Source organism: Cajanus cajan, chromosome 11 (assembly GCF_000230855.2).
Source record: "Cajanus cajan strain Asha chromosome 11, NIPB_CcT2T_4, whole genome shotgun sequence".
Taxonomy (NCBI): Eukaryota; Viridiplantae; Streptophyta; class Magnoliopsida; order Fabales; family Fabaceae; genus Cajanus; species Cajanus cajan.
The window spans coordinates 9133455-9266090 of record NC_138527.1 but is presented as its reverse complement, the minus strand read 5'-3'; the positions used below and the strand labels follow the sequence as shown (position 1 = coordinate 9266090).

The 132636-nt window shown below is 36.3% G+C and overlaps 4 protein-coding genes and 2 pseudogenes across 4 annotated transcripts; all 6 read right to left on the bottom strand.

Annotated features, from left to right (window-relative positions):
- Positions 1-12164: 12164 nt before the first annotated feature.
- LOC145953180 (heparanase-like protein 2) lies at positions 12165-16131 on the bottom strand. Its single transcript, XM_083066964.1, has 9 exons — positions 15039-16131; positions 14893-14929; positions 14456-14636; positions 14177-14334; positions 13808-14041; positions 13480-13669; positions 13258-13383; positions 12947-13046; positions 12165-12682 (listed from the first exon to the last, which is right to left on the bottom strand). The coding sequence occupies exons 1-9, from the start codon at positions 15240-15242 to the stop codon at positions 12356-12358; spliced, it is 1557 nt and encodes a 518-aa protein (XP_082923090.1). The 5' UTR covers positions 15243-16131; the 3' UTR covers positions 12165-12355.
- Positions 16132-16970: 839 nt separating this feature from the next.
- Positions 16971-18855, bottom strand: LOC145953344 (galactokinase-like). Its single transcript, XM_083067281.1, has 4 exons — positions 18843-18855; positions 18508-18717; positions 17648-17730; positions 16971-17039 (listed from the first exon to the last, which is right to left on the bottom strand). The coding sequence occupies exons 1-4, from the start codon at positions 18853-18855 to the stop codon at positions 16971-16973; spliced, it is 375 nt and encodes a 124-aa protein (XP_082923407.1).
- A 9494-nt stretch (positions 18856-28349) lies between these two features.
- Positions 28350-35545, bottom strand: LOC145953343 (heparanase-like protein 2). Its single transcript, XM_083067280.1, has 12 exons — positions 35533-35545; positions 35198-35407; positions 34340-34422; positions 31664-31667; positions 31041-31186; positions 30895-30931; positions 30485-30639; positions 30268-30337; positions 29811-30044; positions 29483-29672; positions 29261-29386; positions 28350-28695 (listed from the first exon to the last, which is right to left on the bottom strand). Exons 1-12 carry the CDS (start codon positions 35543-35545, stop codon positions 28350-28352), a joined length of 1614 nt encoding a protein of 537 aa, XP_082923406.1.
- Positions 35546-43320: 7775 nt separating this feature from the next.
- Positions 43321-46304, bottom strand: LOC145953342 (heparanase-like protein 2; annotated as a pseudogene).
- A 6583-nt stretch (positions 46305-52887) lies between these two features.
- On the bottom strand, positions 52888-55904 carry LOC145953341 (NPL4-like protein A pseudogene; annotated as a pseudogene).
- A 6181-nt stretch (positions 55905-62085) lies between these two features.
- On the bottom strand, positions 62086-65141 carry LOC145953340 (heparanase-like protein 2). The gene is made up of 9 exons (XM_083067279.1): positions 65051-65141; positions 64764-64909; positions 64618-64654; positions 64200-64362; positions 63910-64064; positions 63538-63771; positions 63210-63399; positions 62988-63113; positions 62086-62431 (listed from the first exon to the last, which is right to left on the bottom strand). The coding sequence occupies exons 1-9, from the start codon at positions 65139-65141 to the stop codon at positions 62086-62088; spliced, it is 1488 nt and encodes a 495-aa protein (XP_082923405.1).
- Positions 65142-132636: the final 67495 nt, after the last annotated feature.

The window sequence follows — 132636 nt, the reverse complement described above, 5'->3', positions numbered from 1 at the left end:
AATAATTTCTAGTTGATTAGCAAGGCTTCGTCCACTACTACTGGCACATATGCTTGCAATACGAGCGATACCACTCAACCACTACTTCTTACGTAAGCAAGAAGTATCAAAACAAATAAGCAATCATGAATAGCCTCAACTAAGCTATATCATGTCTTTCAGCCAAATTCTGAGAAAACAATATAAGTGTAAGCACAACACTAACAACACAAGGGAAACATCATCATCATCATCATTATCCTCATCATAAAGCAAAACATATTCCATCATTCATCTACCAAACAAGCATAGTAGACTCATAACTCACGGCCGATTGGATCGACCTGCTCTGATACCACTAAATGTGACACCCTTCTACCCCATAATAGATAAGTAACAAAAATAAGAATAATTCAATAAATATAACATCAAGAAGGGTCCACATATTTTAATAAAAACTCATAGGTTCACAAGTCTTGAAATAAATAGAAATAATAATAATAATAATAATAAAGTTTTACTCTTAAAAGAAAATTATCAAGGTCTCTAAAGAAAAATGAAAGGGATCCAGAATTTACAAATATAAGGTGAATATAAAACTCCTAAAAATAAGTCTCCTCAAACGACAAATAACAATTCATAACTAAAGCATCCTAAATTCATGCCCCAATGTCACATCCTATCAGAGCAGAACCCTTTCCATTTAGAACTCAACACTATGAGTGCCTTCATCTTCACCTAAAAGAAAACCACATAAAAACAGGACGGTGAGAGATAGATAACATCATATATGAACATAGAGCTACCCAATTCCCACCTCACACCGTGCACCAAAATATCATCATTAACTATAAACAACAAATACATCTCATATAATTACCAAACATCATTTTTTTTTCAATCATACAAGCTTTCATACACATGCTCACTATATGCTCATACACATCTCCTCTCCTAAGAGTCTCAACTTGGCACTCCGCACAATGGGCGTACCTCGTCAATTCCCTTAGTTGTTGCCAATGCGGGCATACCGTTCTCACACCCTCCCAGGGCTGGTATGTTGCACGGTTAAACACCCAGCGGCCCGTGCAAAGGCAATCCACCCACCGTTAAACCCTCTGTGGCCAGTGAGCTGCGCAGTTAAACACCCAACGGCCCACGCATGGAATGCCTCCCGTCATGGTCCCCCCTGTCTCAACCCCTCTCTGGGCCCAGGGTCCAATGCAATATAGCCACGTCTGGCTTCTCAAGCACCACACGCAACTCATAAGTCTCATGCAACTCATGCATCCCACGTAACTCATAATTAATGCATCTCCATTATATAACATCATCACATGTCAATAACAATCCATGCAATATCATCCTCACATGCTAGGTACCTATCATTAAGTTATCAACATCATAGACCACAAATTTCACATAATTCTTCACACACATCACAATATCTATGACATTCAGTTAATAATTTAACCATAACTCGAGATATACATATCCTTTCTAAGTGATCCCAACTCCATTAGAATCCTAACATCAATATCTACAACTTTCATGAAGAACACAAATCCTAATAAAGTCGTTTAGGTTACCATTCAGGGCTCACAAAAATCGATTTTGTGGTTCGCACACAGATTGGAAGGCTCAAATTGCAACCACATAACTTGATCAAATATTAATATTTGTACACGATTCTTGTGTCTAAATGGTAGCCCCAGATGTCTAGTTTCTAACAAAAGAAACGGAACTCGATTTTGATAACTACACAGAAAGATATCGCAAAATTACAAACGTATGTCGGGATCCCGACGCCCGACGCCCAAAACTGGCGCTGAGCGCCCAAATCTCTGCCCAGACTCCCCTCTGTGAAATTAAACCTGCGTTTTACGAGTTTGAACAAGGTTTTTACCAATTTTCACTACTTCTACACCCCGTTGGTTCAACTTAACTCCATTTATATTCTTTATACGTTCCAAATCAATCCATACACATCTCAAGCCTCAAAAATTGGTTTCCATTGGTTTTACAAAAAAAATCTAAACTCTTCTTAACACATAAAATTCAAGTCATCAAATTTAAGGATAAAGAATTAACAAGAAAGCCTCAATGGAATTCAAAGACAATTCAAGAAATAAGTTCTTCCAAATGAATTAAGAATTTAGAACATCGATTGCACAGATAATCGTTCAGAATTTTAAATAGAGTTCCTAGAGGGACTTAGGGATTGCCCTCACTACCCGAACACCCCTATATTCACATATGAAGAAACACATCTCCCCCGTACCTGGATGAGCAGAAGATGAATGGTCTTGGTGTGATCTAAGATCGTTCCTGAGTACTCTTCCTTAGAGCTCTTTGTTTCTCCTCTTTTTTTTCCCTAACCCTTCAGAACGCAAATGAGGCAGATAGGGTTAACACCACCAGACTCCTTTCTTAAAATTAATCCGTTGGACTGGGTCAACCCAACCCATTTTCCTTCTCTTCTAACCCACTTCTAATTTTCCTCAAAATAATTAAATAAAATAAATACATGTATATTATAAAATATTTTTTCTCTATAATAATAATATATTTCTGACCCTAAATATAATAATATAATTTCAATAACAAAATATCGTATAAAATCAACCTTTTCTTAAAACATATAAATATTTATTTAAAAATGCTAATAAAAATACTTATTTAATTCGTACAAAATAATTGTCCAAAATAATAATTATTTAAAACGTACAAAATAATATTTCTCTATAATTATTAAAATAATTATGACCAAATACCATCTAATAATAATAATAATAACCTTTTTGAAAATTGGGGTGTTACAATACTCCCCTCCTTTAAGAAATTTCGTCCCCGAAATTTTTGTAATGGTAGACTTCTCTCTTCTTACTTTCTAATCCTTATGCAACCTCACTACCTTATTGATGTACAACTCTATCAATTTCACCAAAGGATATCTAAAGGTAAAACAAGTAAACTTGGCGAGTCTATCCACTAAAACACAAATAGAATCGATCTCTTAAGTATCTCAGACAAACCTACAATTAAGGTCTATCCACTCACCATTACAGTTCCAAAATGGGACGTCTAAGTGCTACAAAATTCCAAAAGACTTCTTGCATACTAAACACGAGCATACAATTTCTCTACTCCTCTCTTCACCTTAGGCCACCATGCTTCCGCTGCACCACTCTGATACATCCTCCTAAGGTCCCGATACATCTCAGTAGCTCCTAAATGAATGTCCTTCCTCTAAAATCATCTTTCTTAATTGAAGGTTACTAAGCACCCAAATTTGTTCTTGCACCTCAAAATAACATCGATTCTACTCAAAAAAATTATCTACACTCCTACCAATCTTTTCCACTTGGTTCTCTAAGAAAGGCTCTAACTCCTAGGCTTCTCTAATCTCATCCATTAATTCACTAGTCACTTTCAACATAATCAATTCAATGCTCCTAAGGATAATCTCACACACAAAGCATAAGTCTCTAAATTCTTCAATCAAATCCAACCCTTAAATCATCATAAACGATATACCAGAGGTTATCATAATCAAGGCATCTACTACAACATTGGTTTTACTTCTATGATCATCTCTAAAGATTAAGCACCTAAGCGTAAGTTCACTAGGTATACATATCAGATCTCTAATTTCACCACTCCATCTACACCCAAGTCAAACTCTTATCCATCACCTTATCCTATAGCCTCATATCTTGTCACCAAAATTGTGCTTCTCCAATTTCCTTCAACAATCCATTCGTTACTCAAGTCATACTTAGTCTCACACTACTAAGAGTAACCTTATAAGCCAAACTTAAATCTCTAATTTGAGCCAAAAGGATTCATCTCTCTAAACATAAGGGAAGATAAATATAAAGGTTTCCTACACAAAACATCGGTCACCACAATAGCTTTACTCAATTAACAACTAAGTTTGAAATATTAGTCCTCTAGAAATTAAACTATCTCTTTAGTCACATAATTAACTACTCAATCAACAGATAATTAAGGCTCTAACGATCAAAAAATACTTCAAGCTTGGAATCATATACATAATGTCTCCAAATCTTAGTATAAATATTAAAGCTACTAACTCAAGGTCATAGATAAGAAAATTCCTCTCATGAATTTTCAATTGCCTAAAATCATAACCTACTACCTTTCCTTCTTGTCACAATACTCCTCCCAAACATATCTTTAAAAGCATAACTATATATCACAAAAGGCTTACTGAGATCGGCCAATGCTCACACTAGCGCACTAGTCGATCTTTCCTTAAGAATTTGGAAACTACTATCACACTTACTATCTCACACAAAAATAACACTCTTCTTACTCAATATGTTCAAAGGTAATGCTATCTTAGAAAGTTACTCAATAAATATCCAACAACAATGAGCTAATCCAAGAAACTCATAACCTCGCTAATAGACTCATGTATCTCTCACTTAAGCACAACTTCTATCTTAGATAGATCTACGTTATACCTCCGCAAGAAAATTACATGGCCTAGAACACTCATCTCATACAGTCAAAAATCATACTTAGATAATCTATCCTAAATTTATCTTGGATATATCTTCACACTTAACTCTTAATATGGTGATATCACATCCTAAGATCAATCTCATTAATACACAAACATCCACTAATTGATCCATAAAGTCATCTATCCTCATATATACATACATGCATATCAAATCATATTAGAATACCTACTTTAAAATTTTCATATATACTATCCCTAAGCATATACGAATCAATCATCGTTTACACCATAAAGCATGAATCAACTTTACCACATAACATCATACAATCTTAAACAACCTCTCAATCCACCTAACATCTTAGAATCATGACAAAAATCAATTTTTATCCTTGCATTGTCTAACGATTCAAAAATATCATGACACCATACATATCCCTTCAACAATGATCAAAGAAAATGATACCTAGAGAGTTATACTCATCCAAATGATCTCAAACCTATCTCAAAAGAAAGCTAAGAGAATAAGTTAAAACTCTTATGAAGACATAAAATTCTAAAAGATCCTCTTCTTAGCTAAAAATTTCAAAAACCGCAGCAGATATATTCGGCGCTTACAGCTAGACCTTTGATCACCAAAGTAGCTATAACTGGAGTTCTAGACCTCCGTTTTACCTGATTCCAATTCCATTGGAAAGATAACGTCTAAGGCTATAACTTTTATGAAGATCATAAAATCTAAATCTGTCAATATGGTAGTCATAATGGCACAACAAAACTGCAGCGAAAATATCCTCTACACCAAACAGCAATAGTATATCAATATATCTAAGGCCACAAAAATACATCAACCCTTCCAAACTCACACCTCAACTTCATATTCAAGCTTCCCACTACAATCCTAAACCAAACAACTCACATATTTAGCACAACAGACTTAGAAAATAAAACTCACATGCTACCTAAACCATAAACGGTAAACATGCCAACACCAACACTCAAGGGAATTACCAACATTTCAATCTCTCATCAAGGATACCAAAACTCCAATTCTCATATACAACCTCCTTGGATTCAATCGCTACAACTATAGATTCTAGAAACTCCATTAACCGTAAACTCTCGACAAATCAATGTCTCACCCAAATCTAAAGTCCCAATAATTTCTAGTTGATTAGCAAGGCTTCGTCCACTACTACTGGCACATATGCTTGCAATACGAGCGATACCACTCAACCACTACTTCTTACGTAAGCAAGAAGTATCAAAACAAATAAGCAATCATGAATAGCCTCAACTAAGCTATATCATGTCTTTCAGCCAAATTCTGAGAAAACAATATAAGTGTAAGCACAACACTAACAACACAAGGGAAACATCATCATCATCATCATTATCCTCATCATAAAGCAAAACATATTCCATCATTCATCTACCAAACAAGCATAGTAGACTCATAACTCACGGCCGATTGGATCGACCTGCTCTGATACCACTAAATGTGACACCCTTCTACCCCATAATAGATAAGTAACAAAAATAAGAATAATTCAATAAATATAACATCAAGAAGGGTCCACATATTTTAATAAAAACTCATAGGTTCACAAGTCTTGAAATAAATAGAAATCATAATAATAATAATAAAGTTTTACTCTTAAAAGAAAATTATCAAGGTCTCTAAAGAAAAATGAAAGGGATCCAGAATTTACAAATATAAGGTGAATATAAAACTCCTAAAAATAAGTCTCCTCAAACGACAAATAACAATTCATAACTAAAGCATCCTAAATTCATGCCCCAATGTCACATCCTATCAGAGCAGAACCCTTTCCATTTAGAACTCAACACTATGAGTGCCTTCATCTTCACCTAAAAGAAAACCACATAAAAACAGGACGGTGAGAGATAGATAACATCATATATGAACATAGAGCTACCCAATTCCTACCCCACACCGTGCACCAAAATATCATCATTAACTATAAACAACAAATACATCTCATATAATTACCAAACATCATTTTTTTTTCAATCATACAAGCTTTCATACACATGCTCACTATATGCTCATACACATCTCCTCTCCTAAGAGTCTCAACTTGGCACTCCGCACAATGGGCGTACCTCGTCAATTCCCTTAGTTGTTGCCAATGCGGGCATACCGTTCTCACACCCTCCCAGGGCCGGTATGTTGCACGGTTAAACACCCAGCGGCCCGTGCAAAGGCAATCCACCCACCGTTAAACCCTCTGTGGCCAGTGAGCTGCGCAGTTAAACACCCAACGGCCCACGCATGGAATGCCTCCCGTCATGGTCCCCCCTGTCTCAACCCCTCTCTGGGCCCAGGGTCCAATGCAATATAGCCACGTCTGGCTTCTCAAGCACCACACGCAACTCATAAGTCTCATGCAACTCATGCATCCCACGTAACTCATAATTAATGCATCTCCATTATATAACATCATCACATGTCAATAACAATCCATGCAATATCATCCTCACATGCTAGGTACCTATCATTAAGTTATCAACATCATAGACCACAAATTTCACATAATTCTTCACACACATCACAATATCTATGACATTCAGTTAATAATTTAACCATAACTCGAGATATACATATCCTTTCTAAGTGATCCCAACTCCATTAGAATCCTAACATCAATATCTACAACTTTCATGAAGAACACAAATCCTAATAAAGTCGTTTAGGTTACCATTCAGGGCTCACAAAAATTGATGTTGTGGTTCGCACACAGATTGGAAGGCTCAAATTTCAACTCACATAACTTGATCACATATTAATATTTTTACACGATTCTTGTGTCTAAATGGTAGCCCCAGATGTCTAGTTTCTAACAAAAGAAACGGAACTCGATTTTGATAACTACACAGAATGATATCGCAAAATTACAAACGTATGTCGGGGTCCCGACGCCCGACGCCCAAAACTGGCGCTGAGCGCCCAAATCTCTGCCCAGACTCCCCTCTGTGAAATTAAACCTGCGTTTTACGAGTTTGAACAAGGTTTTTACCAATTTTCACTACTTCTACACCCCGTTGGTTCAACTTAACTCCATTTATATTCTTCATACGTTCCAAATCAATCCATACACATCTCAAGCCTCAAAAATTGGTTTCCATTGGTTTTACAAAAAAAATCTAAACTCTTCTTAACACATAAAATTCAAGTCATCAAATTTAAGGATAAAGAATTAACAAGAAAGCCTCAATGGAATTCAAAGACAATTCAAGAAATAAGTTCTTCCAAATGAATTAAGAATTTAGAACATCGATTGCACAGATAATCGTTCAGAATTTTAAATAGAGTTCCTAGAGGGACTTAGGGATTGCCCTCACTACCCGAACACCCCTATATTCACATATGAAGAAACACATCTCCCCCGTACCTGGATGAGCAGAAGATGAATGGTCTTGGTGTGATCTAAGATCGTTCCTGAGTACTCTTCCTTAGAGCTCTTTGTTTCTCCTCTTTTTTTCCCCTAACCCTTCAGAACGCAAATGAGGCAGATAGGGTTAACACCACCAGACTCCTTTCTTAAAATTAATCCGTTGGACTGGGTCAACCCAACCCATTTTCCTTCTCTTCTAACCCACTTCTAATTTTCCTCAAAATAATTAAATAAAATAAATACATGTATATTATAAAATATTTTTTCTCTATAATAATAATATATTTCTAACCCTAAATATAATAATATAATTTCAGTAACAAAATATCGTATAAAATCAACCTTTTCTTAAAACATATAAATATTTATTTAAAAATGCTAATAAAAATACTTATTTAATACGTACAAAATAATTGTCCAAAATAATAATTATTTAAAACGTACAAAATAATATTCCTCTATAATTATTAAAATAATTATGACCAAATACCATCTAATAATAATAATAATAACCTTTTTGAAAATTGGGGTGTTACAGGGTCCAGGTGTTTTAAAAAAATTTGGCATCCATGTGGCATCCACGTATGCATCTACGTGGCATCCACGTGGTTAAAAGTTAACTCCGTTTAAATAATTTAGACAGAAGTCCCACATTTAAACCAATTAATTAAAATGGGACTAAATTGAAACAAACAATTAATATAAGGGACCAAATTAGTTTTTAGCCATTATATTTTGGGTCAGAAATATAATATTATTATAGAGGAAAAATATTTTATAATATACATGTATTTATTTTATTTAATTATTTTGAGGAAAAAGAGAAGTGGGTTAGAAGAGAAGGAAAATGGGTTGGGTTGACCCAGCCCAATGGATTAATTTTAAGGAGTCAGGTAACGTTAACCCTATCTACCTCATTTGCGTTCTGAAGGGTTACGAAAAAAAAACGAGAAACAAAGAGCTCTAAGGAAGAGTACTCAGGAACGACCTTAGATCACACCTTTGTCTTCTGCTCATCCAGGTAAGGGGGGAGTGAGAAACCTCGCTCTGGGTGTGGGATTGTATGCTGGGTAGTGGGATTGGTCCCCAATCCTGTGTTTGCTATATTTTTATGTATGCTCATGTATGAGGGGTTTCTCCCAATTGTATCTGTTTTGCTTATTATTTTTCTTATATGCAATTAATTGTATGACTTGAGATCTCTATGGGTTCCTATGGGAAACCCTATGAGAAAACGGGCAAAATATGAATGTTTTCTATTTTGCCTTCTGATTACTTTGTTGTGTTCTTTGTTGGATGTGATGCATGAGTATGTGGTTAATTTTGAAAATAAATATGTTTTAATATGATCTAGAGTGCTCTATAGGTTCCTGCGGGAAACCCTATGAGAAATAGGCAAAATATGAAATATTTTCTGTTTTGATTTCTGATTTTTCTGTTATATTCCTTGTTTGATGAGATGTAAAAATATGTATTTAATTTTATAAATAAACGAGTTTTGATATAAATTAAAGTGCTCTGTGGAGACTTTGTGAATATGATGATGTAAAGTGAAATGTGATTGAGACATGGGATATGAAATGTGATAATGAAATATGATGACGAAATGCGATGATGTGATATGACCATGGGAAATGATAATGTGATATGAGAATGCATAGAGTCGTGATTGACATGCATCATTTTCATAAGTGTTTTAAGGGTACGATATGGAATACACTGCCAGAGAAGGCCCCCTAGTGTAAAAGCTTTGGGGATTAGTCCTTGGGGATAGCTCGGTTTGGAAGTCCCAGTCTCGCCCATTGTGTGCATGGGATGTATCTTGCGCGGCTTAGCTATCCCGACGAGACTCTGGTAGTATATCCTTCTAGTGAGAGTGCGCAGAGGGTGTGACCCGGCATGTACTCCTAGACTACTCTTCGTGTATTGCTAGCGGCAATATGCCATGTGATGTTTTACTGGCGCCACATGCATGATAATATGTAGTCCGTGTCCATACTTATGCATTTTTAATGTTATGTGATAAAGTGATGGTTTATGTCTTGGATGAGTGTGATGTTATTATTAATTTATCTATGTTATACCTGTTTTGTTTGTGTTTGGCTATTCGGCGTACATTTCTACACTATGAGCCAGAGTGAGATGTTTCTCACTCCCTTTTCTCGTGTTGTTTTGCTGTGACTATTATACAGGTGATCATCAGTGTGAGGCTGAGGATGTTGGTGATGAAATTTAGGCTTCTATGTTGGATTTTGCTCTGATAGGACATGTGACATCGAGACATAGATAGGATTAGTTTAAGATGTTCTTATTAAATTATTTTGGAAAATTCAGTTTTATTTCTTTGTAATTTTACCGTCATGTTATTTGGATTAAGTTTATGAATGTGAACTCTTTACCCTTACGTAGTTGGAAATTTGATTTTTATTGATATAAAATTATATATTTTTTTATAATTACTGTATATGTATGTTGGGGTAGAGGGTGTCACACCTTCAAGCAAAAATTGACAATCGTGAGCATTCGGGCAATAATTGACAATTGATTTTATTGGTGCTAAATGCATATGCATTATGAGGTCCATGTCAATTGAATCATATGTACATGTATACAAGTGAATTTATGTGATGAATCATATTGGTTATATGATTTATTTATTATTAGTTGAATTGTATTTTGTTGTATCAATATCTTTTTCTGTAATCTGTTATGATATATATTTTTACTTTTTTTATTTGTTTGGTTATCCAATTATATTCTACCTCGTGAGCCAGGTGAGATGTTTCTCACTCTCCTTGTTTTGTGTTATCTCTATTATATGTTCTTGTAAGTGATTTACATCATGAGGTTAAGGATGTTGTTGGTGGGACCTGGTCCTTGTAGTTGGGTTTATGCTCTGATACGATGTGATATCGGGACTTAGAGAGAGATTATCTTCTTTTGTCAAGTTTTAAGATAATTGTTTGTTTTGTTGTAGTGGATTTAATTGAGATTTCAGTTGGTTTTGTTTGGTTAAAAATGTGATACCTTTTATGTTGAACACGTTAGATTTTATTTATGAAAGAGTCTTGTATTCAGTTTTATTTATTCGCGAGATAGAAGGTGTCACAAAAATGAAATCAAGAAATAGAAAATAGAAAATTTTAGCAGCTAAATCTTTGTCTACTTTTTTCCTTCATCGTCATTGCTGGCTATTTAGATTTTTTTTCAAAAAAATAAGACTCTCTTCTTTCATCTCACTCTACCTGAGTGCATGTTAATGAACATAATAATGCTTGAGTATTCCCTCTTATGTGAATTTATTAATTTTATTTTAAACTCTAAATTTTAATAATAACAATTTAAACTAATTATTTTTTATCATGCAAATTCAAAAAACACATGCACGAGTATTGAAAAATAGATTTGTTGACTTATTTAAATTTGCGTTTACTGGCTTATTTAACGTAGATAACGTAAGATAGGATATTAAATAGGCTAATAGGTCATACCATGCTTTTTAAAGAGTCAGGCTAGGCTTATAAAAAAAGTCTATGACAAATAATAGACCAAACTTGGGCTTTAATTTAATAAACTTGGTGTTTGCCTGCCTTGCTTGTCCTGGCCTTTTCTTATCCCCAATTTCATGTGCTTTTACGGTTTAGAATGACACGTAAGAAAATACCTAACCCTTATTTTTTTTTGTTTTTAATAAGCTTTTAGGTTAATTGGTCACATAGTCCAACCCAATAGTCTTTTATCCTCTATAGCCTTTTTTATTTTATTTAATAAATATTTTAATTATGTTACTAACCCAATTAATTTAATTAACCCAATTAATTTAATTAATTACGTTAGAAACTATAATTATTTTATCAAGAAATATTTTATTTATTTTGTGAAAAATGGGATTTTACTTTTAGCAGGCATTTCAACATTATTTTTTAATTGAATTTAAAAAAAAACTAAATTATTTTTCTCTATAATATTCTAAATCTTTAATAAAACCTCTCAAATAATATAATACAACAGTTATATAAATTGCATAATCATTCTAATAAATCAACTACGGATTGGTCAATAAAATTTGTCGATCAGCTACTAATTAGAATACAAATTAGTTACCAACATTGTTGATTAATATTATGTGGACGTGATGAAACAGTAAAGTTCTAAATATGTACAAATTGTTGTCTTGTATGTTGCTAATTAACATTTTGTGCTTATTATCCACATGCTGGTGCATTGAAGCTCTTGGTATATACAAATATAAATGTGTAATCATTCTAATAAATCAACTACGAATTTTTCATTAAAATTTTATTAATGTTCTAGTAATTAGAATTAGAAATAGTTTCCCACACTAACATTTTAATATTTTATTGTCATATTGCATATTGATATCATGTGTATGTGTTGGAACAATGAAACTCTAGATATGTATAAATTCTTGTATTGTAAGTTTCTAATTAACAGTTTGTACTTGCTATCAACATGTTGGTGCATTGAAGCTCTTGGTATAGACAAATACAATTGAGTCAGGGTCTGCTTTGATTGGAGAAGAAGCATCAACCAACCGTGGTTTCATTTCTGGTATGTCTAGTGAATTTGTCAATTGTAGTGGAGTTCCATTCAATAATACCACATCACTTCGAATGTTTCCATCTTTGGGTGTCAGATGGTATTCTTCCCTAGTAGTCGTTGGTACTTTTCCTGGTATCGTCTCCAAGACGGGATCCAAATTCATGTCATCAACGAGGGATACATTGAAAGTAGTGGAATTGGACATGTTTATGAGTAGCACAGTGATTCCAGGCTGAGAGTAAGGAAAGCAACTAGTAGTGATTAATTAGAAAGAGAAATAAGATTAAGAACAAATGGCACACATTGTCTTTAGACGTTATAGAAACTTGTTTGATTTAATCTATATAATTACTTTTTCCCAATTAATTGTAACACTTTATGATATGCTAATTATTTTTCTATAGAATGGTGTTGTTAACCTCTATATGAATAGTTTTTTTTTGTGAAGACAAAATAAGGGGAGAAAAAAAAGACATTTTGAGATAAATGAGCTTACCCCTTTCTTTGAGCAATGAGCGTATGCACGTAAAAATGGTGATCCTTCGTGGGAAACCGAAAGCACTTTGCTTCCCATAAGTCGATGCCATAAAAGCGCTCTAATTGATCAAAATACGTTTTGATTAGAATGACATGTGAATCCATAATTAAGTCTTGATCACTTAGGTTGTTTGATAAATTTTTGTAGAATATTAACTTAGAAATATAACAGATAAAGAATGTTGGTTGTGCATGCTAGGGTAAGTTTTAAATGAATTAGACATTCATTAGTAGTGAGTGCCTCTCCCACACAAATGAAACACGACTTACCCATAATAATCCGGGTTAGGAATGAAGCTTGTTGTGTTTAGCAAACCATAGTTTCCTCCAACTAGAGTTTGTCTACAATAAACCTTGTGGTTTAAGGTTGATGTCATGCCCAACTGGTCCAAGTACCTATTTATATTAAGTTAAGAGATCTTAACATATATAGTTGCGGAATTTTGAAAAAGAAACAAAAAAGAACTCAATTCATTGGCATATTAGACCGACCAAAACCCATTAACAAAGGTGTGAGACACATCTTTGCTACCACTGTTATAGGCTCCACCAGCTTCCCCAACCCATGGTGCTGCCCACGGTGTGAATTCCTTGACTGCTTGAGCAACATTTTTGAAAGTTTCAGCAACTTGACTCAAGAAATATGGGTCTTGAATCTTGTTGATAACATCCTTGTCAACACCTTAATTTATTTGGAATAAATATTGTTAGAAGCAAAACAATCACTAAGAGCTAAGTAGTAAAGTGCATGCTATTGCTATTGACAAGAAAGAAAAAACAATATAAATATATCTACATACACTCACACACACATACATACCGGCACCAAGGTTGTAAATGTGGTGGGTCACTCCATCAACCACGCCAGGCCCAACATTTAGTAAGAAGCTTTGAAACCATTCCTTACCATAGAAACCACCGGGGCCTAACACTTTAGGCCTTCTAGAAGCATCTGGGTATAGTAGATTAACTATACGTCTGAGCATAGTGATGTCTTTAGCATATTGAACACTGTCTACTCTGGCTCCTATCCCCTCAGCACATAGCTCATTTCCTATTAAGCATCATAAATCATAATGCACATGGGATCAATCGGAGAAAATAAAAAAAATAACATACGTAGAGATATATATGCATGTAATTCAAATATCGAAGGTTGAATCAAAATTAATTGAAGATTTAATTTAGCTACCCAATTCATATGAATCTATTTTGTATCCTTTTGATATTGTGTACTTCATGAGACTTATGGCATTTTTTGGATTCCAGTTTCCAACCCAGTTCAACTTGTCTTGTATGGAATTTTTCTTTCCAGTGAGAGCATTCAACCCAAAAATTAATTTCACTCTGCAAAACACGCAAATAAAGAAAACAAAAAAAATGCATGTCAGAATTGAATGTAGCACGCTACTAACATATATCATAGTACCTCGTGCTGAAAAAATAATGGTAAAAACTAAACAAGTACCCAGTTTTGTTAAAAAACTCATGTACTTCATCCCATCTCATTCTGGGAAGGCATGCTGTGCTGAAACCAAAAAGACCACCTTCTCTCTTCTTGAAATGAGGGCATTTCTTTTGCTTCCCAAATTGGTAAACAATCTGATCTTCCACTGAACCTCCTAATCTGATCCTCAGGGGATTAAATGCTGCAAAATTTTGGAATGATAGGTAATGTGAAATTCATAGACTAATATTGTCTACACATGATCATATGATATATGCTATAGACATTTGACAATTAAAATGTCACATCTTGCCTCCACTGAACTAAAGAACGAGGATGACAAAAAATGATCGATACAAAAGCAAACAACCTAGAAGGGCCAACAATACTTTTTCTTGTAAGTTTTTTTTTCTTTTTAAAATGATCATACGATTAGACCTGAGAAAAATAGAACCTACCCTTGATTGCATTTGATAGAACTTTGTTACTCAAGTCCTGCAAAAGTTGCAACAACAAACACATGGGAAACTAGTTATATTCTTTTTCTATTGAAATTATGTACGATGAAAATATACATGGTGCATTGGTGCCTAATGGTAAATACCAAATTCATAATGCCCGTTTTTCCCCAGGGACAATCGTTGTAGTTGCACTTATTAGCAGGCCACCAGTCCAAAGTTGCACAAACAAAATTATTATCTGTCGTAGCAATGGATGTGACCCCATTCACTATGAGTTTCACATATTCTGCTGAAGATAAGGAAAATAATAAAAGAGTAGCATAACATAGAGTTATTTTCACATACATTATGAAAAGTGATTGAAAAGAAACTATGGAAAACCACACCAAGTCTTCAAAATTTATGCAAATTTTATATTCTTGCTACTTGCCAATATTAGTCGACCTAATTACTTCTTTTACGCAAGTTATTAGCTGTTTTTGCTTGTCTTCAATACTTTTAAGGATCATGTATCTAGTCATTAGTTTTTTAGAAATTCAATCATTTTGTTCTTTAATCTACCTGTATTTTTGTTTGCCACAGTATTCCCATATCAATTTTGTCTTTTACACGAAACCTTTTTCATTATCAAAAGTCAAATTTCAGTTTGACATATGTCACGTGAGACTTTATTGGCAAAAATTGTTGGCTAATAGTTGATTTTTTCAATAACAGTTTTTCTCATATATATGTTCTGGAATACTTTAGGATAAGCCCGATGAGTTACCTTCCTTAAAAAAATAGTCACTTAAAGAGTCAACTAAGTTAAGGGTATTAATTTTTGTTACTAGCTTGCTTAATTATTACTATTTTTTGACACTGCTTAATTATTATGTTGACAAATTAAACTTGCTGCCTAAAATCAAATCATATATGAAATATGAATTTTAGGATAGTTGTTACAATAACATTAAAAAAACTCATCATACATACACATATAGTAATATGTGATTGAACACACAAGCATAAAAACTTTTAATTATTGCCTTATTAAATTTTAATTAAATTCGTTGTTCTCTCTTACAACACGTTTCTCTCAAAGAAATTAATTTCTATGTTGATGATGTAAATATTAGTTTTTACACCGTGACCCAACCCGCATTAGAATCATAAGTGGTATGTTGATTGACATGTATAATAATCAACCTAAAAGTCATATTTAATTTATCATCAATTCTAATTATTTGGCATTGTAATTTTCTTTTTCGGCTTTAGGATTATATTTCAGCTTTAGAGTTTCCTTTGAAGTCTTCTCCTAGATAGAGAGATTTGAGAATAAATAAAAGAATTTTCCTCAACATAAAAATGCATGAAGTCGGATAAATGAATTAAATAAATAAGATTAAACAAAAAACAAAAAAATTAATGTCTAGTTCCTATTAGAAAAATACAATCACCGAGTCTAGGCATTTAACGGTTGAATTCACAGGGTGAATCGTAGGGGATTTCTCCATAGCAACTCCAACCTCCTTCAAGTTTCTTCCATGAAACCAAAAATCAAACATCAAGAAGATTGGGAGGGTGAGGCGTGCCACTCTCAAGGGAAAGATAAGCAAGAATGATGTTCTTACCATAAGGAGAATTTCAATGATGAAAGAAGTTAAGGAGAAATTTCCCTTTTAAATATTTAGTATTTTTATTCGTTGTGTTGTTATGTTATATTTAGATTGACCATTTGCACTTTTTGAATGGTGTATTAGTAGAAAAGGAGGTGTAGAAGCAAACATGCAAAAAGCGTGACTAGTGTGTGGATCATGTGAATTGGTTGGCTTGTGTGAACTTATAAGAGAGACAATCCTACGAGGGAGTGGAGGTCCACTACTTGGAGAAAATTATCCACTCTCTCATGGCCCAAACACGCCCAATAGGCACATCTCTGAAACAATAGTTGAACCCCTTTTGAAATACTAAATACACTCCTAGAGGGAAAATCACAAGGAATTAAATTTAGAAACAATTTGATCCAAAAATAAAAGAAAATATATACAAACAAATATTTCCAAAGAGAAAATGGACTACTCAAAGTAACCGAAAGCTCAAAATGAGCTTGACCCTTCTTCCTTCAAGTATACCCCACTCTTCTTGGCTTCATTTGCATTTGAACCCTGGGCATAATTAAATCATTCCACTACAATTCAAATGTTTTACATTCTCGGTTGAAACTATAACACCAAGTTTTCTAAAACTATTAATAGTATATTTTGATTAATTAAAGGATTTAATGAGATATTTTATAGGCTTTCAATAATTATGAGCATTTTAATTAAATAATAAATAATTGAAAATATTGTTTTGCATACTATTTATTAGAGAAATGTGTATGATATTTTGTAATAATAAGCATTTAGAAAAACTCGTTTTTGCTAAGAATATTGGTATATTTTATTTTAATTATAATGGTACGAGGAGAAATGTATTTATTTTATGTATTATATATTTGTTAATTATTAATTATTATTTTTTGTTAGGGGTGTGCCTAGTTTGGTTTTTTAAAAAAACCGCACCAAACTGCATTACACCATTTTAATAAAATAAACTGGTTTATAAATTATGTAAACCACTTTAATAAACCAGTTTAAAACTGAATTACTTTAATAAACAAGTTTATAATCGGTTTAAAACCAGTTTCATAATAAAACCAGTTTTTGAACCGGTTTGAAGAAATAAACCACAAACTATTACACACACATGAATTCCAGCCCGAAAGGCATACCTTTGGGAAGTTCACATCAAAAGCAGCCATAATAGCAATTGTGGATGAACAAACAAACGCTGCAGAGCTTGATAGTCCAGAACCTGTAAAAAAGATGCCCTTTTTCCTTTTAATTTAAAGCCATCAACAGACAAATTGTAATCTCTAATAGAAAACCAGAGATAATGATCAACATTCACTTGGAGGTAAACTACAGATTGCATTATCAATTAATACTGAATTAAACAACAATTCTACACTCTTTCTTTTTCATCCAAAAAACAAAACCACTGTATCTATTATATTATTCAACACTCCTTCATTCCTACATAGCATATCATTTCAAATTTTACAGTACAGATTGTAAATATATCATTAAAATAAAATTGCAAGCACTCTTTTTTATAAAGTAACCAGAATGCGCACTAGTCTAGGACCAGGACTAATAGTTCGAATGACCAATACTCTGCATCATCTTGGCAGCGTTAAGCAAGGTTCATTAAGGAGAACAAACACAAAGCACATACATCTAACTGAGCTAGCCATTATACCTCAGAATAAAACGAGGAAACGACAAGAGAAATTTGAAATAAACTCACCCACAAATAAAATAATGGCCCCATTTGTGATTCTTCAAGTCGATTTCCTGCATGAAAAACACAGCCAATGAATATCAACAAAACAGAACAATTTTATTGACAAAAAATGAATAGCAAACAAACATTCTTAGAAGATATAATAGTTATTAATACATCAATTTACACACCAATATTTTATATTTTTCTCTCTTTCTCTTGATCGTAAAATTTGTTATACGAATAAATAATAATAGTAACAATAATCCTCTTCTTAAAGCTGTTTTAAGCTTCACATTATTATACAGTGCTTGACCAAAAGGATTCGAGGATCCACCTGGAGAGGATCAGCATGATAAGTGCAAACAGAATATTTTCCACCATTCATGTTAGCGATCTTAAGAACCTTTTCAGACTCGTTTCTCCAAATGGCCATGATTGTGTCTTGCCGAATAGCCATAGGCAACACCGAATAACCTTCATAATCAATGTGCTCCTCGATCAAGTTCACTCTCCCTGCACCGCAAAACACCTTACAACAATCACACATCCATACAATAGCATACACGTGCCGACAATAACACATTCAATTACTAGGTGAAATAGTTAATTCCGTTCGAAATCCGCATCAAACCCACTACCTCCACTGGCCATCTATCAAAAGCGTGGCTGAGCAATGAAATGTGGTTTATTTGTTGTGTGTATGCGAGATAGAGTGAGTGAGAGGGCTGTTCCGCTTTCCGGTTTTAGTGAACCAAAGCTTTTTAAAAAAATAAGTTCAATTTTTTAGTTTCATTTTAAAAATTAAAACCGGTTCAATTTATTATAATTGGTTCCGGTTTTTTTTAAATAGTTTGGTTTGGTTTTAAATTCAATGTGGTTTTTTTGGTTTTTTTGAACAGCCCTATTTTTTGTTATAATTATTTGGGTTGGGAGAAATATGTTTATTTGATATATTATTTATTTATAAGTGTTAATATTTGATGGAAAGGAAATGAGAACTATGGTTCAAGTATTTTTTACTGAAGAGTTAAGTGTGAGTTAAGTTTGTAAAAAGTAGGTTATGAGAGTTATTTTATTTACGCTTTTCATTTTTCATATTATGCATATGCTCATAGGAAGGAGATCCATACCTCATACGAGAACACCCCGGAGATCAATGTCCTTCATCAACCGTTCATCGAGGTAAAGGGGAGTGTGTAATCTCCCTTTGGACATGGGATAATTGTGAGGTAGTGAGATTGGACCCCAATCTCTTTTCTGTTAAATGCATTGTACGAGGGGGAAACTCAATTTGTATCGGTTCCTTTGTCTTCTATATGATTCTTCATTGCTTTAATTGATGCTATTTGTTTTTAATTTTGTGTATTGAACTAATCTTGTGGCTCTTGAATTGTTCGTGAGTTCCTATTGTGACACCCTTACTACCCCAACACATATAAATAAATCTTGTAATTAACTAAAGAATAAAATATTCAACAATGGTAGAAAAGGTTCACATAAAACCTTCATAAATAACTAAAATAATTAAAAATGAAATTTAGAAAGTAAAACTTGAGAGTTTACAAATTGTTTTCAAAAGAGAAGGTATAACTCTAAATAAATATAAAATATTATCCTAGAATCCTCTGTCCTGATGTCACAATATCAGAGCACATCCGTAACTCAATGGTTGGCATTCTAGATGCCACTAAAAGCCGGATCTTCCTCACCTAAAACATCCACAAATTATACGGTGAGAAAAGAAAACATCTATATGGAAAGCACGCAAGAAAAAAAAACACAACATAATCCATCATAACTCCTTACTGAATGAAATATTCACAAGAATATATATATATCATAATTTATCAATCATTCATCATCTTCACATCTCAATTACATCAATCCATCACAATCCACACAAATCTTGCAATTAACCCTATGACAGGGGCACGCTCATCCTCGTAGCATCACTTACCCAAGGTTCGTCTCATCCCTGTTCATTAGTGTGAGGAACCACAGTCACATTCCAATCCTCACAAGTCTTGCAATTAACCCTATGACAGGGCTGCCATATTTGACATAAGTGATGCGTGTTAATTGCCTCACTCATCCCACACTATGCCAGGGGCACGCTCGTCCTTGAAGCATCACTACTCAAGGTTCGTCTCATCCCTGGTCATTAGTGTGAGGTACCACAATCACAATCATAATCATATCCACACAACATCTCATCTCATATCTTAATTCCATATTACATACACAATTCCATATCACATACACAACATATAAATCCAACAAAAATAAGGGTTTACACACCCCTAATGCAATTCACATCTAGATCATCAATTCTTATCAATTAACATAATAATAACATTCATAAATTAATAAAATAATCAATAGAATTATCAATTTAATATAATTTAACATAAACGGTAAAACCCACAATTATTCTAAAACCTAGCTCACATGCACTTTTCTACAATTTCGTTCTCTCTCCCAAATCGTCATTCTTACAAATTAAATATATATTTCTAATCCTCAACACATACAGAATCTAATGGTATCATTAATTCCTCAAACAGAAATAATCTAATTTTTCCAAAACCTAACTTACAGGCACTTTTCTATAATTTCGTTCTCTCTCCCAGAGCATCATTTTTACAAATAAATCATATATTCGTAATCCTAAATACATACAGAATCACATAAGACCAATAATTCTCCAAACATAAATAATTATAAAATTACTCATAATCATAAGGGACTCTTCCTCTACCCAATTCCCTCATGTAACTCTACATATAAATAATCCCCTTTTCCCCCGTACCTGGATAAACAGCAGTTGAAACCAAAACAGAGATCTCTTGATCTCCTCCTCTAAGTGCCCCTCAATCTTCAGAGAGTGTAGAAGGGAAAGAAGAGAATGTAGAAGAAAGAAGTCAGAACTAAAAGAAGTCAGAACTGAAAAATATGATTTTAGGAGTGCGAGAGCACTCAATTTATAGGCATCAGGATTCGCGAAACGGCCCGTTTCAAATCCGGAACGGCCCGTTCTGAAATCTCATGTCATGTGTAAAATTCACATCCAGAACGGCCCCTTCTGGGGTTTGCATTAAAACTCTCAACGGTCATATTTTGAAACGGCCCGTTCTCAAATAAGGTTCAAAGGCCATTTCTGAAGTCCGGAACGACCCGTTCCCAACTAAGAATCATAGACAAATTTTATGGTTTTGAACGGGCCGTTCCAAATCCGGAACGGCCCGTTCCGGCTCCCAAAAGTAGGTCTATTTAGTAATTTGGAATGGTCTGTTCCGTGCTACTAAACCACCTTAATTGGGCTCTTGACCTAGTGGAAATTGGGTTGTTACACCTATGGGAACCCTAAGAGAATGCATTTTTGGTGATTGAATGAAAAGTTTAATAACTATGTAATTATGTGCATTATATGTCATGTTTGAACTATACATATAATTTATTTCATGTAATTTAAATTGTTTGAGAACTTGTGAATGCATGTAGTTCCTATAAGTAACCATTGCTTATAGAGAAAAGTGAAGATTGATGTTATATGCTCGAATATATGAAATTAAGGTTGGATTTGAGTAATTGAGGGTATAATAAACTAATATTAGGCTTTAATTTATGTTTTTACCTATTGGAAATGAGAAGAGAGTTTGGGTATTAGTTGTGCCTTGTTCTGAATTCTTGTATGATTATACTTTGATATTGTTGGGATTTCTTTGTGTGTGATTAATAAAATTGAGTTTTTGGTGTTGGGTTAGAAATTAGATATTTGGGCTATAGTTTAGACTCAAGAATCATCTAAAAATGTTAAGGAATGATCGAGTTATGTGAGTTAAAAGATGAACCTCATATTCTGTAGGCGAAATGTAACATGTGTATATTATAAGCCTTTAGAGTAGACATGAATGAAATAATTAGGATTTCTAATCTACATGAAAGTTGTATATTTGGATATAAGCTTTCAAATACCATTGGAATAACTTAAAAAGGAGGTCTAGAACTCGAGTTATGGTCAAGTTAGTGAGAGGAGGTCAGGCTGTCAGATTTAGGTTGAAATGTTGAGATTTTGTAATTTTTAAAAATAGTTGATGGTAGAACTAGCTCTTAATATAAGCATAGAAGTTGTACAAAATTTCCTTATATTTCAAGGAACATTAATATCAAATTGATACCATATGTATGTCTGTAGATAAGGTGTTTAGACAACACAATGTCATAGAAGATTAAGTTATGAAAATATAGTGTGTGAAAGACGATAATGAATAACTTTACTGTTTAGGTGTTTGATCTTATGAATAATTTGAGGTACCTATAACAATATTTAGGAAAGAGAAATCATGAAAGAGAATAATTGTGAATATTTATGATGTGATTTGATTGTTAATGACTTGAGGTGTATCGAGCTAATGTATGTAAATGTGTGTTTGAAATGTGAACTTATGACTCTTGTGTGATACAATGTATTATGTGTTGGTTATCTTGTCCAAGGAATGATTCTTGTACTAATTGTTTGAGATGATTGAATATGAAATGTGAAGTTATGACAATTGAATGTTGTAAATGAAATGTGTACAACAAATCATTAAACGATAAATTGTTTGAGTATTTACATCGATATCTTGATAAAGTGAATGAGGTTTTGCCTTTGTATATAGATGAGGCTATTGTGAAAGTAAATTGACATGCATTTATGATGCATATTATTATAATATGATAATGTTGTGAGTCCTGTTCGACATGCATCGTACGCTTAATTGAGACTTAGCCTTCGGGTGGTGGCCTTCTGTAACACCCCAGTTTTCAATAAAGTTATTATTATTATTATAATAATAATAATTATTATTATATGATATTTGGTCATAATTATTTTAATAATTATAGAAGAATATTATTTTGTACGTTTTAAATAATTATTGTTTTGGACAATAATTTTGTACGTATTAAATAAGTATTTTTTATTAGCATATTTAAATAAATATTTATATGTTTTAAGAGAAGGTTGATTTTATATGATATTTTTTTATTGAAATTATATTATTATATTTGGCTAAAATACTAATTTGGTCCCTTATAATAATTGTTTGTTTCAATTTAGTCCTACTTTTATTTTTGGTTTCAATTTGGTCCCAAACTAATTAATTGGTTCAATTTGGTCCCTTAAAAATTAATTGGTTTCAATTTGGGACTTCCGTCCAAATTATTTAAACGGAGTTAACTTTTGTCCACGTGGATGCCACGTAGATGCATACGTGGATACCACGTGGATGACATGTGGATGCCACGTGGATGAGAATTTTTTTTAAAATACCTGGACCCAGAACGGCCCGTTCTGAAACCGGAACGGGCCGTGCTGGTTTCTTTTTTGGTGTATGAATTTTGCATTCAGAACGGCCCGTTCCGGTTTCAGAACGGGCCGTTCCGGTTTTAACTTTTTTAAAAAAAATATAATATATTAATAATTTTACAAAATATATATTATTAATTATATTTTAATTATGTTGTTATATCTAATAAAATAAATATTTTAATAAAATAAGTAATTTTAAAATTTTTACCATAAAAAAATACTTTTAAAAAATTATTACATTTTTTAATAAAATTAATAAAGAATATCATAACATTACGATTTTAGTTTCTCCCATTAAAAATTAATAATTTTAATATATATATATATATATATATATATATTGCGGAAAAATATAATGTATATTTCTCTGATTTGGGAAAAATACAAAAGTGGTATAAATAGAATACAAGGGAATAAATCTACACACTAATCTATCCCTAAAAATCTGGGAAATAATTCTCCCTATAAATGCTGTATCTAAATAATTAAAGGAGGGGAAATAAAATTGATCTTATTAACATTAAATCTTTACAAATCAGAATTGAATATTCTGATTGATATATGCTGATTTCCAACAGATTCTGATTGATATGTGCTGATATCCAACATATATATATAATGTTTTAAAATTAAACAATTATTTATCTATTCAAATTAACATATGTTATAATTTTTTATATTATATCAATAATATTATTAATATATTTATAGATAAACTAATATACTTTTACAAAAATATAAGTATATTAATTAGAAATATATATCTGATCTTATATATTTATATTTTTGTAAAAATATATTAATATATATTAATATATATTTATCAAATTATTAGTTTATTTATAAATATAGGAAAATTATTATTGATATTAATTTATTAATAATATTAAAATATTAATAATATATAAATTTTATTTATTTAGTAATAATAAATATATATCATTTGATACATTACAAAAAATTATAATATATGTTAATTTAAATAAGCAAACAATTATATAGTTTTAAAACATTATATATATATATTAAAATTTTAAAATTATTATATTTTTAATAAGAAAGACTAAAATTGCACAATCATGATATTTGAGAGATTAAAATTATTCAATTAAAAATGGTGAGACTAAAATTACACAACTATAATCTTTTAAAGACTGAAATTACTCAATTAAAACCTTAGGGATCAAAATTGCATAATTACCAAAAAATACAATGAAGGCACTATTCTCAGTTTTGGAACGGTCCGTTCTGAATCCAGAACGGACCGTTCTGAAACCAGAACGGGCGTTCTGAAACCAGAACGGGCCGTTCTGAAACCAGAACGGGCCGTTCTGAAACCAGAACGCCCCGTTCTGATGCACTTTTTGTGTGTTAATTTTGCACCTGGAACGGGCCGTTCCGGATGCAAAACTAAACACCAAAAGTGCAACCAGAACGACCCGTTCCGGTTTCAGAACGGGCCGTTCTGGGTCCAGGTGTTTTAAAAAAATTTGGCATCCATGTGGCATCCACGTATGCATCTACGTGGCATCCACGTGGTTAAAAGTTAACTCCGTTTAAATAATTTAGACGGAAGTCCCACATTGAAACCAATTAATTAATTTGGGACTAAATTGAAACCAATTAATTAGTTTGAGACCAAATTGAAACCAAAAATTAAAATGGGACTAAATTGAAACAAACAATTAATATAAGGGACCAAATTAGTATTTTAGCCATTATATTTTGGGTCAGAAATATAATATTATTATAGAGGAAAAATATTTTATAATATACATGTATTTATTTTATTTAATTATTTTGAGGAAAAAGAGAAGTGGGTTAGAAGAGAAGGAAAATGGGTTGGGTTGACCCAGCCCAATGGGTTAAGTTTAAGGAGTCAGGTAGCGTTAACCCTATCTACCTCATTTGCGTTCTGAAGGGTTAGGAAAAAAAAAACGAGAAACAAAGAGCTCTAAGGAAGAGTACTCAGGAACGACCTTAGATCACACCTTTGTCTTCTGCTCATCCAGGTAAGGGGGGAGTGAGAAACCTCGCTCTGGGTGTGGGATTGTATGCTAGGTAGTGGGATTGGTCCCCAATCCTGTGTTTGCTATATTTTTATGTATGCTCATGTATGAGGGGTTTCTCCCAATTGTATCTGTTTTGCTTATTATTTTTCTTATATGCAATTAATTGTATGACTTGAGATCTCTATGGGTTCCTATGGGAAACCCTATGAGAAAACGGGCAAAATATGAATGTTTTCTATTTTTCCTTCTGATTACTTTGTTGTGTTCTTTGTTGGTTGTGATGCATGAGTATGTGGTTAATTTTGAAAATAAATATGTTTTAATATGATCTAGAGTGCTCTATGGGTTCCTGCGGGAAACCCTATGAGAAATAGGCAAAATATGAAATATTTTCTGTTTTGATTTCTGATTTTTCCGTTATATTCCTTGTTTGATTAGATGTAAAAATATGTATTTAATTTTATAAATAAACGAGTTTTGATATAAATTAAAGTGCTCTGTGGAGGCTTTGTGAATATGATGATGTAAAGTGAAATGTGATTGAGACATGGGATATGAAATGTGATAATGAAATATGATGACGAAATGCGATGATGTGATATGACCATGGGAAATGATAATGTGATATGAGAATGCATAGAGTCGTGATTGACATGCATCATTTTCATAAGTGTTTTAAGGGTACGATATGGAATACACTGCCAGAGAAGGCCCCCTAGTGTAAAAGCTTTGGGGATTAGTCCTTGGGGATAGCTCGGTTTGGAAGTCCCAGTCTCGCCCATTGTGTGCATGGGATGTATCTTGCGCAGCTTAGCTATCCCGACGAGACTCTGGTAGTATATCCTTCTAGTGAGAGTGCGCAGAGGGTGTGACCCGGCATGTACTCCTAGACTACTCTTCGTGTATTGCTAGCGGCAATATGCCATGTGATGTTTTACTGGCGCCACATGCATGATAATATGTAGTCCGTGTCTATACTTATGCATTTTTAATGTTATGTGATAAAGTGATGGTTTATGTCTTGGATGAGTGTGATGTTATTATTAATTTATCTATGTTATACCTGTTTTGTTTGTGTTTGGCTATTCGGCGTACATTTCTACACTATGAGCCAGAGTGAGATGTTTCTCACTCCCTTTTCTCGTGTTGTTTTGCTGTGACTATTATACAGGTGATCATCAGTGTGAGGCTGAGGATGTTGGTGATGAAATTTAGGCTTCTATGTTGGGTTTTGCTCTGATAGGACATGTGACATCGGCACATAGATAGGATTAGTTTAAGATGTTCTTATTAAATTATTTTGGAAAATTCAGTTTTATTTCTTTGTAATTTTACCGTCATGTTATTTGGATTAAGTTTATGAATGTGAAATCTTTACCCTTACGTAGTTGGAAATTTGATTTTTATTGATGTAAAATTATATATTTTTTTTATAATTACTGTATATGTATGTTGGGGTAGAGGGTGTCACACCTTCAAGCAAAAATTGACAATCGTGAGCATTCGGGCAATAATTGACAATTGATTTTATTGGTGCTAAATGCATATGCATTATGAGGTCCATGTCAATTGAATCATATGTACATGTATACAAGTGAATTTATGTGATGAATTATATTGGTTATATGATTTATTTATTATTAGTTGAATTGTATTTTGTTGTATCAACATCTTTTTCTGTAATTTGTTATGATATATATTTTTACTTTTTTATTGTGTTTGGTTATCCAATTATATTCTACCTCGTGAGCCAGGTGAGATGTTTCTCACTCTCCTTGTTTTGCGTTATCTCTATTATATGTTCTTGTAAGTGATTTACATCATGAGGTTAAGGATGTTGTTGGTGTGACCTGGTCCTTGTAGTTGGGTTTCTGCTCTGATACGATGTGATATCGGGACTTAGAGAGAGATTATCTTCTTTTGTCAAGTTTTAAGATAATTGTTTTTTTTGTTGTAGTGGATTTAATTGAGATTTCAGTTGGTTTTGTTTGGATAAAAATGTGATACCTTCTATGTTGAACACGTTAGATTTTATTTATGAAAGAGTCTTGTATTCAGTTTTATTTATTCGCGAGATAGAAGGTGTCACAAAAATGAAATCAAGAAATAGAAAATAGAAAATTTTAGCAGCTAAATCTTTGTCTACTTTTTTCCTTCATCGTCATGCTGGCTATTTAGATTTTTTTTCAAAAAAATAAGACTCTCTTCTTTCATCTCACTCTACCTGAGTGCATGTTAATGAACATAATAATGCTTGAGTATTCCCTCTTATGTGAATTTATTAATTTTATTTTAAACTCTAAATTTTAATAATAACAATTTAAACTAATTATTTTTATCATGCAAATTCAAAAAACACATGCACGAGTATTGAAAAATAGATTTGTTGACTTATTTAAATTTGCGTTTACTGGCTTATTTAACGTAGATAACATAAGATAGGATATTAAATAGGCTAATAGGTCATACCATGCCTTTAAAAGAGTCAGGCTAGGCTTATAGAAAAAGTCTATGACAAATAATAGACCAAACTTGGGCTTTAATTTAATAAACTTGGTGTTTGCCTGCGTAATCATTCTAATAAATCAACTACGAATTTTTCATTAAAATTTTATTAATGTTCTAGTAATTAGAATTAGAAATAGTTTCCCACACTAACATTTTAATATTTTATTGTCATATTGCATATTGATATCATGTGTATGTGTTGGAACAATGAAACTCTAGATATGTATAAATTCTTGTATTGTAAGTTTCAACTTAATAGTTTGTACTTGCTATCAACATGTTGGTGCATTGAAGGTCTTGGTATAGACAAATACAATTGAGTCAGGGTCTGCTTTGATTGGAGAAGAAGCATCAACCAACCGTGGTTTCATTTCTGGTATGTCTAGTGAATTTGTCAATTGTAGTGGAGTTCCATTCAATAATACCACATCACTTCGAATGTTTCCATCTTTGGGTGTCAGATGGTATTCTTCCCTAGTAGTCGTTGGTACTTTTCCTGGTATCGTCTCCAAGACGGGATCCAAATTCATGTCATCAACGAGGGATACATTGAAAGTAGTGGAATTGGACATGTTTATAAGTAGCACAGTAATTCCAGGCTGAGAGTAAGGAAAGCAACTAGTAGTGATTAATTAGAAAGAGAAATAAGATTAAGAACAAATGGCACACATTGTCTTTAGACGTTATAGAAACTTGTTTGATTTAATCTATATAATTACTTTTTCCCAAATAATTGTAACAATTTATGATATGCTAATTATTTTTCTATAGAATGGTGTTGTTAACCTCTATATGAATAGTTTTTTTTTGTGAAGACAAAATAAGGGGAGAAAAAAAAGAAAAAAAAGACATTTTGAGATAAATGAGCTTACCCCTTTCTTTGAGCAATGAGCGTATGCACGCAAAAATGGTGATCCTTCGTAGGAAACCGAAAGCACTTTGCTTCCCATAAGTCGATGCCATAAAAGCGCTCTAGTTGATCAAAATACGTTTTGATTAGAATGACATGTGAATCCATAATTAAGTCTTGATCACTTAGGTTGTTTGATAAATTTTTGTAGAATATTAACTTAGAAATATAACAGATAAAGAATGTTGGTTGTGCATGCTAGGGTATGTTTTAAATGAATTAGACATTCATTAGTAGCGAGTGCCTCTCCCACACAAATGAAACACGACTTACCCATAATAATCCGGGTTAGGAATGAAGCTTGTTGTGTTTAGCAAACCATAGTTTCCTACAACTAGAGTTTGTCTACAATAAATCTTGTGGTTTAAGGTTGATGTCATGCCCAACTGGTCCAAGTACCTACTTATATTAAGTTAAGAGATCTTAACATATATAGTTGCGGAATTTTGAAAAAGAAACAAAAAAGAACTCAATTCATTGGCATATTAGACCGACCAAAACCCATTAACAAAAGTGTGAGACACATCTTTGCTACCACTGTTATAGGCTCCACCAGCTTCCCCAACCCATGGTGCTGCCCACGGTGTGAATTCCTTGACTGCTTGAGCAACATTTTTGAAAGTTTCAGCAACTTGACTCAAGAAATATGGGTCTTGAATCTTGTTGATAACATCCTTGTCAACACCTTAATTTATTTGGAATAAATATTGTTAGAAGCAAAACAATCACTAAGAGGTAAGTAGTAAAGTGCATGTTATTGCTATTGACAAAAAAGAAAAAACAATATAAATATATCTACATACACTCACACACACATACATACCGGCACCAAGGTTGTAAATGTGGTGGGTCACTCCATCAACCACGCCAGGCCCAACATTTAGTAAGAAGCTTTGAAACCATTCCTTACCATAGAAACCACCGGGGCCTAACACTTTAGGCCTTCTAGAAGCATCTGGGTATAGTAGATTAACTATACGTCTGAGCATAGTGATGTCTTTAGCATATTGAACACTGTCTACTCTGGCTCCTATCCCCTCAGCACATAGCTCATTTCCTATTAAGCATCATAAATCATAATGCACATGGGATCAATCGGAGAAAATAAAAAAAATAACATACGTAGAGATATATATGCATGTAATTCAAATATCGAAGGTTGAATCAAAATTAATTGAAGATTTAATTTAGCTACCCAATTCATATGAATCTATTTTGTATCCTTTTGATATTGTGTACTTCATGAGACTTATGGCATTTTTTGGATTCCAGTTTCCAACCCAGTTCAACTTGTCTTATATGGAATTTTTCTTTCCAGTGAGAGCATTCAACCCAAAAATTAATTTCACTCTGCAAAATACGCAAATAAAGAAAACAAAAAAAATGCATGTCAGAATTGAATGTAGCACGCTACTAACATATATCATAGTACCTCGTGCTGAAAAAATAATGGTAAAAACTAAACAAGTACCCAGTTTTGTTAAAAAACTCATGTACTTCATCCCATCTCATTCTGGGAAGGCATGCTGTGCTGAAACCAAAAAGACCACCTTCTCTCTTCTTGAAATGAGGGCATTTCTTTTGCTTCCCAAATTGGTAAACAATCTGATCTTCCACTGAACCTCCTAATCTGATCCTCAGGGGATTAAATGCTGCAAAATTTTGGAATGATAGGTAATGTGAAATTCATAAACTAATATTGTCTACACATGATCATATGATATATGCTATAGACATTTGACAATTAAAATGTCACATCTTGCCTCCACTGAACTAAAGAACGAGGATGACAAAAAATGATCGATACAAAAGCAAACAACCTAGAAGGGCCAACAATACTTTTTCTTGTAAGTTTTTTTTCTTTTTAAAATGATCATACGATTAGACCTGAGAAAAATAGAACCTACCCTTGATTGCATTTGATAGAACTTTGTTACTCAAGTCCTGCAAAAGTTGCAACAACAAACACATGGGAAACTAGTTATATTCTTTTTCTATTGAAATTATGTACGATGAAAATATACATGGTGCATTGGTGCCTAATGGTAAATACCAAATTCAGAATGCCCGTTTGTCCCCAGGGACAATCGTTGTAGTTGCACTTATTAGCAGGCCACCAGTCCAAAGTTGCACAAACAAAATTATTATCTGTCGTAGCAATGGATGTGACCCCATTCACTATGAGTTTCACATATTCTGCTGAAGATAAGGAAAATAATAAAAGAGTAGCATAACATAGAGTTATTTTCACATACATTATGAAAAGTGATTGAAAAGAAACTATGGAAAACCACACCAAGTCTTCAAAATTTATGCAAATTTTATATTCTTGCTACTTGCCAATATTAGTCGACCTAATTACTTCTTTTACGCAAGTTATTAGCTGTTTTTGCTTGTCTTCAATACTTTTAAGGATCATGTATCTAGTCATTAGTTTTTTAGAAATTCAATCATTTTGTTCTTTAATCTACCTGTATTTTTGTTTGCCACAGTATTCCCATATCAATTTTGTCTTTTACACGAAACCTTTTTCATTATCAAAAGTCAAATTTCAGTTTGACATATGTCACGTGAGACTTTATTGGCAAAAATTGTTGGCTAATAGTTGATTTTTTCAATAACAGTTTTTCTCATATATATGTTCTGGAATACTTCAGGATAAGCCCGATGAGTTACCTTCCTTAAAAAAATAGTCACTTAAAGAGTCAACTAATTTAAGGGTATTAATTTTTGTTACTAGCTTGCTTAATTATTACTATTTTTTGACACTGCTTAATTATTATGTTGACAAATTAAACTTGCTGCCTAAAATCAAATCATATATGAAATATGAATTTTAGGATAGTTGTTACAATAACATTAAAAAAACTCATCATACATACACATATAGTAATATGTGATTGAACACACAAGCATAAAAACTTTTAATTATTGCCTTATTAAATTTTAATTAAATTCGTTGTTCTCTCTTACAACACGTTTCTCTCAAAGAAATTAATTTCTATGTTGATGATGTAAATATTAGTTTTTACACCGTGACCCAACCCGCATTAGAATCATAAGTGGTATGTTGATTGACATGTATAATAATCAACCTAAAAGTCATATTTAATTTATCATCAATTCTAATTATTTGGCATTGTAATTTTCTTTTTCGATCAATTTGTTTCATACATTAAATAAAACAAATACTAAGAAATGCTTTAGATATTGCAAAATGAAATAATTAAGAGCAAACACAAAATACTTGTGAGATGGGAATAAAATCATTGAAACCAATTATAAATAATTTTAGATATGTTTAAAAATTTTCACATTAGAACTACAATATAAACATTTTTCATATTAGGATATATTTTAATGATGAAATTTGAATGTTTAGAAAAGAAGTTTAGAAAATTGTCATTTATATATTATTTTATTTTCAAATTAAAATTAGTGTGCATATGATTTTTAAATTAGAATTGATTACAAGTTTTGATCTATAATAATTATATAAAAAAAACATTTATTATTCCCCCAAAGTGTATCATCTTTCCATTTCATTTTTTATTTATGGGTTGTCTCTCTATATTTTTAAATTTTGTACATATTTGCTGAGTTTTTAAATTGTACAACTATTTTTGTCACATTCCATTTCTTCTTTCTTATTATCCCATGTGTGGTAAACCATCTCTATTTTTATGTTGTTATCCTCATGATATATATAAACATGTGTTAGTATATAGGTGACTATAAAGATCCGGCCTTTACAATTTCTTATTCATTGTCTTGTTGTGTTATATTTAGATTGATCTTTTACACTTTTTGAATGCTGAAGAATTTTTGCTTTTGCACTCTTGACATTCTTTAGGATTATATTTCAGCTTTAGAGTTTCCTTTGAAGTCTTCTACTAGATAGAGAGATTTGAGAATAAATAAAAGAATTTTCCTCAACATAAAAATGCATGAAGTCGGATAAATGAATTAAATAAATAAGATTAAACAAATAACAAAAAAATTAATGTCTAGTTCCTATTAGAAAAATACAATCACCGAGTCTAGGCACTTAACGGTTGAATTCACAGGGTGAATCGTAGGGGATTTCTCCATAGCAACTCCAACCTCCTTCAAGTTTCTTCCATGAAACCAAAAATCAAACATCAAGAAGATTGGGAGGGTGAGGCGTGCCACTCTCAAGGGAAAGATAAGCAAGAATGATGTTCTTACCATAAGGAGAATTTCAATGATGAAAGAAGTTAAGGAGAAATTTCCCTTTTAAATATTTAGTATTTTTATTCGTTGTGTTGTTATGTTATATTTAGATTGACCATTTGCACTTTTTGAATGGTGTATTAGTAGAAAAGGAGGTGTAGAAGCAAACATGCAAAAAGCGTGACTAGTGTGTGGAACATGTGAATTGGTTGGCTTGTGTGAACTTATAAGAGAGACAATCCTACGAGGGAGTGGAGGTCCACTACTTGGAGAAAATTATCCACTCTCTCATGGCCCAAACACGCCCAATAGGCACATCTCTGAAACAATAGTTGAACCCCTTTTGAAATACTAAATACACTCCTAGAGGGAAAATCACAAGGAATTAAATTTAGAAACATTTTGATCCAAAAATAAAAGAAAATATATACAAACAAATATTTCCAAAGAGAAAATGGACTACTCAAAGTAACCGAAAGCTCAAAATGAGCTTGAGCCTTCTTCCTTCAAGTATACCCCACTCTTCTTGGCTTCATTTGCATTTGAACCCTGGGCATAATTAAATCATTCCACTACAATTCAAATGTTTTACATTCTCGGTTGAAACTATAACACCCAAGTTTTCTAAAACTATTAATAGTATATTTTGATTAATTAAAGGATTTAATGAGATATTTTATAGGCTTTTAATAATTATGAGCATTTTAATTAAATAATAAATAATTGAAAATATTGTTTTGCAAACTATTTATTAGAGAAATGTGTATGATATTTTGTAATAATAAGCATTTAGAAAAACTCGTTTTTGCTAAGAATATTGGTATATTTTATTTTAATTATAATGGTACGAGGAGAAATGTATTTATTTTATGTATTATATATTTGTTAATTATTAATTATTATTTTTTGTTAGGGGTGTGCATAGTTTGGTTTTTAAAAAAAACCGCACCAAACTGCATTACACCATTTTAATAAAATAATCTAGTTTATAAATTATGTAAACCACTTTAATAAACCAGTTTAAAACTGAATTACTTTAATAAACAAGTTTATAATCGGTTTAAAACCAGTTTCATAATAAAACCAGTTTTTGAACCGGTTTGAAGAAATAAACCACAAACTATTACACACACATGAATTCCAGCCCGAAAGGCATACCTTTGGGAAGTTCACATCAAAAGCAGCCATAATAGCAATTGTGGATGAACAAACAAACGCTGCAGAGCTTGATAGTCCAGAACCTGTAAAAAAGATGCCCTTTTTCCTTTTAATTTAAAGCCATCAACAGACAAATTGTAATCTCTAATAGAAAACCAGAGATAATGATCAACATTCACTTGGAGGTAAACTACAGATTGCATTATCAATTAATACTGAATTAAACAACAATTCTACACTCTTTCTTTTTCATCCAAAAAACAAAACCACTGTATCTATTATATTATTCAACGCTCCTTCATTCATACATAGCATATCATTTCAAATTTTACAGTACAAATTGTAAATATATCATTAAAATAAAATTGCAAGCACTCTTTTTTATAAAGTAACCAGAATGCGCACTAGTCTAGGACCAGGACTAATAGTTCGAATGACCAATACTCTGCATCATCTTGGCAGCGTTAAGCAAGGTTCATTAAGGAGAACAAACACAAAGCACATACATCTAACTGAGCTAGCCATTATACCTCAGAATAAAACGAGGAAACGACAAGAGAAATATGAAATAAACTCACCCACAAATAAAATAATGGCCCCATTTGTGATTCTTCAAGTCGATTTCCTGCATGAAAAACACAGCCAATGAATATCAACAAAACAGAACAATTTTATTGACAAAAAATGAATAGCAAACAAACATTCTTAGAAGATATGTGTTATTAATACATCAATTTACACACCAATATTTTACATTTTTCTCTCTTTCTCTTGATCGTAAAATTTGTTATACGAATAAATAATAATAGTAACAATAATCCTCTTCTTAAAGCTGTTTTAAGCTTCACATTATTATACAGTGCTTGACCAAAAGGATTCGAGGATCCACCTGGAGAGGATCAGCATGATAAGTGCAAACAGAATATTTTCCACCATTCACGTTAGCGATCTTAAGAACCTTTTCAGACTCGTTTCTCCGAATGGCCATGATTGTGTCTTGCCGAATAGCCATAGGCAACACCGAATAACCTTCATAATCAATGTGCTCCCCGATCAAGTTCACTCTCCCTGCACCGCAAAGCACCTTACAACAATCACACATCCATACAATAGCATACACGTGCCGACAATAACACATTCAATTACTAGGTGAAATAGTTAATTCCGTTCGAAATCCGCATCAAACCCACTACCTCCACTGGCCATCTATCAAAAGCGTGGCTGAGCAATGAAATGTGGTTTATTTGTTGTGCGTATGCGAGATAGAGTGAGTGAGAGGGCTGTTCCGCTTTCCGGTTTTAGTGAACCAAAGCTTTTTAAAAAAATAAGTTCAATTTTTTAGTTTCATTTTAAAAATTAAAACCGGTTCAATTTATTATAATTGGTTCCGATTTTTTTTAAATAGTTTGGTTTGGTTTTAAATTCAATGTGGTTTTTTTTGGTTTTTTTGAACAGCCCTATTTTTTGTTATAATTATTTGGGTTGGGAGAAATATGTTTATTTGATATATTATTTATTTATAAGTGTTAATATTTGATGGAAAGGAAATGAGAACTATGGTTCAAGTATTTTTACTGAAGAGTTAAGTGTGAGTTAAGTTTGTAAAAAGTAGGTTATGAGAGTTATTTTATTTACGCTTTTCATTTTTCATATTATGCATATGCTCATAGGAAGGAGATCCATACCTCATACGAGAACACCCCGGAGATCAATGTCCTTCATCAACCGTTCATCGAGGTAAAGGGGAGTGTGTAATCTCCCTTTGGACATGGGATAATTGCGAGGTAGTGAGATTGGACCCCAATCTCTTTTCTGTTGAATGCATTGTACGAGGGGGAAACTCAATTTGTATCGGTTCCTTTGTCTTCTATATGATTCTTCATTGCTTTAATTGATGCTATTTATTTTTAATTTTGTGTATTGAACTAATCTTGTGGCTCTTGAATTGTTCGTGAGTTCCTATTGTGACACCCTTACTACCCCAACACATATAAATAAATCTTGTAATTAACTAAAGAATAAAATATTCAACAATGGTAGAAAAGGTTCACATAAAACCTTCATAAATAACTAAAATAATTAAAAATGAAATTTAGAAAGTAAAACTTGAGAGTTTACAAATTGTTTTCAAAAGAGAAGGTATAACTCTAAATAAATATAAAAGATTATCCTAGAATCCTCTGTCCTGATGTCACAATATCAGAGCACATCCATAACTCAATGGTTGGCATTCTAGATGCCACTAAAATCCGGATCTTCCTCACCTAAAACATCCACAAATTATACGGTGAGAAAAGAAAACATCTATATGGAAAGCACACAAGAAAAAAAAACACAACATAATCCATCATAACTCCTTACTGAATGAAATATTCACAAGAATTTATATATATCATAATTTATCAATCATTCATCATCTTCACATCTCAATTACATCAATCCATCACAATCCACACAAATCTTACAATTAACACTATGCCAAGCCCACGCCACATCTGACACAAGTGATACGGGTTAATTGCCTCATTCATTCCACACCATGCCAGGGGCACGCTCATCCTCGTAGCATCACTTACCCAAGGTTCGTCTCATCCCTGGTCATTAGTGTGAGGAACCACTGTCACATTCCAATCCACACAAGTCTTGCAATTAACCCTATGACAGGGCTGCCATATTTGACATAAGTGATGTGTGTTAATTGCCTCACTCATCCCACACTATGCCAGGGGCACGCTCGTCCTTGAAGTATCACTACTCAAGGTTCGTCTCATCCCTGGTCATTAGTGTGAGGTACCACAATCACAATCATAATCATATCCACACAACATCTCATGTCATATCTCAATTCCATATTACATACACAATTCCATATCACATACACAACAGATAAATCCAACAAAAATAAGGGTTTACACACCCCTAATGCAATTCACATCTAGATCATCAATTCTTATGAATTAACATAATAATAACATTCATAAATAAATAAAATAATCAATAGAATTATCAATTTAATATAATTTAACATAAACGGTAAAACCCACAATTATTCTAAAACCTAGCTCACATGCACTTTTCTACAATTTCGTTCTCTCTCCCAAATCGTCATTCTTACAAATTAAATATATATTTCTAATCCTCAACACATACAGAATCTAATAGTATCATTAATTCCTCAAACAGAAATAATCTAATTTTTCCAAAACCTAACTTACAGGCACTTTTCTATAATTTCGTTCTCTCTCCCAGAGCATCATTTTTACAAATAAATCATATATTCGTAATCCTAAATACATACAAAATCACATAAGACCAATAATTCTCCAAACATAAATAATTATAAAATTACTCATAATCATAAGGGACTCTTCCTCTACCCAATTCCCTCATGTAACTCTACATATAAATAATCCCCTTTTCCCCCGTACCTGGATAAACAGCAGTTGAAACCAAAACAGAGATCTCTTGATCTCCTCCTCTAAGTGCCCCTCAATCTTCAGAGAGTGTAGAAGGGAAAGAAGAGAATGTAGAAGAAAGAAGTCAGAACTAAAAGAAGTCAGAACTGAAAAATATGATTTTAGGAGTGCCAGAGCATTCAATTTATAAGCATCAGGATTCGCGAAACGGCCCGTTTCAAATCCGGAACGGCCCGTTCTGAAATCTCACGTCATGTGTAAAATTCACATCCAGAACGGCCCCTTCTGGGGTTTGCATTAAAACTCTCAACGGTCATATTTTGAAACGGCCCGTTCTCAAATAAGGTTCAAAGGCCATTTCTGAAGTCCGGAACGGCCTGTTCCCAACTAAGAATCATAGAAAAATTTTATGGTTTTGAACGGGCCGTTCCAAATCCGGAACGGCCCGTTCCGGCTCCCAAAAGTAGGTCTATTTAGTAATTTGGAATGGCCTGTTCCGTGCTACTAAACCACCTTAATTGGGCTCTTGACCTAGTGGAAATTGGGTTGTTACACCTATGGGAACCCTAAGAGAATGCATTTTTGGTGATTGAATGAAAAGTTTAATAACTATGTAATTATGTGCATTATATGTCATGTTTGAACTATACATATAATTTATTTCATGTAATTTAAATTGTTTGAGAACTTGTGAATGCATGTAGTTCCTATAAGTAACCATTGCTTATAGAGAAAAGTGAAGATTGATGTTATATGCTCGAATATATGAAATTAAGGTTGGATTTGAGTAATTGAGGGTATAATAAACTAATATTAGGCTTTAATTTATGTTTTTACCTATTGGAAATGAGAAGAGAGTTTGGGTATTAGTTGTGCCTTGTTCTGAATTCTTGTATGATTATACTTTGATATTGATGGGATTTCTTTGTGTGTGATTAATAAAATTGAGTTTTTGGTGTTGGGTTAGAAATTAGATATTTGGGCTATAGTTTAGACTCAAGAATCATCTAAAAATGTTAAGGAATGATCGAGTTATGTGAGTTAAAAGATGAACCTCATATTCTGTAGGCGAAATGTAACATGTGTATATTATAAGCCTTTAGAGTAGACATGAATGAAATAATTAGGATTTCTAATTAGGTTGAAATGTTGAGATTTTGTAATTTTTAAAAATAGTTGATGGTAGAACTAGCTCTTAATATAAGCATAGAAGTTGTACAAAATTTCCTTATATTTCAAGGAACATTAATATCAAATTGATACCATATGTATGTCTGTAGATAAGGTGTTTAGACAACACAATGTCATAGAAGATTAAGTTATGAAAATAATGTGTGAAAGACGATAATGAATAATTTTACTATTTAGGTGTTTGATCTTATTAATAATTTGAGGTACCTATAACAATATTTAGGAAAGAGAAATCATGAAAGAGAACAATTGTGAATATTTATGATGTGATTTGATTGTTAATGACTTGAGGTGTATCGAGCTAATGTATGTAAATGTGTGTTTGAAATGTGAACTTATGACTCTTGTGTGATACAATGTATTATGTGTTGGTTATCTTGTCCAAGGAATGATTCTTGTACTAATTGTTTGAGATGATTGAATATGAAATGTGAAGTTATGACAATTGAATGTTGTAAATGAAATGTGTACAACAAATCATTAAACGATAAATTGTTTGAGTATTTACATCGATATCTTGATAAAGTGAATGAGGTTTTGCCTTTGTATATAGATGAGGCTATTGTGAAAGTAAATTGACATGCATTTATGATGCATATTATTATAATATGATAATGTTGTGAGTCCTGTTCGACATGCATCGTACGCTTAATTGAGACTTAGCCTTCGGGTGGTGGCCTTCTGTAACACCCCAGTTTTCAATAAAGTTATTATTATTATTATAATAATAATTATTATTATTATATGATATTTGGTCATAATTATTTTAATAATTATAGAAGAATATTATTTTGTACGTTTTAAATAATTATTGTTTTGGACAATTATTTTGTACGTATTAAATAAGTATTTTTTATTAGCATATTTAAATAAATATTTATATGTTTTAAGAGAAGGTTGATTTTATATGATATTTTGTTATTGAAATTATATTATTATATTTTGGGTCAAAAATATAATATTATTATAGAGGAAAAATATTTTATAATATACATGTATTTATTTTATTTAATTATTTTGAGGAAAAAGAGAAGTGAGTTAGAAGAGAAGGAAAATGGGTTGGGTTGACCCAGCCCAATGGATTAATTTTAAGGAGTCAGGTAGCGTTAACCCTATCTACCTCATTTGCGTTCTGAAGGGTTAGGAAAAAAAAACGAGAAACAAAGAGCTCTAAGGAAGAGTACTCAGGAACGACCTTAGATCACATCTTTGTCTTCTGCTCATCCAGGTAAGGGGGGAGTGAGAAACCTCGCTCTGGGTGTGGGATTGTATGCTGGGTAGTGGGATTGGTCCCCAATCCTGTGTTTGCTGTATTTTTATGTATGCTCATGTATGAGGGGTTTCTCCCAATTGTATCTGTTTTGCTTATTATTTTTCTAATATGCAATTAATTGTATGACTTGAGATCTCTATGGGATCCTATGGGAAACCCTATGAGAAAACGGGCAAAATATGAATGTTTTCTATTTTTCCTTCTGATTACTTTGTTGTGTTCTTTGTTAGATGTGATGCATGAGTATGTGGTTAATTTTGAAAATAAATATGTTTTAATATGATCTAGAGTGCTCTATGGGTTCCTGCGGGAAACCCTATGAGAAATAGGCAAAATATGAAATATTTTCTGTTTTGATTTCTGATTTTTCTGTTATATTCCTTGTTTGATGAGATGTAAAAATATGTATTTAATTTTATAAATAAACGAGTTTTGATATAAATTAAAGTGCTCTGTGGAGGCTTTGTGAATATGATGATGTAAAGTGAAATGTGATTGAGACATGGGATATGAAATATGATAATGAAATATGATGACGAAATGCGATGATGTGATATGACCATGGGAAATGATAATGTGATACGAGAATGCATAGCGTCGTGATTGACATACATCATTTGCATAAGTGTTTTAAGGGTACGATATGGAATACACCGCCAGAGAAGGCCCCCTAGTGTAAAAGCTTAGGGGATTAGTCCTTGGGGATAGCTCGGTTTGGAAGTCCCAGTCTCGCCCATTGTGTGCATGGGATGTATCTTGCGCGGCTTAGCTATCCCGACGAGTCTCTGGTAGTATATCCTTCTAGTGAGAGTGTGCAGAGGGTGTGACCCGGCATGTAGTCCTAGACTACTCTTCATGTATTGCTAGCGGCAATATGCCATGTGATGTTTTACTGGTGCCACATGCATGATAATATGTAGTCCGTGTCCATACTTATGCATTTTTAATGTTATGTGATAAAGTCATGGTTTATGTCTTGGATGAGTGTGATGTTATTATTAATTTATCTATGTTATACCTATTTTGTTTGTGTTTGGCTATTCGGCGTACATTTCTACACTATGAGCCAGAGTGAGATGTTTCTCACTCCCTTTTCTCGTGTTGTTTTGCTGTGACTATTATACAGGTGATCATCAGTGTGAGGCTGAGGATGTTGGTGATGAAATTTAGGCTTCTATGTTGGGTTTTGTTCTGATAGGACATGTGACATCGGGACATAGATAGGATTAGTTTAAGATGTTCTTATTAAATTATTTTGGAAAATTCAATTTTATTTCTTTGTAATTTTACCGGCATGTTATTTGGATTAAGTTTATGAATGTGAACTCTTTACCCTTACGTAGTTGGAAATTTGATTTTTATTGATGTAAAATTATATATTTTTTTATAATTACTGTATATGTATGTTGGGGTAGAGGGTGTCACACCTTCAAGCAAAAATTGACAATCGTGAGCATTCGGGCAATAATTGACAATTGATTTTATTGGTGCTAAATGCATATGAATTATGAGGTCCATGTCAATTGAATCATATGTACATGTATACAAGTGAATTTATGTGATGAATTATATTGGTTATATGATTTATTTATTATTAGTTGAACTGTATTTTGTTGTATCAATATCTTTTTCTGTAATCTGTTATGATATATATTTTTAGTTTTTTATTGTGTTTGGTTATCCAATTATATTCTACCTCGTGAGCCAGGTGAGATGTTTCTCACTCTCCTTGTTTTGTGTTATCTCTATTATATGTTCTTGTAAGTGATTTACATCATGAGGTTAAGGATGTTGTTGGTGTGACCTGGTCCTTGTAGTTGGGTTTCTGCTCTGATACGATGTGATATCGGGACTTAGAGAGAGATTATCTTCTTTTGTCAAGTTTTAAGATAATTGTTTGTTTTGTTGTAGTGGATTTAATTGAGATTTCAGTTGGTTTTGTTTGGTTAAAAATGTGATACCTTCTATGTTGAACACGTTAGATTTTATTTATGAAAGAGTCTTGTATTCAGTTTTATTTATTCCCGAGATAGAAGGTGTCACAAAAATGAAATCAAGAAATAGAAAATAGAAAATTTTAGCAGCTAAATCTTTGTCTACTTTTTTCCTTCATCGTCATTGCTGGCTATTTAGATTTTTTTTCAAAAAAATAAGACTCTCTTCTTTCATCTCACTCTACCTGAGTGCATGTTAATGAACATAATAATGCTTGAGTATTCCCTCTTATGTGAATTTATTAATTTTATTTTAAACTCTAAATTTTAATAATAACAATTTAAACTAATTATTTTTTATCATGCAAATTCAAAAAACACATGCACGAGTATTGAAAAATAGATTTGTTGACTTATTTAAATTTGCGTTTACTGGCTTATTTAACGTAGATAACGTAAGATAGGATATTAAATAGGCTAATAGGTCATACCATGCTTTTAAAAGAGTTAGGCTAGGCTTATAAAAAAAGTCTATGACAAATAATAGACCAAACTTGGGCTTTAATTTAATAAACTTGGTGTTTGCCTGCCTTGCTTGTCCTGGCCTTTTCTTATCCCCAATTTCATGTGCTTTTACGGTTTAGAATGACACGTAAGAAAATACCTAACCCTTATTTTTTTGTTTTTAATAAGCTTTTAGGTTAATTGGTCACATAGTCCAACCCAATAGTCTTTTTATCCTCTATAGCCTTTTTTATTTTATTTAATAAATATTTTAATTATGTTACTAACCCAATTATTTTAATTAATTACGTTAGAAACTATAATTATTTTATCAAGAAATATTTTATTTATTTTGTGAAAAATGGGATTTTACTTTTAGCAGGCATTTCAACATTATTTTTTAATTGAATTTAAAAAAAAAACTAATTTATTTTTCTCTATAATATTCTAAATCTTTAATAAAACCTCTCAACTACGAATTTTTCATTAAAATTTTATTAATGTTCCAGCAATTAGAATTAGAAATAGTTTCCCACACTAACATTTTAATATTTTATTGTCATATTGAAGATTGATATCATGTGTATGTGTTGGAACAATGAAACTCTAGATATGTATAAATTCTTGTATTGTAAGTTTCTAATTAACAGTTTGTACTTGCTATCAACATGTTGGTGCATTGAAGCTCTTGGTATAGACAAATACAATTGAGTCGGGGTCTGCTTTGATTGGAGAAGAAGCATCAACCAACCGTGGTTTCATTTCTGGTATGTCTAGTGAATTTGTAAATTGTAATGGAGTTCCATTCAATAATACCACATCACTTCGAATGTTTCCATCTTTGGGTGTCAGATGGTATTCTTCCCTAGTAGTTGTTGGTACTTTTCCTGGTATCGTCTCCAAGACGGGATCCAAATTCATGTTATCAACGAGGGATACATTGAAAGTAGTGGAATTGGACATGTTTATGGGTAGCACAGTGATTCCAGGCTGAGAGTAAGGAAAGCAACTAGTAGTGATTAATGAGAAAGAGAAATAAGATTAAGAACAAATGGCACACAGTGTCTTTAGACGTTATAGAAACTTGTTTGATTTAATCTATATAATTACTTTTTCCCAAATAATTGTAACACTTTATGATATGCTAATTATTTTTCTATAGAATGGTGTTGTTAACCTCTATATGAATAGTTTTTTTTGTGAAGACAAAATAAGGGGAGAAAAAAAAGAAAAAAAAGACATTTTGAGATAAATGAGCTTACCCCTTTCTTTGAGCAATGAGCGTATGCACGCAAAACTGGTGATCCTTCGTGGGAAACCGGAAGCACTTTGCTTCCCATAAGTCGATGCCATAAAAGCGCTCTAGTTGATCAAAATACGTTTTGATTAGAATGACATGTGAATCCATAATTAAGTCTTGATCACTTAGGTTGTTTGATAAATTTTTGTAGAATATTAACTTAGAAATATAACAGATAAAGAATGTTGGTTGTGCATGCCAGGGTAAGTTTTAAATGAATTAGACATTCATTAGTAGCGAGTGCCTCTCCCACACAAATGAAACACGACTTACCCATAATAATCCGGGTTAGGAATGAAGCTTGTTGTGTTTAGCAAACCATAGTTTCCTCCAACTAGAGTTTGTCTACAATAAACCTTGTGGTTTAAGGTTGATGTCATGCCCAACTGGTCCAAGTACCTATTATATTAAGTTAAGAGATCTTAACATATATAGTTGCGGAATTTTGAAAAAGAAACAAAAAAGAACTCAATTCATTGGCATATTAGACCGACCAAAACCCATTAACAAAAGTGTGAGACACATCTTTGCTACCACTGTTATAGGCTCCACCAGCTTCCCCAACCCATGGTGCTACCCACGGTGTGAATTCCTTGACTGCTTGAGCAACATTTTTGAAAGTTTCAGAAACTTGACTCAAGAAATATGGGTCTTGAATCTTGTTGATAACATCCTTGTCAACACCTTAATTCATTTGGAATAAATATTGTTAGAAGCAAAACAATCACTAAGAGCTAAGTAGTAAAGTGCATGCTATTGCTATTGACAAAAAAGAAAAAACAATATAAATATATATACATACACTCACACACACATACATACCGGCACCAAGGTTGTAAATGTGGTGGGTCACTCCATCAACCACGCCAGGCCCAACATTTAGTAAGAAGCTTTGAAACCATTCCTTACCATAGAAACCACCGGGGCCTAACACTTTAGGCCTTCTAGAAGCATCTGGGTATAGTAGATTAACTATACGTCTGAGCATAGTGATGTCTTTAGCATATTGAACACTGTCTACTCTGGCTCCTATCCCCTCAGCACATAGCTCATTTCCTATTAAGCATCATAAATCATAATGCACATGGGATCAATCGGAGAAAATAAAAAAAATAACATACGTAGAGATATATATGCATGTAATTCAAATATCGAAGGTTGAATCAAAATTAATTGAAGATTTAATTTAGCTACCCAATTCATATGAATCTATTTTGTATCCTTTTGATATTGTGTACTTCATGAGACTTATGGCATTTTTTGGATTCCAGTTTCCAACCCAGTTCAACTTGTCTTGTATGGAATTTTTCTTTCCAGTGAGAGCATTCAACCCAAAAATTAATTTCACTCTGCAAAATACGCAAATAAAGAAAACAAAAAAAATGCATGTCAGAATTGAATGTAGCACGCTACTAACATATATCATAGTACCTCGTGCTGAAAAAAGAATGGTAAAAACTAAACAAGTACACAGTTTTGTTAAAAAACTCATGTACTTCATCCCATCTCATTCTGGGAAGGCATGCTGTGCTGAAACCAAAAAGACCACCTTATCTCTTCTTGAAATGAGGGCATTTCTTTTGCTTCCCAAATTGGTAAACAATCTGATCTTCCACTGAACCTCCTAATCTAATCCTCAGGGGATTAAATGCTGCAAAAGTTTGGAATGATAGGTAATGTGAAATTCATAGACTAATATTGTCTACACATGATCATATGATATATGCTATAGACATTTGACAATTAAAATGTCACATCTTGCCTCCACTGAACTAAAGAACGAGGATGACAAAAAATGATTGATACAAAAGCAAACAACCTAGAAGGGCCAACAATACTTTTTCTTGTAAGTTTTTTTTTTCTTTTTAAAAAGATCATACGATTAGACCTGAGAAAAATATAACCTACGCTTGATTGCATTTGATAGAGCTTTGTTACTCAAGTCCTGCAAAAGTTGCAACAACAAACACATAGGAAACTAGTTATATTCTTTTTCTATTGAAATTATGTACGATGAAAATATACATGGTGCATTGGTGCCTAATGGTAAATACCAAATTCAGAATGCCCGTTTGTCCCCAGGGACAATCGTTGTAGTTGCACTTATTAGCAGGCCACCAGTCCAAAGTTGCACAAACAAAATTATTATCTGTCGTAGCAATGGATGTGACCCCATTCACTATGAGTTTCACATATTCTGCTGAAGATAAGGAAAATAATAAAAGAGTAGCATAACATAGAGTTATTTTCACATACATTATGAAAAGTGATTGAAAAGAAACTATGGAAAACCACACCAAGTCTTCAAGATTTATGCAAATTTTATATTCTTGCTACTTGCCAATATTGGTCGACCCAATTACTTCTTTTACGCAAGTTATTAGCTTTTTTTGCTTGTCTTCAATACTTTTAAGGATCATGTATCTAGTCATTAGTCTTTTAGAAATTCAATCATTTTGTTCTTTAATCTACCTGTATTTTTGTTTGCCACAATATTCCCATATCAATTTTGTCTTTTACACGAAACCTTTTTCATTATCAAAAGTCAAATTTCAGTTTGACATATGTCACGTGAGACTTTATTGGCAAAAATTGTTGGCTAATAGTTGATTTTTTCAATAACAGTTTTTCTCATATATATGTTCTGGAATACTTTAGGATAAGCCCGATGAGTTACCTTCCTTAAAAAAATAGTCACTTAAAGAGTCAACTAATTTAAGGGTATTAATTTTTGTTACTAGCTTGCTTAATTATTACTATTTTTTGACACTGCTTAATTATTATGTTGACAAATTAAACTTGCTGCCTAAAATCAAATCATATATGAAATATGGATTTTAGGATAGTTGTTACAATAACATTAAAAAACTCATCATACATACACATATAGTAATATGTGATTGAACACACAAGCATAAAAACTTTTAATTATTTCCTTATTAAATTTTAATTAAATTCATTGTTCTCTCTTACAACACGTTTCTCTCAAAGAAATTAATTTCTATATTGATGATGTAAATATTAGTTTTTACACCGTGACCCAACCTGCATTAGAATCATAAGTGGTATGTTGATTGACATTTATAATAATCAACCTAAAAGTCATATTTAATTTATCATCAATTCTAATTATTTGGCATTGTAATTTTCTTTTTGGATCAATTTGTTTCATACATTAAATAAAACAAATACTAACAAATGCTTTAGATATTGCAAAATGAAATAATTAAGAGCAAACACAAAATACTTGTGAGATGGGAATAAAATCATTGAAACTAATTATAAATAATTTTAGATATGTTTTAAAATTTTCACATTATATAGAACTACAATATAAACATTTTTCATATTAGGATATATTTTAATGATGAAATTTGAATGTTTATGATGGAAATCTAATCCCCAACGATCCATTTGGAAGAGGTAAGACCAAGAAAGGTGAAGGATGATCCAAGAAGGCTCACCCATGAAGACCATTGGGCCTTTAATTAGGTACATGGTTAGGAAGCTAGAGGAGACTTCTAAAGAGGAGGTGCTCAAAGACCTTTGCTCATCATGAGCATTGATTATAGTTCCTCTTATTAGTCTCTTAAGTTTCCATTGTACATACTTGTATAGTTGTTTTCTTGTACCTTGTATATAGTAGATACTTGTATAGGTGTATTTTTGCCTTTGTATTTGTGAGGCACTTTATTTCCTTTTTAGTAGCTATTGTATATTGTTTCTAGGGTAGGTTACTTGGACACTTGGACTCCATTTAACCTAACCTAGAAATACATTCTTTTCTTAGTTTTCTAGTAGTAGGATTGGGAGTGGCATTAGCAAGCTAGAGAGTGCCATTAGCAAGCTAGAGAGTGTTACTAGCAATTTAGCCAAAAGGTGGTCCTAGGCTAAAATTTACATATTGGACTCATTTTACTCCTAATTTTTCATAGATTTGATTTAGCTAGGTTCCGTTCACATTGGATGAACCTAACTAAACCAAATTAACAATTTCAAAACCGGTTGGAGTAAATTAATTCCAAAGAGCCACCCACCTAGATGTGTTCACACTTGTGTTCACACTTGTGTTCACACTTGGCCAAATTGCTTGGTTCTTCTCAAGCTTAGAAGCTTGAAGCACAAGCTTCTCCTTAGCTTGCTTACTAAGCAAGCTAAGTGAGTAGCTTGCTCTCCAAGCCTCTAGACCATGGATGGTTAGCTAGACCTTACCATGGTTCCTAGTGAACCATGGTTAAGACTAGCTTGCTCTCCAAGCTTCCTACTCCTATATTTTCGTTTTTCCTTCATTGTAAAATACTTTTGATGTAATTGAGATTGTATATTCTGAATAGAGTTTAGATTTCTCTCTTCCAAAAGTCCCTAAACCTCTTTGAGTGCATCCAATTCTCTTATCCCTTTCATAGAAGAGTGTGGTGAGATTTGAAGGGGCTTATCTCTTCTTCAAGGAGTGGCGCCTCTTGGGAGTGTTTCTCCACCAACCGTGGTGGTCTTAAGGCCTCCTCCTCCATAGGAGACCTTAACCAAGCATAGGAAGAATCAAGGAGTTCAAGATCTAGGGAGGAGCTTGAAGGGAACTCAACATCAATCCGGGTCTCCAACAAGTTTTCCATCAGTTTAGAAAAGAAGTTTAGAAAATTGTCATTTATATATTATTTTATTTTCAAATTTTAATTAGTGTGCATATGATTTTTAAATTAGAATTGATTACAAGTTTTGATCTATAATAATTAGTGTATCATCTTTCCATTTCTTTTTTTATTTATGGGTTGTCTCTCTATATTATCAAATTTTGTACATATTTGCTGAGTTTTTAAATTGTACAACTATTTTTGTCACATTCCATTTCTTCTTTCTTATTATCCCATGTGTGGTAAACCATCTCTATTTTTATGTTGTTATCCTCATGATATATATAAACATGTGTTAGTATATAGGTGACTATAAAGATCCGGCCTTTACAATTTCTTATTCATTGTCTTGTTGTGTTATATTTAGATTGATCTTTTACATTTTTTGAATGCTGAAGAATTTTTGCTTTTGCACTCTTGACATTCTTTAGGATTATATTTCAGCTTTAGAGTTTCCTTTGAAGTCTTCTCCTAGATAGAGAGATTTGAGAATAAATAAAATAATTTTCCTCAACATAAAAATGCATGAAGTCAGATAAATGAATTAAATAAATAAGATTAAACAAATAACAAAAAAATTAATGTCTAGTTCCTATTAGAAAAATACAATCACCGAGTCTAGACACTTAACGGTTGAATTCACAGGGTGAATCGTAGGAGATTTCTCCATAGAAACTCCAACCTCCTTCAAGTTTCTTCCATGAAACCAAAAATCAAACATCAAGAAGATTGGGAGGGTGAGGCGTGCCACTCTCAAGGGAAAGATAAGCAAGAATGATGTTCTTACCATAAGGAGAATTTCAATGATGAAAGAAGTTAAGGAGAAATTTCCCTTTTAAATATTTAGTATTTTTATTCGTTGTGTTGTTATGTTATATTTAGATTGACCATTTGCACTTTTTGAATGGTGTATTAGTAGAAAAGGAGGTGTAGAAGCAAACATGCAAAAAGCGTGACTAGTGTGTGGAACATGTGACTTGGTTGGCTTGTGTGAACTTATAAGAGAGACAATCCTACGAGGGAGTGGAGGTCCACTACTTGGAGAAAATTATCCACTCTCTCATGGCCCAAACACGCCCAATAGGCACATCTCTGAAACAATAGTTGAACCCCTTTTGAAATACTAAATACACTCCTAGAGGGAAAATCACAAAGAATTAAATTTAGAAACAATTTGACCCAAAAATAAAAGAAAATATATACAAACAAATATTTCCAAAGAGAAAATGGACTACTCAAAGTTACCGAAAGCTCAAAATGAGCTTGACCCTTCTTCCTTCAAGTATACCCCACTCTTCTTGGCTTCATTTGCATTTGAACCCTGGGCATAATTAAATCATTCCACTACAATTCAAATGTTTTACATTCTCGGTTGAAACTATAACACCCAAGTTTTCTAAAACTATTAATAGTATATTTTGATTAATTAAAGGATTTAATAAGATATTTTATAGGCTTTTAATAATTATGAGCATTTTAATTAAATAATAAATAATTGAAAATATTTTTTTGCATACTATTTATTAGAGAAATGTGTATGATATTTTGTAATAATAAGTATTTAGAGAAAAACTTGTTTTTGCTAAGAATATTGGTATATTTTATTTTAATTATAATGGTACGAGGAGAAATGTATTTATTTTATGTATTATATATTTGTTAATTATTAATTATTATTTTTTGTTAGGGGTGTGCATAGTTTGGTTTTTTAAAAAAACCGCACCAAACTGCATTACACCATTTTAATAAAATAAACTGGTTTATAAATTATGTAAACCACTTTAATAAACCAGTTTAAAACTGAATTACTTTAATAAACAAGTTTATAATCGGTTTAAAACCAGTTTTTGAACCGGTTTGAAGAAATAAACCACAAACTATTACACACACATGAATTCCAGCCCGAAAGGCATACCTTTGGGAAGTTCACATCAAAAGCTGCCATAATAGCAATTTTGGATGAACAAACAAACACTGCAGAGCTTGATAGTCCAGTACCTGTAAAAAAGATGCCCTTTTTCCTTTTAATTTAAAGCCATCAACAGACAAATTGTAATCTCTAATAGAAAACCAGAGATAATGATCAACATTCACTTGGAGGTAAACTACAGATTGCATTATCAATTAATACTGAATTAAACAACAATTCTACACTGTAACACCCCAGTTTTCAATAAAGTTATTATTATTATTATAATAATTATAATTATTATTATATGGTATTTGGTCATAATTATTTTAATAATTATAGAAGAATATTATTTTGTACGTTTTAAATAATTATTGTTTTGGACAATTATTTTGTACGTATTAAATAAGTATTTTTTATTAGCATATTTAAATAAATATTTATATGTTTTAAGAGAAGGTTGATTTTATATGATATTTTGTTATTGAAATTATATTATTATATTTTGGGTCAGAAATATATTATTATTATAGAGGAAAAATATTTTATAATATACATGTATTTATTTTATTTAATTATTTTGAGGAAAAAGAGAAGTGGGTTAGAAGAGAAGGAAAATGGGTTGGGTTGACCTAGCCCAATGGATTAATTTTAAGGAGTCAGGTAGCGTTAACCCTATCTACCTCATTTGCGTTCTGAAGGGTTAGGAAAAAAAAAAGAGAAACAAAGAGCTCTAAGGAAGAGTACTCAGGAACGACCTTAGATCACACCTTTGTCTTCTGCTCATCCAGGTAAGGGGGGAGTGAGAAACCTCGCTCTGGGTGTGGGATTGTATGCTGGGTAGTGGGATTGGTCCCCAATCCTGTGTTTGCTGTATTTTTATGTATGCTCATGTATGAGGGGTTTCTCCCAATTGTATCTGTTTTTCTTATTATTTTTTCTTATATACAATTAATTGTATGACTTGAGATCTCTATGGGTTCCTATGGGAAATCCTATGAGAAAATGGACAAAATATGAATGTTTTCTATTTTGCCTTCTGATTACTTTGTTGTGTTCCTTGTTGGATGTGATGCATGAGTATGTGGTTAATTTTGAAAATAAATATGTTTTAATATGATCTAGAGTGCTCTATGGGTTCCTCCGGGAAACCCTATGAGAAATAGGCAAAATATGAAATAGTTTCTGTTTTGATTTCTGATTTTTCTGTTATATTCCTTGTTTGATGAGATGTAAAAATATGTATTTAATTTTATAAATAAACGAGTTTTGATATAAATTAAAGTGCTCTGTGGAGGCTTTGTGAATATGATGATGTGAAGTGAAATGTGATTGAGACATGGGATATGAAATGTGATAATGAAATATGATGACGAAATGCGATAATGTGATATGAGAATGCATAGAGTCTTGATTGACATGCATCATTTGCATAAGTGTTTTAAGGGTACGATATGGAATACACCGCCAGAGAAGGCCCCCTAGTGTAAAAGCTTTGGGGATTAGTCCTTGGGGATAGCTCGGTTTGGAAGTCCCAGTCTCGCCCATTGTGTGCATGGGATGTATCTTGCGCAGCTTAGCTATCCCGACGAGACTCTGGTAGTATATCCTTCTAGTGAGAGTGCGCAGAGGGTGTGACCCGGCATGTACTCCTAGACTACTCTTCGTGTATTGCTAGCGGCAATATGCCATGTGATGTTTTACTGGCGCCACATGCATGATAATATGTAGTTCGTGTCCATGCATGTGCATTCTTATTATTAAATGATGATAAATTACTATTTGTATGACTTAGATGATTGGATAAGCTATTGTTGTTGATTGATCTATGAGGTAACTGTATTGTTTGTGTTTGGCTATCCGGTGTGCGTTCCTACACCGTGAGCCAGAGTGAGATGTTTCTCACTCCTTTCTTTTGTGTTGTTTCCCTTGTTTGATATACAGGAGACCATCAACAGCATGAGGCTGAGGATGTGGACGATGGAGTTGAGGCTTCTATGTGGGATTTTGCTCTGATAGGACATGTGACATCGGGACATAGATAGAATTAGAATATGACATTGTTTATGATTTATTAAAGTATATATTTTGGAAAATTCAATTTTTATTCTTTGTAATTTTACCGGCATGTTATTTGGATTAAGTTTATGAATGTGAACTCTTTACCCTTACGTGGCTGGAAATTTGATTTTTAATGATGAAAATTTTTATATTTTTTATAATTACTGTATATGTATGTTGGGGTAGAGGGTGTCACATACACTCTTTCTTTTTCATCCAAAAAACAAAACCACTGTATCTATTATATTATTCAACACTCCTTCATTCATACATAGCATATCATTTCAAATTTTACAGAACAAATTGTAAATATATCATTAAAATAAAATTGCAAGCACTCTTTTTTATAAAGTAACACTACTACAAGACATGCTATTTACATCGGTTCTTTAACATCATCTACATCGGTTCTAAAACCGATGTAGAAGAGAGTGACGTAGTAAATGTGTACAATTTTACATCGGTTTTAAAACCGATGTAGAATAATCATAAATCTACATCGGTTCTTATTATAACCGATGTAAATCTATATGCAATTCTACATCAGTTTATTGCATAACCGATGTAAATACATTCTCTCCAGTCATAGGACTAACATTACCAGCAAGCATACCATACAATTCAAAAGCCATCTACAGGAGCTATTATGAAAAAAACAACTACTTTATTGGACAACCTAACACACATTATGAGTGATGTAACGTAACACACATTATGTTGCCATCTTAAGGAGTTGTATCAAGTATTGATATCACATCCATCACATCCATCGTCAGCTGAAATAAAACCAAGTCATTTCTAACTATATGATATCTAATTTGCAACATGTGCGATTGCAGTGTAATTGCAATGTTCATATGTTTATACCCCAACATACTACCATAAAATTAATAAATAAATAAATAAAAAAGAAAGAGAGGAGCCATCCAAAATGATAGTTCACTCAAAAGCAACATTGTTTTACACAAAAGCCATGAAATAACCACATACCTCGGTATCACTTTGAGTACCCAAGTCTCCTGGCCGTTTTATATAACCTGGATCTTTACTGCATCGGATTGAAATAGCATCAATAAAGTAGCGTAGATTGAAAGTTTAGAATTAAACTCGAATATTTTTTTGATATTTCAGGACAGATTGTCAAGTTTTAGTCCTAATTATAAGTCCTAACTCTTGGATCCAACTTGAGTTCCTAAAGAATTTTATTTGAGCATTCACATCATAACAACAGGCATGCATCAATAGAAGGTATTCATTCAAAGCGTATAATATCACACAAATACAAGGAAAGTACATATATGTATATTACCATATCACACAGAAAAATAGAAAGAATACATGACAAAGGAGATTACCTACTACACCTATAGAACAATAAGGGCACCAAATACCAGAAAAAGTGTTGTCCATGACCAAAGTCCAACAATGGCAATAATCTTTTTAAGGTTAGGAGCTGGAATTAGTGAAAATATTCAGTCAAGGTTCATCACAGAAAAGGATAGCAAACTGGCATACAATTTTTAAAATACCTGCAACAACACAGTTGACAAAGAGGATTGTGAGAAAGATTATAATACACAATAAGATGGGAGCATAACCAATATCTGTCACCATCCCACAACAAAGTTTCCCTCTCCAGTAGTTGTTATGAGCCCGTTGTTGATTTGAATGCAAAAATATAACACTATAACTTAACTATAAGAGCCTTTATCTCCGTCTCGAACCAGCCTTCCTTGAACAACTTAACACACACATCACTCATCTGAAACGGTTCAAAATGCACATCGGCGGCCATGTCCTCATTAACCTCAAGCTTGACCACTGCAGTAACCCACTCCTTCAAGCCACTCTCAGCATGATACTTGACAACCTGAAGCTAATGGTCTGCGTGAAAATGAAGCCAACTTTTCGCATCCCCAAGCTGACGACAATAGCATCGACGAGCTTCTCCTCGTCGGAGGTCCTCGGAGCCCTGCTGGGGAGGCTCATAGATGAAGTCGACCTCAACCTTGCCGTCGTCGAAGACGGTGCCGCATATGAAGCCGCCGCGCTTGACGGCGAAGGCGAGGGTGTCGTTGACGTAGTGCTGGAAGGCGTTGGCGCAGTCGCGGTCGAAGGAGACGATTGGCAGTGGGGATTCTCCTGGTGCGTGACGCGCATCTGCTTGGCGATGAGGTCTTCCATGGCCGAAGAAGCCGGCAGGGTTGAAGGCGGGGCCGGGGACGCGGCGCTTGCCATCGTAGACGAGGAAGAGGATGGAGCTGTGGGCGAGGGGGAGGGTGGAGAGGGGCCCGACGGGGTTGGAGAGGTCAGAGAATCGGAAGAGATCTTGGGGAGATTTGGCGAGGAGGAAACCCTAGCACATAGAGATAGAGAATGTGTGAAGAAGCTAAAGGGCTTCCACGCGACGTAATACTACATCGGTTATTTTGAAAACCGATGTAGATCTATTTGTAAATATTTACAAAATTGCCACCGCGCATTTAGATCTACATCGGTTTTGTTCATAACCGATGTAAATTTGCTTTACATTCAACTTATATTTACGAATATGCCACCGTATCCAATTTTTACATCGGTTCTACCTAAACCGATGTAGAATTGGCGATGTAGAACAGTAACTTTCTAGTAGTGTAACCAGAATACACACTAGTCTAGGACCAGGACTAATAGTTCGAATGACCAATACTCTGCATCATCTTGGTAGCGTTAAGCAAGGTTCATTAAGGAGAACAAACACAAAGCACATACATCTAATTGAGCTATCCATTATACCTCAGAATAAAACGAGGAAACGACAAGAGAAATATGAAATAAACTCACCCACAAATAAAATAATGGCCCCATTTGTGATTCTTCAAGTCGATTTCCTGCATGAAAAACACATCCAATGAATATCAACAAAACAGAACAATTTTATTGACAAAAATGAATAGCAAACAAACATTCTTAGAAGATATGTGTTATTAATACATCAATTTACACACCAATATTTTATATTTTTCTCTCTTTCTCTTGATCGTAAAATTTGTTATACGAATAAATAATAATAGTAACAATAATCCTCTTCTTAAAGCTGTTTTAAGCTTCACATTATTATACAGTGCTTGATCAAAAGGATTTGAGGATCCACCTGGAGAGGATCAGCAGGATAAGTGCAAACAGAATATTTTCCACCATTCACGTTAGCGATCTTAAGAACCTTTTCAGACTCGTTTCTCCGAATGGCCATGATTGTGTCTTGCCGAATAGCCATAGGCAACACCGAATAACCTTCATAATCAATGTGCTCCCCGATCAAGTTCACTCTCCTTGCACCACATAACACCTTACAACAATCACACATCCATACAATAGCATACACGTGCCGAAAATAACACATTCACTTACTAGGTGAAATAGTTAATTCCGTTCGAAATCCGCATCAAACCCACTACCTCCGGTTTTAGTGAACCAAAGCTTTTTAAAAAAATAAGTTCAGTTTTTTAGTTTCATTTTAAAAATTAAAACCGGTTCAATTTATTATAATTGGTTCCGTTTTTTTTTAAATAGTTTGGTTTGGTTTTAAATTCAATGTGGTTTTTTTGGTTTTTTTGAACAACCCTATTTTTTGTTATAATTATTTGGGTTGGGAGAAATATGTTTATTTGATATATTATTTATTTATAAGTGTTAATATTTGATGGAAAGGAAATGAGAACTATGGTTCAAGTATTTTTACTGAAGAGTTAAGTGTGAGTTAAGTTTGTAAAAACTAGGTTATGAGAGTTATTTTATTTACGCTTTTCATTTTTCATATTATGCATATGCTCATAGGAAGGAGATCCATACCTCATACGAGAACACCCCGGAGATCAATGTCCTTCATCAACCGTTCATCGAGGTAAAGGGGAGTGTGTAATCTCCCTTTGGACATGGGATAATTGCGAGGTAGTGAGATTGGACCCCAATCTCTTTTCAGTTAAATGCATTGTACGAGGGGGAAACTCAAATTGTATCAGTTCCTTTGTCTTCTATATGATTCTTCATTGCTTTAATTGATGCTATTTATTTTTAATTTTGTGTATTGAACTAATCTTGTGGCTCTTGAATTGTTCGTGAGTTCCTATTGTGACACCCTTACTACCCCAACACATATAAATAAATCTTGTAATTAACTAAAGAATAAAATATTCAACAACGGTAAAAAGGGTTCACATGAAACCTTCATAAATAACTAAAATAATTAAAAATGAAATTTTGAAAGTAAAACTTGAGAGTTTACAAATTGTTTTCAAAACAGAAGGTATAACTCTAAATACATATAAAAATTTATCCTAGAATCCTCTGTCCCGATGTCACAATATCAGAGCACATCCATAACTCAATGGTTGGCATTCTAGATGCCACTAAAAGCCGGATCTTCCTCACCTAAAACATCCACAAATTATACGGTGAGAAAAGAAAACATCTATATGGAAAGCACACAAGAAAAAAAACACAACATAATCCATCATAACTCCTTACTGAATGAAATATTCACAAGAATTTATATATATCATAATTTATCAATCATTCATCATCTTCACATCTCAATTACATCAATCCATCACAATCTACACAAATATTACAATTAACACTATGCCAAGGCCACGCCACATCTGACACAAGTGATACGGGTTAATTGCCTCATTCATCCCACACCATGCAAGGGGCACGCTCATCCTCGTAGCATCATTTACCCAAGGTTCGTCTCATCCCTGGTCATTAGTGTGAGGAACCACAGTCACATTCCAATCCACACAAGTCTTGCAATTAACCCTATGACAGGGCTGCCATATTTGACATAAGTGATGCGTGTTAATTGCCTCACTCATCCCACACTATGCCAGGGGCACGCTCGTCCTTGAAGCATCACTACTCAAGGTTCGTCTCATCCCTGGTCATTAGTGTGAGGTACCACAATCACAATCATAATCATATCCACACAACATCTCATCTCATATCTCAATTCCATATTACATACACAATTCCATATCACATACACAACAGATAAATCCAACAAAAATAAGGGTTTACACACCCCTCAAGCAATTCACATCTAGATCATCAATTCTTATCAATTAACATAATAATAACATTCATAAATTAATAAAATAATCAATAGAATTATCAATTTAATATAATTTAACATAAACGGTAAAACCCACAATTATTCTAAAACCTAGCTCACATGCACTTTTCTACAATTTCGTTCTCTCTCCCAAATCGTCATTCTTACAAATTAAATATATATTTCTAATCCTCAACACATACAGAATCTAATGGTATCATTAATTCCTCAAACAGAAATAATCTAATTTTTCCAAAACCTAACTTACAGGCACTTTTCTATAATTTCGTTCTCTCTCCCATAGCATCATTTTTACAAATAAATCATATATTCGTAATCCTAAATACATACAGAATCACATAAGACCAATAATTCTCCAAACAGAAATAATTATAAAATTACTCATAATCATAAGGGACTCTTCCTCTACCCAATTCCCTCATGTAACTCTACACATAAATAATTCCCTTTTCCCCCATACCTGGATAAATAGCAGTTGAAACCAAAACAGAGATCTCTTGATCTCCTCCTCTAAGTGCCCCTCAATCTTCAGAGAGTGTAGAAGGGAAAGAAGAGAATGTAGAAGAAAGAAGTCATAACTGAAAGAAGTCAGAACTGAAAAATATGATTTTAGGAGTGTTAGAGCACTCAATTTATAGGCATCAGGATTCGCGAAACGACCCATTTCAAATCCGGAATGGCCCGTTCTGAAATCTCGCGTCATGTGTAAAATTCACATCCAGAACGGCCTGTTCTCAAACCAGAACGACCCCTTCTGGGGTTTGCATTAAAACTCTCAACGGTCATATTTTCAAACGGCCCATTCTCAAATAAGGTTCAAAGGCCATTTCTGAAATCCGGAACGGCCCGTTCCCAACTATGAATCATAGACAAATTTTATGGTTTTGAACGGGCCGTTCCAAATCCGGAACGGCCCTTTCCGGCTCCCAAAAGTAGCTCTATTTAGTAATTTGGAATGGCCCGTTCCGCGCTACTAAACCACCTTAATTGGGCTCTTGACCCAGTGAAAATTGGGTTGTTACACCTATGGGAACCCTAAGAGAATGCATTTTTGGTGATTGAATGAAAAGTTTAATAAATATGTAATTATGTGCATTATATGTCATGTTTGAACTATACATATAAATTATTTCATGTAATTTAAATTGTTTGAGAACTTGTGAATGCATGTAGTTCCTATAAGTAACCATTGCTTATAGAGAAAAGTGAAGATTGATGTTATATGCTCGAATATATGAAATTAAGGTTGGATTTGAGTAATTGAGGGTATAATAAACTAATATTAGGCTTTAATTTATGATTTTACCAATTGGAAATGAGAAGAGAGTTTGGGTATTAGTTGTGCCTTGTTCTGAATTCTTATATGATTATACTTTGATATTGATGGAATTTCTTTGTGTGTGATTAATAAAATAGAGTTTTTGGTGTTGGGTTAGAAATTATATATTTGGGCTATAGTTTAGACTCAAGAATCATCTAAAAATGTTAAGGAATGATCGAGTTATGTGAGTTAAAAGATGAACCTCATATTCTATGGGCGAAATGTAACATGTGTATATTATAAGCCTTTATAGTAGACATGAATGAAATAATTAGGATTTCTAATCTACATGAAAGTTGTATCCTTGGATATAAGCTTTCAAATACCATTGAAATAACTTAAAAAGGAGGTCTAGATCTCGAGTTATGGTCAAGTTAGTGAGAGGAGGTTAGGCTGTCAGATTTAGGTTGAAATGTTGAGATTTTGTAATTTTTAAAAATAGTTGATGGTAGAACTAGCTCTTAATATAAGCATAGAAGTTGTACAAAATTGCCTTATATTTCAAGGAACGTTAATATCAAATTGATACCATATGTATGTCTGTAGAAAAGGTGTTTAGACAAGACAATGTCATAGAAGATTAAGTTATGAAAATATAGTGTGTGAAAGACGATAATGAATAGCTTTACTGTTTAGGTGTTTGATCTTATGAATAATTTGAGGTACCTATAACAATATTTAGGAAAGAGAAATCATGAAAGAGAACAATTGTGAATATTTTTGATGTGATTTGATTGTTAATGACTTGAGGTGTATCGAGCTAATGTATGTAAATGTGTGTTTGAAATGTGAACTTATGACTCTTGTGTGATACAATGTATTATGTGTTGGTTATCTTGTCCAAGGAATGATTCTTGTACTAATTGTTTGAGATGATTGAATATGAAATGTGAAGTTATGACAATTGAATGTTGTAAATGAAATGTGTACAACAAATCATTAAACGATAAATTCTTTGAGTATTTACATCGATATCTTGATAAAGTGAATGAGGTTTTGCCTTTGTATATAGATGAGGCTATTGTGAAAGTAAATTGACATGCATTTATGATGCATATTATTATAATATGATAATGTTGTGAGTCCTGTTTGACATGCATCATATGCTTAATTGAGACTTAGCCTTCGGGTGGTGGCCTTCAAGCAAAAATTGACAATCGTCAGCATTCGGGCAATAATTGACAATTGATTTTACCGGTGCTAAATGCATATGCATTATGAGGTCCATGTCAATTGAATCATATGTACATGTATACAAGTGAATTTATGTGATGAATTATATTGGTTATATGATTTATTTATTATTAGTTGAATTGTATTTTGTTGTATCAATATCTTTTTCTGTAATCTGTTATGATATGTATTTTTACTTTTTTATTGTGTTTGGTTATCCAATTATATTCTACCTCGTGAGCCAGGTGAGATGTTTCTCACTCTCCTTGTTTTGTGTTATCTCTATTATATGTTCTTGTAAGTGATTTACATCATGAGGTTAAGGATGTTGTTGGTGCGACCTGGTCCTTGTTGTTGGGTTTCTGCTCTGATACGATGTGATATCGGGACTTAGAGAGAGATTATCTTCTTTTGTCAAGTTTTAAGATAATTGTTTGTTTTGTTGTAGTGGATTTAATTGAGATTTCAGTTGGTTTTGTTTGGTTAAAAATGTGATACCTTCTATGTTGAACACGTTAGATTTTATTTATGAAAGAGTCTTGCATTCAGTTTTATTTATTCGCGAGATAGAAGGTGTCACAAAAATGAAATCAAGAAATAGAAAATAGAAAATTTTAGTAGCTAAATCTTTGTCTACTTTTTTCCTTCAGCGTCATTGCTGGCTATTTAGATTTTTTTTTCAAAAAAATAAGACTCTCTTCTTTCAACTCACTCTACCTGAGTGCATGTTAATGAACATAATAATGCTTGAGTATTCCCTCTTATGTGAATTTATTAATTTTATTTTAAACTCTAAATTTTAATAATAAGAATTTAAACTAATTATTTTTTATCATGCAAATTCAAAAAACACATGCACGAGTATTAAAAAATAGATTTGTTGACTTATTTAAATTTGCGTTTACTGGCTTATTTAACGTAGATAACGTAAGATAGGATATTAAATAGGCTAATAGGTCATACCATGCTTTTAAAAGAGACAGGCTAGGCTTATAAAAAAAGTGTATGACAAATAATAGACCAAACTTGGGCTTTAATTTAATAAACTTGGTGTTTGCCTGCCTTGCTTGTCCTGGACTTTTCTTATCCCCAATTTCATGTGCTTTTACGGTTTAGAATGACACGTAAGAAAATACCTAACCCATATTTTTTTGTTTTTAATAAGCTTTTAGGTTAATTGGTCACATAGTCCAACCCAATAGTCTTTTTATCCTCTATAGCCTTTTTTATTTTATTTAATAAATATTTTAATTATGTTACTAACCCAATTAATTTAATTAATTACGTTAGAAACTATAATTATTTTATCAAGAAATATTTTATTTATTTTGTGAAAAATGGGATTTTACTTTTAGCAGGAATTTCAACATTATTTTTTAATTGAATTTAAAAAAAACTAATTTATTTTTCTCTATAATATTCTAAATCTTTAATAAAACCTCTCAAATAATATAATACAACAGTTATATAAATTTCATAATCATTCTAATAAATCAACTACGGATTGGTCAATAAAATTTGTCGATCAGCTACTAATTAGAATACAAATTAGTTACCGACATTGTTGATTAATATTATGTGGACGTGATGAAACAGTAAAGTTATAAATATGTACAAATTGTTGTCTTGTATGTTGCTAATTAACATTTTGTGCTTATTATCCACATGCTGGTGCATTGAAGTTCTTGGTATATACAAATATAAATGCGTAATCATTCTAATAAATCAACTACGAATTTTTCATTAAAATTTTATTAATGTTCTAGTAATTAGAATTAGATATAGTTTCTCACACTAACATTTTAATATTTTATTGTCATATTGCAGATTGATATCATGTGTATGTGTTGGAACAATGAAACTCTAGATATGTATAAATTCTTGTATTGTAAGTTTCTAATTAACAGTTTGTACTTGTTATCAACATGTTGGTGCATTGAAACTCTTGGTATAGACAAATACAATTGAGTTAGGGTCTGCTTTGATTGGAGAAGAAGCATCAACCAACCGTGGTTTCATTTCTGGTATGTCTAGTGAATTTGTCAATTGTAGTGGAGTTCCATTCAATAATACCACATCACTTCGAATGTTTCCATCTTTGGGTGTCAGATGGTATTCTTCCCTAGTAGTCGTTGGTACTTTTCCTGGTATCGTCTCCAAGACGGGATCCAAATTCATGTCATCAACGAGGGATACATTGAAAGTAGTGGAATTGGATATGTTTATGAGTAGCATAGTGATTCCAGGCTGAGAGTAAGGAAAGCAACTAGTAGTGATTAATTAGAAAGAGAAATAAGATTAAGAACAAATGGCACACATTGTCTTTAGACGTTATAGAAACTTGTTTGATTTAATCTATATAATTACTTTTTCCTAAATAATTGTAACACTTTATGATATGCTAATTATTTTTCTATAGAATGGTGTTGTTAACCTCTATATGAATAGTTTTTTTTGTGAAGACAAAATAAGGGGAGAAAAAAAATAAAAAAAAGACATTTTGAGATAAATGAGCTTACCCCTTTCTTTGAGCAATGAGCGTATGCACGGTGATCCTTCGTGGGAAACCGAAAGCACTTTGCTTCCCATAAGTCGATGCCATAAAAGCGCTCTAGTTGATCAAAATACGTTTTGATTAGAATGACATGTGAATCCATAATTAAGTCTTGATCACTTAGGTTTTTTGATAAATTTTTGTAGAATATTAACTTAGAAATATAACAGATAAAGAATGTTGGTTGTGCATGCTAGGGTAAGTTTTAAATGAATTAGACATTCATTAGTAGCGAGTGCCTCTCCCACACAAATGAAACACGACTTACCCATAATAATCCGGGTTAGGAATGAAGCTTGTTGTGTTTAGAAAACCATAGTTTCCTCCAACTAGAGTTTGTCTACAATAAACCTTGTGGTTTAAGGTTGATGTCATGCCCAACTGGTCCAAGTACCTATTTATATTAAGTTAAGAGATCTTAACATATATAGTTGCAAAATTTTGAAAAAGAAACAAAAAAGAACTCAATTCATTGGCATATTAGACCGACCAAAACCCATTAAAAAAAGTGTGAGACACATCTTTGCTACCACTGTTATAGGCTCCACCAGCTTCCCCAACCCATGGTGCTGCCCACGGTGTGAATTCCTTGACTGCTTGAGCAACATTTTTGAAAGTTTCAGAAACTTGACTCAAGAAATATGGGGCTTGAATCTTGTTGATAACATCCTTGTCAACACCTTAATTCATTTGGAATAAATATTGTTAGAAGCAAAACAATCACTAAGAGCTAAGTAGTAAAGTGCATGCTATTGCTATTGAAAAAAAAGAAAAAACAATATAAATATATATACATACACTCACACACACATACATACCGGCACCAAGGTTGTAAATGTGGTGGGTCACTCCATCAACCACGCCAGGCCCAACATTTAGTAAGAAGCTTTGAAACCATTCCTTACCATAGAAACCACCGGGGCCTAACACTTTAGGCCTTCTAGAAGCATCTGGGTATAGTAGATTAACTATACGTTTGAGCATAGTGATGTCTTTAGCATATTGAACACTGTCTACTCTGGCTCCTATCCCCTCAGCACATAGCTCATTTCCTATTAAGCATCATAAATCATAATGCACATGGGATCAATCGGAGAAAATAAAAAAAATAACATACGTAGAGATATATATGCATGTAATTCAAATATCGAAGGTTGAATCAAAATTAATTGAAGATTTAATTTAGCTACCCAATTCATATGAATCCATTTTGTATCCTTTTGATATTGTGTACTTCATGAGACTTATGGCATTTTTTGGATTCCAGTTTCCAACCAAGTTCAACTTGTCTTGTATGGAATTTTTCTTTCCAGTGAGAGTATTCAACCCAAAAATTAATTTCACTCTGCAAAATACGCAAATAAAGAAAAAAAAATGCATGTCAGAATTGAATGTAGCACGCTACTAACATATATCATAGTACCTTGTGCTGAAAAATGAATGGTAAAAACTAAACAAGTACCAGTTTTGTTAAAAAAACTCATGTACTTCATCCCATCTCATTCTGCGAAAGCATGTTGTGCTGAAACCCAAAAGACCACCTTCTCTCTTCTTGAAATGAGGGCATTTCTTTTGCTTCCCAAATTGGTAAACAATCTGATCTTCCACTGAACCTCCTAATCTGATCCTCAGGGGATTAAATGCTGCAAAAGTTTGGAATGATAGGTTATGTGAAATTCATAGACTAATATTGTCTACACATGATCATATGATATATGCTATAGACATTTGACAATTAAAATGTCACATCTTGCCTCCACTAAACTAAAGAACGAGGATGACAAAAAATGATTGATACAAAAGCAAACAACCTAGAAGGGCCAACAATACTTTTTCTTGTAAGTTTTTTCTCTTTTTAAAATGATCATATGATTAGACCTGAGAAAAATAGAACCTACCCTTGATTGCATTTGATAGAACTTTGTTACTCAAGTCCTGCAAAAGTTGCAACAACAAACACATGGGAAACTAGTTATATTCTTTTTCTATTGAAATTATGTACGATGAAAATATACATGGTGAATTGGTGCCTAATGGTAAATACCAAATTCAGAATGCCCGTTTGTGCCCAGGGACAATCGTTGTAGTTGCACTTATTAGCAGGCCACCAGTCCAAAGTTGCACAAACAAAATTATTATCTGTCGTAGCAATGGATGTGACCCCACTCACTATGAGTTTCACATATTCTGCTGAAGATAAAGAAAATAATAAAAGAGTAGCATAACATAGAGTTATTTTCACATACATTATGAAAAGTGATTGAAAAGAAACTATGGAAAACCACACCAAGTCTTCAAGATTTATGCAAATTTTATATTCTTGCTACTTGCCAATATTAGTCGACCTAACCACTTCTTTTACGCAAGTTATTAGCTGTTTTTGCTTGTCTTCAATACTTTTAAGGATCATGTATCTAGTCATTAGTTTTTTACAAATTCAATCATTTTGTTCTTTAATCTACCTGTATTTTTGTTTTCCACAGTATTCCCATATCAATTTTGTCTTTTACAGGAAACCTTTTTCATTATCAAAAGTCAAATTTCAGTTTGACATATGTCACGTAAGACTTTATTGGCAAAAATTGTTGGCTAATAGTTGATTTTTTCAATAACAGTTTTTCTCATATATATGTTCTGGTATACTTTAGGATAAGCCCGATGAGTTACCTTCCTTAAAAAAATAGTCACTTAAAGAGTCAACTAATTTAAGGGTATTAATTTTTGATACTAGCTTGCTTAATTATTACTATTTTTTGACACTGCTTAATTATTATGTTGACAAATTAAACTTGCTGCCTAAAATCAAATCATATATGAAAAATGAATTTTAGGATAGTTGTTACAATAACATTATAAAAAAAAACTCATCATACATACACATATAGTAATATGTGATTGAACACACAAGCATAAACACTTTTAATTATGGCCTTATTACATCTTAATTAAATTCGTTTTTCTCTCTTACAACACGTTTCTCTCAAAGAAATTAATTTCTATGTTGATGATGTAAATATTAGTTTTTACACTGTGACCCAACCGCACTAGATTCATATGTGGTATGTTGATTGACATTTATAATAATCAACCTAAAAGTCATATTTAATTTATCATCAATTCTAATTGTTTGGCATTGTAATTTTCTTTTTGGATCAATTTGTTTCATACATTAAATAAAACAAATACTAACAAATGCTTTAGATATTGTAAAATGAAATAATTAACAGCAAACACAAAATACTTGTGATATGGGAATAAAATCATTGAAACCAATTATAAATAATTTTAGATATCTTTTAAAATTTTCACATTAGAACTACAATATAAACATTTTTCATATATTAGTTTTGATCTATAATAATTATATAAAAAAAAATTTATTATTCCCCCAAAGTGTATCAACTTTCCATTTCATTTTTTATTTATGGGTTGCCTCTCTATATTTTCAAATTCTATACATATTTGCTGAGTTTTTAAATTGTACAACTATTTTTGTCACATTCTATTTCTTCTTTCTTATTATCCCATGTGTGGTTAACCATCTCTATTTTTATGTTGTTATCCTTATGATATATATAAACATGTGTTAGTATATAGGTGATTATAAAGATCCGGCCTTTACAATTTCTTATTCATTGTCTTGTTGTGTTATATTTGTAATACCTTATTTTTTTTATTATTATTATTATTTATTATTAAAATGGCATTTTCGTGAATTTTATAAAGGTATAGGGGTATTATTGTAATTATTGATGGCATTTTCGCAATTTTCAAAAAATTTGAAGGGTGTTTTGGTAATTTGGAACGGGCCGTTCCAAAAGCAAAACGGGCCGTTCCAAGCTTTAAAATTTAACTAAAAATCTTGAATGAGAACGGGCTCAGAACGGCCGTTCCGACAAGGAGAACGGGCCGTTCTGATTGTGAAACGGGCCGTTCTAAAGGGAGAACAGGCCGTTTCAAAAGGAGTACGGGCCGTTCTGCTGGAAATTGGGAACGGGCCGTTCCGTATTTGGAACGGGCCGTTCCAGTTCAAAAATTTGCGTAGCTTTTTCGAGCCCAGAACGGGCGTTCCGCTTTTTGGAACGGCCGTACCGGGTAGAGGAGCCAGAATTGCTATAAATAGGGGCTTGGGGAGTTACGAAAATTCATACCTTGGGAAGAGAAAATCCTTAGAGAAAGAGGGAGGAAAGGAAAGGAGGAGAAAGAGGAAGAGGAATCCGGTAGAGGTGGTTCTGTCAGAATAAAGAAAAGAGGAGAAAGAGGAGGAGGTTCTGCTCAAATTTCGGTTCAGGATTATCCAAGTAAGGGAAGTTAATTTTTGAAATTATTAATTGTTTGATGATTAATAATAAATGAATATTTTTGAACTGTGTCAAATTTTGTTGTTGAGTCGAGCTGAATTATATGTTGATTTTTAACAGTATTGTACTACATAATGCTGAGCTGTATGCTGATTATACCCACTTGAGGTGGTGTTGTTGGTGCTGTTGTTGCCGCTAAGTCGGTGTTGTTATAGCCACTAGAGTGGTGCTGTTGTTGCCGCTAAGTCGGTGTTGTTATAGCCACTAGAGTGGTGCTGTTGTTGCCGCTAAGTCGGTGTTGTTATAGCCACTAGAGTGGTGCTGTTGTTGCCGCTAAGTCGGTGTTGTTATAGCCACTAGAGTGGTGCTGTTGTTGCCGCTAAGTCGGTGTTGTTATAGCCACTAGAGTGGTGTTGTTGTTGCCGCTAAGTCGGTGTTGTTATAGCCACTAGAGTGGTGCAGTTGCTGCTACTAAGCAGTGTTGATATAACCGCATTACGGTGCTGATGTTGTTGAGCAATATAAGCTGTGCAGATGTGTTGATAATTATAACGATGAATTTATTTACATTGCTAATCCTTTACTAGTATGTTTTGATTTTTAAAGAATACTAGCTTACCCTTGCATGTTTTCCATGTGGTTGGAACTGCGATGATCATACTTTGTATGGGAGCAGAGCAGAAATAGGTGGGCGTCTTGGGATGAGTCTCCGGCGGACTTTGGAGCTAATTTGCTTGTGTGGATATTTTGCTTGTAGCTACTTGGGATAGTAGCATTTGGTTGTAATTTTCCTTGGTACACTTTAACTCTAGTCAGACTGGAATCTTGTATATTTATATATTCTAGATCCTATATTTATATACTTGTTCTATCTGTCTGGTGTTTTAGTGTGCTATACCGTGTGTAGTGACCAGCCGGGTCGTTACACTTTAATGGTATCAGAGCAGTTAGAGTCTAGTGGACACTCTTTGGGGGTAGTTCCTTTAGGCTTTTTGCTGTGTTAGCTCTGTGCTGTGTTGTTTTGCTGTGATGTCTGCTGTGCTGAAATTGTTGTGGTGATTTGTTGTGCTATTGATTTTGTGTGGCTTAGTTACTGTTTACTAAAGAAGTTGTTATCTTTGTAGAAAATGACTAGGACAAATGAGCAGATAGCCCGTGCCCTCGAGATGTTGGCCATGGCTATGCAACAACAAAATACCTATTTTGCTAGGATGGAGGTTGAGAGAGCTGCAGTTAGTGCAGCAAGACCTGCAGGGTCACAGGAGAGCCGGGATCTTGCTGAGTTCCGAAAGTGTAACCCTCCGCAGTTTACTGGAGATGGGGATTCAGAGGTAGCTGACCGCTGGATCCGTGAATTGGAGAAGATCTTTACCGTACTGGGATGTCCTCCAGAGAGGAGGTTAGCATATGCTGTGTACATGCTTGTGGGAGAGGCTGAGCATTGGTGGAGAGGCACCTATCAGATGCTTGTTGCTAGAGGAGTTACCGTTGACTGGGAATGTTTCAGGACAATGTTCATGGAGAAATACTTTCCTGACAGTGTAAGGCACGCCAAGGAGGTTGAATTTATGCGACTGCATCAGGGTGGGATGACAGTTTCTGAGTATGCGATAAAATTCGAGCACCTGGCCCGTTTTTATTCGCAGGTTATGCCTGAGGCTTGGAAATGCAGGAAATTTGCAGATGGATTGAGATATGAGCTGAAGAGGATGGTGGTGCCTATGGCCATCACGGAGTTCCCAGCCTTAGTGGAGAAGGCGAAGGTGGTTGAGCAGTTGGAAGGTGGCAACCGTACTGTAAGGACTATTGGGGGACCATATGGGTCCAAGAAGGGTGAGAGTCAGAGGAAACCATATGACAGGCCCCAACCACAGCGAGGGGGTTCTGTTTATAGGCAATCTTTCAGTGCTGCTAGTGGAGATAGACAGAGTGGAGGTGCCACTCTGAGATGTTTCAGGTGTGCTGGGCCCCACTTTATCAGGGACTGTCCGCACACGGAGAACCGTTGCTTCAGATGTCATCAGATGGGCCACGAATCGGCAAATTGTCCTACGGGGGATAGACCAGAGAGGAGCACTCAGAGGAGTAATGTACAGAGGGCTGATACTCAGAGGAGTGGTGCACAGAGAGCTGATACACAGAGGGGTGACAGACCTACTACTGCTGGTAGGGTATTTGCTTTGACGGGTGCTGAGGCTTCGACTTCTTCTGATCTTGTGAAGGGGAAGGGCAAGGCCGCTGGTAAGGATGTGATGATTCTATTTGACTCTGGTGCTACGCATTCATTTATATCATATGCATGTGCTGCTTTGTTGGGTGTGCCTGTGTGTGAGATGGGGTTGAGACTACTTGTGTCGACGCCCGCTTCTACTTCTGTGATTGCTTCTGAATTGTGCGTGGGTTGTCCAGTTGTGGTGGATGAGAAGAAGTACAAGGTGAACTTGATTTGTTTACCTTTGGTGGATATTGACATAATCTTAGGGATGGATTGGTTGTCTGCCAATCGCATCCTTATAGACTGTGCCAATAGGCGGTTAATCTTCCCTCAAGAGGAGGATGAGCTGTTGATCTCAGCTGTTCAAGCTGAGTCCTTGCTGAGGGATGGGGCAGAGTGCTGTCTTCTGCTTGCTACCACGAGTGTGGAGACCGAGAGGATCTTAGCTGGTATCGATGTGGTGAAGGAGTATGCCGAGGTGTTCCCTGACGAGGTGCCTGGGTTGCCTCCTGTTAGGGAGATGGAGTTCAGCATTGACCTGGTTCCAAGTGCGGGACCAGTGTCAGTAGCTCCCTATAGGATGGCTCCTGCTGAGCTGGCTGAGCTGAAAGATCAGTTGGAGGACTTATTGGAAAAGCAGTTGGTGCGACCGAGTGTTTCGCCGTGGGGTGCTCCTGTGTTGTTGGTAAAGAAGAAGGATGGGGGTAGTCGACTGTGTGTTGATTACAGGCAGCTGAACAAATTGACCATTAAGAACAAATATCCACTTCCCCGGATAGATGACTTAATGGATCAATTGAGGGGCGCGACGGTGTTTTCTAAGATTGACTTGAGGTCAGGATATCACCAGATTAGGGTGAAGGAGGGTGACATACCGAAGACTGCTTTCAGGACTAGGTATGGTCACTATGAATATGTTGTGATGCCGTTCGGTGTGACCAACGCCCCCGCTGTGTTCATGGACTACATGAACAGAATCTTCCGGCCGTTCTTGGATAAATTCGTGGTAGTGTTTATTGATGATATCTTAGTTTATTCAAGGACCCCGGAGGAACATGGAGAGCACTTGAGGACAGTGTTGGAGATTTTGAAAGAGAAGCAATTGTATGCTAAGCTTTCAAAATGTGAGTTCTGGTTGGATGAGGTGAAGTTCTTGGGCCACGTGATTTCAGCTAAGGGGATTGCTGTTGATCCGGCTAAGGTGGAGTCGGTATTGCAGTGGGAACGCCCGAGGACTGTCACGGATATACGGAGCTTTGTGGGCTTAGCGGGTTACTATCGGAGGTTCATTGAAGGGTTCTCTAGGATAGTAGCACCTCTGACCCAGTTGACGAGGAAGGAGCAGCCGTTTATTTGGACAGATGCCTGTGAACGGAGCTTTGAGGAGTTGAAGAGAAGGTTGACTACTTCTCCTGTGTTGGTGTTACCGAATTCTGGTGAGCCTTTTGATGTGTACTGTGATGCTTCTCATCAGGGTCTGGGGTGTGTGTTGATGCAAAACGGGAAAGTGGTGGCGTATGCTTCAAGGCAACTGAAGACTCATGAGAGGAACTATCCCACTCATGATCTGGAGTTAGCAGCTGTGGTGTTTGCCTTAAAGACTTGGAGGCATTACTTGTATGGAGCTCGATTCAGTGTCTTCAGTGATCACAAAAGTCTGAAGTATCTGTTTGATCAGAAGGAGCTGAACATGAGACAGAGGCGATGGATGGAGTTTCTGAAGGATTTTGATTTTCAGTTGATGTATCATCCAGGCAAGGCCAATGTGGTGGCAGATGCGCTGAGTAGGAAATCCATCCACATGACAAGTATGATGATTAGAGAGCTGGAGTTGGTTGAGAAGTTCAGAGATTTGAATCTCTGTGTGGAGTTAGCTCAGGATCACATTAGTTGTGGGGCAGTTACCATAACTAATGAGTTCTTGAGGCAAGTTGGACTTAAGCAGTTGCAAGACACCGAACTGGTGAAGCTTCTTGGGATGTTGGGTACCGATAAAGCTGTAGGCTTTGAGCTGGGAGAGGATGGGATCTTAAGGTTCAGAGGCAGGATTTGCCTACCTCAGGATGCTGAGCTAAGGAGAGCTGTGCTAGAGGAAGGTCACAAGAGCAAACTTAGCATACATCCAGGTATGACTAAGATGTACCAAGACCTCAAGAAGACTTTCTGGTGGTCTGGTATGAAGAGAGAGATAGCTGAGTATGTGGCGGCCTGTTTAACCTGTCAGAAGGCAAAGGTTGAACATCAAAAGCCTAGTGGGTTAATGCAACAGATTGAGACTCCCGAGTGGAAATGGGATAGCATTACTATGGATTTCATCGTGGGGTTGCCTAGGTCATCTAGGAATAGTGATGCTATCTGGGTGATTGTTGATCGGTTGACCAAGTGTGCGCATTTCTTGCCTGTCAACATCAAGTGGTCCTTAGAGAAGCTGACGCAGTTGTATATAAGGGAGATAGTTCGATTGCACGGGGTGCCTTCCAGTATTATTTCCGACCGAGATCCGAGGTTCACTTCCAGATTCTGGCAGAGTCTACACCGAGCTTTAGGCACAAAGCTGAAGCTGAGTTCTGCTTATCATCCACAGACGGATGGTCAGTCAGAGAGGACAATCCAGTCCTTGGAGGATCTGCTGAGGGCTTGTATGTTAGATCACTTGGGTAGTTGGGAGGAAGTATTACCGCTTGTGGAGTTTACTTACAACAACAGTTTCCATGCTAGTATTGGGATGGCGCCGTTTGAAGCCTTATATGGCAGGAGATGTAGGACTCCTCTGTGCTGGTATCAGGATGGTGAGTCAGTGGTTGTGGGACCGGAGTTGATCCTACAGACTACTGAAAAGGTGAAGATGATTCAGGAGAAAATGAGGACTGCCCAGAGTAGGCAGAAATCATATGCTGACAAAAGGCGTAAGCCTTTAGAGTTTGCTGAGGGGGAACATGTGTTTCTGAAGGTGACTCCGACTTCTGGTGTGGGTAGAGCGCTGAAGACTCGGAAGTTAACACCAAGATTCGTGGGTCCCTATCAGATAATACAGCGTGTGGGTCCGGTTGCTTATCGGTTGGCTTTGCCACCGTCTCTTTCAAACCTACACGATGTATTTCATGTGTCCCAGTTGAGGAAGTATGTTCATGACCCGAGTCATGTGGTGGAGATGGATGAGGTGCAGGTGAAGGAGAATCTGACTTATGAAAAGAAACCGGTAGCTATAATTGATCATAAGTTGAAGGAGCTTCGTGGCAAGTCCATAAAATTGGTGAAAATTCTTTGGGATGCAACTACGGGTGAGGCAACTTGGGAAGTAGAAAGTCAGTTCAGTGAACAGTATCCATATCTCTTCTAAGTAAGTGAATTTTCGAGGACGAAAATTTTTGTTGTTGGGGAGAATTGTAATACCTTATTTTTTTTATTATTATTATTATTTATTATTAAAATGGCATTTTCGTGAATTTTATAAAGGTATAGGGGTATTATTGTAATTATTGATGGCATTTTCGCAATTTTCAAAAAATTTGAAGGGTGTTTTGGTAATTTGGAACGGGCCGTTCCAAAAGCAAAACGGGCCGTTCCAAGCTTTAAAATTTAACTAAAAATCTTGAATGAGAACGGGCTCAGAACGGCCGTTCCGACAAGGAGAACGGGCCGTTCTGATTGTGAAACGGGCCGTTCTAAAGGGAGAACAGGCCGTTTCAAAAGGAGTACGGGCCGTTCTGCTGGAAATTGGGAACGGGCCGTTCCGTATTTGGAACGGGCCGTTCCAGTTCAAAAATTTGCGTAGCTTTTTCGAGCCCAGAACGGGCGTTCCGCTTTTTGGAACGGCCGTACCGGGTAGAGGAGCCAGAATTGCTATAAATAGGGGCTTGGGGAGTTACGAAAATTCATACCTTGGGAAGAGAAAATCCTTAGAGAAAGAGGGAGGAAAGGAAAGGAGGAGAAAGAGGAAGAGGAATCCGGTAGAGGTGGTTCTGTCAGAATAAAGAAAAGAGGAGAAAGAGGAGGAGGTTCTGCTCAAATTTCGGTTCAGGATTATCCAAGTAAGGGAAGTTAATTTTTGAAATTATTAATTGTTTGATGATTAATAATAAATGAATATTTTTGAACTGTGTCAAATTTTGTTGTTGAGTCGAGCTGAATTATATGTTGATTTTTAACAGTATTGTACTACATAATGCTGAGCTGTATGCTGATTATACCCACTTGAGGTGGTGTTGTTGGTGCTGTTGTTGCCGCTAAGTCGGTGTTGTTATAGCCACTAGAGTGGTGCTGTTGTTGCCGCTAAGTCGGTGTTGTTATAGCCACTAGAGTGGTGCTGTTGTTGCCGCTAAGTCGGTGTTGTTATAGCCACTAGAGTGGTGCTGTTGTTGCCGCTAAGTCGGTGTTGTTATAGCCACTAGAGTGGTGCTGTTGTTGCCGCTAAGTCGGTGTTGTTATAGCCACTAGAGTGGTGTTGTTGTTGCCGCTAAGTCGGTGTTGTTATAGCCACTAGAGTGGTGCAGTTGCTGCTACTAAGCAGTGTTGATATAACCGCATTACGGTGCTGATGTTGTTGAGCAATATAAGCTGTGCAGATGTGTTGATAATTATAACGATGAATTTATTTACATTGCTAATCCTTTACTAGTATGTTTTGATTTTTAAAGAATACTAGCTTACCCTTGCATGTTTTCCATGTGGTTGGAACTGCGATGATCATACTTTGTATGGGAGCAGAGCAGAAATAGGTGGGCGTCTTGGGATGAGTCTCCGGCGGACTTTGGAGCTAATTTGCTTGTGTGGATATTTTGCTTGTAGCTACTTGGGATAGTAGCATTTGGTTGTAATTTTCCTTGGTACACTTTAACTCTAGTCAGACTGGAATCTTGTATATTTATATATTCTAGATCCTATATTTATATACTTGTTCTATCTGTCTGGTGTTTTAGTGTGCTATACCGTGTGTAGTGACCAGCCGGGTCGTTACAATATTTAGATTGATCTTTTACACTTTTTGAATGTTGAGGAATTTTTGCTTTTGCACTCTTGACATTCTTTAGGATTATATTTCAGCTTTAGAGTTTCCTTTGAAGTCTTCTCCTGGATAGAGAGATTTGAGAATAAATAAAAGAATTTTCCTCAACATAAAAATGCATGAAGTTGGATAAATGAATTAAATAAATAAGATTAAACAAATAACAAAAAAATTAATGTCTAGTTCCTATTAGAAAGATACGATCACCGAGTCTAGGCACTTAACGGTTGAATTCTGATGAGTCATTATTTTCCCCTATTTTCTTACCTTTCTGTACTTATTTTAATCTCTGATTTGCGCTTAATTGTTGATTATCTGCACTGTTTTCTATTTGGGCTTTAATTGGACCGGTAATTCATATTTTAACTAATTTGAATTTTCTGAATCTAATTATTCCAAAATTTTATTTTCAGGGTAGTTTAGTAATTATCTGGGCTTGGAATTAATTTATGGACTTCAAGTAGAGCTGCCATGTCATCTACCATATCACTGCTGCACCATTTTCCACCTCAGCATTCATTTTTAGTTTTTAGGCTATTTTATTGTTATTGGGTCAGACATGTAATGGTGGAGGGGCCCAATTTCGTTTTAGGTTTAGGTCTAGGTTAGGGCTGACTTGGCAGCCACTAACAAGGAAGGCTGATGTGACTACGTGAACAGTAGCCTCCTTCATATTCCTTTACGTTTTTGGCGTCCTAGTTCTTCTTCCTTTACGTTTTCTCTCTTGTAGCTGTTCCTGGACGTTTTTATTTTCTCTATAGCTACAGTTCACGTTTTGGGGCTCTCCATTTCTGTTTTATTTTACGTTTTGCTTCCTTTTGAACTGCTGAAAAAATCCATTGTTGTATTCACGTTTTTCTCTTTAAAGCTTCTGTTTCCTTTACGTTTTGCTTCTCCTCTAGCTGGGTTCTTTTACGTTTTATTCTCTGCCTTGCAATTTCGTTTTCCTTCTTCTCCTTTCATTTTCGTTTCTGTGCTGCGTTTTGATTTAATGGAAGGTCAAAAAACCACTGGGTTGGCTTCTTGTTGCGGATTGTAATCTCTGTTTGAGGTTGGGTATATTTGTCTGTCTCTGTTCTGATTGTTCTTCTCCATTTAACCTCTGTGTCCATGCTTAATGGGCTGTGCTTCAATGCCACAGTTGCTTAATCTGTGAAGAGGTTGATGTTGTATACGTTTGCTTAATTCGTGCAGGGAAATCTTGAGTTAATCTTCGCTTAGTTGGTTAACTCGGATGGAACAAGGATTAAGTTATGAACAGAGAAATCTTTTGAGAACCAGGGAAAACAGAGTTGCAATCCGAACAAGGAGTCAATCTATTTTACTTGCTGTGTTATTTGCGTTTATTGTGTTACAAACTGAAAAACATCTGAAACAAACCCCCCACTTTGTGTGTTTAAGCCTTTAGCAGTAAAAGACGGTCCCTAGGAGACGACCTAGGAGTCACTTCCTAGTACTACATTTAATTGTATAAATTTGACCGGATACGGCTCCGATCAAATTCACAGGGTGAATCGTAGGCGATTTCTCCATAGCAACTCCAACCTCCTTCAAGTTTCTTCCATGAAACCAAAAATCAAACATCAAGAAGATTGGGAGGGTGTGGCGTGCCACTCTCAAGGGAAAGATAAGCAAGAATGATGTTCTTACCACAAGGAGAATTTCAATGATGAAAGAAGTTAAGGAGAAATTTCCCTTTTAAATATTTAGTATTTTTATTCGCTGTGTTGTTATGTTATATTTAGATTGACCATTTGCACTTTTTGAATGGTGTATTAGTAGAAAATGAGGTGTAGAAGCAATCATGCAAAAAGCGTGACTCGTGTGTGGAACATGTGACTTGGTTGGCTTGTGTGAACTTATAAGAGAGACAATCCTACGAGGGAGTGGAGGTCCACTACTTGGAGAAAATTATCCACTCTCTCATGGCCCAAACATGCCCAATAGGCACATCTCTGAAACAATAGTTGCACCCCTTTTGAAATACTAAATACACTCCTAGAGGGAAAATCACAAGGAATTAAAATTAGAAACAATTTGATCCAAAAATAAAAGAAAATATATACAAAGAAATATTTCCAAAGAGAAAATGGACTACTCAAAGTAACCGAAAGCTCAAAATAAGCTTGACCCTTCTTCCTTCAAGTATACCCCACTCTTCTTGGCCTCATTTGCATTTGAACCCTGGGCATAATTAAATTATTCCACTACAATTCAAATGTTTTACATTCTCAGTTGAAACTATAACACCCAAGTTTTCTAAAACTATTAAAAGTATATATTTTGATTAATTAAAGGATTTAATAAGATATTTTATAGGATTTTAATAATTATGAGCATTTTAATTAAATAATAAATAATTGAAAATATTGTTTTGCATACTATTTATTAGAGAAATGCGTATGTTATTTTGTAATAATAAGTATTTAGAGAAAATCTTGTTTTTGCTAAGATTATTTGTATATTTTATTTTATTTATAATGGTACGAGGAGAAATGTATTTATTTTATGTATTACATATTTGTTAGTTATTAATTATTATTTTTTGTTATAATTATTTGGGTTGGGAGAAATATGTTTATTTGATATAGTATTTATTTATAAGTTAATATTTTGATGGAAAGGAAATGAGAACTATGGTTCAAGTATTTTTACTAAAGAGTTAAGTGTGAGTTAAGTTTGTAAAAAGTAGGTTATGAGAGTTATTTTATTTACACTTTTCATTTTTCATATTATGCATATGCTCAAAGGAAGGAGATCCATACCTCGTACGAGAACACCCCGGGGATCAACGTCCTTCATCAACCGTTCATCGAGGTAAAGGGGAGTGTGTAATCTCCCTTTGGACATGGGATAATTGCAAGGTAGTGAGATTGGACCCCAATCTCTTTTCTGTTGAATGCATTGTACGAGGGGGAAACACAATTTGTATCAGTTCCTTTGTCTTCTATATGATTCTTCATTGCTTTAATTGATGCTATTTATTCTTAATTTTGTGTATTGAACTAATCTTGTGGCTCTTGAATTGTTCGTGAGTTCCTATGGGAACCCTAAGAGAATGCATTTTTGGTGATTGAATGAAAAGTTTAATAACTATGTATTTATGTGCATTATATGTCATGTTTGAACTATACATATAATTTATTTCATGTAATTTAAATTGTTTGAGAACTTGTGAATGCATGTAGTTCCTATAAGTAACCATTGCTTATAGAGAAAAGTGAAGATTGATGTTATATGCTCGAATATATGAAATTAAGGTTGGATTTGAGTAATTGAGGGTATAATAAACTAATATCAGGCTTTAATTTATGTTTTTACCTATTGGAAATGAGAAGATAGTTTGGGTATTAGTTGTGCCTTGTTCTAAATTCTTGTATGATTATACTTTGATATTGATGGGATTTCTTTGTGTGTGATTAATAAAATTGAGTTTTTGGTGTTGGGTTAGAAATTAGATATTTGGGCTATAGTTTAGACTCAAGAATCATCTAAAAATGTTAAGGAATGATCGAGTTATGTGAGTTAAAAGATGAACCTCATATTCTGTGGGCGAAATGTAACATGTGTATATTATAAGCCTTTAGAGTAGACATGAATGAAATAATTAGGATTTCTAATCTACATGAAAGTTGTATCCTTGGATATAAGCTTTCAAATACCATTGGAATAACTTAAAAAGGAGGTCTAGAACTCGAGTTATGGTCAAGTTAGTGAGAGGAGGTCAGGCTGTCAGATTTAGGTTGAAATGTTGAGATTTTGTAATTATTAAAAATAGTTGATGGTAGAACTAGCTCTTAATATAAGCATAGAAGTTGTACAAAATTGCCTTATATTTCAAGGAACATTAATATCAAACTGATACCATATGTATGTCTGTAGAGAAGGTGTTTAGTCAACACAATGTCTTAGAAGATTAAGTTATGAAAATATAGTGTGTGAAAGACGATAATGAATAGCTTTACTGTTTAGGTGTTTGATCTTATGAATAATTTGAGGTACCTATAACAATATTTAGGAAAGAGAAATCACGAAAGAGAACAATTGTGAATATTTATGATGTGATTTGATTGTTAATGACTTGAGGTGTATCGAGCTAATGTATGTAAATGTGTGTTGGAAATGTGAACTTATGACTCTTGTGTGATACAATGTATTATGTGTTGGTTATCTTGTCCAAGGAATGATTCTTGTACTAATTTTTTGAGATGATTGAATATGAAATGCGAAGTTATGACAATTGAATGTTGTAAATGAAATGTGTACAACAAATCATTAAACGATAAATTGTTTGAGTATTTACATCAATATCTTGGTAAAGTGAATGAGGTTTTGCCTTTGTATATAGATGAGGCTATTGTGAAAGTAAATTGACATGCATTTATGATGCATATTATTATAATATGATAATGTTGTGAGTCCTGTTTGACATGCATCATACGCTTAATTGAGACTTAGCCTTCGGGTGGTGGCCTTCAAGCAAAAATTCACAATCGTGAGCATTCGGGCAATAATTGACAATTGATTTTATCGGTGCTAAATGCATATCCATTATGAGGTCCATGTCAATTGAATCATATGTACATGTATACAAGTGAATTTATGTGATGAATTATATTGGTTATATGATTTATTTATTATTAGTTGAATTGTATTTTGTTGTATCAATATCTTTTTCTGTAATCTGTTATGATATATATTTTTACTTTTTTATTGTGTTTGGTTATCCAATTATATTCTACCTCGTGAGCAAGGTGAGATGTTTCTCACTCTCCTTGTTTTGTGTTATCTCTATTATATGTTCTTGTAAGTGATTTACATCATGAGGTTAAGGATGTTGTTGGTGCGACCTGGTCCTTGTAGTTGGGTTTATGCTCTAATACGATGTGATATCAGGACTTAGAGAGAGATTATCTTCTTTTGTCAAGTTTTAAGATAATTGTTTGTTTTGTTGTAGTAGATTTAATTGAGATTTCAGTTAGTTTTGTTTGGTTAAAAATGTGATACCTTCTATGTTGAACACGTTAGATTTTATTTATGAAAGAGTCTTGTATTCAGTTTTATTTATTCGCGAGATAGAAGGTGTCACAAAAATGAAATCAAGAAATAGAAAATAGAAAATTTTAGCAACTAAATCTTTGTCTACTTTTTTCCTTCATCGTCATTGCTGGCTATTTAGATTTTTTTTCAAAAAAATAAGACTCTCTTCTTTCATCTCACTCTACCTGAGTGCATGTTAATGAACATAATAATGCTTGAGTATTCCCTCTTATGTGAATTTATTAATTTTATTTTAAACTCTAAATTTTAATAATAACAATGTAAACTAATTATTTTTTATCATGCAAATTCAAAAAAGACATGCACGAGTTTTGAAAAATAGATTTGTTGACTTATTTAAATTTGCGTTTACTGGCTTATTTAACGTAGATAACGTAAGATAGGATTTTTGTGACACCCTCTACCCCAACATATATATATAATAAAAAAATATCTTATTGGATAAAAAAAATATTTAAAATTGAAAAGACAATTCCAATAGTCATGCGAATAGAGAATTCACATTCAAGTCCTCAATCCAAATAGTAAATAAAATTTCAAAGAAGAAAAATTGAATTTTCCAAAATATATACTTTAATAAATCATAAACAATGTCATATTCTAATTCTATCTATGTCCCAATGTCACATGTCCTATCAGAGCAAAATCCCACATAGAAGGCTAAGCTCCATCGTCCACATCCTCAGCCTCATGTTGCTAATGGTCTCCTGTATATCAAACAAGAGAAACAACACAAAAGAAGGGAGTGAGAAACATCTCACTCTGGCTCACGTGTAGGAACGCACACCAGATAGCTAAACACAAACAATACAGTTACGTCATAGATCAATCAACAACAATAGCTTATCCAATCATCCAAGTCATACAAATAGTAATTATGCATGGACACTGACTACATATTATCATGCATGTGGCACCAGTAAAATATCACATGGAATATTGCCGCTAGTAATACACGAAGAGTAGTCTAGGAGTACATGTCGGGTCACACCCTCTGCGCACTCTCACTAGAAGCATATATTACCAGAGTCTCGTCGGGATAGCTAAGCCGCGCAAGATACATCCCATGCACACAATGGGCGAGACTGGGACTTCCAAACTGAGCTATCCCCAAGGACTAATCCCCAAAGCTTTTACACTAGGGGGCCTTCTCTAGCAGTGTATTCCATATCGTACCCTTAAAACACTTACGCAAATGATGCATGTCAATCAAAACTCTATGCATTCTCATATCACATTATCATGTCTCATTCCCATATCACATTATCATGTCTCAACACATCTTATCATTACATTTCATCGTCACATTCGCTTTATCACATCATATTCACAATTTTCACAGAGCACTTTTATTCATATCAGAACTCATCTATTTGCGAAAGTAAACATATATTCATACATCTCGTACAACAAGGAATACAACAGAACAATCAGAAGGTAAAACAGAAAATATTAGAAATATGACTGCTTCTCATAGGGTTCCCACAGGAACCCACAGAGCACTCTAATTCATATAAAAACTTGTTTATTTTAAAAATTAAACACACATTCACACATCTCTTTTAATAGGGAATATAACGGAATAGACAGAAGGCAAAACAAAAATATTCCTATTTTGCCTGCTGCTCATAGGGTTCTCTCAAGAACCCATAGAGCGTTCCAATTTATGCAATAAACATTTAAAATAAGACAATTCACGTATATAATTATTATCACAATTAATTTACTCATACAAGCACCAATGCACTTCTTTAGGGTTTCCCGTAGGAACCCATAGGAGCACCAAATTCCACAATCATAGCCTAAACAAAGTTTCTATTCATACACGCATATTAATTAAGTAATTGGAACATACAAGAAAAAGATGACATACAACAAACACAGGATTGGGGGCCAATCCCACTACCCAGCATACAATCCCACACCCAAAGCGAGGTTTCTCACTCCCCCCTTACCTTGATAAACAGAGGTTGAATCTAAAGCAGGATCTCCTCCTCCGAGTTCCCCTTGGTCTCCAGAAAGTGTAGAAGAAAAAGGGTCAAAAGTGAAAAAATGCGTTTTTCTGGAGTGCCGGAACGCATTTATAGGCATCAGGATTTGGCCAGAACGGCCCGTTCCGAATCCGGAACGGCCCATTCTGGGCACATAGAACATGTAGAAAAGCCTCTCCCAGAACGGTCTGTTCGAAAACCAGAACGGCCCGTTCTGGATCAATAACTTGTTCTTTAAAACTACATCCGGAACGGCCCGTTCCCAAAGTGGAACAGCCCGTTCTGGGTTGTAATTTTACCCATGAATGCTCGAGTTGGAACGACCCGTTCCTAAAGTGGAATGACCCGTTCCGGGGCTATGAAAATCCAGAATTAGTAATTAATAAATAAATAAATAATATATATATATATATATATATATATATATATATATATATATCAAATTAAAATAAAATATCCATACAATTTAAAACATGATTTTCTTCAAATAATAATTATAACAAAATATCATAATTAATAATATTACACAAAATAATTTTCATAAATGATTATGAATAAAAACCTTTAAAAATTCAATCAAACCCATTTAATTAATCAAAATAATTATAAGGAAATAATCTTCATAAATACAAAAATAAATAATAATTATTCGTAGTATTAGTAGAAAAATACGGGATGTTACAATTCTCCCCTCCTTTTAAAAATTTCATCCCCGAAATTACATGAGGCAAAAAAAATGGATATGTCTCCTGCATTTGACTTTCTAATGTTCCACCTTAGACTTCTGGAATACACACACAAGTCCACAACTTCCTCTACTTCTTTCTTCACCTTAGACCACCACGCTTCCGCTACGCCACTCTCATACATCCTCCTAAGGTCTTAATCCATCTTAATAGCTCCTAAGTGAATACTAAGAATACTCTTATTGCCTTCTTCTAAGATTATCTTCCTTAATTCGGGATTATTAGGCACATAGATTCTATCCTAAAACCACAAAACACCATCAACTTCCACTCGAAAAGGGTTATCTATACCATTACCAATCCTCTCCACTTGGTTCACTAAGAAAGGATCTAACTCTTAGGCTCCTCTAATCTCATCCATTAATTCACTAGTCACCTTCGAGATACTCAATTCAATGCTTCTAAGGGTAAGCTCACAAATCAAGCTTAAATCTCTAAACTCTTCAATCAATTTAACCTTTAAATCATCAAAACGATAGATGAAAGATCATACTACTCAAGGCATCTGTCACCACATTGCCTTTACCTAGATAACAATTGAGATTAAAATCCTAGTGCTTAAGAAATTCCAACTATCTCCTTTGGTCAAAAGATATTTAAGACTCTAACAATTGCTAAATACCTCAAGCTTAGAATCATATAGGTAGTGTCTCCAAATCTTAATGTAATATCATAACCACTAACTCATAGATAAGGTAGTTCCTCTCATGAATTTTCAATTGCCTAGAAACATAAGCTACTACCTTCCCTTCTTGCATCAACAATGCATCCAAATTCATCTTATAAGTGCTACTATATACCACAAAAGGCTTACTAAAATCTAATAATATTAACACTATTCAATCTTGCCTTAAGAGTTGGAACTACTCTCATACTTACTATCTCACATAAAGACAATACTCCTCATACTGAATGTAGTTAAGGGCAATGCTATCTTAGAAATTCTTTCAATAAATCTCCAATAATAATAAGCTAACCTCATAAAACTCTTATCCTCACTAACTGGCTTAGATATCTCCCCACTTAAACACAACCTTTACCTGAGACAGATCCATGTTTACCTCAACTGGAATTTACAGGAACTAGAAAACTTATCTCATACAATAAAAAAATAATAATAAAATAAAATAAAATGAGATAAAATAAAATAGTAATACTTAGATAACTTAACATACAACCGTCTTGAATATATCTCCACCCACAACTACATGTAGACACCCAATTTCGTCCGGGGGGCATACAAACAAAAGATAGGATATCAGAGGACCTTTTTCAGTGGCCCGGAACGGGCCGTTCCAAAACCGGAACGGGCCGTTCTGAAATTAGAACGAGCCGTTCTGGTTCCCCCGGAACGGGCCGTTCTGAAATCAGAACAGGCCGTTCTGGTTCCCCAGAATGGGTCGTTCTAAAACCAGAACGGGCCGTTCTGGTTCCCCGGAACGGACCGTTCTGGGGTTAAAATTTACACGTAACGTTCGGATCCGGAACGGGCCGTTCCGAATCCAGAACGGGTCGTTTCGGCCCACATCTGATGCCTATAAATTGAAATCTCGGGCACAGTTTTCAGGGACCTCCAAAATTTCGTCCAAAGCTCCATAGAGCTCGAAATTTCTCCCTTTTTTTCTCTCTCTCCTATTGTACTTCGGCTTATTGTAGTGTGAAAGGTTGCCACAAAGCACCTGAAACCTCCATAGTTGAAGATCCAATAAAGCTTGTTACGAGGTATTACTCATCAATCTCTTGTTTTATCTTTCTCTTCTTTTTTACATTGTTATAATAAAAATAATCATGTAGATATTTTAGAGTCAATTGTTTAATTTAAATTTCAAGCATGTAAATAGTCATCAATAAAAGGGGATTTAATATTTATATTATTATTATTTATAATGTTAACTTCGTCATAGGGTACCGATTAAGGGCGTTGTAGGGGTTCTTAATACCTTCCCTACACGTAACCGACCCCCGAACCCAATTCTGGTTATCAAGGTCATTATTGGACTTTTAAAAACCTTTTCTTTTTCCAATGTTTTGAGTAAAATATTGGTGGCGACTCCATGAACCTATTTTCAAAACCATTAATTAAGGATTAGTCTGGTGTCCGGGCATTCCTTAATTAATGAGACTTTTAAAAGGATGTCTAAACCATTAGTCGCAAGATCAGAAATTTTCGGGTTGCGACAGATGGCGACTCCACTGGGGAAGTTTAAAGAGGGTCAGGCCCATTTAATTGACGAAGTTAATAAAATAAATAATAATTTAAATATTTTTCCCTTTTATTTTATTTGTTTTATTTGTTTGGCTTTAATATCTGTTTGTTTGCTTATTTAAATTGCGCACTTGTTTGAAATAAAAGTGTACACAAGCCTTTGCACACAATAGTTCCCCCTACACCCGGGGGCATGAGGGTATTAAACATAGGGAGTGGTTGACGTACGACCGGCCCAAGTTTAGCCTTAGAGCCTGCGAGCCTTGTCGGAAATCACACTCAAGGTGATAACCGGTTACTCTAGCCCGAAATACTGCGACAGACCTTAGAGTTTGCCAGGTGACGGCGACAGAGATACTGGGTCCCTATAATGGGGGCACCTTGGGAACCTTAAACACCAGTGAGATTAGAACCGTCCCATACAACGCACTTTTCTTGACAGGGACCACAGACCGAGGATTTGATCATGATTGTTCGTGGGTGTACGTTGATTGAGCATATGTGTGTGCATTTGTTTGTATTATTTTATTATAATAAGGTAGATTGGAATTTTATAATAAGCAAACAATAAAGATAATAATAATAAAAATAATAAAAATAAAATTTTATACCCCTTTGTACATTCTTAGGTCAGCATTCCATTAACATCATATAGGTAGTTTCCTTTTTGTAAAAAAAAAAAAAAAAAATTAATAAAAGAAATCTCATCTTTACCATGCATCATTCCCTTTTAGATAATAGAAACATGATAAAGATTAGGCAAAAAAAAAATGACATGCATTCTAGATTAGCTCATTAATTTCATTCATTTTATTTTATTAGCTTAGGAGGATTAGGTTGCCGTATGTGTAGGAAGTTAAGAAAAGAAAAGTGAATACTCTAATATACGACAGTATCTGCGTTACAAAGAAAAAAGCCCAAATCAATTTTTTTAAAAATATACTATGGTTGGGCCCTTGCTTCGGTATGTTTGTTGAAGTAAGTCTTCTTAGAATCTAATATAGATTCTCACTTGATACTTTTGAAATCTATTCGAGTATTCACAAATAAACAAATCAACGAGACTGATATTTATTATTCTCAACTTTCTCTACATTCTGCATTACATTCATTTAGAACATATCCCTCCTTGTAAAAGAATAAATAAGAATAAAAAGAGAAATCAACCTATGTGCGTTAATCGGAAGTAATGGAAACAAGCCATGCATAAAGAGTTGAGGGTAAAGAACTCCATAATCATTAAGACGCCAACTCTTACCCTAAAAAGATAAAGCCGTGTCGTGTAACCGTGAAATCCAAAGGGAATGGATGGATCCACACTCTTAACGAGTTGCAAGCTAATAAAGAGAACCTAAGGATGACGAATCTCTCAAACACTAAGGCAAAACGATTAGAGCTTTCTCAAAAGGTGATTTCAACAAGAGAGAAGCATTGCTTGTCAAGAAGCTGCTAGAATGAAAACTCGCAAAGGGCGTACTAGGCAAAAAAAAAAAATGTCTGTTCAAGCTGAAAATCGAGAGACAGCTTGAATGTTCCTCTTCAGATTTCATAGAAAGCTCTATCATCGCGTCTCCCCATTCCTACATCTCAGGAAAGATATGGGTTGAGAAAACCTTCATGAGAGAAGAAGCCAAAGGCCCTCCCTCTACACGAAATCTTCTGAAGCGCCACATCCAAGCAAGTGGAGGACTAGCTCTACAGTTAGATGACCTAAGCCTCTCTAAGGGGCAACCTTCTTCTTTTTCTTTGTGTACGAATCACGAACTTGGGGCATGCCCGGGCCCTCAAGCTACATTAAATGGGCACGTGTAAATTGACAATTTTATTTTAATGCCATACACTTTTCTACTTCATTTCTCTTCTCCCTTTTCTCTACTCTAAGCCTTGTCAACAAACCCTAAATGAACAAGTACATTTGAAATAAGGACGTCATTAGAAACAATGGCTTTATACAAAATAAAATATAAAGATCAATCAAACTTGGCATGACTGTAGACCCCTAAAATTGTCCGGGTCGGAAATAAAGCTTGAAGACTCTTGAGGACTGAAGGAAAGTCAGCCAGAAGGACTCATGGAAGGCCCTAGGAGGATTCTCTGTAGGTCTAGAGGTCTTGTAATAAGCTCAAAATAAGGAAGTGGAGGGAATGAAGCCCAATACGGCCTCCCAAAAGTTCAGTACGGCCGTATTGAACATTTTGAACTACAATACGGCCGCACTGAACTCAATACGGCCGGATTGAAGTTTCTGAACTTCACTACGGCCGCACTGAACTCAATACGGCCGTATTGAGGTTTTTTGAACTTCAATACGGCCGTACTGAATTCAATACGGCCGTATTGTAGTTCAAAAACTCAATACGGGCCGTATTGACCCCCAGAGGCCGTACTGCGCCTCATCCCTATAAATATGACGTCAATTGGACGTCATTTGACACTTTTACACTGAGTTTTAACCCTCTTCTTGAGTATTCTGGGTTTTTTTGAGCAGTGCTCTGCCTAGAAATCACTCGGAGAGTTGATCCGACAAAGTTCTCGAGTTCTGAGCTTTTTGCTTGAGTCTCGAATTGAGTCGAAGGGAAATCCTCCGGATTTCCATAGTTAAAATTTTCTAGGAGGGAGCGAGCGAGCTTGTAGAGCGAGGGAACGCCAAAAAGCTTCCCAGTTTTACTTGAATATAAAAGCACGCTTCAAAGGTTTCTTCTTAAGACCTTCCTTTTACTGCTTTCTGTGTGTATATTTAACTGTCATCATGTAGATAGTTAAGTTATAATTGTTTAGAATAAATAGGGGTAATTTAGTAATTTCGCACTATTATTTTTAGAAATAATGTGTCATAGGGAACCCGAAAGGGGCGCTGTGGGGTGCTAACACCTTCCCCACGCGTAACCGACTCCCTTACCCGACTCTGGTTGTCATGGCCGAAGTCGATTTTTGAATCGATTGCCTTAAACTTCTTTTTCCAATGTTTTGAGTAAAACATTGGTGGCGACTCCATGAACCCTTCCTTTTTATGAAAACCGCTAATCCATGGAGGGTCCCGCTTGGGATTAACATGGATTGGTGAGCCTTTTAATAAAATTGCTCGTTTGACAAGGTCTCAGTTTGAGAATAAGTCATTCTAGCAATCCATATTTTTAAACAAATAAAAGAGTCCAACCATCCTTCGCGAATGCCGAAAGCCCGTTTCGGGCCGGTGGCGACAGATGGCGACTCCACTGGGGAAGCCTCGAGAGTCAGTCCCATTTAGTGACAGATTATTTTTAACAAATAATAGTTAAAATTACTTCATTACCCCTTGTTTGTATGATAACATGCTTTATTTATATGGCTTTAATAACTGTTGTATGTTTAGTTTCTGCAATTGTTTGAAATATAAATTGCACACAAACCTTTGCACACAACAGTTCCCTCTATACCCGGGGGCATGAGTGGTAAGCCATAGGGAGTGGATGTTAGTACGGCCGGTTGTCGAATGGGTCTATAGGTGCCCGTAGACCGTTGTCGGAAAACATCACTCAAGGTGATAACCATGAACTCAAGTCCGACAGTGCGTTGGAACTTTCCATCGACTTACGACGAGAGGAATTGGGTCCCTATAATGGGGGCACCTTGGGGGCCTCAGACCGGTGAGAACAGTTAGAACCACCTTGAATATGCACTTTTCTGCAGGATACCCCTACCTCGTGATTCGCTCGTGACTGTTCGTGGATGAGTGAATTGTTTGTGTATAGGTTTATGTGATATTGTTTGTGCATTAATAAAACCTCGTGATAAGGTCTAAAGAATAATCCCCATGCATGAAAAAACCATGACATGAGAGGAAAGACCATGTGCGAAAATATAATAAAAGTGAGGAGCATGTGCATCATTACCAATAAGACATCATGCATCCTCATAAACCATGCATTTTAGGTTCACCAATACCTCTTGACATGAGTAAAAGAGACCCATAATTATCGAGATTCTCCGTTGAGGAGAGATCATAAGTCAAGGAGGGTAGTAACACTCTGTTTTAAAAAGGCAGCGCCTTAAAAATGGAGGGTTATCAAGCTCATGTCAAGAGCGTATTCATTCCATAAATTAATTAGATTAAATAATCATTTTTAGAAAGTGGCTGGTCATCTCCCTGTCCTCACACGCGCGCAGAAAATCAAGAAGATGGAAGCGCTGGAGGACCAAAATAAGAAGCTTACAGCCGAGCTCTCACAGCTCAAAGAACAAATGGCGCAAATGATGGAACTCATGCGTCACCATAATGTACATGGGTCTCACCACAGTGACCATGAGTCCCATCATCATGAGGAGGAGGAACATGAGGTAGAACCTCCACGAGCTGTACCCCTTGGGGCGGGGATCATGATTAAAGAGCCCGAGGTTTCAAAGGAACAATTCCATGCTCTTGAGGATCGGCTAAGGGCTATGGAGGGGCATGATTTTGACATCAAAGATGCCGCCGACATGTGTTTGGTGAGGGACATCCAATTCCCTCCCAAATTTAAAGTGCCAGATTTCCCAAAATACGTGGGATCGACTTGCCCTAAGAGTCATCTCACCATGTACTGTCGCAAAATGGCTGCATATGCCACAAATGAAAAGCTCTTGATCCATTGCTTCCAAGAGAGCTTAGCCGATACTGCGCTCAATTGGTATATGCAGCTAGATGGAAATCTAGTACATACATGGAGGCAGTTGGCCGACGCCTTTCTCAAGCGCTATAAATACAACATCGACCTAACACCCGATAGGTCAGATCTTCAAGTCTTGAGTAAGAAAAGTGATGAATCTTTCAAGGCGTACGCCCAACGATGGAGGGAGTTGGCGGCACAGATAGAGCCCTCGCTGTCGGATAAGGAGACGGTGTCCTTATTCATCAACTCGTTGACTGGTCCCTATTACGATAAAATGATAGGGAACACAACGACACTCTTCTCGGACATCATCACCATTGGGGAGAGAGTGGAACAAGGACTTAAAAGTGGGAAGCTGGCTAAGCCTTCCCAATCATATGAAGCTAAGAAGGCCTTCGGGAAGAAGAAAGAGGGAGGAGTCAATGCTATAACCATACCCTCGGCTACTTCCACTTCGAAGTCGGGAAGATCGCAATTCACCCCTGTGAAGAAGTTTGATAAACTTCCGACCACTTATAGCGATCTCCTGCCGAAGCTAGTAGAAGCCAAACTTATAGCTTATGTTCCACCAAGGAAGATCGACCCACCTTACCCCGATTGGTACAAGCCACAAGACAAATGTTTATACCATTCGGGGGCACCAGGGCATTCAACAGAGAACTGCCTAGCTCTCAAATACAAGGTCCAAAACCTTATTGATGCCGGGTGGGTCACCTTCGATTCGACAGCGCCCGAAGTGAGCAAGAATCCTCTGCCAAAGCAGGAGTAGAGAGAAGAACAAGCCACGATAGGGCCCCTTCATATTTCTCTTTTAGAGACTCATGATCAGTACCCGAAATCATGAGAACCTTTTCATGTAAATAAGGGTTTTTGTACAGTTTTAATACATATCAATAAAGAGGCATTTTTCACATTACTCTCTTTTTTGTTCTTTTCTCTCTTTCCTCATTAACATTAATAATTCTAAACCTAAACAGAACCAATAAAATAATTATGTCTGTAATTGTTCACTCTGACCGGGATCCGAAGGTGAATGGGTTGAGTTGGACAGTGATGAGGAGACCATCTCTCCGGATCTGCAAAGACTGCTAGATCAAGAAGCTCGTCTACTCCGACCGTGTCAAGAGAAATTAGAGACTGTGAATTTGGGGCATGGCCGAGAGATAAAAGAGGTCAACATTAGGACCCATACCAGTGATGAAATAAGGACACATGTTTCCGCTATGATTATAATAAAATCATTCTTCATTGCTTCTTTTCTTGCTTATAATAAAATTCTAAACCACATTATTTTTAACCCTGTTTGAATAAGCATGAATGAGGTTAAAATCATCTTAATAATAATAAACCCGCATCATTTTTTATGTGGAAGTGTGTGTGACAACTTGGAGCACCTTCCCTTGGCCTCGACAAGTGCCATCATGGATAAAAATAAATCCTTTAAAATAAAAGAAGCTCGGCAGAAAACCCAAAAAGGGGGATGCGCAAAAATAAGAGCAAAGAACCCGCTAGGAATCCCACGAAAGGGTGACCTAGGCAAAAATTAGGGTTGCAAAATAAACAAAAAACAAAAGAAATCCATGATGGTACCACGAGCCGAATTCAAGAAAGGTTCAAGGGAAGCTATCCAAGTTGTCGAATCACAACACGACTTTTTAACTTCATAAGTGTTTAATCAAACAAGCCTAAACACATAAGCCTACCTTGGCCATCCATTCTTACAAAATCCATTTTTCAAAAAATAAATAATCCCCTCTAAAACACAAACTTTCGAAAAAATATCCTTTCCTTCTTTTCTCTCTTGTCCCAAACGATTTTTGAATAATCTAGTGGAAGCATGGAGAAATAAATCATCACTGATAATGGATCTAATCTGAACAACAAAATGGTGGAAGAACTGTGCCAAGAATTCAAGATCCAACACCATAACTCTTCCCCATATCGGCCAAAGATGAATGGGGCAGTCGAGGCAACCAATAAGAACATCAAGAAAATAGTGCAAAAGATGGTTGTCTCATTTAAAGACTGGCACGAGATGTTACCCTTCGCTCCTCATGGCTATAGGACTTCAGTACGTACATCTACAGGAGCTACTCCATTCTCCCTCGTTTATGGGATGGAGGCAGTTCTACCCGTCGAAGTCGAGATACCTTCTCTAAGGGTAATCATGGAAACAAAACTTTCCGAGGTAGAATGGGTTCAAAGCCGATACGACCAGTTGAACCTTATCAAAAAGAAACGGCTGAACGCCATATGCCATGGTCAAGCCTATCAGAGGAAGATCAAAAAGGGCTTTTGACAAGAAAGTCCACCCTCGAGTCTACCATGAGGGAGAGTTGGTAATGAAGAAATTGCTACCAACTCAAAAGGACAAAATCGGAAAGTGTGCCCCAAATCACGGAGGACCATACATGGAAAAACGAGCCTTCTCAGGAGGAGCATTGATCCTCATAGACATGGATGGAAAAGAACTTCGATACCCAGTCAACGCTGACGTGGTAAAGAAGTACTATGCTTGAAGACGTTGCTTGCATAAGCCCGCTAGGATGAAAACCCGAAAAGGGCGTCCTAGGCAAAAATTAAGGAAAAATAAAAGCCCGCCAGTACAAGGGTACTAGGCAAAACAAAGGCGAATCTATCCCCGCTAGGATACGTCCTAGGCAAAAGTTAGGGGCAAAAGAATAAGATACAAAAACAAAGCAAGTAACGATCACTTGAGTCGAAAACCGAAAGGCGGTTCAAGTGATTATCTTCTAGAAGCAAACCTCTTGCAGCATCTACGCTCCTGGCTCAGACATCTCACCCGAAGCAATTAGGGGAGCGTAAAGAGCAACAATTACAGATATAATTGTTAAGCCCAATGTATATAGCCTACCCTGGCCAGCCATTCTTCAGAAATTCCTTCTGTATATCTTTCTGTAAAAACACTTGTGAATATCAATAAAATATCTATTCACTTTCTCTTCTCTCTTAACCATGTGATTATGCCTCTAAAATTGGTATTTCATAAAAATTGTACGAAATTCCTTTAATAATCAGTCAATAAAGAGAATTGGAGGGGTTCCTATAAAATCCATAATCTTCTGCATAAAAGGCTCACAAAAATATTCCCTCTCGTCGATGACAGAAATTCCTCCAAGAAAAGGAGGATAGGGAGAGCCATTCATTTTTCTAAAAAACATTAAATAATAAAACTTGCATTTGTGCATCACACACACATTAGTTGCACATTCAAAGACCTTATCATGAGGCAATCGCATAAAATAAAAAAATAGAAAAATTGCTTGTGTATGACAGCAGTCAACAAAAGCCGAAAAATGACAAAAAAGGCAAAAATACAGAAAAAGTCAAAATTCGACAAAAAAGACAAAGATTCCGCATCATACAGAATAATTGAGCCTGGAGAGGCTTGCCGAAATAATACTCTCTCACAGAATAACCGAGCCTGGAGAGGCTTGCCGAAATAATACTCTCTCTCAGAATAACTGAGCCTGGAGAGGCTTGCCGAAATAATACTCCCTCATCAAAATAATTGAGCCTGGAGAGGCTCGCCGAAATAATACTCCCCAGAGATATTTCAAGCCTGCACTCACGGGCCAAATTCCCCAGTGAAAGCTATCAGAATACGATCAGCAAGATTCCCCAAAGGAGGTCTGATCATCCAAACAGAATATCCAAGTCGAAAGGATTTAAACTTCCTCAGTGGGAGATAGCTTTCCAACTCAAGCAGTGAAGCTAAGCCTGAAGAGGCTTTCTAAATAATACTCTGGGATACATAAGAACTTCAAATCCCCTGTCGCCTACCAAGAGGCACCCTTTCAAAAAAGCAAAATCACAAAAGATCAATAAAACATTCCCCAAGTGGAATTCGGCTCTCAGCCAAACGTCAAGCATCAAGATGATCTACCTAACAGAAGAGGCCAATCAAAATCAACATCCAGAATCCCCAGCGGATAACAGCCTACACAGAGGCAGCAAAAATCAGAAAATCCAAAAGAGATACCCGAATAAGGATAACCGGGATACTCCACCAACGTCAAAGGACGTCAGCCAAACATAAGGCATCGCTCAATTCAAGAAGAGCATCTGTGTCTACACCCCAAGGAGTCAGAAATTCCCCATGGGTACCAACTATGCAAATGCAAGTTGGGGCACAAGAACCTATGAATGACTGCACATCCCCTAGACGGATCCCTGCGTTATCCAGCCCTCAGTGGCACAAAATCAGAAAAAACCATCGAAGCAGCATAGTGGACTGTGGAGACAAAAAATCATCTCAGATCCCTGGAGAGGGTAAACTCGCATTGCCGAAGTGATCAGAAGACACGGGCCCAGACCCTGGAAAGGGCAAACTCAGTTGCCTAGGTCGTCAGAGACAACCGAAGCAAAGTTTGGAGAGACGGTACTCAAAGTCTGGAGAGACAGTACTCAAAGTCTGGAGAGACGATACTCAAAGTCTGGAGAGACGGTACTCAAAGTCTGGAGAGACGGTACTCAAAGTCTGGAGAGACGGTACTCAGAGTCTGGAGAGACGGTACTCAGAGTCTGGAGAGACGGTACTCAGAGTCTGGAGAGACGGTACTCAAAGTCTGGAGAGACGGTACTCAAAGTCTGGAGAGACGGTACTCAGAGTCTGGAGAGACGGTACTCAGAGTCTGGAGAGACGGTACTCAGAGTCTGGAGAGACGGTACTCAGAGTCTGGAGAGACGGTACTCAGAGTCTGGAGAGACGGTACTCAGAGTCTGGAGAGACGGTACTAACAGTCTGGAGAGACGGTACTCAAAGTCTGGAGAGACGGTACTCAAAGTCTGGAGAGACGGTACTCAAAGTCTGGAGAGACGGTACTCAAAGTCTGGAGAGACGGTACTCAAAGTCTGGAGAGACGGTACTCAGAGTCTGGAGAGACGGTACTCAGAGTCTGGAGAGACGGTACTCAAGGTCTGGAGAGACGGTACTCAAAGTCTGGAGAGACGGTACTCAAGGTCTGGAGAGACAGTACTCAACCATCAGCGTTGTCAGAGGCACGTTGGTGTTCAACTTCCGGCTCGGGCGTCGAGTGAAGTTGACCCTGGAGAGGGTAAACTTAGCTACCGAGGTTGTCAGAAGCGCCGAGGTATGCAACAACCTGGAGAGGCTACTCAACAATTTTCCACCGGAAGACGCTACAAGTCAGAAGGTTGGCACATCACCCGGACAATTGGGTCAACTCCTTTACTTGTCAGCCGGTACACCAAAAGGCCGTCCGACTAAGTAAAGGGGGGGCAGCTGTAGACCCCTAAAATTGTCCGGGTCGGAAATAAAGCTTGAAGACTCTTGAGGACTGAAGGAAATTCAGCCAGAAGGACTCATGGAAGGCCCTAGGAGGATTCTCTGTAGGTCTAGAGGTCTTGTAATAAGCTCAAAATAAGGAAGTGGAGGGAATGAAGCCCAATACGGCCTCCCAAAAGTTCAGTACGGCCGTATTGAACATTTTGAACTACAATACGGCCGCACTGAACTCAATACGGCCGGATTGAAGTTTCTGAACTTCACTACGGCCGCACTGAACTCAATACGGCCGTATTGAGGTTTTTTGAACTTCAATACGGCCGTACTGAATTCAATACGGCCGTATTGTAGTTCAAAAACTCAATACGGGCCGTATTGACCCCCAGAGGCCGTACTGCGCCTCATCCTTATAAATATGACGTCAATTGGACGTCATTTGACACTTTTACACTGAGTTTTAACCCTCTTCTTGAGTATTCTGGGTTTTTTTGAGCAGTGCTCTGCCTAGAAATCACTCGGAGAGTTGATCCGACAAAGTTCTCGAGTTCTGAGCTTTTTGCTTGAGTCTCGAACTGAGTCGAAGGGAAATCCTCCGGATTTCCATAGTTAAAATTTTCTAGGAGGGAGCGAGCGAGCTTGTAGAGCGAGGGAACGCCAAAAAGCTTCCCAGTTTTACTTGAATATAAAAGCACGCTTCAAAGGTTTCTTCTTAAGACCTTCCTTTTACTGCTTTCTGTGTGTATATTTAACTGTCATCATGTAGATAGTTAAGTTATAATTGTTTAGAATAAATAGGGGTAATTTAGTAATTTCGCACTATTATTTTTAGAAATAATGTGTCATAGGGAACCCGAAAGGGGCGCTGTGGGGTGCTAACACCTTCCCCACGCGTAACCGACTCCCTTACCCGACTCTGGTTGTCATGGCCGAAGTCGATTTTTGAATCGATTGCCTTAAACTTCTTTTTCCAATGTTTTGAGTAAAACATTGGTGGCGACTCCATGAACCCTTCCTTTTTATGAAAACCGCTAATCCATGGAGGGTCCCGCTTGGGATTAACATGGATTGGTGAGCCTTTTAATAAAATTGCTCGTTTGACAAGGTCTCAGTTTGAGAATAAGTCATTCTAGCAATCCATATTTTTAAACAAATAAAAGAGTCCAACCATCCTTCGCGAATGCCGAAAGCCCGTTTCGGGCCGGTGGCGACAATGACTTGTGGATAAAAGCCCAAATGAAATCAGTGCAAGGGGGATCCCCCTCTAATGGAGTAATGAAAGATGATCACAAATGCTGCAAAGACAAAGGCCCGGCAGGAAACCCACTAAGGGGGCTGCGCAAAAGTTAGGGCAAGATCTGTTAGGCAACCCACAATTAACAAGGGTAGTCTAGGCAAAAGTGAGGATCAAAAAGAAAATGTCCGCTAGGGAATACACCTCAAGTAACCTAGGCAAAAGTTAGGACAAAGCAGCATCCCGAGCTGAAAACTGAAAGGCGGCTCAAGAAGATCATTTAATCAATATGAAATCCCAAGTCATGGCTTAACTCTGAAGGAAATAATAAGCTAACGCGGAAAATGATTTCCTCACTTTGAATGTACTTGTGCATCAGCCTAAACCACTAGCCTACCTTGACCAGCCATTCTTCTATAAACCATTTTTGAAAAAATCTTTTCTACCAAAACTTTTACAAAAATATATATATATATATCCTCTTCCTCTCTTTCCTCTTGACCTATATGGCATTAAGATAAATTTGAGAGATACACGGAGTATGCACAGTGAACACTCACAAGGAGAAGATGGAGGTGTCCTAGAACAGAGTCTAGGTGCACCTAATCTAAGAGCTAACATATCATATTCGGTACAAGCAAGAGGGCTGAACTACACAAACCTCAGGTTCAAGTAGCAACACTGAATTCGACAGGGCTAAAGGCTAACAGTCCATGTCATTGATCAATGCGCATAGATTAATTTCTTGAAAGTAAAAATAAATTTGCATTTTAAGCATTAGCATAGAAGCATCACTGCATAACATGCATATGGCACAAGCGTGCACAAAAGGGTATAAGTTCATTAAAAAAAAAAAATTGAAAATAAATCCAATCCACTTCTGCTTTGCATTTTCTTTTGCATTCTTGTATTCTGTGTGTGTGTCTATCCATCACTTGCTGGAGGAATCAAGAGGCCGAAGCATTCATAAAAGCTCAACAATCAAACAAGCAAGCCTATAAGCATGAAGAGGCCATCGCGCCCTACTCCTCAACCGAATGAAGGATGATCTAAGAGAATGCCAAGACCAGGAATGACTTCCTAACCAAAGCCAGGAGTGGCTTCCAAAATAACACTCATCAATAAAGATTCAACAAATAACATCATCATGTGATCCCTCCACCAATGATGACAATAAAAGATAAAAAAAAAAAAAAAAAAGGCAAGCTTCATACATGTTGAAAAAAAGCCGAAGCATTTATAAAAATAGCAAAAAAAGGCAAGCTTCAAACATGAAAGAGCCGAAGCTAAACAAAAATGAACTTCAAAAAAAAATCTATCACAAGTAGCGCCTGGAGAGGCATCACAATACTCACATGGCAGGGGCAACACTAGAAACCCATCATTTACTCCTTTGCCCACCATCACAAGGGCACCACTTACCAGCAATCCTCGTCTTCATCAGACGTCCTCCCACAGAAAAAGAGGCAATCACATCATCAGCAGGCGGCCTGGAGAGGCCGGCACAATAATATTCACATTATCAGCAGGCGGCCTGGAGAGGCCGGCACAATAATACTCACATTATTAGCAGGCGGCCTGTACTCACATTATTAGCAGGCGGCCTGGAGAGGCCGGCACAATAATACTCACATTATCAACAGGCGGCCTGGAGAGGTCGGCACAATAATACTCAACAGGCGGCCTGGAGAGGCCGGCATAATAATACTCACAACATCAGCAGGCGGCCTGGAGAGGCCGGCACAACAATACTCACAACATCAGCTACGGCCTGGAGAGGCTACGAAAATACTACGGCCTGGAGAGGCTACGAAAATACTACGGCCTGGAGAGGCTACGAAAATACTACGGCCTGAAGAGGCTACGAAAATACTACGGCCTGCAGAGGCTACGAAAATACTACGGCCTGCAGAGGCTACGAAAATACTACGGCCTGCAGAGGCTACGAAAATACTACGGCCTGTAGAGGCTACGAAAATACTACGGCCTGCAGAGGCTACGAAAATACTACGACCACGAGGGTACCGCCGAGTTCCTCGAAGTCAAAATTGGGACCGCCATCGAGCTCCCACCATAGGTCCGTTGAAGCCTTAAAAATCAGCACAACTTGGTTGAGAGCCGCCGTCGAGCCTCTCAAATCATTGAATGACAACGAGGGTACCGCCGAGTTTCTCGAAGTCAAAATCGGGATTGCCGTCGAGCTTCCATCAATGGGTCGGCTGAAGCCCTAAATATCAGTCCAGCCTGGAGAGGCTGAGCTCATAATATACTCCCTCTTCAACAAGCAACAAATAAAGGAACACATTATCACAAGAGAAACAATGCAGAAGTACCAAAGAGACGAGATGAAGACCCGGACGAAATGTCTACGTCTTTACTTGCCTTTGGAAAAGCAACACAGCTATTCCAAAGGACAAGTAAAGAGGGGCAGCTGTAGACACCCAATTTCGTCCGGGGGGCATACAAACAAAAGATAAGATATTAGAGGACCTTTTTCAGTGGCCCGGAACGGGCCGTTCCAAAACCGGAACGGGCCGTTCTGAAATCAGAACGGGCCGTTCTGGTTCCCCCGGAACGGGCCGTTCTGAAATCAGAACAGGCCGTTCTGGTTCCCCAGAACGGGCCGTTCTGGGGTTAAAATTTACACGTAACGTTCGGATCCGGAACGGGCCGTTCTGGCCCACATCTGATGCCTATAAATTGAAATCTCGGGCACAGTTTTCAGGGACCTCCAAAATTTCGTCCAAAGCTCCATAGAGCTCGAAATTTCTCCTTTTTTTTCTCTCTCTCCTATTGTACTTCAGCTTATTGTAGTGTGAAAGGTTGCCACAAAGCACCTGAAACCTCCATAGTTGAAGATCCAATAAAGCTTGTTACGAGGTATTACTCATCAATCTCTTGTTTTATCTTTCTCTTCTTTTTTACATTGTTATAATAAAAATAATCATGTAGATATTTTAGAGTCAATTGTTTAATTTAAATTTCAAGCATGTAAATAGTCATCAATAAAAGGGGATTTAATATTTATATTATTATTATTTATAATGTTAACTTCGTCATAGGGTACCGATTAAGGGCGTTGTAGGGGTGCTTAATACCTTCTCTACACGTAACCGACCCCCGAACCCAATTCTGGTTATCAAGGCCATTATTGGACTTTTAAAAACCTTTTCTTTTTCCAATGTTTTGAGTAAAATATTGGCGGCGACTCCATGAACCTATTTTCAAAACCATTAATTAAGGATTAGTCTGGTGTCCGGGCATTCCTTAATTAATGAGACTTTTAAAAGGATGTCTAAACCATTAGTCGCAAGATCAGAAATTTTCGGGTTGCGACACTACATTATGATCATATCACACACTAAGATCAATCTCACTAACCACACGACATTCACCAATTGATCCCTAAGGTCATCTATCCATATATCAACATACATGCATATTAAATCATACTAGAATACCTACTTTAAACCTTCAAATATACCATCCATAAGTATGTACATGAACAACCTTTACCACATAGCATCATACAACCTTAAACAACCTCTCAATCCACATGAAAACACCCCAAAACATCTTAACAAAATCAATTCTTATCCTTGCATTGCCTAACGATTCAAAAATATCATGACACCATACATATCCCTTCAACAACGATCAAAGAAAATGATACCTAAAGATTTATACTCATCCAAATGATCTCAAACCTATCCCAAAAGAAAGCTAAGAGAATAAGCTACAACTCCTACGAAGACATAAGATTCTAAAAAGATCATCTTCTTAGCTAAGAATTTCAAAAACTGCAGCAGATATATTCAGCACTTGCAGCTAGAACTTTGATCACCAAAGTAGCTATAAATGGAGTTCTAGACCTCCGTTTTACCTGATTCCAGTTCCATTGGAAAGATAACGTCCAAGGCTACAACTTTTGTGAAGACCATAAAATCTAAATCTGTCAATATGGTACACATACTGGCACAACAAAACTGCAGCGAAAATATCCTCTACACCAAACAGCAATAGTATATCAATATATCTAAGCCCACAAAAATGCCTCAACCCTTCCAAACTCACACCTCAACTTCATATTCAAGCTTTCCACTACAATCCTAAACCAAAACAACTCACATATTCAATACAAAATGTAACACCATGGAAATACCAAGCTATTTGGTATATATACTCTATATATATATATATATGTATATGTTGTTTATATGGATTTGGATTGGATTATGGAGATGTGAATTTGAAATGTACTTACCTCTGTGCATGTTGTATGTTGGTGTGGTTTTGATTAGTTGTTTAAGCATAGTAGTGATTTTGTAGTATGAGATGAGAGATTGATGTTTTGAGAGGTTTGTATAGGCATGTGTGTGTGCATGGTTTTGGTGAATGATGCATTGTACACCATAATACTGAACTGGTACTAAGAGGGAAGAAGACTGATCACCTTCCTTCTCATATTGGTTAAGTGAAGTATTATGGCATGCAACTCATTATTCCAAGCACGTGTATCTGAAAGTGAAGTTTGTGTGTGTGTTGATACATGTTGATTTCATATGGTGTTGGGTTGTGGATATTGTAATAGAAAAGAATAGGATGGGTAGGAGATTGAAGGATAGGAAAATAAGATAAATCCGATCTTTCTGAGTGAATTTGAGGTTATTTTAGAGCTTAGGGAGTTGAAATACTTCAAGGAGTAGAATATTTTAGGTGAATAGGTGCTAAGGGTGAAATTTGGAAATTTTGGAAAATAGCTATATATAGGGATTTAGGATCGGAGGATTTCATTTTTGTCAGACAGGACAATTCTAGAGAGAGAAAGTAGAGAGAGGGGCTCTGGTCTGAAGGGAAGTTGAAGACACATTTGGGAAGCTTATCAAGCCAAGATCAATCTTCACAACTAGAGTTTCAAGAGATTTGGCCTCTAAAACCTTGAAAGGTGAGATTGAAGTTTGAATTGGGAATTTGAGGGTTTTGTTCAAATCTTCATTTCGGAAGTCTCTGAGGTAAGGGTAGTACTTATAAGACTTAATCTAGTATGTATGGAGTTGAAATATCACATTGATTCCATGTTTTACATATGATTGAGGTTGGATTGAGCTGGAAAGGGTTTGGTTAGGGTTCTTCATTATTTCCTATGATTTTCATGGATTAATGATTAATACTTGTTTTTATCACTTATTGTGGCATTTTGGGCTGGTTTGCATGTGTTGGGAATTCTCTGTTTGCAGGTTTTTGTTCAAAAATGGAGGATTTCTGTCACAAACGGCTGAGCCGTTTTGAACGGCTGAGCCCTTTAGGGTCTGCGTGACAGGGGAGGGTTTCTGGAACCAAACGGCTGAGTCGTTTAAAAGCGCTGAGCGCTTTTGGGGCAGAGAGCTAGAGGAGAATCCCTGGAGACAAAGCGCCGAGCGCTTTGGAGGCGCTGAGCGCTATTATGTTTTCAGAATTTCATTTTTTAATCTTCATGAAAGTTGTAGCCTTGGAGGTTATCTTTCCAATGGCGTTGGAATCACCAAAAAATGAGGTCTAGAACTCGAGATATGACTGTTTTAGTGAACAGGGGTCAAGCTGTCAGCATTGGTTATAGCTGTTGCGGTTTTTAGAATTTTTAACAAAATAAATGATGGAATTAGGACTTGATGTATTCATAAGAGTTGTAGGAAATCTTCTTATCTTTCATATGAGATAAGTATGAGCATGATAGGAGAAGTATAACTCTTAATATGCTATTTTATATGAAGATTCTCATTTGTTTAAGTTGATGGTTGTTTTAAGTGTTTAACTATTTATGTTATCATATTGAATGATTTGGCATGGTTATGGAAAATTTGTATGTAATTATGGAATATGCTATATGTGTGTGGTTTGGAAAGCTAATAGAACTTAGAGGAGTAAGGTTATGGTATGGATTAGATCTCTTGGTGAGATCAAGATATAATCTTTGGAAAAATATGGAATTTGGGAGTCCCATGGTGAGGATTCCAATATGGAACTTTTCCAAAGGTTATATAATAAAACCACTTCAGATGTTAGGTGGATTCTGAAGTACTCCTCTAAGTATTCTATTTGCTACCAGTATGGGTCCAGGCCGAGTCATACCGATGGATGAGGTGGCCACGATCACCAGGGTTACGTGACGACATAATCCAACTGTATATTTTCCATGAGAGGTTAGGTGTATGACATGGGTTGATGACATGTTCCACCGAATCAACACTTGGTTTGGATGTGTTGAGGCCAACATTTGGTTTGGATGTGTTGGTTACATCATGGATTATACAGTGGTGTGACTTTGTTTTGGATGTGGAATATGTATACATATGGTATGGATTGTATACATTGGATTATGGATTCTTTATTATCATAAAATATGTATGCATTGGCATGGATGTGTATACATTAGATTCTGGATTAGTTTATATTTGGCATGGAAATAATTGTTTATAATGTTGTCATTCCCTTGGTATGGATACATACTGTTGATGAATATCTAGTTTAATGATATTCCATTTTATTGTACTATGGTTGGTTTTATACGTGCTAACCCTTATATTTCCATGATGTGGACTATGATGATCTCACTATGTGGGGGAGCAGATCAGGTGTGAGGATTTGGGATAGCAAGGAGTCTTTTGGTAGCTGCTTTGAGAAGTGGCTAGGCTTAGAGCTTGACCATCACCTAGGGTGTCTTATTTTGATGTCTTCATGACGTTGTATATTCGTTATCTTTTTGGTGATTGTATAACCTTGCTGAGGATGACTCTTTTATAAAAATATGTTATATATTGATGAAAACAATGTATATATTATTGTATATTTACACTCTAGCGTAGCTGGCCTTTGCTCTCTTTCTTTAATTATATATCATTTTAGTTTAGTTGTCGTATTGGTTATTGATGTGACAGCCTAGGGTGGGTCGTTACACAAAAGGCTTAGAAAATAAAATTCACATGCTACCTAAACCATAAAAGGTCAACATACAACCATCAAACTCTAGAAATCATCAACACTTCAATCTCTCCTTAAGAATACCAAAACTCCAATTCTCAACATACATCATCCTTGGATTCAATCGCTACAACTATAGCTTTCAAAAATTCCACCAATCGTAAACTCTTAATACACTAAAAAAAATCATTGTCTTACCCAAATCTAAGGCCTCAATAGTTCCTACAATATTAGCACAATATCTCGTCTACCACTATTCGCACATATGCTTGCAACACAAGCGATATCACTCAACCACTACTTCTTACGTAAGCAAGAAGTATCAAACAAATAGGCAATCATAAGAATGAAGAAGAGAGGTCATAATAGTATTAGCTAACACTATCATGACTATCATTCCTCTAATTACAAAATAACTTAACAATATCAAACTCAACAATATCAACACAAGAAGAACATCATCAAAGAAAAACATCATCATAGTACACAACAAACAAGACACAGTCAAAGTACACAACAAATTCGTGATAAGCACATAACACACACGGTCGATTGGATCGACCTGCTCTGATACCACTTAATGTGACACCCTCTACCCCAACATATACATATATATATAATAATAATAAAATATATCTTATTGGATAAAAAAATATTTAAAATTGAAACGACAATTCCAATAATCATGTGAGTAGAGAATTCACATTCAAGTCCTTAATCCAAATAGCAAATAAAATTACAAAGAATAAAAATTGAATTTTCCAAAATATATACTTTAATAAATCATAAACAATGTCATATTCTAATTCTATCTATATCCCGATGTCACATGTCCTATCAGAGCAAAATCCCACATAGAAGCCTAAGCTCCATTGTCCACATCCTCAGCCTCATGTTGCTAATGGTCTCTTGTATATCAAACAAGAGAAACAACACAAAAGAAGGGAGTGAGAAACATCTCACTCTGGCTCACGGTGTAGGAACGCACACCGGATAGCCAAACACAAACAATACAGTTACCTCATAGATCAATCAACAACAATAGCTTATCCAATCATCCAAGTCATACAAATAGTAATTTATCACCATTTAATAATAAGAATGCACATGCATGGACACAGACTACATATTATCATGCATGTGACACTAGTAAAACATTACATGGCATATTGCCGCTAGCAATACACGAAGAGTAGTCTAGGAGTACATGCCGGGTCACACCCTCTACGCACTCTCACTAGAAGGATATACTACCAGAGTATCGTCGGGATAGCTAAGCCGCGCAAGATACATCCCATGCACACAATGGGCAAGACTGGGACTTCCAAACCGAGCTATCCCCAAAGACTAATCCCCAAAGCTTTTACACTAGGGGGCCTTCTCTAGCAGTGTATTCCATATCGTACCCTTAAAACACTTATGCAAATGATGCATGTCAATCAAAACTCTATGAATTCTCATATCACATTATCATGTCTCATTCCCATATCACATTATCATGTCTCAACACATCTCATCATTACATTTCATCGTCACATTCGCATTATCACATCATATTCTCAATTTTCACAGAGCACTTTTATTCATATCAGAACTCATCTATTTGCGAAAGTAAACATATATTCATACATCTCGTACAACAAGGAATACAACAGAACAATCAGAAGGTAAAACAGAAAATATTAGAAATATGACTGTTTCTCATAGGGTTCCCACAGGAACTCACAGAGCACTCTAATTCATATCAAAACTTGTTTATTTTAAAAATTAAACACACATTCACACATCTCTTTTAATAGGGAATATAACGGAATAGACAGAAGGCAAAACAAAAATATTCCTATTTTGCCTGCTGCTCATAGGGTTCTCTCAAGAACCCATAGAGCGTTCCAATTTATGCAATAAACATTTAAAATAAGACAATTCACGTATATAATTATTATCACAATTAATTTACTCATACAAGCACCAATGCACTTCCTTAGGGTTTCCCGTAGGAACCCATAGGAGCACCAAATTCCACAATCATAGCCTAAACAAAGTTTCTATTCATACACGCATATTAATTAAGTAATTGGAACATACAAGAAAAATATGACATACAACAAACACAAGATTGGGGGCCAATCCCACTACCCAGCATACAATCCCACACCCAAAGCGAGGTTTCTCACTCCCCCCTTACCTTGATAAACAGAGGTTGAATCTAAAGCAGGATCTCCTCCTCCGGGTTCCCCTTGGTCTCCAGAAAGTGTAGAAGAAAAAGGGTCAAAAGTGAAAAAATGCGTTTTTCTGGAGTGCCGGAACGCATTTATAGGCATCAGGATTTGGCTAGAACGGCCCTTTCCGAATCCAGAACGGCCCATTCTGGGCACATAGAACATGTAGAAAAGCCTCTCCCAGAACGGCCCGTTCCAAAACCAGAACGGCCCGTTCTGGATCAATAACTTGTTCTTTAAAACTACATCCGGAATGGCCCGTTCCCAAAGTGGAACAGCCCGTTTTGGGTTGTAAATGTGGTGGGTCACTCCATCAACCACGTCAGGCCCAACATTTGGTAAGAAGCTTTGAAACCATTCCTTACCATAGAAACCACCGGGGCTAACACTTTAGGCCTTCTAGAAGCATCTGGGTATAGTAGATTAACTATACGTCTGAGCATAATGATGTCTTTAGCATATTAAACACTGTCTATTCTGGCTCCTATCCCCTCAGCACATAGCTCATTTCCTATTAAGCATCATAAATCATAATACACATGGGATCAATCGGAGAAAATAAAAAAATAACATACGTAGAGATATATATGCATGTAATTCAAATATCGAAGGTTGAATCAAAATTAATTGAAGATTTAATTGAGCTACCAATTCATATGAATCTAATTTGTATCCTTTTGATATTGTGTACTTCATGAGACTTATGGCATTTTTTGGATTCCAGTTTCCAACCCTGTTCAACTTGTCTTGTATGGAATTTTTCTTTCCAGTGAGAGCATTTAACCCAAAAATTAATTTCACTCTGCAAAATACGCAAATAAAGAAAAAAAAATGCATGTCAGAATTGAATGTAGTACGCTACTAACATATATCATAGTACCTCGTGCTGAAAAAAGAATGGTAAAAACTAAAGAAGTACCCAGTTTTGTTAAAAAAATCATGTACTTCATCCCATCTCATGTGTTGAAACCAAAAAAACCACCTTCTCTCTTCTTGAAATGAGGGCATTTCTTTTGCTTCCCATATTGGTAAACAATCTGATCTTCCACTGAACCTCCTAATCTGATCCTCAGGGGATTAAATGCTGCAAAAGTTTGGAATGATAGGTAATGTGAAATTCATAGACTAATATTGTCTACACATGATCATATGATATATGCTATAGACATTTGACAATTAAAATGTCACATCTTGCCTCCACTAAAGTAAAGAACGAGGATGACAAAAAATGATTGAAACAAAAGCAAACAACCTAGAAGGGCCAACAATACTTTTTCTTGTAAGTTTTTTTTCTTTTTAAAATGATCATACGATTAGACCTGAGAAAAATAAAACCTGCCCTTGATTGCATTTGATAGAACTTTGTTACTCAGGTCCTGCAAAAGTTGCAACAACAAACACATGGGAAACTAGTTATATTCTTTTTCTATTGAAATTATGTACGATGAAAATATACATGGTGCATTGGTGCCTAATGGTAAATACCAAATTCAGAATGCTCATTTGTCCCCAGGGACAATCGTTGTAGTTGCACTTATTAGCAGGCCACCAATCCAAAGTTGCACAAACAAAATTATTATCTGTCGTAGCAATGGATGTGACCCCATTCACTATGAGTTTCACATATTCTGCTGAAGATAAGGAAAATAATAAAAAAGTAGCATAACAGAGAGTTATTTTCACATACATTATGAAAAGTGATTGAAAAGAAACTATGGAAAACCACACCAAGTCTTCAAGATTTATGCAAATTTTATATTCTTGCTACTTGCCAATATTAGTCGACCTAATCACTTCTTTTACGCAAGTTATTAGCTGTTTTTGCTTGTCTTCAATACTTTTAAGGATCATGTACCTAGTCATTAGTTTTTTAGAAATTCAATCATTTTTTCTTTAATCTACCTGTATTTTTGTTTGCCACAGTATTCCCATATCAATTTTGTCTTTTACACGAAACATTTTTCATTATCAAAAGTCAAATTTCAGTTTGACATATGTCACGTAAGACTTTATTGGCAAAAATTGTTGGCTAATAGTTGATTTTTTCAATAACAGTTTTTCTCATATATATGTTCTGGTATACTTTAGGATAAGCCCGATGAGTTACCTTCCTTAAAAAAATAGTCACTTAAAGAGTCAACTAATTTAAGGGTATTAATTTTTGTTACTAGCTTGCTTAATTCTTACTATTTTTTGACACTGCTTAATTATTATGTTGACAAATTAAACTTGCTGCCTAAAATCAAATCATATATGAAATATGAATTTTAGGATAGTTGTTACAATAACATTAAAAAAAAAATCATCATACATACACATATATTAATATGTGATTGAACACATTAGCATAAAAACTTTTAATTATCGCCTTATTACATTTTAATTAAATTCGTTGTTCTCTCTTACAACACGTTTCTCTCAAAGAAATTAATTTCTTTGTTGATGATGTAAATATTAGTTTTTACACCGTGACCTAAGCCGCATTAGAATCATATGTGGTATGTTGATTGACATTTATAATAATCAACCTAAAAGTCATATTTAATTTATCATCAATTCTAATTGTTTGGCATTGTAATTTTCTTTTTGGATCAATTTGTTTCATACATTAAATTAAACAAATACTAACAAATGCTTTAGATATTGCAAAATGAAATAATTAAGAGCAAACACAAAATACTTGTGGGATGGGAATAAAATCATTGAAACCAATTATAAATAATTTTAGATATCGTTTAAAATTTTCACATTAGAACTACAATATAAACATTTTTCATATTAGGATATATTTTAATGATGAAATTTGAATGTTTAGAAAATTGTCATTTATATGTTATTTTATTTTCAAATTATAATTAGTGTGCATATGATTTTTAAATTAGAATTGATTATGAGTTTTGATCTATAATAATTATATAAAAAAACATTTATTATTCCCCTAAAGTGTATCATCTTTCCATTTCATTTTTTATTTATGGGTTGTCTCTCTATATTTTCAAGTTCTATACATATTTGCTGAGTTTTTAAATTGTACAACTATTTTTATCACATTCCATTTCTTCTTTCTTATTATCCCATGTGTGGTAAACCATCTCTATTTTTATGTTGTTATCCTTATGTATATATAAACATGTGTTAGTATATAGGTGATTATAAAGATCCGGCCTTTACAATTTCTTATTCATTGTCTTGTTGTGTTATATTTAGATTGATCTTTTATACTTTTTGAATGCTGAAGAATTTTTTCTTTTGCACTCTTGACATTCTTTAGGATTATATTTCAGCTTTAGAGTTTCCTTTGAAGTCTTCTCCTAGATAGAGAGATTTGAGAATAAATAAAATAATTTTCCTCAACATAAAAATGCATGAAGTCGGATAAATAAATTAAATAAATAAGATTAAACAAATAACAAAAAAATTAATGTCTAGTTCCCATTAGAAAAATACAATCACCGAGTCTAGGCACTTAACGGTTGAATTCACAGGGTGAATCGTAGGCGATTTCTCCATAGCAACTCCAACCTCCTTCAAGTTTCTTCCATGAAACCAAAAATCAAACATCAAGAAGATTAGGAGGGTGAGGCGTGCCACTCTCAAGGGAAAGATAAGCAAGAATGATGTTCTTACCACAAGGAGAATTTCAATGATTGTAGACCCCTAAAATTGTCCGGGTCGGAAATAAAGCTCAGAGACTCTCAAAGACCGAAGGAAAGTCAGCCGGAAGGACTCCTGGAAGACCCTAGGATGATTCTTTGTAGGTCTAGAAGTCTTAGAATAGCTTAAAATAAGGGTGTGCAAGGATTGGAGCTCAATACACTCTCCCAGAGGTTCAGTACGGCCGTACTGAGCCATTTGAACTGCAATACGGCCGTACTGAACTCAATACGGCGGTACTGAAGTTTTTGAACTTCAGTACGGCCGTACCAAATTCAATACGCCCGTACTGTTGTTCAAAAACCCAGTACGGGCCGTATTGACCCCCCAGGCCGTATTGCGCCTCAATCCTATAAATAGGACGTCATTGGCACGTCCTTCCACACTTTTTACACATTCCTCAACCCTCCTACTGAGTATTCTTGGGTTTTTGAGCTTTTCTCTGCCCTAGATATCTCTCCGGGAGCCGATCCGACGAGGTTCTTGAGTCATGAGCCATTAGCTTGAGATTCGAACAAGTCGAAGGGAAATCTCTTTGATTTCCATAGTAAAAATTTGTCTTTAGGGGAAAGGAGCGAGCGGACGTGTAGTGGGAAGGAGCGCCAAAAAGCCTCCTAACGTTGTTCTGATATATATAAAAGCCCGCTTCGGAGGTTTCTTTCAAAATCCTTTCTTTTACCGCTTTTATTGATTTTTGATTGTCGCGCATCTTTAGAGCTTTCATCATGTAAATATTTAATCTATAATCGTTTCTAATAAATAGGGGTAATTTAGTAACTTTACACTGTTATTTATGAAATAATCCGTCATAGGGAACCCGAAAGGGGCGTTGTGGGGTGCTAACACCTTCCTCGCACGTAACCGACTCCCTTACCCGACTCTGGTTGTAGTGGCCAAAGTTGATTTATGAAAATCAATTGCCTTGTATCTTTTTCCAATGTTTTGAGTAAAATATTGGTGGCGACTCCAAGAACCCTTCTTTTTACGAAAACCGCTAATCTATGGAGGGTCCTGTTTGGGATTAACATAGGTTGGTGAGAATCATTTAATAAGTATTGTTAGTTCGATGAGGTCTCAGTTTGAGAATAAGTCGCTCTAACAATCCATCATTTTTCCAAAATCTAATAAGAGTCCAACCATCGTCGCGAATGCCAAGGTCCGTTTCGGCGGGTGGCGACAGATGGCGACTCCACTGGGGAAGCCTCGAGAGTCAGTCCCATTTAGTGATGGATTGTTTCTAAAATAATAGTTTAAAATTACTTTATTACCCCTCACTTGTATGATAACAGGTTTTACATAGTTGGCTTTAATAAATGTTGGATGTTTAAATTTACGCAATTGTTTGAGATATAAACTGCACACGAACCTTTGCACACAACAGTTCCCTCTATACCCGGGGGCATGAGTGGAAAGCCATAGGGAGTGGATGTTAGTACGGCCGGTTGTCGAATGGGTCTATAGGTGCCCGTAGACCGTTGTCGGAAAGCATCACTCAAGGTGATAACCATGAATTCAAGTTCGACAGTGCGTTGGAACTTTCCATCGACTTACGACGAGAGGGATTGGGTCCCTATAATGGGGGCACCTTGGGGGCCTCAGACCAGTGAGAACAGTTAGAACCTCCTTGAATATGCACTTTTCTGCAGGATACCCCTACCTCGTGATTCGCTCGTGACTGTTCGTGGATGAGTGAGTTGTTTGTGAATAGGTCTATGTGACATTGTTTGTGCATTAATAATAAACCTCGTGATAAGGTCTAAGAATAAACTCCATGCATAAAATAAAAAAATAAAAAAAAAAATTCATGACATGAGAGGAAAGACCATGTGTGAAAATATAATAAAAGTAAGGAGCATGTGCATCATTACCAAAAAGACATCATGCATCCTCATAATCATTCATTTTGGGCTCACCAATACCCCCTTGACGTAAGCGAAAGAGACCCATGACTATTGAGATTCTCCGTTGGGGAGAAATCATAAGTCAAGGAGGGTGGTAAACCTCCGTCTTAAAAAGGCAGCGCCTTAAAGATGGAAGATTATCAAGCTCACGTCAAGAGTGTATTCATTCCATAAATAAACTAATTAGGTTAAGCATTCATTTTAGAAAGTGGCTGGTCATCTCTCTGTCCTCACGCGCGCGCAGAAACGCAAGAAAATGGAAGCGTTGGAGGAACAAAATAGGAAGCTTACAGCCGAGCTCTCGCAGCTCAAGGAGCAAATGGCGCAAATGATGGAACTCATGCGTCACCGAAACGAACACGGGGCTCAACACAGTGACCATGAATCCCATCATGAGGAGGAACAAGAGCAAGAGCCTCCGCAAGCTGTACCCCCTAGGGCGGGGATTACAATTAAAGAGCCCGAGATTTCAAAGGAGCAATTCCACGCTCTCGAGGACCGGTTGAGGGCTATGGAAGGGCATGACTTCGATATCAAAGATGCCGCCGACATGTGCTTAGTAAGGGACATCCAATTCCCTCCCAAATTCAAAGTGCCCGATTTCCCAAAGTATGTGGGATCGACTTGCCCCAAAAGTCATCTCACTATGTATTGTCGAAAGATGGCTGCATATGCCACTAATGAAAAGCTCTTAATCCATTGCTTCCAAGAGAGCTTAGCTGACATCGCACTCAACTGGTATATGCAGCTGGATGGGAATCAGGTGCGTACATGGAAACAGTTGGCTGACGCGTTTCTCAAGCGCTACAAGTATAACATCGACCTAACACCCGATAGGTCCGATCTTCAAGCCTTGAGTAAGAAAAATGATGAATCCTTTAAGGCGTACGCCCAACGATGGAGGGAGTTGGCAGCACAAATAGAGCCCCCGCTGTCGGACAAGGAGACGGTGTCCCTGTTTATAAACTCGTTGACCGGTCCCTATTATGACAAGATGATACGGAACACGACAACGCTCTTCTCGGACGTCATCACCATTGGAGAAAGAGTGGAACAAGGGCTGAAAAGTGGGAAGCTAGCTGGGCCTTCCCAATCATTTGAAGCTAAGAAGACCTATGGGAAGAAGAAAGAAGGAGGAGTCAACGCCGTAACTATTACTTCATCTTCCTCCGCTTCGAAGTCAGGAAAGTCGCAGTACAACCCTGTGAAGAAGTTTGATAAACTTCCGACCACATATAGCGACCTCCTGCCGAAGCTAGTACAAGCTCATCTTCTAGCTTACATTCCACCAAGGAAAATTGACCCACCTTACCCCGATTGGTACAATCCGCAAGACAAATGTCTATACCATTCGGGGGCACCGGGGCATTCAACGGAGAACTGTAGAGCTCTCAAATATAAGGTCCAAGACCTTATCGATGCTGGGTGGGTCACTTTTGATTCGACAGAACCCGACGTGAGCAAGAATCCTCTGCCGAAGCAAGAATAGAGAGAAGAGCAAGCCACGATAGGGCCCCTCCACATTTTTCTTTTCTTTTAGGGACTCATGATCAGTACCCGAGATCATGAGATCCTTTTTATATGAATAAGGGTTTTTTTGTACATTTTTCTACATATCAATAAAGAAGCATTTTTCACATATCATTCTCTCATTTGTTCTTTTCTCTCTTTCTCTCATTAACATTAATAATTCTAAACCAAAAACAGAACCAATAAAACAATTATGTCTGTGATTGTTCGCTCCGACCGGGATCCGAAAGTCGAGGATGAATGGGTTGAGTTGGACAGTGACGAGGAGACCATCTCTCCGGATCTGCAAAGACTGCTAGAACAAGAAGCTCGCCTACTCCAACCGTATCAAGAGAAATTGGAGACCGTGAATTTGGGACAGGGCCAAGAGATAAAAGAGGTCAACATTGGGACCCATATCAGTGATGAAATAAGGACGCAATTGATCCAATTGCTAAGGGAATACAAGGACGTATTTGCATGGTCGTATCATGATATGCCCGGTTTGGACTCTAATATCGTCGAACACAAGTTACCGTTGAAAGAAGGGTTTCGACCCGTCAAACAAAAGCTCCGACGAATCAAGCCCGAGTGGTCTTTAAAGATCAAGGAGGAGGTAGAAAAGCAATTAGATGCGGGATTCTTGGTTGTATCTCAGTATCCCGAATGGCTGGCTAACATCGTGCCGGTCATTAAAAAGAATGGAAAGGTTAGAGTTTGTGTTGACTACAGGGATCTGAATCCTGCCAGTCCAAAGGACGATTTTCCCTTACCTCACATCGATACACTAGTGGATCATACAGCCACGAACACACTCTATTCCTTTATGGATGGGTACTCTGGGTACAACCAAATCAAGATGAATGTGGAAGACCGCGAGAAAACTTCCTTCATTACACCCTGGGGTACTTTCTGCTACAGGGTGATGCCTTTTGGACTCAAAAATGCGGGTGCCACCTACCAACGAGCAATGGTGACGTTATTCCATGACATGATCCACAAAGAAATTGAAGTATACGTGGACGACATGATCGCAAAGTCGAAAGACGAAATGGACCATATCCAATATTTGAGAAAATTATTCAACCGGCTTCGCAAGTATCAGCTTAAGCTAAATCCGGCTAAGTGTACTTTCGGAGTTCGGTCAGGTAAGCTTCTCGGGTTCATCGTCAGTAAAAAGGGCATAGAGGTGGACCCCGATAAAGCAAAGGCAATAATGGAAATGCCTCCTCCTAAAACTGAGAAAGAAATAAGAGGATTCCTCGGCAGGGTGAACTATGTCGCAAGGTTTATCGCACAGTTGACCGACACGTGTAGACCAATATTCAGGCTGTTGCGCAAGAATCATTCCGAATCTTGGAATGAGGATTGTCAACAAGCTTTTGACAAGATCAAACAGTGCTTGGCCAATCCACCAGTGTTGGTACCACCTGTCGAGGGAAGACCATTAATCCTCTACTTAACCGTGCTTGATGAGTCCATGGGAGTTGTGCTAGGACAACAAGATGAAACGGGCAAGAAAGAACGAGCCATCTACTACCTGAGCAAGAAATTTCTCGACTATGAGACCCGCTACACGCCGTTAGAAAAGACGTGCTGTGCGTTAGCATGGGCAACACAGCGGCTCAGGCAGTATATGATTAGGCATACTACTTGGCTGGTTTCCAAAATGGATCCAATTAAGTACGTGTTCGAAAAACCAATAATCACTGGGAAGATTGCCCGATGGCAAGTACAGTTATCAGAATTTGACATCATACATGTCACACAAAAGGCCATCAAGGGCAGTACCCTAGCGGATTACCTAGCACACGGGCCAACCAACGACTACCAATCCCTTCAGGATGATTTCCCCGATGAGGATATAATGAATCTACAACATGAAGAACCAAAAGATGATGCATGGACCATGTATTTTGATGGAGCCTCCAACATGCTTGGACGAGGGATTGGCACAGTGCTAATCTCTCCACAAGGAAAATACATTCCCATAACGGCAAGACTCAACTTCGATTGTACAAACAACATGGCTGAATACGAGGCTTGCGCATTGGGAATCCAAGCGGCCATCAACAATGGTATCCTAAAGCTCAAAGTGTTTGGTGATTCGGCCCTAGTCATCCACCAACTACGAGGTGATTGGGAAGTCCGAAATCCTAAACTGATACCATATGTTGAACATATCAAAGATTTGACGCATCTCTTCCAAAGTGTCGTCTTTGAATACATTCCAAGGGAGGAGAATCAGTTTGCCGACGCTCTTGCTACACTCTCGTCGATGTTCGCCTTGGATAAGGAGCATGAAATGCCCATCATCAATATCCGGCGGCACGATAAGCAAGCGTTCTGCCTTCTGATAGATGAAACTGTCGATAGTTGTCCATGGTTCCATGATATCAAGCAATATTTAACAAAAGGGGAATATCCTGATGTGGCCAACGACAATGACAAGAAGCATATCCGAAGAAGGGCCATGGGATTTCTGCTAGTCGGTGAAACCCTCTACAAGAAAAATTATGACTCGGTCTTGTTAAGATGTATAGACCAAGTCGAAGCTCAAAATATGATCAAAGAAGTACATGAGGGGGTTTTCGGTACCCATATCCCCGGGCCTGCGATGGCTAAAAAGATCCTCAGGGCGGGATACTATTGGTCGACCATGGAAAGGGATTGTTACCAGTACGTGCGAAAATGCCATAAATGTCAAGCATACGCCGACAACATTCATGTCCCATCGACTCCACTCAATGAATTGGCTTCACCTTGGCCATTCGCAATGTGGGGCATGGATGTTATTGGGCCCATCGAGCCGAAAGCATCCAATGGACATAGATTCATCCTTGTGGCCATTGACTACTTCACCAAATGGGTAGAAGCGGCATCGTATGCTCATGTGACACGAAAGGTGGTAACATCCTTCATCAGGAAGAATATTATGTGCAGATACGGTATTCCCGATAAAATCATCACTGATAATGGGTCTAATTTGAATAACAAAATGGTGGAAGAACTGTGCCAAGAATTCAAGATCCAGCACCACAACTCTTCCCCATATCGGCCAAAGATGAATGGGGCAGTCGAGGCAGCCAATAAAAACATCAAGAAAATAGTGCAAAAGATGGTTGTCTCATTTAAAGACTGGCATGAGATGTTACCCTTCGCTCTTCATGGTTATAGGACTTCAGTACGTACATCTACAGGAGCTACTCCATTCTCCCTCGTCTATGGGATGGAGGCAATTCTGCCTGTCGAAGTCGAGATACCTTCTCTAAGGGTAATCATGGAAGTGAAACTTTCCGAGGCAGAATGGGTTCAAAGCCGATACGACCAGTTGAATCTTATCGAAGAGAAACGGCTGAACGCCATATGCCATGGTCAAGCCTATCAGAGGAAGATCAAAAAGGCTTTTGACAAGAAAGTCCACCCTCGAGTCTACCATGAGGGAGAATTGGTAATGAAGAAATTGCTACCGGCTCAAAAGGACAAAATCGGAAAGTGGGCCCCGAATTACGAAGGACCATACGTGGTGAAGCGAGCCTTCTCAGGAGGAGCATTGATCCTCACGGACATGGATGGAGAAGAACTTCGATACCCGGTCAACGCTGACGTGGTAAAGAAGTACTATGCTTGAAGACGTTGCTTGCATAGGCCCGCTAGGACGAAAACCCGAAAAGGGCGTCCTAGGCAAAAGTTCGGGCAAAATAAAAAGCCCGCCAGTACAAGGGTACTAGGCAAAACAAAGGCGAATTTATCCCCGCTAGGATACGTCCTAGGCAAAAATTAGGGGCAAAAGAATAAGACACAAAAACAAAGCAAGCAACGATCACTTGAACCGAAAACCGAAAGGCGGTTCAAGTGATTATCTTCTAGAAGCAAGCGTCTTGCAGTGTCTACACTCCTGGCTCAGGCATCTCACCCGAAGCGATTAGGGGAACGTAAGAGCAACAATTACAGATATAATTGTTAAGCCTAATGTATATAGCCTACCCTGGCCAGCCGTTCTTCAGAAATTCCTTTTGTATATCTTTCTGTAAAAACATTTGCGAATATCAATAAAATATCTATTCATTTCTCTTCTCTCTTGACCATGTGATTATGCCTCTAAATTGGTGTTTCTTTAAAATTGTACGAAATTCCTTTAATAATCGGTCAATAAAGAAAGTGGGAGGGGTTCCTATAAAATTCGTAATCTCCTGCGTAAGAGGCTCACAGAAATCCTCCCTCACGTTGACGACAGAAATTCCTCCAAAAAGAGGAGGATAGGGAGAGCCATTCATTTTTCTAAAAACATTAACAAAATAATTAAACTTGCATTTTGTGCATCACACACATTAGTTGCACATTCAAAGACCTTATTACGAGGCAATCGCATAAAATAGAAAAAATAGGAAAAATTCTTGTGTATGACAGCAGAAAAACAGAAACAGCCAAAATCGACAAAAAGGCAGAAAATCCAACAAATTGTACAGAATAACTGAGCCTGGAGAGGCTCGCAGAAATAATACTCCCCAGAGACATCTCAGCTCGCACTCTTGGGCCGAATTCCCAGTAAAAGCTATCAGAGTAAGATCAGCAAGATTCCTCAATGGAAGCATGATCGTCCAAAACAAAACATCCGAGTCAAAGGACTCAGACTTCCTCAGTGGAAGATGGCTTTCCAACTCAAGCGACGAGTGAAGCTAAGCCTGCAGAGGCTTTCTAAATAATACTCTGGGATACACAAGATCCTCAATTCTCATTCGCCTACTCAGAGGCACCCCCTTCAAAAAAGGAGAATCAGAAAAGATCAAAATGACAGAATCCCCCAGCGGATAACAGCCTACGCAGAGGCAACAAAACCAGAAAATCAAAAAAGAGCCACCCGAATAAGGATAACCGGGATACTCCACAAACGTCGAAAGGACGTCAGCCAATCATAAGGCATCGCTCACATCAGAAAGAGCATCTTTGTGTCTACATCCCCAAGGAATCAGAAATTCCCCAGTGGGCACCAACTACGCAATGGAAAGTTGGGACACAAGAACCTATGAGTAACTGCACATCCCCTAGACGGATCCCTGCGTTATCCAGCCCTCAGCGGCACCAAAATCGAAAACAACCGTCGAAGCAGCATCGTGGACTGTGGAGACAAAATCATCTCAGATCCCTGGAGAGGGCAAACTCACGCTACCAAAGTGACCAGAAGCACGGAGGTATGCAACCCTGGGGAGGGCAAACCGCAGACCCTGGAGAGGGCAAACTCACGCTACTGAGGTTGTCAGAAACACCAAAGTATGCAACAAGCCTGGAGAGGCGACGACTAATACTCAGCTACCGACGTCGTCAGAAACACGGAGGTATGCAGCTACCAAGGTTGTCAGAAACACCAAGGTATGCAACGAGCCTGGAGAGGCGACGACTAATACTCAGCTACCCCGTCGTCAGAAACACGGAGGTATGCAGCTACCGAGGTTGTCAGAAACACCAAGGTATGCAACGAGCCTGGAGAGGCGACGACTAATACTCAGCTACCGACGTCGTCAGAAACACGGAGGTATGCAGCTACCGAGGTTGTCAGAAACACCAAAGTATGCAACGAGCCTGGAGAGGCGACGACTAATACTCAGCTACCCCGTCGTCAAAAACACGGAGGTATGCAGCTGCCAACGTCGTCAGAAACACGGAGGCATGCAGACCCTGGAGAGGGCAAACTCACGCTACCGAGGTTGTCAGAAACACTGAAGTACGCACGAGCCTGGAGAGGCGACGACTAATACTCAACCTGGAGAGGCTACTCGACAGTTTTCCCACCTGAAGACACTACAAGTTGGAAGGGTGGCTTACTCCCCGGACAATTGGGTCAACTCCTTTACTTGTCAACCGGTACACCAAAAAGTCGTTCGACTAAGTAAAGGGGGGGCAGCTGTAGACCCCTAAAATTGTCCGGGTCGGAAATAAAGCTCAGAGACTCTCAAAGACCGAAGGAAAGTCAGCCGGAAGGACTCCTGGAAGACCCTAGGATGATTCTTTGTAGGTCTAGAAGTCTTAGAATAGCTTAAAATAAGGGTGTGCAAGGATTGGAGCTCAATACACCCTCCCAGAGGTTCAGTACGGCCGTACTGAGCCATTTGAACTGAAATACGGCCGTACTGAACTCAATACGGCCGTACTGAAGTTTTTGAACTTCAGTACGGCCGTACCAAATTCAATACGCCCGTACTGTAGTTCAAAAACCCAGTACGGCCCGTATTGACCCCCCAGGCCGTATTGCGCCTAAATCCTATAAATAGGACGTCATTGGCACGTCCTTCCACACATTTTACACATTCCTCAACCCTCTTACTGAGTATTCTTGGGTTTTTGAGCTTTTCTCTGCCCTAGATATCTCTCCGGGAGCCGATCCGACGAAGTTCTTGAGTCATGAGCCATTAGCTTGAGATTCGAACAAGTCGAAGGGAAATCTCTTTGATTTCCATAGTAAAAATTTGTCTTTAGGGGAAAGGAGCGAGCGGACGTGTAGTGGGAAGGAGCGCCAAAAAGCCTCCTAACGTTGTTCTGATATATATAAAAGCCCGCTTCGGAGGTTTCTTTCAAAATCCTTTCTTTTACCGCTTTTATTGATTTTTGATTGTCGCATTGCATGTTTAGAGCTTTCATCATGTAAATATTTAATCTATAATCGTTTCTAATAAATAGGGGTAATTTAGTAACTTTACACTGTTATTTATGAAATAATCCATCATAGGGAACCCGAAAGGGGCGTTGTGGGGTGCTAACACCTTCCTCGCACGTAACCGACTCCCTTACCCGACTCTGGTTGTAGTGGCCAAAGTTGATTTATGAAAATCAATTGCCTTGTATCTTTTTCCAATGTTTTGAGTAAAATATTGGTGGCGACTCCAAGAACCCTTCTTTTTACGAAAACCGCTAATCTATGGAGGGTCCTGTTTGGGATTAACATAGGTTGGTGAGAATCATTTAATAAGTATTGTTAGTTCGATGAGGTCTCAGTTTGAGAATAAGTCGCTCTAACAATCCATCATTTTTCCAAAATCTAATAAGAGTCCAACCATCGTCGCGAATGCCAAGGTCCGTTTCGGCGGGTGGCGACTGTAGACCCCTAAAATTGTCCGGGTCGGAAATAAGACTCGAAGACTCTCGAAGACCAAAGGAAAGTCAGCCGGAAGGACTCCTGGAAGACCCTGGAAGACCCTAGGATGATTATTCGTAGGTTTAGAAGTCTTAGAGTAGCTTAAAATAAAGATGTGGAAGGATTGAAGCCCAATACGGCCTCCTAGAAGTTCAGTACGGCCGTACTGAACAATTTGAACTACAATACGGCCGTACTGAACCCAATACGGCCATACTGAAGTTTTTGAACTTCAGTACGGCCGTACTGAAACCAATACGGCCGTACTGAAGTTTTTGAAACTTCAGTACGGCCGTACTGAATTCAATATGGCCGTACTGTAGTTCAAATCTTCAGTACGGGCCGTATTGATGTCAGAGGCCGTACTGCGCCTCACTCCTATATATAGGACGTCATTTGGACGTCATTCCACACTTTTCCACACTTCTTGGACTCTCTTCTTGAGTATTCTGGGGTTTTTGAGCAGTGTTCTGCCCTAGAATTCTCTCCGAGAGCCGATCCGACGAAGTTCTTGAGTTCTGAGCATTTAGCTTGAGAATTCGAACTAGTCGAAGGGAAATCTTTTTGATTTCCATAGTAAAGATTAATTTTTAGGGAAGGAGCGAGCGAGCGTGTAGTGGGAGGGAGCGCCAAAAAGCCTCCTAACATTTGAATATATAAAAGCACGCTTCAAAGGTTTCTTCTTTAAAATCCTTCCTTTTACTGCTTTCTGATTGTTGCATCGCATGTTTAATTTATTCATCATGTAGATATCTTATTCATAGCCGTTTATAATAAATGGGGGTAATTTAGTAATTTTACATTGTTATTTATGAAATAATCTGTCATAGGGAACCCGAAAGGGGCGTTGTGGGGTGCTAATACCTTCCTCGCACGTAACCGACTCCCTTACTCGACTCTGGTTGTAGTGGCCAAAGTTGATTTGCGAAATCAATTGCCTTATCCCTTTTTCCAATGTTTTGAGTAAAACATTGGTGGCGACTCCAGGAACCCTACTTTGCGAAAACCACTAATCCATGGAGGGTCTCGCTTGAGATTAACATGGATTAGTGAGAATCATTTAATAAAATTGTTAGTTCGACAAGGTCTCAGTTTGAGAATAAGTCGTTCTAACAATCCATCATTTTTCAAAACCTTAAAAAGAGTCCAACCATCGTCGCAAATGCCAAGGTCCGTTTCGGCGGGTGGCGACAGCGACAATGATGAAAGAAGTTAAGGAGAAATTTCCCTTTTAAATATTTAGTATTTTTATTCGTTGTGTTGTTATGTTATATTTAGATTGACCATTTGCACTTTTTGAATGGTGTATTAGTAGAAAAGGAGGTGTAGAAGCAAACATGCAAAAAGCGTGACTAGTGTGTGGAACATGTGACTTGGTTAGCTTGTGTGAACTTATAAGAGAGACAATCCTACGAGGGAGTGGAGGTCCACTACTTGGAGAAAATTATCCACTCTCTCATAGCCCAAACATTCCCAATAGGCACATCTCTGAAACAATAGTTGCACCCCTTTTGAAATACTAAATGCACTCCTAGAGGGAAAATCACAAGGAATTAAATTTAGAAACAATTTGATCCAAAAATAAAAGAAAATATATACAAAGAAATATTTTCAAAGAGAAAATGGACTACTCAAAAATGAAAGCTCAAATGAGCTTGACCGTTCTTCCTTCAAGTATACCCCACTCTTCTTGGCTTCATTTGCATTTGAACCCTGGGCATAATTAAATCATTCCACTACAATTCAATTGTTTTACATTCTAGGTTGAAACTATGACACCCAAGTTTTCTAAAACTATTAAAAGTATATTTTGATTAATTAAAAGATTTAATAAGATATTTTATAGACTTTTAATAATTATGAGCATTTTAATTAAATAATAAATAATTTAAAATATTATTTTGCATACTATTTATTAGAGAAATATGTATGATATTTTGTAATAATAAGTATTTAGAGAAAAACTTGTTTTTGCTAAGAATATTTGTATATTTTATTTTAATTATAATGGTACGAGGAGAAATGTATTTATTTTATGTATTATATATTTGTTAATTATTAATTATTATTTTTTGTTATAATTATTTGGGTTGGGAGAAGTACGTTTATTTGATATATTATTTATTTATAAATGTTAATATTTGATGGAAAGGAAATGAGAACTATGGTTCAAGTATTTTTACTGAAGAGTTAAGTGTGAGTTAAGTTTGTAAAAAGTAGGTTATGAGAGTTATTTTATTTACACTTTTCATTTTTCATATTTTGCATATGCTCATAGGAAGGAGATCCATACCTCATACAAGAACACCCTGGAGATCAACGTCCTTCATCAACCGTTCATCGAGGTAAAGGGGAGTGTGTAATCTCCCTTTGGACATGGGATAATTGCGAGGTAGTGAGATTGGACCCCAATCTCTTTTCTGTTGAATGCATTGTACGAGGGGAAACTCAATTTGTATCAGTTCCTTTGTTTTCTATATGATGTTTCATTGCTTTGATTGATGGTATTTATTTTTAATTTTGTGTATTGAACTAATCTTGTGGCTCTTGAATTGTTCGTGAGTTCCTATGGGAACCCTAAGAGAATGCATTTTTGGTGATTGAATGAAAAGTTTAATAACTATGTAATTATGTGCATTATATGTCATGTTTGAACTATACATATAATTTATTTCATGTAATTTAAATTGTTTGAGAACTTGTGAATGCATGTAGTTCCTATAAGTAACAATTGCTTATTGAGAAAAGTGAAGATTGATGTTATATGCTCGAATATATGAAATTGAGGTTGGATTTGAGTAATTGAGGGATAATAAACTAATATCAGGCTTTAATTTATGTTTTTACCTATTGGAAATGAGAAGAGAGTTTGGGTATTAGTTGTGCCTTGTTCTGAATTCTTGTATGATTATACTTTGATATTGATGGGATTTCTTTGTGTGTGATTGATAAATTTGAGTTTTTGGTGTTGGGTTAGAAATTAGACATTTGGGCTATAGTTTAGACTCAAGAATCATCTAAAAATGTTAAGGAATGATCGAGTTATGTGAGTTAAAAGATGAACCTCATATTCTGTGGGCGAAATGTAACATGTGTATATTATAAGCCTTCAAGCAACAATTGACAATCGTGAGTATTCGAGCAGTAATTGACAATTGATTTTATTGGTGTTAAATGCATATGCATTATGAGTGTAACACCCCAGTTTTGAAAAAGGTTATTATTATTATTATTATTATTATTATATGGTATTTGGTCATAATTAATTTAATAATTATAGAGGAATATTATTTTGTACGTTTTAAATAATTATTGTTTTGGACAATTATTTTGTACATATTAAATAAGTATTTTTATTAGCATTTTAAAATAAATATTTATATGTTTTAAGAGAAAGTTGATTTTATATGATCTTTTGTTATTGAAATTATATTATTATATTTTGGGTTAGAAATATATTATTCTTATAGAGGAAAAATATTTTACAATATACATGTATTTATTTTATTTAATTATTTTGAAGAAAAAGAGAAGTGGGTTAGAAGAGAAGGAAAATGGGTTGGGTTGACCCAGTCTAATGGATTAATTTTAAGAAAGGAGTCAGGTAGCGTTAACCCTATCTGCCTCATTCGCGTTCTGAAGGGTTAGGAAAAAAAATGGAGAAACAAAGAGCTCTAAGGAAGAGTACTCAGAAACGATCTTAGATCACACCAAGACCATTCGTTTTCTGCTCATCCACGTAAGGGGGGAGTGAGAAACCTCGCTTTGGGTGTGGGAATATATGTTGGGTAGTGGGATTGGCCCCGAATCCTGTGTTTTTTGTATTTGTTGTATGCTCATGTATGAGGGGTTTTCCCCAATTGTATTTGTTTCATCTATTGTTCCTCTTGTGTGTAATTAATTGTATAAATTGCTTGAATGAATGATTAATTTCAGTTTTAAAATTGTAATTGTATGATTTGAGATTTCTGTGGGTTCTACGAGAAACCCTATGAGAAAACGGGCAAAATATGAATATTTTCTGTTTTGCCTTCTGATTGCTTTGTTGTGTTCCTTGTTGGATGTGATGCATGAGGATGAGGTTAATTTTGAATGAATATGATTTTATATGAATTAGAGTGCTCTGTGGGTTCTTGTGGGAACCCTATGAGAAATAGGCAAATTTTAAATGTTTTCTGTTTTACCTTTTGAGTTTTCTATTTTGTTCCTTAATGTTTACATAGTGTAAATATGTATTTAATTTTGCAAATAGATGAGTTTTAATATGGATTCAAGTGCTCTGTGAGAATTGTGAATATAATGTGATAATGTGGTAATGTGAATATGATGATTAAATATGATGATGAAATGTGATGATGAGATGTGATGATAATAATGTGATATGAGAATGCATAGAGTCTTGGTTGACATGCATTATGTGTATAAATGTTTTTAAGGGTACGATATGGAATACACTGCCAGAGAAGGCCCCTAGTGTAAAAGCTTTGGGGATTAGTCCTTGGGGATAGCTCGGTTTGGAAGTCCCAATCTCGCCCATTGTGTGCATGGGATGTATCTTACGCGGCTTAGCTATCCCGACGAGACACTGGTAGTATGTCCTTCTTGTGAGAGTGTGCAGAGGGTGTGACCCGGCATGTACTCCTAGACTACTCTTCGTGTATTGCTAGCGGCAATATGCCATGTGATGTTTTACTGGCGCCACATGCATGATAATATGTAGTCCATGTCCATACATGTGCATTTTTAATGTTGTATGATAAATTGATATTTTTATGTCTTGGATAAGTGAGATATAATATTGTTGTTAATATATCTATGCTATATCTGTCTTGTTTGTGTTTGGCTATCCGGTGTGTATTTCTACACTGTGAGCCAGAGTGAGATGTTTCTCACTCCCTTTTCTTGTGTTATTTTTCCTTGACTGTCTTACAGGTAATTTTCAGCATGAGACTGAGGATGTTGGTGATGAAGCTTAGGATTCTATGTTGGGATTTGCTCTGATAGGACACGTGACATTGGGGCATAGATAGAATTATATTAGAATGTTTTTATTAAATTATTTTGTAAACTTTAGTTTTATTTCTTTGTAATTTCCGCTGATTTTGTTAAGTTATGGATGTGGTACTCTCTACCTAAACACGTTTGATACTTTAATTATGAAATGTTATGTTATTCAAATTTTATTACTATGTGTTATGGTATGCGGGGTAGAAGGTGTCACATTAAGTGGTATCAGAGAAGGTCGATCCAATCGGCCGTGAGTTATGTACTTATCATGATTTTGTTGTGTACTCTGACAGTGTTTTGTTTGTTGTATAATTTGATGATGCTTTGCTTTGATAATGATGATAATGATGTTCTCCTTATGTTGATATTGTTGAGTTTGATATTGTTAGATCATATTGTAATTAGATGAATGATGTACATGATAGTGTTAGTTAATATCATTATGACTGCTCTTCTTCATTATTATGAGTGCTTAATTGTTTGATACTTCTTGCTTACATAAGAAGTAATGGATGAGTGATATTGCTTGTGTTGCAAGCATATGTGCGAGTAGTTGTAGACGAGATATTGTGCTAATTAACTAAAAACTATTGAAACCTTAGATTTGGGTGAGACATTGATTTGTTGAGTGTATTGAGAGTTTATGGTTGATGGAGTTTCTGGAATTTATAGTCTTAGCGATTGAATCCAAGGAGGTTGTATCTTGAGAATTGGAAGTTTTGATATTCTTGATAAGAGATTGAAATGTTGGTATTTTCCTCGAGTGTTGGTGCTTTTTAACCTTTTATGGTTTTGGTAGCATGTGAGTTTTATTTTCTAAGTTTGTTGTGCTAAATATGTGAGTTGTTTTGGTTTAGGATTGTAACTTAATAGGTGATGGTATCCTAGCTTGCATGAACATGAGGTGATGAGCAAGGAAGAGGACGCTTACTCCAAGGATCAAGTTCTTCAAAGGTGGTGCGTGATTTTAGGGAGGATTATGATAGAATGGACGAAAATGGAAGTTGGGTAGAAGGTGTTTGATGAAAGGCTTGAGGAGGGTACTCTAGGGTTGGCTCACTTCATGATGATGAAGGCCACTTCTGGGTTGTTTCTCCCAAGGTGGAGATGGGAGGGAGGTGGCCGAATTAGCCAAGGGTGACTAAGGAAAGATATAAAGGCACAAAAGGCTCTCTTTATATTCAATATCCAAAGTATTTACAAGGTGTGGTGCCTAGGGTATTTATAGGAGTGGGAGGCATCTAGGGTTGCATTTAGGGTGCCAAATGCACACTAAATGAAACCCAAATTAACCCTAGATGAAACTTGGTGGCCAAGGATGGAATCTTTGGGTTTAGTTAGGCTACATCTAGGTGCATGATAAGACATGCAACCTTTGCCCTCCACTTGGGCCTAAGCCTTTCTAACACCAAAAATAGGTCCAATAGCCACAAAAATATGTCTAGGTTTTTGTTCCCACCATAATCAAATACCTTAGCCCAAAAATAAAATCCTATGATCTAAAGCACCCCATAATACAAGGGTAAAATGGAAAATACAAAAGAAAATAAATCCTATGACTAAGATACCCCAAAATACAAGGGTAAAATTGGAAATACAAGTAAAATAAATTCTAAGACTAAAATACCCCAAAATACAAGGGTAAAATAGGAAATCAAATACAAGGAAAAAATAGGAATAAATGCTATGCTAAGAAAATCTTAGGAGCTAAGGCTCAAAAGTGGGCTCACTCCTCCTATGGTTTGTTTTTCAACACTAACCCATTCCTTTTGCCTCCTTCAATACATCACCTCTTGCAATTCTTGGGCTTAGTGTTATTCCATCAGTAGGTTATTTCAGAAGGACCAAAAGCCCAATATGGGTGATTTAGTAGCCTAGAACGGGTCGTTCCCAAACTGGAACAGGCCGTTCCAAACTACTAAATTGACTTGTAAATCGTAGTTGAGAACGGGTTATTCTGGAGGGAGAACGGACCGTTCCAAACCCCAAAACGGGGCGTTCTGGAGGGAGTACGAGCCTTTCTGGATGGAGAACAGGCCGTTTTGATTTCAGAACGGGCCGTTCTACATGTGATTTTTGTACGTGATGAAGGAGTGCAGAACAGGCCATTCTGAATTCAGAAGAGGTCGTTTTGGACACTCCGGAACTTCTATAAATAGGGGTTGGTGGTTGAGGAGAAAGTGATGTTTTTAGAGAGAAGTTTTAAAGAGAAGGACTCTGGATTAGGAAGCTTGTTTTGGGAGGATTGAAGTTCCGGGTTAAGTTTCGGAACGAAATTCTACTTCTTCTCAGTTATTGGCTATTTTGAGTCAATCTTCAGGTGAGGGAAGCTAGAATGTAGGTTGTTTAATTTCAGGAGAGTTAGGGAAGCTTTATGCATGGTGTTCTTTTGTTGAAATAGTTGAGTTGTTGGGTGCTTAAGTTGATTTATGTTGTTTATATTATGTAAGTTGACTTGATAGATGAATTTTAAATATATTGTATATTGCTGAAGTTGTTTATAAAGTTGTTAAGTTACATTAAGTTGATATAGTAATGACTATAGTTGTTTTATTAAGTTGTTTGCATGTTAAAATTATTAAAGTTGCATAGTTGTATGATTGAATAAGAAGTTGTCAAGCTGGTATATAATGCCTATTATTGTATTGTTGTAAGTTTTCTATTGTTGTTAAGATGCCTATTGTTGTAAAGTTGTTAAGATGTCTATTGCTGAAAAGTTGTATGTTGTTTAAGTTGTTAAGCTGATTAAGCTGTGATGATGAGTTGTTGATCACTACGACTAGGGGAGATGTTTTCAAAGTTGCTCATCCCATGGTGTGGTTTGAGATAGTTGTGGTGCTCTGAGAGCCTAATTTGTTGAAAAACCCTCCTTGGGAAGTTTTCCCTTGGAGTGGACTTTGTGTTGTTCTCCTCTAGGACATAGTTGATCCCGTGTGGGTGCAAGGTCGAGGCACACGTGTACAAAGCAACCACGGTATAGGGGCCAGGCCTAGCTATACCGATTACAACCGGCTAGATGTTTATTGTTGTAAAGTTGTTATGGTGTCTATTGTTTTAAAGTTGAAAAGTCGGGGACATATGGTGAAGATATATGTCCTATGTTAAGATACATAGTACTAAGGTGATAAGTTGAAAGTTGTTTTAAAGTTGAATGCCTTAGTACTGTGTGGGAGACATGGAAATAGTCGATCCATGTGATGGTTGAATGACCAATTTGAGTAAGGTATCTAGTTAGAAATGTAGTCTTTGACTGGGTACTGGAGGGTGCGTGGTACTTGGAGGACAATGGGTGGGCTAACTCCACATGTGGATTGGAGATGCTAGCCAAGGTCGTGGTAGGCTCATACCTAAACCCTTTTGTCCTGAAAGTAGTAATGGACCTCCGAGTCTAAGTGGCACACCTGAGCAATTGCCTATTGTTGTCTATACCTGGTTCTCTTCAGAGTTCCTAACACTGTTCTATACCTGACCTGGTTGAGATAGATCAAATGCTAGATTCGGTAGGGTTTATGCCACCTAAACTGCTCAACCTCAGTTGTTGGAGATCTCCCAGTTGTACATGCGTCACGACGCATTAAATATTAAGTTGTATATTGTTGTTGTTGTTGTATTAAAGTTGCTTCTAAGTTGTATGAATGAGTTGGGTTTTTATGTTGAACTGTATGGTCCTTTGTGATGATGATTGATATGCATTAATATTTGTCATGAGATACGTTTATTACATGATTGATAGTTGGATGATTGTGTGGTATAGACTATTGTCTATACTTGTATGATTGATTTTTGAACTCTAGCTTACCCTTCTGTTTCCATGTGGTGGAACTGCGATGATCATACTTCGTATGGGAGCAGGTCAGGGCTAGCTTGGAGTTGAGGTGTCCGCTGCGAGACGAGGAGTTTTGATCCTTGTGTTAGAGTTACCATTTTGGGTAACGGTTTTGTTTGTGCTTGACCGACACTAGGGAATATTATTTTTGGGATGACTGTACATATATAGTGTTCTATTTTATAACCAGAAACTTAGTTATTTTCATTTTTATTTGTACATGTATGTATGAGTTATCCAACTTATTATTTCTCTTAGTTTCACTAGCAGTGGTGCGATTCAACTAAGTTTAGAGACCATGGCGGGTCGTTACACTTTTATGGTATCAGAGCTGGTCGAGTCTTTTGGGATACTCTGTGGGGAGTGATCCTTCTAGGTTTCTGTTGTGTCATATCTTTGATATGTGTTAATTTTGGTGAGTTGTAGTGGTGAAGTGTTAGTAAAAGAATGTTTGAATTCTTTTAGTATGGTGAAGCCTCAATATGATCAGATCGCTAAGGCCATGGAGATGATGGCCATGGCAATGCAGTAGTAGACTGCTCACTTTTCTCAGATGAAGGCAGGTAGAGCTGCGGATGAGGTACCTAGACCGGTGGTCTCTCTGGATGGGAGAGATTTAGCAGAGTTCAGGAGATGTCAGCCTCCTCAGTTTAAGGGGGGATTCAGATCCTAAGTGGTAGATCAGTGGTTGAGCGAGATGGAGAAGATCTTCAGTGCTCTGGGTCTTCTAAGGAGAGGAAGTTGGCCTATGCAGTTTAGATGCTGGCAGGCGAGGATGAGTACTGGTGGAGAGGCACCAAACAGATGATGGGGAGTAGAGGTGTGGTTGTAGATTGGGATTGCTTCAAGAGAGTTTTCTTGGAGATGTATTTCCCGGACAGTGTTAGATACGCTAAGGAGGCGGTGTTTATAAGATTGCAGCAGGGGAGCCTGTCTGTATCAGAGTATGCTATGAGGTTTGAGCATTTGGTTCGTTTCTACTCTCAGGCCATATCTGAGGCTTGGAGATGTAGGAAGTTTGCAGAGGGGTTGAGGCATGAGCTGAAGAGGGTCATAGTCCCTATGTCCATAGAGGAGTTTCCTGCCTTGGTTGAGAAGGCAAAGACTATTGAGAGATTGGAGGGTGGTGGTAGCAGCGGCAAGGCTGCTAGAGTTCAAGAGGGATCATATGGATCCAAGAGGGGAGACCAGCAGAGGGGACCCTATGACAGACATGTTCAGTCTTAGAGAGGTGTTGTTAGTAGGGGACCTCATCCTGTTACTCCTTAGAGTGGAGCACCATCCGTGCAATGCTATAGATGTGGGGGAGCACATGTGGTTAGAGATTGTTTCCATCCGGGGAATGTTTGTTTCAGATGTGGCAGGCCAGGCCACCTTTCCAGAGATTGTTAGATGCCATTGACTCCATCTGGGAGTGCTTTGAGGCCACCTAGGCCTACAGTTGTAGGGAGAGTTTTTGCTTTATCAGGTGTAGAGGCTTCCACTTCATCAGATTTGGTGAAGAGGAAGGGGAAGGCAGCAGGTGAGGATGTTTTGTTCCTGTTTAATTTTGGTGCCACACATTCATTTTTTTCTGTTGATTATGTGGGAAGATTGGGTTTGTCAGTGTCTGCATTGCACATTGATTGGTATGTGTCTACTCCGGCTTCAATTTTGTGGTGAACCTAATTATGTTGCCTATGGTGGATATCGACATAATCTTAAGGATGGATTGGTTATCTACCCATCACATCCTTATAGATTGTGCTTGGAGAGAGTTGGTATTTTCTCAGTTGGAGGGTGAGGTGTTGTTGCCAGCGGGTCAGGCTGAGCAGTTGATGAGAGATAGAGTTGAGTGCTTCATGTTGTTTGCCATTTTGAATGTTGAGACGAAGAGGGCCATCACTTGGATTGAGATTGTCAATGAGTTTCCTGAGGTGTTTCCTAGATGATGTGTTGGGATTGCCACCTATCCATGATGTTAAGTTTAGCATTGATCTGGTACCAGGTGCAGGACCAGTATCAGTGGCTTCTTATAGGATGGCTCTATTTGAGTTGGTAGAGTTCAAGAGATATATCGAGAATTTGTTGGAGAAATAGATGGTGATGCCTAATATTTCTCCTTGAGGTGCCTCAGTACAGTTAGTAAAGAAGGATGGTGGGGACCGTTTGTGTGTTGATTAACGGTAACTGAATAGGTTGACGAAAAAGAATAAGTATCCACTTCCGAGGATTGATGATTTGATGGATCAGCTGAGGGGAGCTTTGGTGTTTTTGATGATTAATTTGAGATCTGGATACCATCAGATCAGGGTAAAGGAGAGTGACATACCCAAGACTGCTTTCAGGACTAGGTATGGTTACTATGGGTATGTAGTGATACCTTTCGGTGTCACTAACGGCAGTGTTCATGGATTACATCAACAGGATTTTCAAGTCATTCTTGGACAGGTTTATGGTGGTCTACATTGATGATATATTGGTGTATTCTAGATTTTTGGAGGATCACCATGAGCATCTAAGGTTGGTTTTAGAGGTGCTGAAGGAGAGGCAGTTGTATGCCAAGCTATCCAATTGTGAGTTTTGGTTGTCCGAGGTAAGATTTTTGGGGCATGTGATATCGGTAGAAGGGGATTATAGTGGATCCAGCCAAAGTGGAGGCTGTGATTCAGTGGGTGCGTCTGAGGACTACTACGGAGATTAGGAGTTTTGTTGGGTTAGCAGGTTACTATCAGAGATTCATAGAGGGTTTCTCTCGAACAGTAATGCATTTGACTCAACTGACTCGGAAAGATCAGCCTTTTGTTTGGATAGACGCTTGTGAGCAGAGTTTTCAGGAATTGAAGGGGTAATTGACTACTTCTCCAATTTTGGTATTACCTGACACTGGTGAGCATTTTGATGTGTTCTTTGATGCTTCTCACCGGGGGTTGGATTGCGTGTTGATGCAGGGAGGGAGAGTAGTGGCATATACTTCGAGCCAACTTAAGACTCATGAGAGGAATTATCCTACTCATGTTTTGGAGCTTGCAGCTGTGGTGTTTTCCTTGAAGTCGTGGAGGCACTATCTGTATGGTGTGAGATTCAGTGTATTCAGTGATCACAAGAGTTTAAAGTACCTGTTTGATCAGAAGGAGTTGAATATGAGGCAGAGTAGGTGGATGGAATTCCTAAAGGACTTTGATTTCCAGTTGATGTATCATCCTGGAAGGCGAGTGTGGTAGCAGATGTATTGATTAGGAAATCCATTCATATGTCGACTATGCTGATTAGGGAGTTGGAGATGATTGAGAAATTTAGAGATTTGAGACTAGAGGTGGAGGTTGTTCAAGATCACATTAGTTGTGGTATGATCACCATAACTAATGAGTTCTTGAGACAGGTGGGAACTAAGAAATTATAGGATACAAAGTTGTTAAGGATTTCGGGATTGCTTGGTACCGAGAGGGCAGCTGGTTTTGAGCTTAGTGCTGATGGAGATTCCCGAGTGGAAGTGTGATAGTGTCACTAAGGACTTTGTGGTTGGGTTGCCTAGGACAACTAGGAACAGTAACTCTATCTGGGTGATTGTTGCTAGGTTGAAAAAGTGTGCGCACTTTCCTGTCAAGAGGTGGTCCTTGGAGAGGCTTGCACAGTTGTATATTAGAGAGATAGTACAGTTTCATGGAGTTCCTTCCAGTATTATCTCTAATAGAGATCCAAGGTTTACTTCCAGGTTGGCAGACTCTGCATCAGGCTTTGGGGATGAGGTTGATGTTGAGCTCTGCTTACCATCCACAGACAGATGGTCAGTCAGAGAGGACAGTTTAGTCACTAGAGGATCTCCTAAGAGCTTGTGTATTGAATCATCTGGGTAGCTAGGAGGAGGTGTTACCATTAGTGGAGTTTACCTACAACAACAGTTATCACTTGAGTATTGGCATGGGGCCTTTTTAGGCTTTGTATGGTAGGAGGTGTAGGACTCCATTATGTTGGTATCAGGAGGGTGAGTCAGTAGTGGTTGGTCCAGAGTTAGTTCTTTAGACTACTGAGATGGTGAGATAGATTCAGGAAAGGTTGAGGGCTACCCAGAGTCGACAAAAGTCTTATGCTGATAAGAAGAGGAGACCTCTAGAGTTTGAGGAGGGAGAATACGTGTTTTTCAGGGTGGCACTCACTATTGGTTTGGGAAGGGCAGTAAGGGCTAAGAAGCTCACTTCGAGGTTCATTGGTCCTTACCAGATCCTTCGTCGTGTAGGTCCAGTAGCTTATCAGTTGGCGTTGCCTCCGGTTCTGTCCAACCAGCATGATGTGTTTCATGTTTCACAGTTGAGGAAGTACATTAGAGACTTGAGTCAAGTGGTAGAGATGGATGAGGTGCAAGTTAGAGAGAACTTGACCTATGAGAAGAGATTGGTACAAGTTGAAGGAGCTTCGTGGCAAGTCCATCAGCTTGGTGAAGATTCTTTGGGATGCAGCTACTGGTGAGGCTACCTGGGAGGTGGAGAGTCAGTTCAAGGAATAGTATCCATTCCTCTTTTCAAGTAAGCCTATTTTTGGGGACAAAAATTTCTATTTGTTGCGGGGTATTGTAACGTAATAGGTTATTTTAAAAGGCCCAAAAGCCCAATATGGGTGATTTAGTATCCCAAAACGGGTCATTCCCAAACTGGAACGGGCCGTTCCAAACTACTAAATTGACTTGTAAATCGTAGTTGAGAACGGGCCGTTCTAGAGGGAGAACGGGCCGTTCCAAACCCCAAAACGGGGCATTTTGGAGGGAGTACAGGTCGTTCTGGATGGAGAACGGGCTGTTCTGGATGAGTCCCAAAACGGGCCATTCTGATTTCAGAACGGGTCGTTCTGCATGTGATTTTTGTACGTGATGAAGGAGTGCAGAACAGGCCATTCCGAATTCAGAATAGGCCTTTCTGGCCACTACGGAACTTCTATAAATAGGGGTTGGTGGTTGAGGAGAAAGTGATGTTTTTAGAGAGAAGTTTTAGAGAGAAGGACTCTGGATTAGGAAGCTTTTTTTGGGAGGATTGAAGTTCCGGGTTGAGTTTCGGAAGGGAATTCTACTTCTTCTAAGTTATTGGCTATT

What these genes read in the sequence shown, in the direction of transcription:
- LOC145953180 (XM_083066964.1), bottom strand. Translation starts at nt 15,242, where the DNA reads ATGTATGTGAAAATAACTCTATGTTATGCTACTCTTTTATTATTTTCC. An exon ending in CATTTACAACCTTGGTGCCG is followed by an intron (nt 13,670 to 13,807) that starts GTATGTATGTGT and finishes AAATAAATTAAG; the next exon opens with GTGTTGACAAGGATGTTATC. An exon ending in CTCATTGCTCAAAGAAAGGG is followed by an intron (nt 12,683 to 12,946) that starts GTAAGCTCATTT and finishes CCTTACTCTCAG; the next exon opens with CCTGGAATCACTGTGCTACT.
- LOC145953344 (XM_083067281.1), bottom strand. An exon ending in AATCCTTTTGGTCAAGCACT is followed by an intron (nt 17,731 to 18,507) that starts GTATAATAATGT and finishes TCTTTTTTACAG; the next exon opens with GTTCTGGACTATCAAGCTCT. An exon ending in TTGATGTGAACTTCCCAAAG is followed by an intron (nt 17,040 to 17,647) that starts GTATGCCTTTCG and finishes AATTATGCCCAG; the next exon opens with GGTTCAAATGCAAATGAAGC.
- LOC145953343 (XM_083067280.1), bottom strand. An exon ending in CCAGAATGAGATGGGATGAA is followed by an intron (nt 30,338 to 30,484) that starts GTACATGAGTTT and finishes CGTATTTTGCAG; the next exon opens with AGTGAAATTAATTTTTGGGT. An exon ending in CCTAACCCGGATTATTATGG is followed by an intron (nt 28,696 to 29,260) that starts GTAAGTCGTGTT and finishes AATCACTACTAG; the next exon opens with TTGCTTTCCTTACTCTCAGC.
- LOC145953340 (XM_083067279.1), bottom strand. Translation starts at nt 65,141, where the DNA reads ATGACTAGATACATGATCCTTAAAAGTATTGAAGACAAGCAAAAACAG. An exon ending in GGTTAGGTCGACTAATATTG is followed by an intron (nt 64,910 to 65,050) that starts GCAAGTAGCAAG and finishes CTTTATCTTCAG; the next exon opens with CAGAATATGTGAAACTCATA. An exon ending in CCTAACCCGGATTATTATGG is followed by an intron (nt 62,432 to 62,987) that starts GTAAGTCGTGTT and finishes AATCACTACTAG; the next exon opens with TTGCTTTCCTTACTCTCAGC.